We start from the raw sequence: 133,417 nt of genomic DNA, 5'->3' as shown, positions 1-133,417 counted from the left end.
CTGTTGATGGTTTTTAGAGCGTTGTATGGTATTGCCCCAAAATATATGGCTGACCTTTTGATATCTTATCAAAATAGAAGAAATATGAGATCTCGATTCTTCATGTTCCTAAAACTAGATTAAAATCAGGGTTGTTAGGGTGATAGGGTCTTGTCTGTGGCTGCTCTACACTTATGAAACCCTCTTCCAATGCACATTAAATCTTTCCCATCTGTGGATGCTTCTAAGTCTAGTCTAAGGTCATATCTTTTTAGTATGGCTTTTGTAACTGATTAGAGTGTAACTTTGCAGTTGTTTTAAATGTGCCATAGAAATAAAATTTGTATTGTATGATTAAAGGCTTCTGAATATTCTCATTTAACAGGTGTATGTACTGTATGTATAAATATGGTGTATTTCATTAGTCATTAGAATGATTAAACTGCTCTAATGGTGAGGTCTATGAGTGTAAACAGATGTGACCTTCACCACTGTCCTTCAAACACTGACACATCTGCTGGATCTGATACACCCCCTACTCACACTTTCAAATGAGACACCTTCCCAGCTGTTCATCCATTTCTTCCTTGGAGACCCCCAGGCTTCCTCTTCAAGATTATCATGGATATGCATGAGTGGTGTCCACTTTTGGTTAATTTGACCCACAGCAAATACTGCAATGCACTTTATGACTTCAACGTGGATACAAAATGATCTTGATGAAATGTGACCTGTGCTTCCCCCTTTGCAGGACAGGAAATTATGGCATTGATAAATAAATTCGTTAGGGAATGTTTTTACACTCCTCTCACACTCATTATAAGAAATTTATGTAGATTACCTGTGACAGATGAAATCCAGAGAGGAAAGAGTGGGAATATTGCATTATTACAACTTTCAACACACAAATGTATCTTAATATGATAAAACAGTGCTGTGTTATACCACATACTCATGACCGGATCTGATATGATCTGCAGCATAATAAAGTTCTGCTGCTCTTGAGCCGTGTGTCACGCTTGTCTCTCATTAGCAATCGCTCCAGTGGCCTTTTTCAGCCCCACCCTGCTTCATACTACAGTAATGTTAATAAAACTTTTAATACACTAGCTCATCCATGAATATGATTTCTGCCCAAGTCTCATCAGATTTTTTCCCACCAGCTGAAGACGTGAAGACAACCATGAAGACAACCCGAATTTTAAGTTTTCAAGTAAATTCTGTTTCTTTTGAACTTTTTATTCATCAGAGAATCCTGAATAAATGTATCAGAGTTTCGGCAAAAAAAACATTGACAATAATAAGAAATGATTCTTGAGCAGCAAATCAGCATACCAGATCCTGTTTACACCTGGTATTAAGATGTGATAACAGGATCACAGATCATAAGCGGACGACGGTAAAAACTGTAAACGGAGGCTAAAATGTTTTGAGTTTGTCCACTTCCAGAGGTAGTTGAAAACGCATTTGACCGGATTGCTACTCTATGCCTACTGACATAATGTGTAAACATTATGGGAAACACACTAGCCAGATGGGATTTAAAGGATTAGTTCACTTCAGAATTCAAATTTCCTGATAATTACTCACCCCCTTGTCCAAATGAGATTTTTTCGTCCTACCACAGTACTTCGGCCTACATCATGCATGACCTTTCCAATGTGATTACGTAATGTTTGGTGCATCGCAGAGCAGTGCAAAGACGAGCATTTGTGGTTAAAAAGTATATACATTCTTTTTTTCTTTTTTTTTTAAGAAAATGGCCGATTGTTTCACTAGATAGATTGTTTCCATTATTCCTCATCTGGGATTGTGTAGAGCGCTTTGAAGCTGCTTTGAAACTATAGTTTGGGCCTTCAACCCATTGGCAGCCGATGAAGTCCACTATATGGAGAAAAATCCTGGAATGTTTTCTCTAAAACCATAATTTCTTTTTGACTGAAGAAAGACATAAACATCTTGGCGGTGAGTAAATTGTCAAATTGTCAATTTTAATTCTGACGTAATCTTTTAAACTTTACTTGCTGAAGACCCAAGTTTGGTTTGAAGATGAAAAACAAGCACAATGTTCTCTTACCATTCCTGATTTTTGATCGATGTGGTCTCCCCTCGAAGAAGTGGTTGAAAGTGGACAAAAGAGACAGATTAAAACACCAGGTCTAAATGTGTTTCCCTCGTCCACTTCTAAAAAACACATCTTAATACCAGGTGTAAACAGGGCCATAGATTGATTTCTGAAGGATCAGGTGACACTGAAGACTGGAGTAATGAATAAATTTAATTTTAAAATATATTCAAATAGAAAAGTTATTTTAAACTGTAATTTTGATCTAACAAAAGGAGCCTTGGTGAGCATAAGAGACTTTTTCAAAAAATATAAAAAAATCTTACTGATCCCAAATTTTTATACACTCTTGACTTGTAACTGGGAGTGGTTTCCTTGTCATGCCATGAAAAGAGTTTGTTCTTTGACTCATTCAAAATTATTTTTGTGTGTTTTGAGAATAATTTGATAAACACCATGATTTCCCTTATTTTCTTTCCTCTCAGCAATCAGTTTTCCTTCCTGCCTGTTAAAACACAAAGATTTACCACACTGTACTCAACAGGCCTACTTTTCCTTCTTTCCATATTTTCCTCTCTCTCTTTCCTGCCTCGCTGGTTGTTTGTTTAGGAAGGCGCCTACAGCTCTGTCCGCACTGGTGTTAAAGCATGTTAAGAGGGTGAGCATTTAATCGGAGCATAAAGAAACTTAAAAACAAACACACACAGCTTCAAGACATCACTTCCCACACATTTGTACAAGACACATACACACTTACCTAAAATAAGCCTGAGAGACATTGAGTCACCACAGTCACCTGACTCACCAGTGATAACATTTAAGGACAGGAAACATTGAGAACCACCCAACGACCATCCAGAGCCCTCAGGCTTTGTCTCGGACCGTGTACTGCTCTTATCTTCTTCATGATCACTCAAGTGAAGCATTCCCTGGCATCCAGATCACTACAAATACAATAAAATGTCAGTGTTTATATTCTCTTTTATTAGTTTATCTTCACTTAATTGTTGCTTTGCTGTAGATGTCTTTAGATGGTAATTGTTGCAGTTCACTGTGTTCCCTGGTTTCCGGTTCTTGTGTGTTATGCTTCAGTTTAAGTTTGTAAGTCCCTTTCACACAGCAATCCCCTTAAATTACTGTAAAATTACCAGAACGACTTTTCCGTTAAATACACAATTGCTGTTCACATGATGAAACTGCACTAATGATGAGGTCTATGAGTCTAAACCAACACGATCACATGAGAATGCGTATCAATTACGAGTTTGTAATCTCGTAGAATATATACGCCAAAATGAGTTTTGGCGTGCTTATGGTACGCAGTTTTTCGCGTGTATATGATACGCACTTTATGGCGTGTATATGATACGCTCTTGGTTAGGATTGGGGTGGGAGGGTGGGGGGTTCGTACGTATAATACGCCATAAAGTGCGTATCATATGCACGCGAAAAACTGCGTACCATAAGCACGTATATATTCTACGAGATTACAAACTCGTACTATTGATACGCATTTTCGTGTGATCGGGCTCGTCTAAACAGGTGTGACCTTCAAACACTGTCATGTCTAATGGATCTGCCTCCTCACACTTCCAAGTGAGACGTCTTCCCACCTGTTCAACCATCCGTTCATTGATTGGTTGGAGACCCCAGGCTTCCTTCTCAAGATTATCATGGATATGCGTGAGTGGTGTTGTCACATTCACGCCTTCCCGGACTCCAGTTCCCAGCATCCTCCTGTTCTCCACACCTGTCTGTCATGTATGTAAAGCTGTCTCTCTGTTCCTGGATTATTAATAAAGCCCGTATATTGTGGATTTCTGTATTTCGCCTCATCTCTACAGCACATACGTAACAGGTGTCCACTTGTGATTAATTTGAACCACAGCAAATACTGCAAATATACTTCATGACCAATACTGATAAACACAGCTGCAACATGGATACAAAATGATCTTGATGAAATGTGACCTGTGCTTCCTCCTTTTTGCAGGACAGGAATGTTCCTGGTTAGGGAATGGTTCTCATTATAGTAAATTTATGTAGATTACAAGTGAAAATGATGTGTGGAAGGAAATCACTTGGAACAACTTGAGGGCGAGTAAATGATGACAGGATTTTCATTTTTGGGTGAATTATATCTTTAACTCATTCCCTGCTATTGACTGTCCTCCATATGACACAACCTTAGCCGAAAAAGCATAATGCCTGCTCGTTCGAAGGTCAGAACGAGTGTTGTTAAATGGGACAGTCTAGCCTAAGGAGGATTGTTCTTGTCGCCTAGCAACTGTGACAGCTGCCGTTGATAAGTGGCAGTAATGTTTGTACTGGACTTTACTTTTTTTGAAAGTTATATTAAACTGTCTGAAAACAAAACAGGGTTCACAAACTGTCTAAATATGTTCACTATTTCTGCATATAATAAAGAGAATATACTATCGCATCTTAGTAAGATGTCAACATTTGAATCGAATTAAAGGTTTTTTATTTTACATTTGCTTCATTATATATTTATGTTGAAACCCAATACTTACATTTAAAAGTGTCATTTGGCAATTTCTCTAAAAAAAAAAAAAAACTGTCATCACTGGTGTGCAATGAATTCTGGGGTATAGACAAATCCGGCTAAACATGGAAGTAAAGCAGCGCCGCCATTACTGCGTGCCTTGCTGCTAAGGAAGTAGCAGAAGTAGCGTATTGGTCCCGTAGGCTGTAGCAGATGTTAGCTATATATTTTTTTTAGTACGTATGCTGTCCAGTGCACAAAACTACAGGCCTGGAATAAAACCGTTTGTGTAATCCACGAAGCTTTGTTGCACATTGACTGCCCATGTTTACTGCCATACGGATTGCACAGAGTTCCTGGTCGAGCGGAGGACCAAGATGTGCGTCAAAAGTGGATGGAACACATAACCGAGATGGCTCATCGCATGCCAGATGATTAATAAAATAATCTTCAATACCTGTAAGAACATGTATTTTATTGCTACAACTGGTCGTGGCTAAGGCCATCCTTAAAAATATTTTGGTTTGGCGTAACAGCCAAAAAAATAAAAAATGGTCGGTAGGTCGTAAAAAATGTAAAAAAAAAAAAAAAAAAAAAAAAAATTATTGCATCACATTAAGTGTATTGTGATTGTCAAAACATTTTAGTAACTAAGCTGAATTTCATTAGGTTTAGTGACATGTTACAATGTTTACATGGTAGGCTACAATTTCTGGTAAGCTACACTTTTTTATTATTTTTATTCAATTATTATCATTTAATTATTATTGTGATTTGATTTAATATTGACTCATTTAGATAAATATTAGCTAGGTAGGCATTAATTTTTCTCAAGAAAAAAACAACTCACCTAACTTAATGCTGTAAACATACAGAGAGCCCTATCAGCTGGCAGTATTATTTAAAAATAACAATTTAAATATAATGCATTTTTTATTATAATAACAACTTTATTTAATGCTATAAGTAAAAATATAATAAAGATGTAATACAGTACACATAACAGCCAAAACAGGTTCTGTGTGAGGGGCTGCTAGCTGACAGCGTTCGGTCATTTCTGAGAGATTTACCTCAGACGAAGGTAAGTGTGAATACATAAATCCATTTTGAAAAACATGTTTACAAGTACATAACATTATACGTCGTTTGATGTTGTAATATTTTTTAATCTGTATTTCTAGCATGTCACATTTACAAGCACCAAAACGGTATTTATTGTTTGAATTTCGTAATAATATTGACAGAATCTGAGAGCTGAGATTTTTTTTCTATCATAAGTAACCTGCTCTGTCTAGTCTGTCGGTCTTTGTGTCCTCTTTACTTCGCGATTTTTCTGTGCGTGAGAAAATGGATGTGTGGCGTGAGAGCGTGTGAAAAGCGTCAATTGCGTGTGTCTCACATTTATTGCATTTGTATTAGCTGTTTGAAGAGTAAAAAAAATCCGTGGGTCTTAACGCAATTACAATCGGCAAGTCGGTCGGACTAAAAGGGGAAAAAATAATTAATTTGGTCGGTCCTAAATTGACAGGGTCGGTCGGGTTATGGCAAACAAGAATATTTTTAAGGATGGCCTAATAATTATTTGAAACTTAAGCTTGTGAACATATTAGCAACACAGCTAGTAATGACAGCGTTCGGTTTTATTGTTGTCATCAATTAATACACTTCTTAATTACATTACATTTTTACATTATTACATTATGTTGTCAATAAATTACCTTTATCTGTAAGTTTTGGCCACTGCCTGACATCATCTACCCATGTTCCCTTTCACCAGACATTTTCTTTAATGAGCAGGATGCGCTTCACACCGTCACACTTCGCAGGCACGCAGTAATGGCGGCAGGCAAGATGGCGGCGCCCATAGAGTTCGCGGCGGATTTGTGTATAGGCAAGGCCGGGAAGGATCCATCTGTTGTATCCTTCATTTCACGGGAAACAAGGATGCATTTGGATGCAGCCTATGAATTGGGATACAGCCTTAGACATACACTTGAAAACTTTCCTAAGCACTTCCCCTCGAGGGAATACCCACTGCCATTTTGAAGTGCGTTCAAAGGGAAGTTAGTAAAGGAAGGGCATAAAAAATTTGACTTAAACGCAGCCCAGAGATGTCTTATGGTATCCGCAAACAGTGACTGACTGTCACACAACTCTGAATGAAATTCAGTGATGTCAAGGCTGTAATGTGATTGATAATCAAGGCACGCATAATCCAAGTTACGATTTTTCCAGTTGTAGAGCCACGGAGCCTTGTATCTCCCAATAATAAGACCATCTCTGACAATGCTTCCCTGCCACTAGCTGTGTTTCCATCACCTTGTTTTAATGCACATCTTTAAATATCGCATCAGAAACGAGTGATGGAAATACGAAGCCCCTAAAGGGACCTTTGCAAAAAAAAAAAAAATTGACAGAGTTTGGCACAGGCGTTGTATTGCACACGCGTTATTAATTTCCGGTTTGTGTATACTATAACCTATTTCATTTGTGCGTCACTGTCTATGAAGAAAGCCAGAGTATGGATGCACATGAACTAATAAAGATCATGAAAATTAAAGAGAAAATGAGAGTGGATGCACATGAACTAATACAGCTGTAGATGCAGATCGTCTAGGATGAATCCAGCTAATTATTCGTTTTAATTAAACATGTGCCTTCCTTTATATCTAAAGTCCTTATGTCAATGGCTCTGCTCGCAATAAGCGCTGTTAGAAGTGAATGAAGAAAATAAGCATTTCTCTGCCACCTGTAATGATGCGTTAAATCCGACAAAGTGGTTTAATAAAGGGCCGTTTGATCTTGTGAAATATGAAATTTTAGTACGCCTACATTTTACAGTTCCAGTATTTTTAAATGGGAAAATATAAATATGGCCTACTGCCCAAACGAAATACAAAGTTTCATCATTTTTACTGTACCAATGTTTTTTCATGAACCATTAAACGTGGCATGATGACAATGTACACTGAGCCCATTTCCCAGCGCGATTCTTGGATGCCACAGAGTTAAATACGTTAAAATGGACATAAGTCCTTGAAAAATGACGCACTTCCCTAAGGAAAGCCACATTTTGAGCACTTTTTACTTTTTACGAGATACTTTCGCGTGCTCACGAGAAACTTTCTCGTGCGCACGCAATACATTTCTTGTGTGAAACTCTGTCATTTTTTTTATTTTTGCAACGGTCCCTTTAAGGGCTCCGTATGGAAATGCCAAATTTCGAGAGAAAAAAAAATCCCTTAATTCGCCAAAAAGTTTTTACGCTCACTTGAGGTGGTTTTGTGAAAAAGTGTTAATGGGAGATGGAAACACATTTGCTGAATGAATTCTGACGTAGTAAACATTAAACCCACGTGGGTAATCGTCTTTTTCCGCTGATGGTGTTTTATTTACTGTTGGTTACTACTAGGTTACCAATACCATAGGCGCGAATTTATGTTTTTGCGGTTTTTGCCAGTGGGTGCCGACACTCCATCGTGTTTTACTCTCCGTGCAATTGTGCCCCTGATGATTTGATTACGCAAAAGTTATTTGCGTCCTGCGAAGAGAAAAACACGGACTGCAAATTCATTGAGACTATCGTGGAATTTTCTCACTTAAAACACTGCCTGCTGCTGATTCTGCTTGCTTTTAGAGGGAAAAGCTGCCCATAACTGCTGGTATAGGATCAGTTTTCTCCGTAATAATAGCATATAGGTTTGGCAAACGATCCAGTGCGAAAAGGTGTTTTACAGCGTAGAGCAATGTAGCCAATCACAAATATATCTGTTTATTTCTTGAACTCAATGGCCAATCAGTGGTGTTTAAGTTAGCGCTCAACAAAAACTCTTGAGCAGCGAGTGGATTTTGAGTTCTCTATGCTCGCAAAATCCTCTAAATAGAGTGTAGACATTATGTTAATTGTGCAGTCAGCTTTGTTTATTATAACAGAACTTTGTGAGATCTTGATGAAATAAGACGAGGGACAGCTTTTTAATGATTATAAAGGGAGCGCTCTGCACACTTTCTATGCCAAATCACACATACAGTATGCTTGTGTTTTTGTTTTTTGATAAAATGAATGGAGAATATCTTGTGTTTTTACGTGGGTGCTTGGCTCGGCTATGACCAATACCACCATCATCAGCTCGAACAACTTGATGGAAACGCACCTACTTCGCATTTGTTTTTTTCCTTTTTTGTGAACTTTGAAGAGATTTGCTTCACGTTTAGATGGAAACCCAGCTACTGATGAAATTTTCTGGCAATCCATGTTTTCACTGTTATATGGTAGGGGTCCACAATTACACATCTTCTGAAAGAATACAGAATCTCTGGATCCAAACACAGGAAAAGAAGAAGCAGAAACAAGCAATAGAGTTGCTTATGCACATAAAATAATGTGATCATTGAACATTTAAAATCTTATAAATGAAAACTGCCTACACTCTAAAAAATGCTGGGTTAAATATGGACAAACCCAGGGACTTGTTTTCACCCAGCCATTTTTTTTCAACCAATTTTGGATTTATTTTTTAGCCAGCAAATAGTAATATAGTAAAAGGCATGTTTTTGCTCACCCCCATATAGCTGAAACCTGACCAGACCAGAGACTTATATTACATCCTGTGAAAGAGGGCATAATAGGTGCCCTTTAACCCAACCTGCTGGGTTTGTCCATATTTAACCCAACTTGGGTTGTTTTTAACCCAGCATTTTTTAGAGTGTAACGTTGCCAATATGGGATTTAACCCCAGTAACATATAGTCTATGTGGAAGAACATAAATGTATGCTGCTGGTTTAAATGACTTGTGACACCACTGCCTCTAGCCATGGGATTTCTACTTACTTTTTTTTAAATAAATAAAATGCCAGAAAAAAAAAAAAAAAGGAAAGGGAAAGGGCCTGAGGCCAGTGGTAGCAGTCACACAAAGCACACATACACACACTTGTTCTAACTGTTGCTGACACAAAAGCAGGAAAGCACAAAAAAAATTATGTCATAAGGTTTAAGAGGTTAAAGAGCAAGGTATTGATTCTGTCAGTGCACATTTAGTTGCCCTGAAATCAAGACTGGTTGGCTTGTTTCTTTAAATGGTTTAAGCAAGGGCAAATCTCTTTAGCTTGGACTAATAAGACCCTCATTTGATACTTCCTCTTACTGACAAAGTAACACAACAATAGTAAAAAAACATAATTTTCTTTAATTCTCCTCATCTGATAGTAGCCTAGCATTTGATGTTTTTATTGATTAGGTAGACAATATCATTTGAAACAATTCTTATTATACAACACACAATATAGCCAACATGTTTCTGTATTTATTTTTAACATGTTTGCTTCCTGTAGGAAAGTGCTTGGCAATTTAAATTGTAAATTTTAAAACCTTTAGGAGTTTTTGGTTACTTTCATAATGTGTGCGTGTGGTAAATAATTTTAATGTATCTTTAATGTATCAGGCCCTATTTTGTTCACTGTTAATGCAAAATGCAGCCTTGGAAAGTGCAGCTTTCTGTATTAGTCCTTTGGCCTATTCCCTTTTCAGTTCATTCACTGATCTACATTTTAGCAACAAGTAGGATGCCGCTTGAAGGGGGCCAAAGAATGTGTCTAAAGTAAGAAATAATGGACATGAGTCAGCATAGAAAGGGGTCACAGGAAGCAAAAATGTACTTGCATCCTGTTCTTCTTTGCGACTGCAGTAGGCCATTAGTATTGACCTTTATTCAAAAGCATCTCATAGTGGGGGACAACTTAAAAGGACCTGCCACACAACCTTTCAAGCTGTCATAGAGCAGAAGCACAGGCAAGCTGAAGAGGACGCTAGTTCAGAAGACTTTACTCTGTGGTGAATTTGCCCTTGACCTTTCAGACCAAACAGTTCTAGTCAGTTTGATAGAGAACTAAAGAGAGATGGAGAAAGAGGGTAAGACAAAACAGTTTTTTTGCTTGATGGGATTCACAGTGACCTTTTCATATCCTAATTTGTAATGAATATGACTATGAACTCCCAGTACCATTATTTATCATAGCTCAATTTAATAGAGAATAGATTACAACAAGTAAAACTCATGTATTTATCAAAATAAAATTTAGCATTTCTTTTTATAATAACATTTAACAATGACTTTTTTCAGCAGATAGTCCCTTCCAAAACTCATGCCATTGGTTAAATCAATCATTCATACAAACAGAACAATATTGGCAAAAGTGAGCCACAATGAGGAAATTTATAATCTACATATTATGAATAAGTAAGTATTTTAACCTTAAAAAAATGAATAACCTGACCCAGCATAGCCTCAGGAATCTGGCAAAGTTATGCATGCTGGTTTTCAGGTTAGTGATTTTCAGTGAAGGTATACGTGTTTGACTGCCTTTTTACCTGGTGAACTAAAGAGTAAAGAAAATATGACCCCAAAAATACAGTATTTATGCTAAAATCATATCAAAATCTATTCCTGAGAACACTTTATAGAGATAAAACATCAAAAATGGAAATGTCATACTTTTCCCAGATAAGAAACTCTGACATTACACTTTCAGATGATGTGAAATGTCACTTTGTCTCCAATTATTTTTATCGTCTGTTACTTTTGCTTAGAGATGTCTTGTTTCAAATGAAAACAGGAGCCTCTATTTCACATATTTCACTGGACCTTAGTAGAGCTGTCGAAATATGCCTCTTTTCATAAATTCTAAATTGGTCTTTTTTAGCATTAAAGATTCATACTTTGTCAAATTTCAGAACTTCATCTGAGCACTGCTCACATGGCTGTAGTATATTGCACTGGCTGCAACAAATCAATTGAGAAACACTGCACCCTTGTGGCCAAAACATATAAATGCACTGGTCTGGTCATTTCCAACCAAAATTCATTAAATTTAGAATTTCACTACATGTACATGTTCTGTACTGTATAACAGGGGTGTTTCCTCTGAGGAGGCAAGGGAGGCAGTGCCTCCTCAAAAAAAAAAATAGAATGAGAAAATAATCCATATTACATATAAAACAACACAAATATTACAAATTATGACATTAAAAAGAGCGCAAGTCACTCGTATTTCTTAAGGAACACTGCCCAACAGTGACACCCGCAGGTAAAGTTACAGCAGGAGTCATGCCTCCCTTTGCTCTCATAGAAAACCATTAGACCCCCGGTGTGCGGTGGGTTTTGTGGGGAGTAATTGAGAATTAATGGGGAAAAGTCACGTGAGAGGAGGCAATGTCTGCATCGCGCTATGATTGTATGTAATTGGTTATGATTGGATATGATTGGTTTGTGCGATAAATCCTGCCTCTTGTTTATGTGCACGTTCCGTGCGTCAGTTTGAATGAACAAATGATGGTGTCAATGGCAAGACTAACTGAAAAGTAAGTAAACTGATCACCCAGTAAGATATCACCGCTTTATGTCACGTCAAAATCAAACTTGAAATGGACTGAAAGCATGATGACTGCGGAGGTTTTTTTTTTTAGTGCAATTAGCTTGGTGAAATTAAAAATACAATTCGTGTCTGTGACAGACGGTGTTTACGGAGCATGACTGATGATCCGAAATAGCCTTAGTTGGCAATTAAAAAGAAAAACATCAATACACGAATAAAATATATTGTTTAAATTAGTATTGCCTTTAGTTATTATTTTGGAATGAATGTAGAAATGCTTAAAACACTAACTTGATGAGACTGACTTGGTTTTGATAAATAGAACATTTATTACAATACATTGTTAATGTAAAATTACAAAATAGAATTGTATTTGGTTTATTTTTTCTTTTTTGATGTAAAGTAATGTTCATTAAGTAACTTTAAGAGTAATGCACATGTGTAATGCAAAGAGTAATACGATGTTATAAAGTCAGAATTGTGACTACATCTCACAATTCTGACTTTATAACATGCAATTGAGAAAAAAAGTCATAATTGAGAGATTAAAAGTCTGCATTACCTTTTTTTATTTTTTTATTCAGTGATGGAAATAAGCTTCCATGCATAACAGTGTTTGTACGAACAATGAAATATTACTGAAATCTTCTAAGAGGGCAACATCAAAATCTAATCGCTGAGCAAAACAATACAAAACACCTGATAATTCACTGTTTTAGTCAAATAAATTACAATTATGTTTAATTACCAAAGTATATGTACAATCCACTTTTATTTTATATTCTATGCATATAATCCCTTTTAAAGAAACAACTGGCTCTGTCACTCATCCAGAAGTGTCTCAGGTTTGTCGTATCCAAATAATCTGAAGTCTGCTTCATAAAGATTGTAGAGTTTTCTCCTGTCAGCTACTGAAATGTTTGCAAACCAGTCTCTCTCCCAGTTTACAGCCGTCCTATTGCTGTACCCAGGGGGAAAGTGAATCTGATTATCCAGCCCAAGAATCTTCAACAAATGCTCTGTATCCTCATCAAGAGTTTCCAGCTTCCCAACAAAATCATAGTCAATTTGGCACGGATGGCAGAGTCTGTACATCTGCTGCCAGTGTTCATTGAATGGCTTCTCCTTCTCAGTCTGTGGATCTAACAGGTACTGAATAAAGTGAGTAAAGGACAGTCTGATACCTGCAGCGAAGGCCTCTTGAGCGGAGTCAGGGGGGGTTGAAATATTAGCATAACGCTGAAGTATTGTGGACCCGAACTGTCTGTAGAAATCCTCATTTGGCTTGGCAAATTTGTTCCGGAAAGCAGAAATAAGTCGTACAAAAGGATCCCGTACAAAAAGGAACTTCGTGTAATTTTTTAGTCTGTGATGCATTAAAGGTCGTGAGAAACGACCAAAGAGCCTCCAAAACTTGTTAAACGTCAGATGCAGAGTAGCGTTGTGGGATAACGCTGATGGTATGTCAAGAGGATCCAGATATGGAGCTCCATTTGGTGCTTTCAGGTTCTGGCTGAGCACAATCATGACTCGTTTCCAGTTGGTACATGCTACCTTCGGTACAAAACAGTAAATAACACCATGATGATCATCCACAATGAGATGATCCAAGGCTTTGCTTGGAATCTGGTCAAATGTCTTAAATTTTCCTGGAAAGTTCAAGCTGCTATTGGCTGAGCAAAGCTCTCTTATAACATGTCTACGATGTGCTTGACGCGCGCTGAGTTGTGTGGGAGAGGACTGCGTAAACCTGTGCAATAGGTAGTTTGGACTGTGGTCATGTTTTGGGTGAGGTGTGATGATTGTCAGGTTTGGTTTGACTGACCTGCTTGACTCTTTCCACATAAATGAATCCTCACTTGTCCTACGTTCAGAGGACGTCATGCTCGTGGGGATATCGGGTGATGATGATGCCACGTGCAGATAAAAAGTCCCATCTCTCACGTCATCCCAGTGAACTACCACGAAGAGTATGATAAATATTGTTCCCAACAGAAGGAAACACTGGAGCTTCTTCAGCATTTTCATCGAAAACAAGTCTGTAACAGATCCGGACTTGAATGCGTAACACTATCATCTCTGGAATGAGTCAAGTTGGGAATTCTGGAGAAAAACATACAAATTTAGGACATTCTGAAGTTTCAATTCAAAATTACTACCACAAAAGATGATCCATCACTCACCCACATTTTGTCCTCTGGTGCTCTACATTTCATAATGTTCCACGTGAAAACTTTGAAGAGGGCAGGAATGCTTGAATGTACATGTATAAACTCACACTAGGGTGTGAACACAGGAGAGAAACGCTCCGCCTTTCGGCCAGAACTAAATCACATGCTGTTATTCCAGAGGGTTCAGCGAAAACTACCACAACTATTCACAGGAAACCACAGCTGAAAATAAACCAACACGCTTGCAGTGTCGGCTCCAGAATGACAAAAAAATATTATCAAAACAGCATTGTCACAAAATAACTCTTCTGATTTATTTTATTTCAAAATAAAATTCAAAGGTTCACTCATGTTCTAGGTTACAAAAATAGCCGAACCCCTGAGACAGAGTGGCCTCTCGTGGGATTTCAGAGGGATTGTTTTTATGAGGAGGAGAAAGGACATAGACACAATCTACACACAGAGTTATTAAGACTGATTTATTACTTTATATTTTTAAATCTAAATTCATTCCTATTTCATTTACTTTTTTCCTTTCTTTTGCACTCATTTATTTTCACAATTTCATTATGTTATTTATATTCTGAGTGATTTTTTTTTTACTTTAAATTTCCTTTTACTTCTTTTACCTTGTCCCCTTTATTTCCCTTTCATTTATTTGTTAATGTCATCTAATTTAATTATTTGTCTATAAGTGCTTTTAACAATTTTAAATGGGTGGTTGATTATGATTGCACTCTTTTAACTTTAGTTAGTGTGTAATGTTGCTGTTTGAGCATAAACAACATCTGCAAAGTTACGACGCTCAAAGTTCAATGCAAGGGAGATATTGTCTTTTAAAGAATTCTCTGTTTAAGGACTACAACAAACGGCTGGTAGGGACTACAACGAGCTTCTTCCTGTGTGACATCACTAACCCTAAAATTTACTAAAAACCCTGCCCCCGAGAACACAAAACAAAGCGTGTGAGGCCATGTTTTGCAATACAGTATGTAACACAAATTAAATAGCATGTTATAAAAGCAAGATGACAACATGACAAATTATAACCCTAATTAAACTAAACTATACCCGTTCTGTCTTCATACAGCACATATTCTCTGGCTCTGTAGGCATCTTACAACAGTTCCTACATGAGCAATTTATAGATTATCATGACAAAATATGCTAATCAATGACTTTAGGATATCCCACATCAGCTACATAAATTAAGCAATTATCCATTCAGAAACGTCCTGTTGCATTCTACATCTTGTCACGTCCTCTTGAGTCTCTCCATTATTGTCCGACTCCGGTTTGAACATAAAGGCTGAACAGTTTCTGACATTTTCAGTGAGTCTGTGTAAGGTAATCAGCGCTGCTAACACTATGTGCTAACACGAGCTCTTGAAACCCTGCCCTTTGCTTGGGAGCAGCAGCTCATTTGCATTTAAAGGGACACAAAAAAATGCGTTTTTGCTCACCCTCAAAAAGTGACAAATTTAACATGCTATCAAAAATGATCTGTGGGGTATTTTGAGCTAAAACTTCATATAAACACCCTGAGGACATCAGAGACTTTTTTTACATCTTGTAAAAGTGGCATTATATGACCCCTTTAAAAATGTTAACATTCAGTTTTTGAATTTTGAGCTACAGCATGCCATATGTTCTAGAGACAAGGTAGAACAACATCAACATGTCAATATCCACCACCGGTGATGAGCATTTATTACTTTGAGTGATTTATTACTTTAAAGGTGCCCTAGAACTTCTTTTTAAAAGATGTAATATAAGTCTAAGGTGTCCCCTGAATGTGTCTGTGAAGTTTCAGCTCAAAATACCCATAGATTTTTTTAAATTCATTTTTTAACTGCCTATTTTGGGGCATCATTAACTATGCACCGATATATAGATTGCGGCCCCTTTAATTCTCGTGCTCCCCCTCCCCCGGAGCTCGCGCTTGCCTTGAACAGCATAAACACAGTTTACACAGCTAATATAACCCTCAAAATGGATCTTTACAAGATGTTCGTCATGCATGCTGCCTGCATACATCGGATCATGTGAGTATAGTATTTATTTGGATGTTTACATTTGATTCTGAATGAGTTTGAGGCTATGCTGCGTGGCTAAAGCTAACATTGCACACTGTTGGAGAGATTTATAAAGAATGAAGTTGTGTTTATGCATTATACAGACTGCAAGTGTTTAAAAATGAAAATAGCGACGGCTCTCGTCTCCGTGAATACAGTAATAAACGATAGTAACTTTAACCACATTTAACAGTACATTAGCAACATGCTAACAAAACATTTAGAAAGACAATTCACATTATGATATCATGGATCATGTCAGTTATTATTGCTCCATCTGCCATTTTTCGCTATTGTTCTTGCTTGCTTACCTAGTCTGATGATTCAGCTGTGCACATCCAGACATTCTGCCCTTGTGTAATGCCTTAACATGGGCTGGCATATGCAAATATTGTGGGCGTACACCCCGACTGTTACGTAACAGTCGGTGTTGAGATTCGCCTGTTCTTCTGAGGTCTTTTAAACAAATGAGATTTATATAAGAAGGAGGAAACAATGGAGTTTGAAACTCACTGTATGTCTTTTCCATGTACTGAACTCTTGTTATTCAACTGTGCCAATATAAATTCAATATATTATTCTAGGGCACCTTTAAACTTTGTGTCTAAATTCATTCTATTTGTATTCTATCTGCCCCCCCCCCCCATCCCATATTCATCAACATATCATAATATCAAAATCAACAATAATGCCAAAAAAAGAGAGAGTGAAATGCAATGATGCATGAATCAGATCTTGTTCCTTGTTTAGCCCTATCAGATATGGCTATATTATTATGGTTCCATTAATAAAAGTACTTAAATAATGGCGAAACTGCTGTATTTGATTTAACTCCTATTTTCATATATGAGAATGCATCATTCAGGAGACTGGTTCACATGAGGTAGTACAGAATAACATGGCATACTACAAGGTTCAGATAACAGCTATCATCTATTCCAATGAAACATGAGACTATTTTACCTATTTGTACTGACACATTGTCAAACAGTGATGCAAGCTGATGTTGTTCACACTCATTTTCACTGAGCTTGACAAGCCTTCAGTTTGTGCCAATGTCATTTAGCTGATATCTCCAAAGTAACTAATGTCAGTTATTACAGTGATGATCCCCACAGAAGAAACCAATATGGGCTTTCAAGCTAATTTTTATATCATTTTTTAATTTTTTTATTATAAAACAATTAAATAATTAAATAATCTTATTTCTATGATTTTCTCCAAATAAATTTACTTCAATTTGTGTTTCAAAACATTAGTATGTATTCTGTAAACAGCATAAAATCTCTGTTTTGGGTTTTTTGAATTATGAGATTTTCCATACATATCTGAAAAATGCTAAATATTATATTATTAAATATTATTATATTATTAAATATTATATATTTTATCTGATAAAATTAAAATAATGTAAAATTTGCAACAAAGTCTCAGCTGTACATTTAAGTGCAAAAATAGAGAAAAAAAGATTCTCTTGCATAAGAGCCAAAAACTTAAACATATGACTTTTTTAAAGTTTGTTTGTTTTTTTGCCGTGCTTCATTCTTTTTGTTGACATCGGCCATTCCTTTTTGTCTAGGATTTTCATTGGTGGACTTCTTGTAATTTCCTGGTTGCTGTAGGAGATTGCTGGGGTACGAAACATCTCCTGGGCCTAAAAACATTTTTATTAACTTAGATTGGACTACAAAACAATCCACAGCCTGCCAACGTCATTTCACAATTAAAAACAACATGATGTTGAATAGCAAGAAAAAAATCTCACCTCGCTGTCGTTTGAAGATTGCCTGTCCTCGTTTGACATCGGAGTGTTTTTGATGGACGGTGCTGGGTGGTGTTCCCCTGATCTCTAACATCTGAAGCGGCACTTCTCCTAAATTTACATTGACAAAATTGACAAAAATATCAAAATTTGCTCATTTTTAGGCACATCTCACGTCTGCGGCACGAACACGCTGATTTTGGCGCCTGTGTTAAAAAGCCGGAAAAACTCAGTGAAATCACTTTATGGTCTGCATTTTCTAACAGAGATCCAAACGCTAGCCTGAACAACAATTTAGCTTGAGTTTTGGAAAACAAATCTGTGAAACTGAAACAGATGTAGTTCTGTACCTGTAAAGTGAGAGACGGGGTTCTTCATTTTAGTTACTGGGGGTGTCGCAGGGTTTCCAGCACCACCGTTGAGTGATTGGATCATGTTTAATGTTGGTTGCACAAGGCGGTTGTCTGAGATGCTCTCCAAAGCTGGATATCTGGAAGGGTTTTGTCTTGGTTTTTGTACCTGCGCCTCCTTTAAGAGTGTAACCTGAAATTTACAGTTTTTGCATCTATTTACATACAAACCTATTTTCTCAATGTAATTATTAGGTTATCATTTGTCATGGTCCCAATAAAAAAAAAAAAGCAAAAGCATATTGTAAAAGTGATAGATTGTTTGAAGTGATGAAAAACTGTATGTGATATTGACAAAGAACAAAAAAAGAAATATGTGGCAAGCAGGGCAGGGCCGAGAGCTGTGGGAACGGAGTGAGGCCGGTGGAGAGAGTGATGATAAGTGCCACCTGCGTGTGACACCTGACGCTGCTCCTATGGATCTCCGGAATAATAAAAGGGAGTGATGACAGCAAGGGACGAGAGAGGACCAGGCCTGGATTTTATGTTGTGTTTTATTATGTTTATATGTGGCAGTTATCAATGAGGTGTGGTGTGCAGGTAACGCTCATTATCACTCACTCCCTCAGTTCCCACAGCTCTCGGCCCTGCCCCGCTTGCCACAAAATACATAACAAATGAAATAATTGATCTCACAATGATTTAAAGACAGCCAATGAAAATACAGTGCAGTGATAAAATTTCAAATTGGCTTTTTTTCCCACATACCCCTTATAATACACTAATGTACAAAAGTTTGGGGTCAGTAAAATGTTGTTGAAAGAAGTCTCTTATACTCACAGAAGATGCACAAAAATACAGTAAAAATGTTAAAAATTATTATAATTTTAAATAACTGTTTTCTGTTTTAATACATTGAAAAATTAATTTATTCCTGCGCTGGATTTTCAGCATCATTCCCTCAGTCTTCAGGGTCACATGATTCTTCAGAAATCATTCTAATATGCTGATATGGTGCTTAAGAAACATTTCGTATTATTATTATTACAGCTGAAAACAGTTTCTGGTATTGTTAATTTGGGGGTCACACTTGTGTTGTTTGTGTTGTGTTGTATTTTCAGTAAAATCAATATATTTTTGTTCAATAATATTTTGTATTTTGAGAGAATTTCATGGTACTTTATACATTTTTTCCCCATTGAAAATAATAATAAAAAAATATATATATTTTTAATTACTTTTCAATTAAAGCATTATTGCATGTTAAAACAGAGGCAATGCCTTTAAAATCCAATTTTTGAAGGCAGATTAGTGCCATCTGGTGGGAGAAAAACATCTGTAATGCCCTACTAGATTCTTATATAGCTCTATATAAAAAGGCTTATAAATGCTCTAGTTGTGTTTAGGCATAAATACTTATTTTTATTAAGTTGTGGATTTGGATATATATTTAGACATTCTCACAGACAACTTTTTGAAAAGGTTTAATTTTTTTTTTTTGTTTGAAATGTTGGTTTGAAGTGTCAGTTTTTGCATTGTCAGTTTTTGCATTAGATTTTGTTACAAAACAACAAAATTCAACAGAAATGTAACAAAAATGAACAGGAATGTTTTATGAGAGGTTAATCAACCTGATTTCAACCTCTTATTTGAGTCTCGAGTCTGGGTGGAATGTGTCTATTTTGCAGTCTTGCTATTTTAGAGTGTCACCCCTTCATTGCTGTGCACTTTTTTTCCTGCATTGTGGATGATTTGTAGATTGTACACACAAAAAATTATCTGTATTTTTTTTGCATATTTACGATTAATTTCCTATGACGGTCATTTTTGACCTCAAACAAAACAAGCGTGACTATTTTTTATGACCGTTTTCCAAATCAAGTCCATGATTTTTTTTGTGGTCACAGTGACTGCCACAAAAAAGTCATTGAGTTTCGTGCTAATTTTTAAAATTTCAGTCTAAAAAAAAAAACCCCAAAAAAACATACTGACCACAAACCTTTGAACAGTAGTGTATATATTTAGCATAACCAAAGCTCACTGAAAAAACAGATGTGATTATACCCTTTTGGTTGGTTCAATAGATCTGGACCGCTTTTTGCGCTGTTGTTTCTCAGGCAGCTCCATTCTGCCGTCGTTTCTCTTTGGGTCCTGCTTCAAATGGGAGCTGCCTCTATATCTTGGGGGGTTTCTTTTGACCTCCACGGACTCATCTGCCAAAGTAGAAACTAGACTGTCCATGCTCATTGAGGACTTGTGTCCTGCGACCAAAGCCACACTGGCCACCCTGGAATTAGACTGCTTTGCTTGCAGGTGTGAGCGGCGTTTTGCAGCAATGACTGAGATGCTCTTGGTGTCACTGACAATTTCCCTCAGAGTGTCTGGACTCACAGCTTCAGTAGGACATACGGGAGTCGAATTCTTAATAGCACAAGCCTGCTCAAAGACATTCAGACACATTACAATCTTCACAAAACTTTATCTATGAAGCACAAATGCAAAACGTCAAAGTATCACTATAAATCAACATGCTATGTAGACTGGGAATTATATAGTTACATCAAGTTGAGTTCATGTTGAACTGTTCAATTTAATTTATTGATTATTTTCATTTTGATAGCCAAAAGTGTTTCTGATGTAAAGTGGTTTATATACATATTAAAGGATGAGACTGAAAGTCAGGGTGGCTCAGAGTCTACAAGCACTTCTGTGTGTTTACCTTCATCACAAGAGTTGGGCTAGAAGGTAAGTGGTGCCGTCTATGTGGTTGAATTTTAGACAATGATTTGAAAACTCTGTTACTGTCACTGTCACGAAAAGTAAGAGAGAAAATACAAACAAAATGAAAGCATACTATGTCTGTTGTACCAGATGAACATACAGTAGCAGTTTACTTTTCTAATTACATACTTTACCTGTCATACTCCAGCCCAGAGGAAGCAGAATCTCGGGCATGTTTATCTAAAGGACTGAACTTCTTGCTGTTTTGCTGTGTTTTCTCTAGCTCTTCTAAATCGGAGATGGCATCAAGTCTCAGTTGCCTTGCCATAATCATAATAGAGTTATCCTGTATAAACAGAAATAAATTGATATACTACTGTTCAAAAGTTTGGGGACAGTAAGGTTTTTTTAATACTTTTATTCTTTAAAGGGTTGATTCACCCAAAAATGAAAATTCTGTCATTAATTACTCACCCTCGTGTCATTCCACATCCTTAAGACCTTTGTTCATCTTCAGAACACAAATTAAGATATTTTTAATTAAATTCCAAGAGGTTTCTGTCCCTCCATAGAGATCCAATGCAACTACCATGTTCAAGGTCCAAAAAAAGTTGGAAAGGCATCATTAAAGTAATCCATGTGACTCTAGTGGTTTAACCTCAATTTTATAAAGTGACGTGAGTGCTTTGTTTGCGCAAAAAAACACAATTTACCACTTTATGAAAATATTGATCTGCAATGCACGTTCACGAGAGCATCACAACACATGCATGTTGTGTTCAGACTTGCGTGTCAACTCAACGCACATGCATAAGTGTTCAAGAGATCACCACGATGCATGCGTTTTGTGTTCGTGAGAGAGCTAACATTGCTGCGTGAACATGCTTTGGATAATATTATTTTGTAAATAAAGTGTTGAATTATTTATAAAGCACTTACGTCGCTTTACAAAATTGAGGTTAAACCAATGATGTCTTTCCTACCTTTCTGGACCTTGAAAGTGGTAGTTGCGTTGGATCTCTATGGAGGGACAGAAAGCTCTCAGATTTTATCAAAAATATCTTCATTTGTGTTCCAAAGATGAACAAAGGTCTTACGGGTTTGGAACGACATGAGGGTGAGTAATTAATGACAGAATTTTCATTTTTGGGTGAACTAACCGTGTAAGAATGCATTAAATCGCTCAAAAGATTTCTATTTTAAATAAATGATGTTCTTTTGAACTTTCTTATGAACAAAGAATTATAGTTTCCCAAAAAATATTAAGCAGCACAACTGTATTCAACATTGAATAATAAAAATATTTCTTGAGCAGCAAATCAACATATTAGAATGATTTCTGAAGGATCATGTGACACTGAAGACTAGAGTAAAGCCCAAAGTATACGCAATGGTCTGTGCACTGTCCGTGTGATGTAATTTTCATCAGTTTTCATCATCAAGTGCAGTCCAATTTTTGTGTCTGCGCAGACGTTACACGTACAACAGCGCATGTGTGAGTGACTTGAGCACTTGGAAAACAAAGTTCACTAGATAGTACACATGTGCCGAACGCGTCTTTCTATGCTTATGTTCAAAGGAGTATACTTTGAAAGGCTTGCGCTCTCAACTCTGCGTGAAACAGAGCGGAACGCAAAAAATGAAGTATACTCGGGCCTTAATGGCTGCTGAAATGTCAGCTTTGCTATCACAGAAATACATTACAATTTAAAATATATTAAAGAAAACAATTATTTTAAATTGTAAAATTATTCACATTGTTACTGTTTTTATTGTATTATTAATTAAATATATGCAGCCCTGGTGAGCAATAGAGACTTCTTTAAAAACATTTAAAAAATCTTACTGACCCCAAACTTTTGAACGGTAGTGTATACATAAAAATCAAAAGAGACTGTTGAAACTGAATGAAAAGGGACAAGAGAAGGAGAAAAGAAAGGCAGAGATCAAATAGAATAAAAAACGAGTGTTGCTTACCGCTCTGGGGTTTGTGGCGAAAGCGTGAAGGTTGAGAATTTGGTCGACGCTTGCATCACTTAATTCACCAAAGTATAGTGAATAAAGCTCTTGTAATTCCTCAGGTACACAAAGTCCTTGATCTAATAAATACATTAGATAAAATATAAAAAATGTCAGATGCTATAATCTGTCTTTTTAAAGAAATCTGCCCATTTGAGTGACCCACACCTTCAATTAGAGCCTTTTGCTGGTGTATGATGTCATCACAGAGTGTCCGCTGCTGCTCATGGCGCTGAATGATGAAGTCTTTTGTTCGGAGAACGTTTTCTTTACAGAGAACAGCTGACTGGATTTCAGTTTTTTCAAGCTCCAGCTCATGGACTTTACAAAGCAGTGTTAGAATGTCTCTCTGCTCACTGTTACTTATGCGTTTAGGGAGCAACTCCTCAATCTTAGATGACTTCAGTTTCATGTTCAATAATTTTTCCTCCAGTTCACACTGAAAAAAGAGTGGAAACCAATAGACCAACAGATTTTGGCAAACAAAATTACAAATATGTTATAATGCCTCCTAATCAAGCTGAGGTCATAAAACACGGCAGGACACTGCTGTCACTGCTTTACATGTCAGATGTCTATTTGCTTTCATGAGTCATTCAAAATGAGTCATAGTTGTCAGAGCGCATTCAGACCTCACTAACCGGATGTGGAGGGCAGTTGGACATAGTGGCGTTTTAGAGGTAAAAAATGATATAAATACTGTTCGGTTTCTCGCACAAACTCATCGTTTCGTGTCTTAGGACATCAATGTGTCGTCACGAGCCGCAGAGTTTAATTTGGATTTGTCTGTGCGTGTTTTTTTGACTCTTATAGATGGAGTTCCTATTGACACGCATTATACGGCTGACAGACGGCAACGGTTGGAGTTAAAAAATCATCATTCTTGTTCTACTGAAGAAACAATGTCACCTACATCTTGGATGCCCTGGGGGTAAGCAGACAAACATCAAATTTTCATTTTTGGGTGAACTATCCCTTTAATTAAACTTGTTTACTTTCAACTCCATTGTTTTTCTCTGTTCAGCCAGTAGGGGGCCGATCTCCTCTCGAGCTGCTGTAACATACTGTGGCTCCTCTGGCCCACTCTCTTGCTCTTCATCCTTATCTCTGTCTCTTTTCTCTCCGTTTACTTCATCTCTCCCTCTCCGGGCACGTACTTGATCACGCTCCCAACTGCCAGATGAGGAAAAGAGAAAGAGGGTAGATGTGAGATGAAAATGAGAATAAGATGAAATACTATGTAATCAAAGATTTATGACTACTTAAAATAAAAAAGACAAATTTAAAACATTTATCATTTATTGTCCTGTGATGGTAAAGATTTTTAATATTGTGTGAGATGGCAATGATGTAAGGTGGTAATAACATATTTAGAGGACAAGCCCAAAATAGACACACTGTCAAAATTACCATTTCAACACTCTTAGAAATATGCGGAAAGTAATTAAAGAGACACAATAACATTTGAAGGTTATTAAACTTTAAATTATATTTAAACTTTATAATTAAATTTTACATTAATATTAGACACTAATCATTGTTGTTTTAGTACCTTTGAGCTACTTAGTTTTTATTAATATTTTTAATTATCATGTATATTTATATTTTTAATTTTCACTTTAAAGTTGTAATATTGTGTTTGTCGTTTTTATTATATTTTTTAATGCCTATATAGTTATTAATTTATATTTCAGTTTGTTATTTTAGTACATTGCTAAACTAAAGGAAAATGAGAAATGTTGAAGTTTTTTATATTTTATTTAAGTTAAAGTCGACATGAAACTAAGTTGCAATCTTCCTTGTTTCCTATTGTGACTTATATGTGAAATGGCTTCTTGAACAAGAACAAATGTAGGGCATAACTTGATGTTCTCCATCAGGAATTGATTGGATTGTTGTGGTTTGCTATTACTGTGATGTCATGTGAGTGACAGGTTGTAAACACGTCATCATAGAAGAGAAGAGATGTTGCTGCAAGAGGGAGGGGAAGTTATTTTGATTAAAGACTGAGGGCACATGAATTAAAACAAATAATGATGTACATGGATAAATCATTAATAATAATAAAAACGTCAATATTCATCAAAAAATACGAATTGTTCATTTCAATTTCAAGGTGACTTTAACGTTTAATGTTTTTTTTTAATGATAACAACCCTGCCCCTAATTGAAAACTTGCTGATCACTGGAACTCTGTTTATATATACTGTTTATGAGTTCGTTTGTGTTTACTCTGAGATGGTGAGCAGATGTCTGGATGTGTCTATGTGCAGTTCCATATTGCAGTTCTCCAGCTCCATCAAGCTGCGTCTGATCTCCATCTGCTCCCTGAAGGCAGACAAGAGCTGCTCCTGCAGTAAAGCCATCTCACCATGACTGTACTGTTGCACCTCAGCTAAGAACAGCCCATATAGAGAAATCAGTTGGCAATTACAAAAAAATCTTTTATTGCAATTTCAAGAAAAAAAACTCCTCATTGATGATAATAACACAGTAAGATCTCATATTATTGCTCATACTTGCTTACTTTAGGAATTTGAACAACTAAAGTATTAAACTTTGGTCAGTAACTTGTCCAGTGTGTACATTTTTAAGTCTAAGGCCCCGTTTACACTAGTGCATTTTAGTTTTAAAACGCATACGTTTTGTTACGGTTACGCCTGTCGTTTACACAACTCTGGCGTTTTTGACCCTTGAAAACAGAGACTTTTGAAAATGATGGCGTGGCTGCCCACATTCGCTCTGCATATCCTTGACGACCATGTAAACAATAACATGGACACTGAACTGCATTCTTTGCTGGCTTTGTTGTCATTTTTAGCAGCCATTGTGCTGTTAAACTCTGCATTTTTTAATACTGTAGCTACTTACATGCACAAGAGGCAACTGTTTACACTTGTTCTCACATGCCCAGTTTGCATGAACGGTCATGTGACATGTGTTTTCAGTCCTGTAGTGTAGACAGAGATCGTTTCTGAAATGCTGTGGTAATGCCAGTGTAGACGAGGATCGTTTTCATTTTAAAAAGCCGCTTTAAAACGAAAGTAGTGTAAAATCCTGATGTTAAAGTTTCACTATGTAACTTTTTTTTTTAACTCTAGTGGTTAAAAATCAAAATTGCATGCATTTTTCGGAAGAACGTTGTTTTGGTTGTGCTTTGATTCTGCATGACTGTGTGGATGAATATGGTTCTTTCTCATAACTAATTAAAAAAAAAGAAAGATCTCATAAAACATTCTGCACAAGGCTTAAGAGATATAACCAGTTTAGATGGAAAGGATCTCGAAGCTGACTAGCTAAAGACGTTACTGTAGCTTTACCCATTAATAGACACGGTACTTCCTTGAAAATAAATTCCAGTTCAGCACTTCGAGCATTTAGCTACTTCATGTCAATATTTCTCACTCGCTGTGACAACTAACCTATGTCACTCCCACGCCATACATGTACGCAACTTCACACGAAAACCATCCCGTCAGGTCTAAAATATAAACACTTATAACAGGCTTACCATAGTGAATCAAGGTAAGACAAAAAAACCTTTTTTAGAAGAACTGATTATGTATTCAATTTAGTTAATTTTGAACAAAAAAAGTTGTTTATTTCAATATTGTCAGCTACTGTTCTCAAATACAAACACAAAATTGAACACACCTTGATTGTCACAAATGTCTGATTTCTCTCCTTTCTGTTGCTCTTGACTCTGTTGGTCAATCTTTGCACGAAGTCGGTCGATTTCACTCCGCAGCTCAGCAATAATGCTGGTGTATTGGGCCAGGTGATATGAAACATTCATCAAATTACGCTTCACCTAGAAGAGTTTAAAACAGGATAGCTAGAGAGGACCTGGACTGCATCTCAACACAGTGAAATCGCCAATGCAAACACAATTGGGCAATCAGATACTGAATATTAACAGAAGATCTCATTAACATCCATAATATTTATACAGTACAGATTGTAAACATAATTATGAAAAATCATTTCAATATAATGCTGAATTAATCATGTTAAACCATAACAGAAAATAATTTATCAGTGAAATAAACACTACCGTTCAATAGTTTGTGGTCAATAAGATTTTTTAAATTCTATTCAGAGGGGATGGATTAAATTGATTAAAAGTGACAGTAAAAGCTTTTATAACAATTTTTTTTTTTTACATAAAAAAAATATATATATATATATATATATATATATATATATATATATATATATATATATATATATATATATATATATATAAATAAACTTTTTTCAACTGTAATAATGTTTTACAATATAATAATAAATGCAGTCTTGAAAAACATTAAAAAATCTTTTTCTGAAACGAAACTTTTGAGTGGTAGTGTACTGTAAATTTCTTTTTATTACTTAATTCTGTTTGTGCATTATTTATTCAATGGTTATTTTTAAAATATGAACATCAATAGTTTTCCAGTATTAAGTTGTGGTTGTTACAGATTGTCTAGACAAATACTATTAAGTACGTGTGTTTACCTTGTTTCGAATATTTTTGGCTTTGTCTGCATAAACCAGCGTGTTTCTTGACTCCTCAAAGTTGGAGCTGGCAGGACTAATATGGGTAATCATGACTGTGCGACTGTTTCCTCCTAAAGCATCCTGAAATCCACATCAAAACTTGCAAATATGTGACAACTGTGCAAACCGAGTCATTCAATAGACGTTTGTAAACATTGTGGGATACAGTATTTCAAACAGTGTGCTCTGGTTGTACACTTTACATTTTGCTAAATGTAGTAGCTCATCTGGGTATTCCATACAAAAATACAGAAATAATATCAGCAATATGTTAGTAAGCTATTGTATATCATATATATCTCATCACAGAAATAAATTATATTTTAAAGTACTTTAAAATAGAAAACCATTATTTTAAATTGTAATAACATTTCACAATATTACATTTTTTCTGTATTTTTGATCAAATAAATGCAGGCTTGCTGAGCATTACAAAATCTATTTGAATGAGGAGATTTGTTAAACATGTTGTAGCCTGGCTGGTTTTGCCCACCTTAAGAAGTCGAGTGAGTTTGCTGTCTCTGTAGTTGACAAACTGAGCACCTTTCCCACCCTTTTCACTCAAGGCATTGATGCAGTTGGCCAGTGCTAATAGGGAACGGTTTATATGTGCTCCTTCTTTCATTCTCTTTCCTCTGTTTTGAGTCTGAGAGAAGAGAATATGTGCTTCAGAAAAGGACAAATGACTGTCTGTTGGTGTTAATAGACAAAGCGACTGTGTGTAAGAATGTTTGAATTTAACGAAGGATGCTAGTGATGTTTTGGCTGCCATACGAGATGTGACATGCTCAAATTCCTTAATCAGTCTCAGATTATTTGCATATGAATAATGAAGGATAGAAGAACTTAAATATTCATTTCAATGAAAGATGAGAGAGGGCACTAGACTATAAAATCTGGCACCTTTGAGGAATCTGAAAGCTTGTGTTTCCACTTCAGCACATCTACACACACAGCACGTACCTGTGATGCTCGCTCAGTTCCTGCCAAGTCTACCATGAATAGCTTCCCCACCCTGACCTCCTCGTTGATATCCTTTACGCGACTCTTTTGCTTGACTGTCACCTGTGGAGCAGACAAAGCAAGAGGTGCACACTCAGACTACAGTGCCAATTTGAGGTCATGCACATGGTTATTGTGTGTGTGTCTCTGTTTTAGGCTTGCCTGAAGTATAGCATGTGAGCGAGATGATGTCTTGTTAGCAGCTGTCGACTCCTGGGTCCTCTGTTTATTCCCTTTGGTCAAAAGAGCCATTATCTAAAATCACAAGCAAACACCAGGCTCAGAAGGACATCTTTCTTTAATGGAGACACTATAAGGAGTAGACAGAGGCCAATCATGGGAAATGAATTGGTGGCAAAGATGGCCACCAAGTGGAATGACTTGCTTCAAAAAAAGAGTCTGCCTTGTAAACAATCAAATTCCACATTCAGACCCAAAAGGATGACACTTTCACTGACATGCTCACATTATTTTAACTAATGTAACTTCTAATAAATAGACTGTTTAAAAGTTTGGAGGTTAAAGAAGTATCTTTCGCTCATTAAAGCTGCATTAATTTGATAAAAAAAAGAAAAAATAAATAAAAAAAAAACAGAAAAAAATAAAAATATTATTTTAAAATATTATTACAATTTAAAATAAAATCCTGTGATGGCAAATCTGATTTTTCAGCATCATTACTTCAGTCTTCAGTGTCACATGATCCTTCAGAAATCATTCTAATAGGCTGATTTGGTTCTCAAGAAACATTTCTTCTTATTATTATTATCATGCTTAATATTTTTGTGGAAACCGTAATATATATTTTTTCAGAATTATTTAATGAATAAAAAGTAAAAAACAAAACAAAAAAAACAGCATTTATTTGAAAGAGAAATCTTTTGTAACAGTATAAATACCTCTACTGTCACATTTGAACAATTTAAAGGGATAGTTCACCCAAAAATGAAAATTTGCTGTTCATTTACTCAGTTCACCAAGGACCACGCTTTCAGCCAACTTTACTGTTATACTGAAGAAAAAAAAGACACCTACATCTTGGATGGTCTGAGGATGAGTAAATTTACAGCAAATGTTCATTTTTGGGTGAACTTTCCCTTTAATGCAGACTTGCTGAATAAAAGTATGCATTTCTTAAAGAAAATTATGATAAAATCCTCAAATCATAAAATCAAAGTACCTCTTTAGCATTACATGTAGAGAATTCAGTGATGCCTGCAATTCGTATTTCCCCTTTAGCATCCTCACGCAGCTCAAGGTATCCAGAAGATGGATTCAACAGATCTCTGATCATCTCATTATAAATCTGCAAAAAAGTTCATTAGTGTTTAGTACATTCAGGACACACTCTGTTTGAATAAAGTCCCCGAAGGACAGTACCAAAAATGATGTCATATCTTTTAATCTCTTCAAAACAATAACCTGACCTCTATATATGACATATAAACACTGCAATTCAAGTCCTCAGTGCTGTCTTCAATGGCCCTGAAGAGATCATTGAGTGTTCGGATGTAAATGCCAGGCTCAGAATCTAAGCCTAACATAGTATATGTCTTTCCAGCTCCTAATAAAAGAAGAGATTGTTAGAAATTGTGAATGCAGATATCCTGGCTAGTTTCTTGTTCTCCGCTTAGTAATATCAAAGTCCCTTTAAGACAAGTCATTTCACTTGGCGGCCATCTTTGAAACGCCTCTCGGGCATCCTGGGCATCATGCAGCTCCTATCTCTTTGAATGGGGAAACATCAGATTCTCCAAAACTGTTCGCCAACCTTACGATTAAATTTCATATTTGAAATCATCAATGAAATCTAACAACAACCGACTCATAAATTTAGTTTCTAAACGGTCGAATCATGACAAAAATAACTGTATTTTTTCAGGCTGGATCAAGCTAATGCGCATGCGCAGACCTAAATGCGCGTCTCTTCGGAGGCGCGCGTCTGACTGTTTCTATAGAAACCGGTGATTCTAACGGCTGCTGAGGTGACGCAATGACTTTACCAGTCGGCGATTGGCTCTTGGCTTTAGAAGGCGGGACTTATTCCGCCATATTGCGCGTTACACTTTCTCCCATTCAAAACAATACGAGTGACACGTCTTGTGTTATTCTATAGTCTTTGGTAATATGCTTAAATCTAGAGGGTTGTCTCATCTGATCTGAGGTAGTATGTGGTAAGCACACCTGATCAATGCTATTATGTGGACCTCAAAAAGTCATGGCTCGAAACCCATGCGTCGGTGATCAATTTAAAATGAGCATTTTTGTTTACCTAAGGATTTTCATTTAGGGTAATCACAATTTTGTAGTGAATTGGGATATACAGTAGTAGTGTTTTTTATCCAAACACCGAAAAGAAAAATTGGTAGCACTTTATTTTACAGTCCTGTTCCCCATGTACATACTGTGTACTTATTATAGTAATTGCAGTAACTGGGTACTAACCTACTAACTGGGTACTAACCTACACCCTATAACCTGAACCTACCCCTAAACCTAACCCTAACCCATGTAGTTACCTTATATTACCCAGTATTTTCTTAGGTAAGTACACTGTAAGTACATGTAAGTGCACGTACTGTAAAATAAAGTGCAACCGAAAAATTCACATCTACATTACCTGTAGGTCCATATGCAAAGACGGTGGCATTATAACCAGCAATCACACCATCAATAAGATTTTTTGTTGTTGCCACATAAACATCCTCCTGAAGTAAAGAAAAAAGTAAATAACATTGAGGCCTGGAACTATGATCATGCTGAATCCTGCAAAACCTTACGGGTGCAGTAAGCGATTTCTGAGAAACGCTGTTAATATTTGAAATCACCAAAACAAACACGGCCCCCTAATGAGTGTATACGCCCCGACTGCTGATTGGCTTCAAGTGTGTTTTGGTGCTCGGTCCGATCCACTTTCAACAGCGTTTCTCAGAAATCGCTTACTGCACCTTTAAATGACCTAAACACAAAAAACGGATGACTTTCTTTCAAGAACGGCACCTAAAAAATCTTAATAAACATGTAGAATGAGGATCAAGTATCCCATGACCTATAAAAATTGTAAATTTTTTGTGTGCAAGAGCATCACTCTTACACACCTGGGTTGCAGTATAATCAAATGCCACATCAAACATGTATGTTTTTTCACGTGAGCGGTTGGCCCTCAGGACATTGTCAGCATCCTCACAGGGGTCCATCAACACCACCATCTGAAGAAAGTAATTAGACATTTGCAGATCAATTCTGCAATGTTTAAACATTAACTGCAAATGAATGACCTGAAATATGTTAAGACTGATGTCCACACTCTCTGTGAACGTTTGGTGTCAGTAAGATTTTTTAATGTTTCTGAAAGTAGCCTCTTAAGGCCCGTTCCCACCAAGAATGATAACTATAAAGATAATGATAAAGATATCGTTCTAAATATAAAAGAATAGCAGTGTCCACACCACAGCTATAACAATAACGATATAGAGAAACGATATCATTGGGATCACTTTCAGATTATTTTTTCCAGCTGTTGAATGATAAAACACTGACAGAAGAAAATCCATTTTAATTTAAGGGCCTGCGCATTTAAAATGGCAGACGACACTGCTGAGAAGTTAATCGCCGAGGTCCAGAAAAAGCCACCACTGTTTGACAAAAGGATACTTTAAAGAAAATGGATATATGTAAAACAATCGGTCATATCCTCATAATAAATGGTGAGAAGTATTAACGGAGATGAGGTTGTGCCAGGCTAGCAAACAGTGTAGCGTAACAAAAAATTACCTCAGGTATCCAGTGCTATGTTGACAACATTGTCTTTGCAGCTAAATTCACTTTTTGATTAGATTGATTACATTAGCTATTCACTCGAAACATCGCATGCTGAGGACATCTGCTGGTTAAAGCCATGTAAATGCAACAAGAACAGCAAAAACACGTTGTACACACTTTGAATCCGCAGCGTGTGAGCTTAGAATAACCAGACCGTTAATGTTTGTTGGTGTGGATGCAAATATAGTTATCGTTATCTTTATAGTTATCGTTCTTGGTGTGAACGGGCTTTTATGCTCAACAAGGCTGCATTTATTTGATCAAAATACATACAGTAATATTGTGAAATATTATTACAATTTTGCATACTATTTTAACATGTAATTTATTTATTTTTTTGCAGGTAAAGCTAATTTTCAGCAGTAGTATTTATTATCAATGTTAAAAACAGTTGTGCTGCTTAATGTGTAAAGAGGATGCTTTGATTATTAGTCAGCTCAAAAGAACAGCATGTAATTAAAATATTTATTATTTATTAACTTTTTACACGTAGAAAGTAGTGTACATGACAAGAAAAATGTTCATGTTGTGGTGTTGGAACTGGGTTCTAATTAAATGGGGCTCGTGTTTCAGTCATCCTTCCCTTAACAAAGTCTCTTTTCGATCGTCCGGCCAAAACATTCTTGTTGCTTAGCCGTTCCATTCCATGCCGATCCAGAGCAGCCGGTATGGATTTGGTTTCATTTTTCCACTGAGAATTACGGACTGGAACGGTTTGTAATCGTGCCGAACCAAGCTCAAGTGGAAATAACTGGAACCGTTCCTTGCCGTTGTTTGAACAGTTTGATCATGTGGTTTGCAATTGGAAAAATGTGCTTGGAAAATTATATAAGACAAGAATATTGATTTGCATAATAATTATGCACACAAAGACATGTCTGCTGCATGTTTTTTTTGTTTGTTTGTTTGTTTGTTTTTTTGCCTTTGAGGATCCTGAGAGATCAAGCATAAGCAAAGAAGACAGTAAACCTTATTTACTGAGTGCAAACAGGATTTACTGCAGATGAAAGGGAGGATTAGGTCTTTAGACCATCATTCATCATGACAGGTTGTGCAACAGACTCCTGATTAGGAGTTGAATATTATGCAAATGTTTCCAAAATGTATACAAAAATACATAGGGGACACTGGGGCTAGTTGTAACAAGACTATATATTAGTATTTAGGTTTAAAGTCACTAGATTAAACATTTGATATTCATTTCAGGCAGGAATTATAGGTAATGATGATATATCATTGCAACTCATAAACTTGATAATGTGTGTCTCAGTTATTGGTCCTCCATGTTGTTTTTTGCCTACCTGACTGTCAATCTTGTGCGCCACTGTTGTTGCACCCTCCTCAATCTCTGCATCGTTCAGAGGCCGGATGCGCAGAGCAACCTTTAAACAGTATCAGTGCACATCATTTATTTAAAAACATAACTTTAAATGAATCTGCCTTCATCCTATTAGATGCAAAACATGTTAACAACGTGTGTCCATATCATTAAAATCACATGAATTCATTTGATATTCATATTTGAATCTACATTACACATCTAGTTGTCACATAAGGAAGTGTTCACTCTAGTGTTGTATCTCAGTTACTGTACAGTTTTGACACACTACACTAACATGAATTGAGACAAGGGTTAACTATATAATAAATATACAATAAATATCAGTTTTAAATGAAAGGTCAAACTGTGTTCTGCACAGTTGTCAGCACTGTACGGCATGTCAGCACTGTAAACCCGAATGAGTTGGGCTAACTCAAAAAATATGAGGTAATCAATTCCCAATTTTAAGGAAGCAGAACTATCAAATTTTGAGTTTGTAGTACTCATGCATGTTAATTTCTCCTAACTTGAAGTACTGAGTTAGCTAACTCATACACTTTCATAGCAATTAACAAAATATTTAATGCACTTTTTTATTTTGAGTTCTTCCAAATCAAATGAGTTGTTTACTTCACTGTAAACCCTAACAAGAAAATGTCAACTTGCTAATTTGCTAACATGTTAACAATAACATGGTATAGCACTTATTGAATACAACAACTTAAAACATGTAACTTACCTGCTCTCAAACCAAGCCGCATGCGCCACTTGTCACCATGATGGTAACTCTCCAAAAACCCACATTAACACAAACTCTTCTAAATTAGCTTAACAAAACATTAATCACTACTAAATCTCCCTTACCATTAATCCTGCACAAAAACATTATATAACACTTAATTTTAGCATTTACTCTCCCTTTCGAGTGCCATGGGCAAAGTATGGTGGGAAATAGGAATCCCAGCCCAGTTTCAGTTAAACTTAAGTTAGTCTAAATGAAATGTGTTCATACAACTTAAAACAATAAAACATAACAGTTAAGTTAACTGAACTAATTTGTTCAATTTAAGTTTGTCCTACTCAAAACAAGTAAGTATTTTGAGCATTACAGTTTACAGTGTGGTCAGGGCAAGTTGTAACCTGTGGTTTGTATATTTTTAAATGTGTAATTCATTACAACCTCTGATTTTATACATACACACACACACACACATATATATATATATATATTGTAAGTAATAATCATTGCTAAGGACTTCATTTGGACAACTTTAAAGGAGATTTTCTCAATATTTAGATTTTTTTGCACCCTCAGATTCCAGATTTTCAAATAGTTGTATCTCGGCCAAATATTGTCCTATCCTAGCAAACCATACAACTATGGAAAGCTTATTTAGCTTTCAGGTGAATAAATAATCAAAAATTGACCCTTATGACTGGTTTTGTGGTCCAAGGCTGCCTTTATTTGATTAAAAAAAGTCAAATCAGTAATATTGTAAACTGTGAAGATATTATCACAATTTAAGATAACTTTAAAACTTTTATTTTAATATGTTTTAAAAATATGTATTATAAAATGTAATTTATTCCTGTGATGGCAAAGCTGAATTTTCAACATCATAACTTCAGTCTTCAGTGTCACATGATCCTTCAGAAATCATTCTAATATGCTGATTTGGTGCGCAAGAGCCATTTCTTCTTATTATTAATGTTAAAAATAGTTGTGCAGCTTAATATTTTTGTAGAAAGCATGATATATTTTTTCAGGATTGTATGAATAGAATGTTCAAAATAACAGGATTTATTTGAAACAGAAATCTTTTGTAACATTATAAATGTCTTTACTGTCACATTTGATCAATTTAATGTGTCCTTGCTGAATAAAAGTATACATTTCTTTCTTTCTTTCTTTCAAAAAAAAAAAAAACACTTTTGAATGGTAATGTATGTTGTGTCTGCTACATTTATTAATTATTTTGCATCTTATGATTGTTTGTTTTGTTGATGAACCAATAAAAACCATATATATTACATTTTAAACACTGTTATGTTGTGAAAGATGGCCTTTAGTTTTTTTTTTTTTTTTTTTAATCTGCCAATAACCACTAGGCTCCCTTTTGACATCTTTTTATAATATCTTTTAATATGTCAATGCACATACTATAAAAACATTAAACTACACTGAGAATATTCACTAGAAAAGTGACAATTTCTGCAGCTCTAGTCTCCAAATGTAGTGACGTACTAACAAAAGTTATTATAAAGTGTTACCATTTGTTATCACAACAAGAGAAACGTTCTGTTCCTAATGTGATTCTCCCCAGGCTGTCCCACAGGAGCCACATTATCATGCATCTCTGTGAGAAGCCTGTACTTTTCTCCTGCGGGACATTCGCCCAAGTAGCCTATCTTTGCGCGTGCAAGTGACAGGTGTTCAACCTTACTGCTGAATGAACTGTGGTGCTTTAATAAAAGATCGACAGCCTACCGTGAGCTGATGGTCCTTCCACTCTCCTGGCAAATCCTTCATCGTTTATTCCCAAGTTACTCCAATCTTGTGCTCTATCAAAGCCTGTTTTTTACAGACAAGATCAAAATACGCCTCAGCTAGTGCCACGCTAGAATATACTGGTGATTTACCGCGGGTAAGTTAATCTTCTTGATGGCTGGGTAATCTCATTCTGAGGCAGGACCTGTGTTGGCCCCTGCGGAGGTCCTGGATTCACCAGCGGACTGTTGTTAACGGTGATAAAACCCCTAGTGGTGTGAAACAACCCGACGCGTCCCTACATGCTGTGACTATGTCAACCCATCCTCTCCAGTGCAGCTAAAAGATCATTTTTTATCAGTCCAAACCGTAGTCATCCTCATATTTACGCTGATATTTAAGAGTAATAAACGTGTTTGAAGGATTTAAAAAGGAAAGGATAAAGGTGTTTGCGCGCCTCGTGAAACCAGTCAAGACACTGGCGCGAGAAAACTGTTACTGTTGCCATGGAGACAAGTACACAATCGTTTGGTTACTTTGGCAAGTTTTTGTCAAAATAAGTCAGCCCAACTAATATTTCTCATTTTTTGTCGTTTTCTAATGCTAATTTGCTCACATTTGCAAATCAATTTAACTTGCAAAAACACACATAATGTACTTGCAAAAAAATGTAAATGAAAAAATGATAAGCTAATTAGGGTTAGTAAAGATATATATATATATATATATATATAATAAAACAAGCATGGCATAAAATTTGAATTTTTTTAAAAAAGTTGTAATTACTTACAGACTATTTCAGTAGTGATGCAAATATTATACAATTAGAAAATGTTAAAAAATAAAGTTTTATTTATCATAATGCTGTCATATTTATTATGCTTTATTTTTGTATTGTGTTTTTTGTTATAATGTTTTGTTTTCATAGTGTGATATTTGGATTAAAGGTGCAATATGTAAGATTTCTGTCATAGCTTGATGACGGCAAGTTTGAGCGTAGAATCATGGGACATGTGGTCTTCACCTCACAGCTGGTGGAAACAATCGGGATAGGACTCAGGAAGAAATCATGTTCATGGATGTGATTTTTAACATTACTGTAATATGAAGTAGAGCAGGACCGAGTGTTTTGGGAGCTGAATGAGGCCGCTAAAGCGATTGTGCAACACACGCCGCGAGCAGCTGAACTTTTATTATGCCACAGTCGCCGGCGCCGCTTCTCCGGTCAAGAGTATGAGGTAACACAGCTCTGTTTATCATATTAGATACATTGAGTGTGTTGAAAATGATGTTATAATGTTACTCTGTGCGTTCGCTCGGTGGCTGCTGTGAGACACTTGTTTGAGACACGGTGCAGTAAGATAGATCGAATTTAGAATATCATATTAAATGCTGGATGGCTTGTGTTGATAAATGGCATGCAATTAATTTTAAAACTACTAATTAATACTAAAAATAAAGCTGCATCTGATTATGCTATGTTAGCTACTTGACAAAATATTGTTTTTCTCTGAGGCATGGTAAAGCATGGTACTCGAAAAAAAATCAAGAAAATTAGATTTAAACAATAAGACTAAACGTGTTGAGCTATATAAAAACAATTAGTTTTCTGTCTATAAACATAACCAAACAGTTGTTCCCTTGTCTATTAAAACATGTAATATATCAAAGCGTCTTTGGTGTTTCCATGGTTTCTACCAAATAAAACCGGAAACCGAGGGTAACGCGGGTATGACGCAATTGACAGGCGACTCCTCACACGTCCCAGAGACTTTGTTAAAATTGCAATTTTATCACGATTTACAAATAGTTGGAAACATTTGGGATACTGTAAGTACTCAAGTGAACAAAATATATAACACTGGCCTAGTGGTTTTTGGATATTTTACTACAAAAATCTTACATATTGCACCTTTAATGTATTAAAACCAGTTAGGGTCAGTTTGACCAACAAACACCATCATTATTATTATTTATAATAATAATAAAAATAGCTATTATTTAAAAAACAAACATAAAAAATGTATTGTATTAAAATGAGATAACAGATAATGAATGACACGTGAGATTTCAATGATATTTTGACCAATGATATTTTGGCTGTCATGACCTCACTGTGTGTGTGCAATATTAAACCACAGAAGAAACATTTAGTTGTTTACATTTATTACAGGGGAGTAAACATACACAATCTTGTATGTTTGTATGGAAGCTTTAAAACAATTTCATTTTATGGGAAATTCAAGTAAAATACAAAGAAATTTCTCATATTAAAAAAAATTGATGATGCTGGCTCATGTCATAAATTACACTTGCCTAGCAAATGTTTCAACACGTTTGTTTTAAAATTCTCTTACAATTATTTTTAATTAAGTGCAGCTTGGAGTTGACATTATGACTTGGTATTACCTCTGGAATGATGGTGGAAAAAAATAAGAAGAAGTTTCCTTAGTAAACAAAATGCTCTTATACAAAAGACTAGACCACAGTACAAAAGAAATTCCTCTCCTGTATCAGAAATATTTTCTTTTGAGAAGCAATAACCCACAAAAAAGAACCATTTTCTTGCTCTGTCAGAAGAATAGCAAATGATAAATCACTGCCCTTTACTGCTTTCAGTGAATGCTACAAGAACATTGTATGAAAGGAGATTTAAAGGGATAGTTCACCCAAAAATGAAATTTCTGTCATTAATTACTCACCCTGATGTCGTTCCAAACCTGTAAGACCTTCGTTCATCTTCAGAACACAAATTAAGATATTTTTGATGAAATCTGAGTTTTTTTAATCCTCCATTGAAAGCAATCAAATTACCACATTCAAGGTCCAGAAAAGTAGTAAAAACATTGTTAAAATAGTCATTCTGACGTAGAGCCTGGAAGCACTGCAACGTAAATCGCATGAATGACAGGGAAGAGACAAATTTGTTGAATAAAGTCGTTATTTTTGCTTTGTTTTTGCGCACAAAAAGTATTCTCGTCCCTTCATAACATTAAGGATGAACCACTGTAGTCACACTGACTATTTTAACGATGTCTTTACTACTTTTCTTTGACCTTGAATGTGGTCATTTCGTTGCTTTCATTGGAGGATAAAAAACCTCTCAGATTTCATCAAAATATCTTAATTTGTGTTCCGAAGATGAACGAAGGTCTTATGGGTGTGGAACGACATAAGGGTGAGAAATTAATGACAGAAATTTCATGTTTTGGTGAACTAACCCTTTAAGAGTATGAGCTCCTAAAATTCAACTTAAAATTAAACAACATCCCTTCTCAGCAGGAATATGTGAATCAGTAAGTGTGTTTACAAGCACTTTAAAAGTTTGAATTTAGCTGGATTTAAACAACAATTCATCAATTTTAAATATCATGTAAATGCTTTAGTCTGACTGAAATCGTACCAGTCTGGTTTTTGCGAAGTCAACAGATCTAGCTCAGCTTCGTCCAGTATGTTTAAACATTAATCAGACTACAGTTGGCCTCAACTTTGAACAGTTGCTCCAAAACACAGAGTTTTTTTCATTCTTTAAAGTCACCATGAAATCAAAATGGATAATTCTTGATTTATGGAATATTGCATGCAGCATTTATTATAAATGATTTATCTGTTTTTTTTTTTAATTCATGTGCCTTCATAATCTTTAATCAAAATATCTTCTCCTCCCTCTTGCAGTGACATCTCTTCTCTTCTGTGATGACGGCTTTACTGGCGTGAGGGCGGGACAACCTGTCACTCACATGACATCACAGCAATAGCTAACCACAACCATCCAATCAATTCCTAATGGACAAAATGAAGTCCCACCCTAGATTTGTTCTTGTTCGAGAAGCTGTTTTACTTGGATATACATCACAAAAGGGAAGAAAAGACAATCGCAACTCTTGTTTCATGGCGACTTTAAATTTTCATTTGCATACTTGTGTGAACTTTTTGCTCAACTACGCAAAAACCCGCTCTATTATAACTGCATGTCAACATACTTAGTGTCTCTCGTACAAAGCACTTGTAAAGGACCTGTGGCGGTGACCTCTGGGGGTGAGTATTTTGTCTTAGAGCTGGAAACATGGGTGCTTTCCATGTAGGTCTACTTCAGATCTCCGAGAGAAATGATCTCTTCACTGATGAAGAACTCGATGGTTTCCTCTTCCCAGTCCTCCACATTACTGTCCAGCTCATCTGTGTCCACACCTGAGAGATGATATATCAGTGCAACTCATGAACTTCTCATTAAAATATTTTTACTTTTTTATTTTAAGGCACTCTTATAAACAATGTGTGTACTGTTCATCAAGCTGCATTACGGGTAATCCGTTGAGATGGGCTGCAGTGTTCATCTGCAGTCATTTAATCAGGGTGGGGCCGAGAGCCATGGGAACAGAGTGAGGCCGGTGGCGCGAGTGCTAATGAGCGAGGAGGGATGACAGTGGAAGACGAGAGAGGACCAGGCCTGGACTTTATGTTGTTAATTTATGTTTATATGCGGCAGTCGTCCATGAGGGACTTTACCGCTTTAGTTTCATTTTGTTGTTTGTTTATATTTGGATTAAAGTTATGTTTAACGTTCGCCGGTTCCCGGCTCCTTCTTCCCTGAACACAAACCTTGATACAATTACTATTTAAAATGGCAAAATAAATTAATTTAATAAACTAAACTTTATGTTGTGTTCCGGTCATTCCTCATTGACCCAGAGAGGATATTCTTTTTACCAAAAATGCTAGTTAATGTTTTCAAATTGGACTAAAACTTACTGACTCTGCTCAGACAGGGTATAACAACTTCCTAAAAACTTCTGATAATATTTGTGCTTTTTTCTCCCACCTTGTTACATTTGTGGTGTTCCTGATCAAAAATGACCAGCCAACAAAAAATTGCTTATAAATCTCATTATGCTACGTTACTTCCAAACATTGGATATTTGAACCTCAGATGAGCCTAGTTTTTTAAAAAGAAATCCAAAACCTGTGCTAACTATGGAAGCTTGTTTCCTCCACTAAATAAAAAAATAAAAAGGTATAATTGCGACTTTTTAATCTCACAAATCTGACTCTTTTTTTCACAATTGTGATATATTAACTCACAAGAAAGAAATTAATTCAGGGTTGGAACAACATGAGGGTAAGTAAATGACAACATTTTTGGGTGAACACCAAATAAGGTAAAGGATTTTCAACACAGCACAAGGGTTTATTATGGGCAAAAACAGTTGCTATAGCGTAAGAAAGGGATGTTCAGACATGATGGAAATGTCAAGAGAGAATGAAAACAATAGAGAGAAAGAATAAAGGAAAGACAGAGGTGTTTCTCACCTCCTCTGAGCTGAAGGCGTAGCTCTCTCTGCTGGTTGTAAAGCTGAATGGCACTTTCTTTGTACTGCCTGTATTCTTCCATCATCAGATGACGTTTGTCCACTAACTCCTGCATCAAGAGCATTGCAGAAACATTGTATCAACACATTGAAGGGTTAGTTCACCTAAAAATGAAAATTCTGTCATTAATTACTCACCCTCATGTCGTTCCACACCCGTAAGACCTTCGTTCATCTTCAGAACACAAATTAAGATATTTTAGATGAAATCTGAGAGGTATATGACTCGTCCATAGACAGCAATTTAACAGACATTTTCAAGGTCCAGAAAGGTACCAAAGACATTGTTAAAGAAACTGGTTCAACCTTAATTTTATGAAGTGATGAGAATACTTTTTGTGCACAAAAACAAAACAATAATAACGACTTTATGCAACAATCTCTTCTCTTACCTGTCATTATCCTTAGGTAATTGACGCAGTAAGCACAGCGAAGGCTTCCATGTTTATGTCCGAACGCCGGTTCAGTACTGGCCAAAGCTGATCACGTGAGCAGCACGACGCATGCGTGTGATGCTGACGCAGGAGCCGGCCAATAATGAGTCGGCGTTCTGACGTAGAACCTGGAAGCGCTGGACGTAAACAACGTATGAGAATGACACAAAAGAGACTGTTGAATAAAGTCGTTATTTTTGTTTTGTGATTCGCCGCTCCATAAAATTAAGGTTGCAGTCACGTTGACTATTTCAACGATGTCTTTAGTACCTTTCTGGACCTTGAACATGTTGGTTAAATTGCTGTCTTATGGAAGAGTCAAAAATATTTTAATTTGTGTTCCGAAGATGAACAAAGGTCTTATGGGTTTGGAAAAACATGAGGGTGAGTAATTAATGACATAATTTTCATTTTTGGGTGAACTAACCCTTTAATTACATTTTTTAAAATTGCATAATTATGTCAATAAACACAGCAAATGAATCAAGTAATAATCACAACCAGTTAAACATTTATAGAAAAGAAAGAAAGAAAGAAAGAAAGAAAGAAAGAAAGAAAGAAAGAAAGAAAGAAAAACTGACCTTGGAAGCTTTGGATTGGCTCAGTCTGTCCTTTTGCTCAAAGATTTTTGAATACTTCTTAAGGTCCTTCTTAATTGCCTGTTAAAATAAAGAAAACCTCAGTCTCCTTATAACCTTCACAGTTAAAACTCTGAGTAGACGTTACAAAGGTAAACAACATCACCTTTATTTGCTCTTGACTGAGTAAAGTAGGAGGGCGTGGTCTCCATAACAACTGGCAGAATCTGTCTTTGTTGTTCTTTTGCAGAAGGCGTCCCTGGAACGTCCAAAGCCAGTATGCATTGTCCACCTATATGCAAAGTAAATAAAAGTATGAAGGGTAAATAAAAAAAGCTTAAAGGATTAGTCCACTTTTAAATACACTTTTCCTGATAAATTTACTCACCCCCATGTCATCCAAGATGTTCATGTCTTTCTTTCGTCAGTCGAAAAGAAATGAAGGTTTTTGAGGAAAACATTCCAGGATTTTTCTCCTTACAGTGGATTTCAATGGCTACCAATAGATTGAAGGTCAAAATTACAGTTTCAGTGCAGCTTCAAGGGCTTTAAACAATACCAGATGAGTAATAAGGGTCTTATCTAGCGAATCGATCGGTCATTTTCGAAAAAAATACAACCGTTTATGCTTTATAAACAAAATATCGCCTTGAACGTACTTTCCGCTTCCGCATTCTTCATAACGCTTACGCTGAATGTTCTACGCCTTCCCTATTCTACTTACGGAACGAACGTGGCGCCAGTTTCTTTTTTTCCCGTAACTTGAATAGGGAAGGCGTAGAACATTCAGCGTAAGCGTTATGAAGAATGCGGAAGCGGAAAGTACGTTCAAGGCGATATTTTGTTTATAAAGCATAAACGGTTGTATTTTTTTCGAAAATGACCGATCGATTCGCTAGATAAGACCCTTATTACTCATCTGGTATCGTTTAAAGCCCTTGAAGCTGCACTGAAACTAATTTTGACCTTCAATCTGTTGGTAGCCATTGAAATCCACTGTAAGGAGAAAAATCCTGGAATGTTTTCCTCAAAAACCTTCATTTCTTTTCGACTGACGAAAGAAAGACATGAACATCTTGGATGACATGGGGGTGAGTAAATTTATCAGGAAAGTGTATTTAAAAGTGGACTAATCCTTTAATGAGGATAAACATATTAAGGAAGTGAACATGTCTTTGAATTTTACTTTGTGGCTCCACCAGGAAACAGAAGTCACCACATATCTGCCTGTAGGGTCCCATTCCACATCAGAGGCCATGTAATGCTCCGCAATATACATAATGGTACAATCCGACGTGTCCACAAATGCAAGCGCACCGTTCATACTGCACAGAAAAAGAAGAGAAATATCACCTGTAAGAGCTAAGCAATTAAGACTGAAGAAAAACATTTGGCCATGAACACAGATCACTATCATTCAAAAGTTTGGGGTCAGTAAGATTTTATTTTTGTTTTTAAAGAAACTGATCATTGGATGCATTAAATTGATCAAAAGTGTCAGCAAAGATATTTATAATGCAAATAAACATAAATGCTGTTATTTTAAAGGGCACCTATTATGCAAAGTTCACTTTGAACATAAATATGTATTGGCAGTGTGTGTACACAACCACCCTATAATGATAAAAATCCATCCTCTCCTTTTTTTAAATTCCCATAAAACCTCAACAGTCTCATAGAACAAGCCGCTTTCATTTTCTGTACATTGTGACGTCACATTGTACAAGCCCCGCCCACAACTGCTAACAGACTCTGCCGTATTAGCATCGTTTCCGCCCTGAGGGAGTTGTACACTGTCCGCCATTGTCTCGACTCCGGAGCAGCTGTAGCGACAAGAATAAATCGTAAGCGATTGAGGTGTTTGTAGTTGGATGTAAGAGTGAACATAACAGTCATTTTACACTCGACATCTGAGCAGCTGAAGACGCAGAGGATTAGTTTTATAGTATATATAATATACACATGTGATTTCTGTCCCTGCTGTTTACATTCACAGATATAACCAACTGTTTGTGAACTTTTGTTTTTGACATATCCTTGTGTATTTGACAGTTTAAACACAATAAAACATGAAAGAGAAGTTAGTTTAATACTCACAAGACATGCCGTCTGACAGCCAGCTTTCTGTGCATGTGTTTTAGATGTGTGCACTCAAAAAACTAAAAAAGCTAGATAAGACACTTATCCCTCGGCTGGGATCGTGTAGAGCCCTTTGAAGCTGCACTGAAACTGCAATTTGGACCTTCAACTCGTTGGGAACTGTTGAAGTCCACTATATGGAGAAAAATCCTGGAATGTTTTCCATGGGGGTGAGTAAATTATCAGGAAATTTTAACTCAGAAGTGAACTAATCCTTTAAACTGATATAGTTTTAAAACGCATGCAGATAATAAACTTTCATGATGGAAGAAGAACTGCAATGTCCATGAGCGTGATCATGATATAGATGATAATCAAAACCAAGCAGATGTTATGTTAGTATTTGGCAGAGTATCCGATGCAAGCAGGAGCTGTTGAAGGAAACGCTATTCTGGAAAGGGGGCGGGGAGCAGCAGCTCATTTGCAATTAAAGACAAATGCATGAAAACAGTGTGTCTTTGCATGCACTCAAAAATGAGTATTCACAACATGTTATAATGATCTGTGAGGTATTTTGAGCTGAAACTTCACAGACACATTCTGGGGACACCTGAGACTTATATTGCATTTTGAAAAAAGGGGCATAATAGGTCCCCTTTAAACGTTTTATTCATCATAGAATCCTAAAAAAAGTCAATCACAGAAATTGATTACAATTTAAAATATACTAAAATAGTTAGGAATTATTTTAATATGTAATAATATTTCACAATATTACTGTTTTTTAATGCATTTTTGATCAATTAAATGTAGCCTTGGTGAGCATAAGAGACTTTAAAAAAACAAAAACATAAAACAGGGGTCATCAACTATATTTGTCCAAGGGCCAGAATTTTTCTCTGCAGACACTGTAAGGGCCAGATACTCGTAATATAAAATAAAATTCGAATTGTATCCTAATATGTTATTATTTGATATACTAATTCTAATTCCAAATGTATTTTATTTTTTACATATTACCTGTACTGCAGCAAGCCACCAGGGGGCGATAGCGATATTTTAGGCTTCATATTTGTGAGGCTGTCAAGCTGTCCATCACTGTCACGCAATTGTGCGCTAATCCCAGGCAAGGAAAATTTTGACATTTGTGAAAAAATGAGCACGTGAAACAATAAAAGATGTTCAATGAGAGAACGCGTTTATCGTCATTCTTGACTGAAGGCAGGCTATGGCACAAGCTACTTTTCAGAAGGGTTTTTTTTTTTTCGTTAGATTTAAAAATAAACAAATATGGAACGGACCCGAATATTCAAATATTCGTTCGGTGGGTTGGTATTCGATTTGAAAATTTGACATTCAAATATTTTTTTATTTTTATTTTTTGCACACCTGGGATCCCCCGCGAAACGATTCTCATTCCCCCTTGAATAAGGCCGGCGACACACTGGCTGCGTGAGCGTCTCAGCTGCGTGGCGTGTCCGTTTTTATTTCGGCTCCCATATTTAACAGGTTGGAGTTTGCACACTGAGACACGCGTCTCAGGCGCGCTCGAGCCACGCGGAAAACGCGTGCATGCTAGAAATAGAACCGACGCGTGTTCCAGCAACGGGAGTGTTCAGAACAGCGGAGTTTGTATGGACCGAAGTGCATGTCTGAGCTTGTGTTTTGTTGCTTTGACACTGTGGAAAATACAATAATAGAAACAAAATGTATTAGCATTTTTACCCGTTATTATCAATCTAAATTAATCTCGTTTTTAATTTAACTTAATTTCGTTTTTCTTTATTTAAATTTCATTTTTCTTTATTTAAATTTCGTTTTTTCTTTATTTAAATTTCGTTTTTGTTTATATAAATTTTGTTTTTTCTTTATTTAAATTTCGTTTTTTCTTTATTTAAATTTCGTTTTTCTTTATTTAAATCTACCCTTACTGTGCCAATTTGTTAGTCAGAAAAATATTAGACTACCTTAAAAGTATTGCTTAATTTAACAGACCTGTGTGTGTGCGTTTTATATCACTAGTGCAGTGTCCGTTCTCGGAGCATAAGCCCTGCCCGCATGAGGTGCGCCGCTTCCCGCTCGCGCTGTTCTGACTGTAGTTTACTAAAAGTTTATTAATTCTGAATGTGTCGCGTCTCGCGTGTCCATCTATATTGCACCAAATGCGACACTGCACTGCCTTGTGAAGTCGATTGGATGAACGGTTCTCGAAATAATAAAAATGCAAACGGACATACAGACACAGATTCCTGCCTTTATTAGAGAGAAAAATATGTTCAGCCCCTCTCTCCGAAGAGTCGATGTTCATTACTACCGAAGCTTCGAAGCTCAAAAAAATGGTATTCGGACCAGCCCTAAACTTTTTTCCTCTTACAAGGCTATTCCTGAATTCAGTATTATTCTGGGGGCCGGATGGAAATCTCTGGCGGGCCGGATTTGGCCCGCGGGCCGCCAGTTGACGTTGCATGACATAAAAAATCTTACCAACCCCAAAATTTTGAACTGTATATCTAATTTAATACTTATAATATATATATAAATTAACCTCCGCAGTCCTGCCAGTACCATGAACTGACCCTGAGGACTCCAAAAGATACTGTTGGCCTGCTGCTTATCAAACATCTCTGGAAAACCACAGAATAGTCACAAAAAATCCCTGCGAGTACCAAATCAATCAGGATAATATTACTAGCATATATTTACATAGTATTAGATATACTAACATAGATTTACATCTATATTTCATGAGTGACGTTAAGATTGCCACTTACTTATGAGCTCAATTTTGCCGTTGCTTTTGACGTGGTAAAATGAGGCATTTATTCTGGGAGATTCTCCATGTAGTACCGCAAACTTACTGCCGTTGGGCTCCCAGGCAAATGCAATGATGCTCTCTAATAAAGATCAGATGTTAAGATAAAGATCAAAACCAAATATTTTGTGATTGTGCCTAGATCACTATATTTTATTAAATGCTATAGAAGGCTTTTAAGAGCATTTAAGGCCTTGGTTACCTTTCATCTCCACCACATCAACAGGAACCTGTTTCTCTCTCATGCGGAAAATCTCAAAGTTTGTGACGACACCCTATTGAAGAGCAGAAAACAAATCAGGGAGGTATAAAGATAGGTAATAAACACAAACAAACAAACCGACCTGTGTTCCTCTGGGCGTTCGGTCCACCTTCACACACAAGTAGTCACCCTGCCGTTGCCAGTGAAGCTTGCAGTCCACCACGTTGAAAAGATTCCGCACCCGAATCTCTAAACGGGATGGGAACTGCATTAGCGTTACCCTGGCTGGAATGTCCTTGTCTTCTGGGACCCAAAAGGCAATGATGTTGTCTCCCGGTGACCAAGAGAAATCTCTATCGGACAGGGAAAAACTTTAGGGTTGCATTTCACCTGACTTCTTGGTAACAATCAAAGATAAATCATTTTCAATAATTCAATTATAGATATTTTAAAGGAATAATTTTCAACCTTATTCTTATTGTTATTCTTTGTGAAATGATGACAGAATTTTCTTTTTTGAATGAGATTCTGATTAGAGTTAACTAAAACTAATAGCCATAAAAATATTTCCATTACTTGAAATGAAATAAATGTTAACTGAAATAAAATAAATGTTTTTTTTAAGTATTTATATATTTTTATATATTATTTTATATTTATTATATTTATAATATATAACTAACATTTTCATTTACTAATATTGAAAAAAATAAAAAATATATATAAAATCTATGTAGACATATTAAAAAAACACATAAATAAATTACTAAAACTTTAACTAAAATTAAAATAGGGCATATAAAAATAAAAACTATACATATATATAAAATTAGGTTTATATGTATGCTTTATATTTTTTCCTTTAACTATTTTCTACAATCCTGGATAGGTTTATTTACTTTATTCCAAGTAAAATAACTTACTAAATCTCTGACTTAAATTTAAATTAAAACAGAAAATATAGAAATAAATACTATATATATATATATATATATATATATATATATATATATATATATATATATATATATATATACATATATATATATATATATATATATATATATATATATATATGTGTGTGTGTGTGTATGTTAGGGCTGAATTATGCCTTTAATTACTTTCTACAATCCTGGATTACTTACTTTATTCCACTTATTTTTAAGCTCTTCTTATCTAGCAGACCCATTGACTGGAAGAAATTAACAAGGTATTATTAAAAAAAGAGTAATTACAGCAACTACATATTAATTGAAGATAAAAGCTTATCTTACAGGGGTTTCATAGATGCTGAGAGTATCTTGTGTCATTCTGGCAAAGAATTTCCCATCCTGACTCCACCTGTGAGAAATGCAATTTAGAAGTGCTTATTATAGAAGTGCTTATTATCTGAATGAAAAGTACATGAATGTGGACAAACAAAGGGTATTTAATTCACTCACTTAAAAATAGGCCAGTGTGCCGAACTCTCACAATGGAAGCCTCGTTTCTTCTGTCCGGTCAGGATGTCCCAGATGATGATGGCTTGAGGGTCTTCTTTAGTGTCCATCAGTGGGCTGAATGTCACCACATACCTGACACAAATTTTTAATGCGTTATTCACATCTTTGACTCTGTAACAGCTGCTTTTGCATCCTCTCAGGTGTTTACCTCTCACACGGGGAGAAGTCAATGAGAGACACACCCTGGTGGCTGAATCTTTGTATCTGCTTGAACTTCTCTCCACCCCACAATGCAATTCCTCGTTGGTGAAAAGTGGCCAGGTACGTCCCTTTGGGTGACCAGCGGACGTAAGTCTCTGTCCAGCGCTGTAAAAATATCCAACTCCTCGAGTTAGTACTGTAAGGCTTATATCGCAATTGCTTTGTAGAGTGAGATGACAAGAAATGTAGATGCCATTACTTCATAAATTAAACTACTGAACAGTAAAAAATACTGTTGATGAATCACTGTGCATGTTAACTAACTTGAACAGAACTATTCTTCTAGCTGATGTCTAGATGAAAACCTCTAGTTAAGGCCCTTTCACACCAAAAACAATAACTATAATGATAACTATAATAGCGCCCACACCAGTGCACATTATCGTTCTGTTATTCTAAGCGCGCACTGCAGTTCTGTCGTCTGCTGCTTTAAATGCTCGAACTCTTCAAAGCAGGATGGATTCTGATTGGCTGTCAATGTTTTTATCGTTCATCAGCTGAAAAAAATCATTCCAAAAGTGATTCCAACGATATAATTCCTCTGTGCCGTTAATGTAATAGTGGTGTGAAATCTGCGATTCTTTTATATTTGGAACGATTTTTAGAACAATATCCTTATCATTATACCAAATTTTAAGAAAATCTGTGTTGTTATTGTTAGCTAAAATTATTAATATATATATATATATATATATATATATATATATATATATATATATATATATATATATATATTTTTTTTTTTTTTTTTTTAATCATTAACTGAAATAAAGATGAAATATAAATATTAGACAAAAAACATACAGTAAACTTAAAAACTTAAATTAAAATTAGAAATGTTGCTTTGGAAACTATATGAAATACACAAGTTGAGTTTAATAACTAAAATGACTCAAATTAAAACTAAAAATAAAATACATTAAAGCTAACTATGAACAAAATTACTAAAACTTAAAATAAAACGAAAACTGAAAATATAAAAATAAAAGCCAATTTAAAATATTAATAAAATACTATAAAAAAAACCTAAAATAACACTAAAATAAGCAAATCTGTTCATATAGTATTCATTATTTAATAGTATATATTTAATACTAAAATAAAGCAAATCTGTTTGAAAAGAAACATGCTCACAGCTCTCTCTTCAACCAGTATCGCCTCCTTCGGGTCATTGGAAAATATGGCAGTTCGTTCTCCTGATTCATAAATTACACTGTATTGATCACGACAGTCTGCATCCTCAAGCCAGTGCCTCATGTTGCCCTGGTAAACAGTGACAGAACATGATGTAATGCCAAGATGTCATTGGCTACTCACTAAAAAAAAAAACAGATAGCAAGCCATACACTAACATGCTCATATTCCAGTAATCTTGTAATGTCTCAATTATAGTGTTTTTCAAAACCAAATTTTTAAGTATTAATACAAGGCAGTCACAAATAAATAATTAACACCAAGCTTGACTTTTTTTTTCTTTAAAATAGCAGATTAAAAAATACATACAAAATCTTTAAAAGGCTGTTTTTCAGGGGTTTCCCATTGGTCACTGATGTTCATGTACCTAAAAACACACAGATCAATGGCCCATAAGCATTGAACCTTAATATTTGTATAGTAACTGAAACTTTTTTTTGCAGTTCACAATAAAATAGTCATAAACCAATCATAACCAGTTGTGTTCTGCTTCCAAACACATGAACTCTTTCAAAACTTACTTATCAAAATCTGTGAACAGATTTACTCTGAATGTGTGCTGTTTGTCCAGCTTGTAACCGTCTGCATTCTTAACTGCTTCCAGAGCCTGGTTAGGGGACAAATACTCCAGAAAGATATACCTGAGAACAAGTAACACAGCAAATATTTCACATTTGTCACTAAATCGTGTTCTGTAAAGAATCAGCATCATTGCAATTAGGGCTGGGGATTGACACAAATTTCATTATTCATTTCGATTTCGATTCACAATCTTGTGATTCGATTCAGATGTGATTTCAATTCAGTTTAATTCAGTATTGATTAATTGGGTATGGTACATGACAAATTTCCTCAAGGAAAAAAATATCTCTCAACTAATGCTGTAAAATATACAGGAACCTCAGCTGGTAAATTACTATAATATTAAAGGTTAAAATGAACTGATTTGTTGGCTACTTACATTTAAATTACAGATTTTTAATGACATATATATATATATATATATATATATATATATATATATATATATATATATATATATATAGAAGTCAACATCTGAAGTGGATCAAAAAAGTTAATCAAAGTTCTCCTAAGAACGAAGCTGTCCTAAGAAGAAAGTTTTAGGACAACTTTGATGAAAGGTTTTGATCCACTTCAAATGTTGACTACTGTATATATATATATATATATATATATATATATATATATATATATATATATATATATATATGGTGGCTGTCATAAAACCATGATATATTTACTCAAACATACACAACATACATTATTTCAAATAAATATTGAAGAACAGGTTAAGTAAAAATGCAATAAATATGCAATAGTGCATATATTTAGAAAAATGCTCCTCTCTAGAGCTTATTTTTCTAGCTGACTAACGAGATTTTGGACATTGGCTTTTCTGAGGTAAATGTAACATTACACAACATGTTGTTTACAAACTGTTTTACTGAGGTCTTTCAGCAGTTGAAAGGATTACATGAGATGTGATATGGATTTTGGTAAGTTGTACTGTATCTTTCAACATACTGTACCTTCTGATGTTCATTCATGTTTATTTCGTGCTGTAACTAGTAGTAAAGAGAAGGAGATGATCAGTTCATGTGCGATTCGCTTGAACTGAGGCACTACAGCGATCTGTCGCACCATAATAAAGTGCAAAAAAACAATATTTATTGTTTGAATTTGTAACAAAATTGACAGAATTTAAAAGCTGAGACTTTGTTTCATATCAAAAGTAACAAAGCACAAAGTTTATTATGATTTATTGGATGGGAAGCATGATGCAAACTTTGTTCATTCATCAACTGAAAACAACATAGACTAAAAGATCGATTCATGGGATTTAAGAATTGATAACGGTTCTTCAAAATGAAAATCGATTAAAATCGAGAAATCAATAGTTTTATCTACTAAAATGTATAATCTTGAAGTCAGTAACTCACCCTTTGGTGGTCCCAGCCGCTTCAGGGTAAAATTCGTTAGTGATTTTTCCGAACTTGGAGAAGATTTTATGGATCACATTTTTCAGTTTCTCCAGACGTTCAGGGCCCACTTGGGGAACGTTGTCCACCACGACCACCGAATCAATCCCATCAGCCTCCAGAGGTCTCTCCCTTAAAACATCCTCCAACAGTTCTGCATAAAACCGCACAGATAACTTGCCACTAGAAATTTCTAGCAGTACAAATTGGCCTACTGTAAAACTTGGAAACTGTTACTGTAGATGTGCATTATGATATTTATTGCCTGAATTAAATGTTTTAAATAGATCCTGCAATTGTGCAGTATACAGAATGTAGAGTTCAGTTTTACTAAAGTAGAGGAAATAATCTGCCTGCTGTTTTGCACAGAAAGCATAAAAGGGTTTCACGCTCTCCCTTACCAGTGTCCATCAAAATATTATAGTTACTGTTATAAAATCATAATAAAATTTAATATTATTATTCTTATTTAAAAGTGTACAATTTAAAAAATGAAACCATAAGAAGCTTTTTTTTTTTTACCTAATCTGACGATTTAGTGTAAACTAAAGTGGATTCATTCATTTTACATTATATTTTCGACTTAAATATAACCAGTTAATTTAGATGTTTAGAACATTTTAAGGGAACGGATGAAACAAGTTTGGAAACATTTCAGGTTTTATGTTTTTGAAAGAACTGTCTTATTATGCTCACCAAGGCTGCATATATTTAATCAAAAATACAGTAAAAACAGTAATATTGCAAAATGTTATTACATTTTAAAATAACTGTTTTCTATTTGAATATATTTTAAAATGTAATTTATTCCTGTGATAACAAGGTTGAATTTTCAGCATCATTGCTCCAGTCTTCAGTGTCACATGATCCTTCAGAAATCATTCTATATATATTTGCTGCTCAAGAAACATTCTTCTTATTATTATCAATGTTGAAAACAGTTGTGCTGCTTAACATTTTTGTGGAAATGGATTCTTTGATTAATAGAAAGTTTTTTACAACATTTATTACTTTTATTTATTAAATCTATTTCAGCATTTATTAAATAGAAATCTTTTGTAACATTATAAATGTCTTCACTGTCACTTTTGATCAAATTAATGCAATTAAAAATATTAATTTCTTTCTTTTTTTAATCTTACCACAAATGTTTAATTGGTAACATTGTTTGAATTGTATCACTGTTTACAACATTGATAATAAGATAAGAAATGTTTCTTGAGCAGCATATTAAAATAATTTAAAAAGGATCATGTGACACTGAAGACTAAAGTAACGATGCTTGCCATCACAAGAATAAATTACATTTTAAACAGAAAACAGTTATTTTAATTTGTAATAATATTACTGTTTTTACTGTATTTTTGATTAAATAAATGCAGCCTTGGTGAATACACTTCTTTCAAAATCAGTCAAAAATTTTAATTACCAAACTTTTGACAGGTACTGTACAAATTAATAAATAAATTTGAAACTATTTCAAAGGTAGGCTAATATTTTGATGAAAATTGTGTACCAAGTTATTAATATGCAGTTTTAATAGAGTAACAATAACTGTACCTCGATTGTATTCTGGCGGAAACTATGTTACCATGGTAAATATTTTTCCAAGGACCGAATGTAGCCAAAAATAATTGAATGGATATAAAATATGATCTCATAAGAAATAATTTTCAAGACTATCAGACAGAATGCATGTCACGTTTGTCTGCTTGCTGTCAGATCAGCAGATCGTCCTTTTATTCCACAGAAATAAACTGTAATAAAAAACATTATTAAAAATATTTTAAAATCCCAAATTAAGCAGGTCATTTAAGCAGTTTTAGTTCATCTATTGTGCATGGTGACTGTCTCATGTTGAGGCCGCGCGCATAGCGGAATGCGGATTTCATTGCAGCCTCTTCACCTTCATCATCGATGTCTTCCACAAAATCCTCCGGATCGCTGAACAAAGGCTCCTCTTCTTCATCAAATTCTGATTCAGCCGCCATATTTACCGTATCCTGCATTTGACGGGCTTGAATTTGAATGCAGTATGTTTGCTTTTAGTTAGACAACTAGTAGAAATGCGTCAGATAATATAGATGCTGATTGCCTCCTATCTGCGCAGTTAGGAGCTCTTAAAGCGTCCGCTGTAACCATGTGTGTGAGTGAGAGGCGGTTAGGGTATTGAAGAACATTAACGTGCGCAGAATTTGCGCATACGTAGCTGGAAGCTTCGACGCTCTGTATGTAGTTTTTTTATGTCCTTTCCTGCACGCCGTACGGAGCAAAAGTAAGTGCAGGCAACTTTTGACACCAGGCTGCTTTAAATGCGACTGAAAAGGTGTTTTATTCAGTGTTGTTACGTTTAGAATGTAGAGTTTTTTTCCCACTTGCTTTTGAATGTCTTGTTGCATTCATTTGAATCATTTCTCCATACTTGCGTACGCTGTTGTGATGTTATCAAGGTAACTAACTTTTTGTTGCCATTTGCAGTTCGATTTGATCCTATGTGCTGGTGACTCAGGGACTTGGATACCATGGACAGTGACTGCTTAACTTTGCTACCAGCGGTCTGTCTGGTACTGGCCGACCCGAAGCAGTCTCCACCTGACGACACCTCGTTAGAGAAGCTCCTTGATTGGTTCAAAGAGCTGCACAGCCAAAGTGAGTTACCTGAAAACAAATTGATACAGATTTTTGACAAGTTGAGACCAAGATTTGGTGGAGTAATATATTGTATGTCTGTGCTTGTAGTGTTTGAGGGAAATTCAATTATTTTACTTCAGAGTTTACACATTACACATCTATCTATCTATCTATCTATCTAGTTGTTTTCATGCCTTTTGCACAACACTGCACCACTGTAAATGTTTCTCTTTGTGAGGTTTGGTTAATGGCAATACCAGCAATACCTGTTTGCTGCTGAACACTGGCTTTTTTTATAGCTGCCCTTTTAATACAATTAATTTTTTTGACAGGAACTTGCTTTATTAAGCCTTTATCTGACTGAGTTCTGCTGTGCTCTAAATCACTCACAAATCTTATGATAATTTGATCATCTCCATTCAGTTTTCACACAATATTTGTTGTTTTCATGCCTTTTGCACAACATTGCACCATTTCATGCTTTTCATCTTCAGAAAGATCTTTCTTTCTCCCCATATTGCATGAGAACTGTGACTTGCTTAAAAATGTGGAACAACCTCTAAGTAGGGTTTCCATAGACCTGGCAAATTATTTTGTCTGAGATTGATAGCAGTTATCTAAAGCTGTGCACACACTTAATGATTGTAAGGCCGATTATGAATGTAAATTGATACTTATGACTGATCGCGCTCAAACGCGTTCAGTCTGTGATTACAATCGGTGTTCAAATTCCATTTGTAAGTATATAAATCTGCTTCAGTCGCAGGAAACAATCCCTTGTATGTTTAGCTCAGTCTTAGAATGTTTTAGCTAGTCGTTAAATGTGCGCCCGGCTTTAGACATGGAAAATAAACAAACAAACATTTTCTTAGAAAAACAAAAATCTGAATGTGTATTGTACTGAAATCATACTGATATGTCACTTGCATAATAATTTGGAACGCAGCGTACAGACATACATATACATGTTAGTGCTGTTAATCAAGTAAAAAAAAGCTAATTTATCACACATTTTTCATTTTTTTTTCAAGTTTTTGCAACTTACATTACAAATATCTTTTTTTATATTTGATACATATTTTCACATTGACTCTCCAAATTAATATTAAAACAACAAAGATGGTATATTCTAAATATTTGTTTAAAGGTGCAATATGTAAGATGTTTGCAGTAAAATATCCCAAAACCACTAGGCCAGTGTTATATATTTTGTTGAGTACTTGAGTATGTTTCCAACTATTTGTAAATCGTGAGAAAATTGCAATTTTAACCAAGGCTCCGGGACGTGTGAGGAGTCGCCTGTCAATTGCATCATACCCGCGTTACCCTCGGTTTCCGGTTTTATTTTGTAAAAACCATGGAAACACCAAAGACGCTTTAATATATTACATGTTTTAATAGACAAGGGAACAACTGTTTTGATATATTTATGGACAGAAAACTAATTATTGTTAAACAGCTCAACACATTTAGTCTTATTGTTTAAATCTAATTTTCTTGATTTTTTTTTTTTTTTTTTTTTTTTTTTGCGAGTACCATGCTTTACCATGCCTCAGAGAAAAACACTATTTTGTCAAGTAGTAACATAGCATAATCAGATGCAGCTTTATTTTTAGTAACAGTAATGCAGCGTTTTCTCCATCATACAGTACGTTTTAAATTTAATTGCTATTTATCAACACAACAAGCCATCCCGCATTTAATATGATTTTCTAAAATCGATCTATCTTACTGCAGAGTAACGCACAGAGTAACGTTATGACATTTTCACACACTCAAAAGTATCTAATATGATACATACTGACCAGTGACCAGAAAAGCGGAAGCGGCGCCGGCGACTGTGGCATAATAAAAGTTCTGCTGCTCACAGCATGTGTTGCACAATCGCTCCAGAGGCCTCGTTCAGCTCCCACAACACTCGCTCCTGTTCTGCTTCATACTAGTAACTTTAATAAACACATCCATGAACATGATTTCTTCCCGAGTCCTATCACAATTCTTTTCCACTGGCCGTTGAGGTGAAGAGCACATGTCCCAAGATTCCGTCATCAAGCTACGCCTTTGTTTTGAATAGGCCTCTAGTGACCTCTAGCGGACAGAAATCTTACATATTGCACCTTTAATGGCATCTTTTTACTACCTACTATGAATGAAGGTCAGTATCATTGATATAAATACTGTTACTGATGTTTGTTTTAACATTTAATAGGCTTAAAAAAGACTATTAACTTTATTAAAGTTTATTGAACTTGAAACCGTCTTCACAAATCCTGGTAGAATCTCTGTTTTAGTAAAAGCTATCAGTTAATTTTTCCACACTAAGTTTATTTTGTGCATTAATTTTACAATAAGAAAATTACTAGGTAAAACATTTGGTATCCATATTTTTATGTGAGGAACGATCCTCTCAATACTTCAGTAGTGCTAGTATTTACTCATATTTTTGCACTTACACCTGCGCGTCTTAATTATTGAGACAAGCACATTACTGACAGGATCATCAAAAACAAGCTGCCAGATGGAGCTTGAAACATGTAAGCGTCCTTTGGGTCTCGCATATCATGCACATTCCCATCGGCCTCCCTAAGGGAAGTGTGATAAGGTGAGCTTTTGATGCCATATGCGAACCATCCTCAGTCAGCCGCTCTCTCTCGCTTAAAGGAACTGGTGTGTGGAACCCGGATAATGTGTTTATATACTGTAAGGCTAGTCAAAGGATGTCAGGAAGGGGAAAAAAAAACTGATGCTGTGTTAAATTGAAAATATTAATCGCAGAAATTAACGGTATATTTTTAACAGCTTTTATACATATACACCTGACGCTCACACACAAGCGCATGTATATATCTACTACACATACTGTCTGATAGTGATTACTACGTGTTTCCTCAGGTGATGAACAGGTGCTTTTGCAGCATCAGCCGTGCCTCAAGGAGTTCATTTCCAGTGTTTGTCCGTCTAAAACTACAGATCCTGCTATCCTGTCTTTCACCCTCAAACTCACTGGACTTTTGGCTGGCACCAAGCAGGGTTTCCACTTGCTTGAGGTGAGGCAGTTTCCACTGTACTGTCACAATATCTGCGACAGATTACTTGCTCGCTTACAGTGATGTCTAGGACAGTGGTTTCGTTCTCAACATTTCTGACTCCAATATTTTAGACAATGTTTGAAGGCCACCCTAAATATTTCTGGATGATGCTTGTTTTTAGTGTTCTCAAAAGATGCTTTATTTACAGAAATTAAACAGAAATTTACAGAATACAGGATTGGCAATATATAAAAATATTTCAATAAAATAATAATTCAAATAAATAAATTTTTCAGAGTTTACACTTTTACACCAATTAATTTAAATGACTATATAAAATACTGTTTTTTACTCACAAATAGCAATTTCTACACAATAAAATATTGTAAAGCTCCACATAACTAGAAAAATGTTTATTCACTATAATAAATGGCCATGCCATTTTAGGATTTTATTAATTTACATGACTTTTCCTGGGGCCGTATTCACAAAACATTTTATCTTACCACTAAGAGTTCTCCTAAATAGCAGTAAAAGTTCTTAGCTAAGAGTTTTCTCTTAAAACCTATTCACAAAGCTGCTGAGACAAACTTTTACTAAGGAATAGAGAAAAGTCTTAAGCTAAGAGTAAGGGTGGGGTTGACCTCATTGCTATGGATGATGTCAACACACTTACTAACTATGCCCACAGTGATCCCCTTGGACAGCACGGCAAATACGCATATATATATATATACATATACTCTATACTCTATTCGATCATTTGTAAGTGTGAACCCGTGAAAACAACTGCCACAGGTAATAGTACATTATTTATATATTTACTTATTTATTGAAGATTTATTTTTGGCATTTTATTGTATTCCATAAATCAAAATATGTATTGCATTTATGAAGAAAAGGTGCAGCACCCAGCTTTATCACTATTGTCTCAATGGTGTACAGTGTCTTTAGGTGGATTAGGATTGTTTGTGATTTGGTCTTAGTGACTTAGGAGTCCTCTTGACTACTCCTAACGTTTCACAGATTTAGGAGCTAGTTTTAGCGTTAAAATACTTTGTGAAATACTCTTAGAGAAAAAATTTAGGAGTCCTAAATTTAGGACTGACACGCCCATTATTTTTAAGAGTTTCTCCTAAATCTGTAAGTTAGGAGCTACTTTTAGCCTTAAGATGTTTTGTGTATGCGGCCCCTGGTCTAGATATCACACTTTTAAAATTCCCATATATATATACAGGTTTTCCAAGACTCTGGTTCTTCATTCATTCCCTCAACAAATGCATTTTTATTTAAGAAATGTGATCTCAGTTTACATGATTTTTATGTTTTAGTTTATTTTAATGGTTTTTTTTTTTTGTTCTATTTAAATAATTTTAAGTCATCTTTCACCCCCCTTGGAAGTTTGTAGATGACCCACTGGTGTAGCACTAACACCAAAAAGTACTATGGTATTATTGCAGTGTTTTCCAGTTACATCCTGTTTTTATGTTCTCTGTTTTTGGGAATAAGGAGGGAGGTCTTTTGGTGTGTGTGTTTGATCGGGAAGCCTGGTGTGTGTGTGATCTTTGGGAGGATGCCTCAGTTCGCAGTGGCTGGATGCAAGGACTGATGAATATGCTGAAACACCGGCAAGCTCTGGATTTCATCTGTCAAAAAGGTGAGAATTGTCATCACCTATCATCCAAAATTATTCAGAATTATGTTGATTCTAGATTGTTGCCTGTTAGTTGATGTTTAGGTTTAGATGAAACAATGAAAAAAAAAAAAAAAAAAGATTTTCAAGTCTTAAGTCTGATATTCCATACTATCCACAGGACTCATCAAAGTGATTCTCCAGCTGCAGAATGACAGGAGTCTGTTTGTTGCCTGTTTGGCTAATCAGCTTTTAGTGCACATCCTAAACTTCCTCACATCATCAAACATGACCAACCGCGGTAATGCTGTGGGATCAAGTGAATCATCTTTGAGCCCTGATTGGGTCTCGGTCTCCACAGAGATTATGAATGGCGAGGTTGAGGCGTTGAGCTCAGATGATCATCCTCGGGTCCTCCAGGGGTTACGGCTTCTGTCATCGGTTACCTCTCAGTGTGGAGAGCCTATCAGAAGCATGCTATGGAAAGATGTGCTAGTACCTCTGGAAGTCTTGATCAACAGGGGGTCTGAATCATTGACTCAGCCTCTAATGTCTGTTCTTCAAGCTGCTGTGAGGTGAATTGAATAGGACATTTCTTACATTTTATTCATCTATTAATTTGAGTTTAAATATTTTCATTACCAAAAACGTATTATAATAACATATAAATGTTAATGCTAATAAAATTCTGTAATTCTGCTGTACATCTAGGTTTATTCCATAATAATGGCATAACATTATCCCTTACATATTTCATTGGGGTTACATTTAATTAATCCTGATTCTTGATTATTTATGGTTAAAGGATAAGTTCACTTTCAAATTAAAATTACCTCAAGCTTTACTCACTCTCAAGCCATCCTAGGTGCATATGACTCTCTTCTTTCTGATGAACACAATCAGAGATATATTAATAAATATCCTGATGCATCCAAGCTTTATAATGGCAGTGAACAGGACCAACGAGTATAAAAGCTCAAGAAAGTGCCTCCACCCATCATAAACATACTCCAGGGGGTTAATAAAGGCCTTCTGAAGCGAAGCAATGCGTTTGTGTAAGAAAATATCCATATTTAACAAGTTATAATGTAAAATATCTAGCTTCCGCCAGACTGCCTTTTGTATTCAACTTACGAAGAAACTGTAATGCCTCTGTAAAGGCTTGTAAAAGGCTTGTAAAAACTGTAAAGCTTGGGGTAATTTTCATTTTAAAGTGAACTAATCCTTTAAAGTGATATAATTTAAAAGCTTTTTTTTTAATGCAAAAATAAAAAAATTATCATATTATATTACAGTGGGTACGGAAAGTATTCAGACCCCCTTAAATTTTTCACTCTTTGTTATATTGCAGCCATTTGCTAAAATCATTTAAGTTCATTTTTTTTCCTCATTAATGTACACACAGCACACCATATTGACAGAAAAACACAGAATTGTTAACATTTTTGCAGATTTATTAAAAAAGAAAAACTGAAATATCACATGGTCCTAAGTATTCAGACCCTTTGCTCAGTATTTAGTAGAAGCACCCTTTTGATCTAATACAGCCATGAGTCTTTTTGGGAAAGATGCAACAAGTTTTTCACACCTGGATTTGGGGATCCTCTGTCATTCCTCCTTGCAGTTCCTCTCCAGTTCTGTCAGGTTGGATGTTAAACGTTGGTGGACAGCCATTTTTAGGTCTTTCCAGAGATGCTCAATTGGGTTTAAGTCAGGGCTCTGGCTGGGCCATTCAAGAACAGTCACGGAGTTGTTGTGAAGCCACTCCTTCGTTATTTTAGCTGTGTGCTTAGGGTCATTGTCTTGTTGGAAGGTAAACCTTCGGCCCAGTCTGAGGTCCTGAGCAATCTGGAGAAGGTTTTCATCCAGGATATCCCTGTACTTGGCCGCATTCATCTTTCCCTCGATTGCAACCAGTCGTCCTGTCCCTGCAGCTGAAAAACACCCCCACAGCATGATGCTGCCACCACCATGCTTCACTGTTGGGACTGTATTGGACAGGTGATGAGCAGTGCCTGGTTTTCTCCACACATACCGCTTAGAATTAAGGCCAAAAAGTTCTACCTTGGTTTCATCAGACCAGAGAATCTTATTTCTCACCATCTTGGCAAACTCCATGCAGGCTTTCATGTGTCTTGCACTGAGGAGAGGCTTCCGTCGGGCCACTCTGCCATAAAGCCCCGACTGGCGGAGGGCTGCAGTGATGGTTGACTTTCTACAACTTTCTCCCATCTCCCGACTACATCTCTGGAGCTCGGCCACAGTGATCTTTGGGTTCTTCTTTACCTCTCTCACCAAGGCTCTTCTCCCCCGATAGCTCAGTTTGGCCGGACGGCCAGCTCTAGGAAGGGTTCTGGTCATCCCAAACGTCTTCCATTTAAGGATTATGGAGGCCACTGTGCTCTTAGGAACCTTAAGTGCAGCAGAATTTTTTTGTAACTTTAGCCAGATCTGTGCCTTGCCACAATTCTGTCTCTGAGCTCTTCAGGCAGTTCCTTTGACCTCATGATTCTCATTTGCTCTGACATGCACTGTGAGCTGTAAGGTCTTATATAGACAGGTGTGTGGCTTTCCAATGAAATGGACAGCACCTGAGTTAAATATATGAGTGTCACAGCAAAGGGTCTGAATACTTAGGACCATGTGATATTTTTCTTTTTTAATAAATCTGCAAAAATGTCAACAATTCTGTGTTTTTCTATCAATATGGGGTGCTGTGTGTACATTAATGAGGAAAAAAATGAACTTAAATGATTTTAGCAAATGGCTGCAATATAACAAAGAGTGAAAAATTGAAGGGGGTCTGAATACTTTTCGTACCCACTGTATACAGTATTACTATAGTTTATTTCAGTTACTCATTATGGAAAGTAAATATTGTTTTATTGTCTTCCCTTAAAAATGTATTCAGTGTAATGCAAGGATGCAGAGAAATATTTATTGTCTGTTACAGGACGCCTCTGCTCGGAAAATCAGAGTATAAAGTGGAGAAATTATTGGAAGCCATGTTGGGTTCTGGAAATAAAAAGAGTTTTCAGTGTGCTGCACTAATCATAAAGCTGGAGAAATGGTGACTACCGAAGACATTTCACATATACATAGTGCAGCATTAGGGGTGGGCGATATACTGGTCTACATGGTAAACCAGTAAAAATTTGAGATAATCATCTCTATCGCGGTTACGTTCACGTGACATTGCAGTTCTGCGCCATCTTTATTATTGGCATGCTCTTTCAAGCCTTGGGTTTTCTGGCAGTTTTCTGAGCAATCACAGAAAGCTGTCTTTCATACAGCATGTGGATACTGAACTGGGTTCTCCTTCAAGACTTATTGTGTGATTAAACTGTCAGATACACACAAGGTTATGTCAAAGAATGTCCATCTTGCTGTGAAGACTAAGTAGAGTTGTATTTTTACATTTTATGACTTTAGTATTTCTTTAGTATTGTTACCTGAATAATACTTAGATTTAATTAGTTAACGTGATATAAAATTATATATAAAAAGATTTTGGTCATATCGTCCACCCCTATGCAACATACACACATTTCAAATAGCAGTCAGTTATATGTTGTGTAATTTCTCTTTATTTCTCTGTCTGTGTATTCTTTAGTCCTGAGGTTTTAAAGAGGAAGGCCATTGATATCATCTTGCTCCCCCTGCAGTGTGTGTCAGCCCAGTCTCAAGACACTGGTATCACACATTCACAGAATTATGCCTTTTATGTTATAAAAATCATGCAGTTGTACTTACGGAAGTCTTCATATCTCCAGCAGAAAAGATGAATTTAGTCCTTAAGGAGCAGCTATCCCAGAAAGCCTCATGTATTTCCCTCCTCATGCAGAGTTTATCAAGTCTAGCAGAGCTGGCATACACTGTAAGTAGACTTTTGCTTCACTCTTAAGACTTTCTTAGAGCCGGTTCACACAGAAGCTGTCTTTTTTCCCACTGTGCTGCTTTTTAATTGTTTTTTATGTAAACACGCACTAGATGGATGTCTTTGACCATTGTGTCAAGAGAGATTGTGTCAAGTTCAAACTTTAGGTTCAGGATGTACTGTATCTCTAAACGCAGCTCTCTTTCTCTCTGCAGTTAAAATCTATTGTGCGGTCTCTTGCTTTTTTGAAAGCAAAAACATGTTCTGTGTTCCTGGTCTTCCTGGATTTTTTTTTAATGTATTTATATTACACAATGAAATTTGTCCCTTTCTTTTGTTAGAAATACCAGTTTGATGGCATTTCCATTCACTCGGTCACCTGCTCTGTGGTGTTGCTTCTGAGGATTTGCTTTGGGAATTGTCCCTCCACTTTGTTACATATTAATACCTCCACTCATCTGATTGGCTGCTGCAAGGTTCAGAGGTGTGGCCTGGATACATTAGGTGCTCTCAGCATGTATGAAGGTAAAGAATCCTTCAGATAGAATTTGAGTTTCACCTTATGTTGATATTGATGTGACAAGGATGAGTAAAACATATAGTAATTAACTACAAAATATAACCTTATCAATACACACAATATTTATGCATATTTACACTACCGTTAAAAAGATTTAAAGGTGAGATTTTTTTTAAATGGCTTTTTTTTAAGTCTCTTATGCTCACCAAGGCTGCATTTATATGATCACAAATATAGTAATATTGTGAAATATTACTACAGTTTAAAAATAACTGTTCTCTATTTGAATATATTTATTCCTCTGATGGCAAAACTGAATTTTCAGCAGCTTTATTCCAGTCTTGATCCTTCAGAAATCATTCTAATATGCTGATTTGATGACAGTTGTGCTGCTTAATATTTTTGTGGACACCTTAATACATTTCAGGATTTTTTGATGATTAGAATGTTCAAAATAATAGCATTTATTTGAAATGTTTAACAATGTAAAAGTGTTTACAGTCACACTCAATTTAATAAATCCTTGCTGAATAAAATTTATTTATAAAAAATGATAAAAGTGTATATATATAAAAACAGCAGTGTACATGAAATATACGAGTAGATACATGAAACAAGCTGATCACACAATACAGCTTGGTGGAGAGCAAAGTATTTATAGTTTTATAATTAAGATGTTATTTGCTAGCAGAACTATTCTTTTAATTTGACCTGGACTATTAATTATGAATGTTTATTAGTTAGTAGTAAAAAAAAAAGAAAAAAAAGAAAAAAAAAAAGAAAAAAGTCCAAAGCCTACTGGCTGCCCTTATTTTGGCATCATTGACCTTGAAAGTGATTGGTATTGAATTGGTATTGGATTGGCTGTAATATCTGATTAATCTTTCTACATATAGAAAATGTGGATTTAAGGAAGGACATATTTAGTGTCCTCTTGGACTATCTACAGAGTCCAGATTCCCATGCTACAGTAAGTATGCACACTTCCTTATATCTTACTAATATTAGAGTTTTGCCTTCAAAGCAGATCTGTTGTTGAAACTCCTTATTTACTTGAAGCTACTGTGATTTCCAAGGTCTTGAAGAAAACATATCAGCCCACTGTGAGGTGGATTGCTGTGTGTTCACCTTTCCCTGATCTCCTGCACTATATCAGCCATGGTGAGGAGGATGTCAACCTCATTTTTAATTTTTATCATTCAGAGGGATAGTCCAACCACATGAAAATTATGTCATCATTTACTCTCCCTCATGTCGTTCCAAACTTGTAGGACTTTCTGTCTTCTGCTGAACACAGAGGGAGATTTTTTTGAAGAATGTTGAAGAATGAAGAATTCTTTTTGAAGAATGTATAATAGTTTTGGGTGCCATTGACTTCCATTGTATGGTGTATATGTGTGTGTGTGTGTGTGTGTGTGTGTGTATATATATATATATATATATATATATATATATATATATATATATATATATATATATATATATATATATAAAATGGAAGTCAATGGGAACGTAAACTATTTGACAACCAACATTCTTCAAATTCAAAATATCTTCTTTTGTGTTCCACAGTAGAAAGAAAGTATTAATAGATACAAAAATGATCCGATTGTTTTGGAAGATTCGACAACAGCACATTTCAAAAATAGATCGACAAAAATGCCACCATAGTGAGCAATTTTGAATATGTTCACATTATATGGTCACGAAGTAAGCATATGTATTCTGCAGACCTCTTTCCTGTATTGGAGAAACGGACGTGTGATTTGCGATGGGAAGTGAGAGACTCCACACTAGAGTTCATCACCCAGCTGACTGTTGCCCTCAACGGTACCACAAGCATATTTATCATTACGCTTTTTGCTATTTCATCTATTGCTCTGCAGAGTATTTTAGAGATAGTTTTCAATGTAATTGTACTTTTTGTGTCTTTCTCCCAGGTAACATTGGTTTCATTGAAGCTCTCCACACCAGCGGGATGGTCTCTGTTCTTCTCTCTTCACTGGCAGATGCAGAAGGCTATGTAAGAGCTAGTGCCGTGGCTGCCGTCGGGGAGGCAGTTACCTCTTCTTTCCAACAGATGGTGCTTGTGAGCAACAGCAACCTGCTGGTGAGACAATTACTCATATCTTACAATTAGAGTTTTTCAGATATGATCTTTAGGATGGTCCTGCATTTTTCCTTAGCAAGTGATGAAATTGCTTGTTTCTGATCAGTGTAGAACCTGTTCCCTCAATCCCACATTTTCAAAGCTGTTTGTTCTTGTCATAAAAGAAAGCAAGAAAACAAAATGACCAGTGACATATAGGTCTCTTTATTGTAGGTTTGTATGCAAAGCACAGATGACTGCTTTTCATTTAAAAGTACTGCTGCAAGGGCAAAAAAAAAATTTGTATGGACTTCCAATACAAATGCCATAGTTACCATAGATATAATACTGTTTACAGCTGCCCATGAAGCCCTAGAGCTGAAACATGATTATGGTAAATGGTGTTACATTTCCAACACATGCTTTAACCGGCTGACCAATCAGTATAGACTGAGGCGGGCTTTAAAGAGACAGGAACTAAAACAGATCATTCCAGGCAGAGCGTGAAAAAATACAGTATTTATGTACAATATAAGAAAAATGTGTTTTTTGTACTTCATGTAAATGTTTTCTGTCAGACCCCAAAATTCAAGTAATAAACTTGTAAATGAGCATGATATGGGCACTTTAATGGAAAATTCATCTTTGTTGCTCAAAGGTAAGTGCAATCTCACCAACAAAATGTATGATTGTTTAAACTTTTTTTTTTTTTTTTTTTTTAAATACTTTTATGGAAAATATATGGAAAATAACACTGCAAAATATTAACAATACAACTGTTTTTGAAGAGTAAAAATGTCAAAAGAATATGAGTGTTTCATATAATCCTGTCATAATCAGTATATAGTTTATGTACTATATAGATAAGTAATATATATGTAAAGTATATTTTCATCAAAAGACTAAAAAAATTGTGCTGTACAATGAAACATAATAAACAACTGTAAAAAAAAAAAAAAAAAAAAACAGTGAGTTGTGAGCTGAGAAGCAGTAGTTTGGACCACAAAAACCAAACATGTTTCACTCAAATGTATCTAAAAATGAGTTTTGGACCACGAGTGTGAAGAAGGCCATTCTGACCTCAGTGGACTTGTCAAGTGGTGCAATTATAGCTCGTTGTTCATTTTAAAGGCACAATATGTAATTTTAACCACTAGAGGTTGCTTATTCAAAACAAAGGCATAGCTTGTTGACACCTTGATTAGTCAGTGGAAAAGAATCCGATGGGACTCAGGCTGAAATCATATTCATGAGCATTAACATTACTGTAGTATTAAGCAGGATGGAGCTGAAAACCATCGGAGTGATCGTTTTCAGCTCCACACAGCGCTGTTTTATCATATTAAAGGATTAGTTCACTTTCAAATTAAAATTTCCTGATAATTTACCCACCCCCATGTCATCCAGGATGTTCATGTCTTTCTTCAGTCAAAAAGAAATTAAGGTTTTTGATGAAAACATTCCAGGATTTTTCTCCATATAGTGGACTTCAATGGAGCCCAAACGGTTGAAGGTCAAAATTACAGTTTCATTGCAGCTTCAAAGCGTTCTACATGATCCCAGACGATGAATATAGGTCTCATCTAGAGAAACCATCGCTCATTTTCTTAAAAAATAAATAAATAAATACATCATATAAGTTTTAGCAATAAATGCTCATCTTGAACTAGCTCTCTTCTTCTCTATTTGAATTCCAGCAGTGTAGACGCTGCTAAGTGTATTACTGCCCTCCACAGGTCAAAGTTTGAACTAATTGTTATATACTTGCACTAGAATATTGTATATGACAATTTAGTTCAAACTTTGACCTGTGGAGGGCAGTAATACACTTAGCAGTGTCTACACTGTTGGAATTCAAATAGAGAAGAAGAAGAGAGCTAGATCAAGATGAGCATTTATGGTTAAAACGTATAAAAGTTTAAAAAAAATGTTAGAAAACGAGCGATGGTTTCTTTAGATAAGACCCTTATTTCTCGTCTGGGATCGCTGTAAACTGTAATTTTGACCTCCATTGAAGTCCACTATATGGAGAAAAATCCTGGAATATTTTCATCAAAAACCTTAATTTCTTTTCGACTGAAGAAAGAAAGACATGAACATCGTGGATGACATGGGAGTGAGCAAATTATCAGGAAATTTTAATTAGAAAGTGAACTAATCCTTTAAGATACATTTGTGTGTTGAAAGTTGTTATAATGCTACTCTGTGCACTTGTTTGGCGGCTACTATTGGCAGTTTTGCACTGCGTGGTACGACTCGGCTCGGCTTGGCACTACTCGGCTCTCTTTACTTTCGGTTTGCTTTTCCACTGCAGTTTAGTACCGCTTCAAAGTGGGTGGGATTATAGACTGATCATTATAGTTGCGCCGCCTTTACTGCCGTGGATCCGCTCCTCGGCTACCAATGAGTCTGCACCTTGTCTACTGACAACAATACAGCCATTTCCAAGTTGCGTGCGACGGTCGTTTAAAGCAAGTCGTTTAAAAAAGTTGCGGTAACAAATGATACTGCGGTGGCTGTTACTGACTGTTTAAATCTAGTGGGTGTGGTGTCTCATGTTTCAAATCCAATGATGCTGGTAGTGAGGATTCACAGTAACAATGATTCGTTTCTGTCAAACAGTCTAATAAAACATATATTATAGCTTCTTTGGTGTTTCCATGGTTTCTACAAAATAAAACTGAAAATCGAGGGTAACGCGGCTAAGATAGGCGACGCACGATCACGGTTCGTGTTCTGGTTAAAACTGCTTATTTCTCTGGATTTAAACATTGTTGGAAACATTTGGGATAATGTAAGTACACAAATCAACAAAATATATAACTAGTATTCTAGTGGTTTTTGGATAGTCCAAATATCTTACATATTTTACCTTTAACACTCTGAGGTCTAAAAACGCGCCGGCGCGTTTTGCAGGTTTTTTTTCACATTGCAGCAAAACAGACTTAAAATACTCTGTCATTTTTTGTCATAGAGACATAAGTAATACATCAATTGGAACTATAGAATATCTCCTTTTATTTGTGTACACTCAGAGTAAAAACAAAATGTTGTGCTTTTTGTAAAATAAAGAAAACTAACATGATGCGTGATCTCTCATCTCCCTCTGAACGAAGTCCAATCTGATAGTTCTCAGAAAATGAAGTGTAACTTAGTGAATACTAATCACAAAAAATTCATACTTATGTCTAACAAAACGTTAAGATGTCAGGTTTTAAATCGTGCAAGTCAAATCGAAAACAAACATTCTGTGTTTATGTAATTTGTATGAAAAGAGAGCCATGTCAGAAGTCCGTGATTCAGCTCATTACCCACTAATGCGGCCACGCCCACGGAGCCAGCGCTATTCACAGGCAAATTCAGAGACAACACATGCATTCATCATCTCAATCGTGTATTTATTGCCTTGAAAATTGTTTATCCGAATGAAAAAGCCATGGTTAGCGATCTCTGGAAGACATTCAGTAAATTCCTGTTTGTTTTCTTCTATTGATAAGTTTTAAGTGAGTTTTTGTTTCTTTAGCGCCCTCCGGCTGTAGTATGAATTGGTAAACACCATTCATGGAATATCGTCTTCTTCTTAGGTGAATTTGTGGACTAAAATGCACAGAGCGCCCTCCGGCTGCAGTATGAATTGCAAACACCAGCGCTCATAGTGATAACAATGAATATTAAATAAAAAATAACTCCTCTGTATAGAAAATTGACATAAACATATGAGAATCCTGTATTTCTCCAAATGTGCATGCTTTTAAACTAAAAGCCTATATTCAGACTTTTTGCATCACAGAAATACATTATATTTTAAAGTATAATATAAAACCATTATTTTATATTGTAATAAAATTTTTCTGTATGTTTCATATACCATGATGAGCTTGAGACATCACAGAAGTTTTTTTTCACAGCCTACCTGACTGAAATGCCTCATTAATATGCAAGTCTTTTCAGGTCATTACTATTCAATTCTTTTGTCTTCACAGGTGAGAATGAGCCATTATTCATGGAGATTCACGCCTCCTCGCATACCGTGTTTCTTGGCAAAAAGTGTCTTACAAAAACTAAATCAGTATATTGTTATAAATGAAAGAGTAGTCAGCATAATTTTTACATAATCTTGAAGCAAAAACTCTAGTCTACAACCTTCAATACCCAAAAGTCTTGTGAACACAGATTTAATATACTTTTATTGGCCTTATATCAGTGACTTAAGTTTTTTGTTTTTTCAGTAACCACGCATAAACGTTATTCCTTCAAAAACACAAACATGTACACACATGTTCCTCACATATTATTGTAGCCTAGTTTGTGCTGAATACAGTGTAATGACACTTGTGTCATTAATATGTTTATGAACAACTGAAAAAAGCACAAATGTCAGGGCATGTCAAAACTTCTCCAGGCCCCAAATCAGCCTCAGACTCCAGAGGGTTAATGATTGGACTCTTGACATCATGTTGATATTCTTGTTTCATTTTCTTTCTCAGACTAATCTCATGTTCTTCATGTATTGTTGAACTTTAGGAGGAGGCTTTGAAGCAGATGATGACCATTCTCTCTCAGGACACAGAGGGCTTCCCACGTAGAGCAGTGGTCAAAGCCTTCACATCATGGCTGAAAGGATCACACCTCGTAACAGCCGTGCACCCGTCCCTGAGCTCCGTCCTGTCGCTGGGAGGAAACGATTTCGACTGGGAAGTGAAAATGCACACACTGGAGCTAGCAGAAGTGTTGATGGAGAAGACACTGACCTGCTGTCCGTACGCAGTCCAGAACTTTGGTTCCTCTGAAAAGACGCACTTGACGCAGGCCTTGAGCAAACTGAAAGAATTTGGGCTGTTTGACTTGCTGTTTAACTGCTTGTTTGACTGCGACAGACCAGTGTGTGAGAAAGCCTGCGCGCTCTTGCTCAAACTCAGAACACTTATATCTGAGTGCACAGACTTTGATTACGCTCTTGTCTTAAATGTAAATGGGAACAGATGGGGGGACGAGGTGCAGAGTAGATACCTCAACAAACAACAGGCCAAAGGATCTGTGTGTGTGACTAATGGAGTTACAGCATCTGATGAGAGAACAGACAGTGATCTACACTGCATCAAAGACATTAGCCTACCCATGATACTGCACATACTCGATCTAGACGACATGCAGAGGACGCTGAAGTTGAGTAGTGATCATGTTGTGAATTCGGCCCGATCATTAATGGAGGACATTCTTTCAGCAGCCCAGCAGAGTGAGGAGAATACAGTAGATTGCTATTGAGAATATATTGTGTTACAGTTTGAGACTTTTTTTTAGGGTCATTTAATAAAGGATGATGTACAGTCTGTTCAATATGTTGTTGTATAGTCTCAAGGTCCATTTAATATTTACAACCTGTATTTGAGTTTTTGTAATGTTTTATTTTTTTACTTTATTTGAAAAAAAAAAATTAGGGCTGCACAACTTGGCCAAATGTTTATATTGCGATTATTTTTGTCCTATATTGTGATACATTAGCTTTTCAGCAACTCATAAACCTCCTTTTGGGAAACCCTGTCTTACAGGATTGGAAATCCTTTGAGGTTCCTGCACATTACTATGTCTTCAACAGTCTTGAACACATCACGAAAATTTTCTGTGTCCACTGCAGTGATCATGTGATAGAAAACCAGCCTGCTGTAATTCCCTGTCCTCTTTTTAAAACTTTGAATCAAGAATTCCTGTACATCCTCCAGCCTGTGAGGATCACCTTGGAACTCAGGAAAATGCTTCCGGATATCTGCAGTCTGTACTTTTTCTGCCAGCAGGTCCATTTTGTTAAAGAAGAGGATGATGTTGTTGTTGAGGAACATCTTTTTATTGTAGAGGGACTCAAACATATCCAATGACTGAACCAGGCAGTTGTACTCGTCAGAAATTTGGTCATAATCACTGGATCCAATAATATAGAAGATTGGACACATGATAGGAAATGTCCAAGACAAAGGCCCTCTCAAACGGCATATTGCAAGGTATACAAGGAAAGGGCTATCACGGAGAACAAAATAATGCTCTTCTTTGCTCCGGTATTTGTGTGTATAAAGAATGTCCTGATTGTTCGGCAAGTAGTACAGAGAGTGTGTCAGTCAAAAAAGAAAAGAATAAACTTGCTCCCATATGCATCATGTGATGTTTTATTGGTCAGGTGCAGAAAAAAACACTTTTCATAGAATGTGAATCAGAAATGTAGCCAAATTTTATTTTTTATTTTTATTTATTTAATAAACGTATATAACTATACTTCATTTTACCTCAGCCTTTAATTAAAAACAAAAAAAAAAACCTGCTGCGAGGGGTTTCCTAATACAGTGATTAAAGGGTTAGTTCACCCAAAAATGAAAATTGTTTCATTAATTGCTCACCCTCATGTCGTTTTACACCCGCAAGACCTTCGTTCATCTACAAAACACAAATTAAGATATTTTTGATAAAATCCAATGGCTCAGTGAGGCCTGCATCGCCAGCAATAACACGTCCTTTTTCAATGCCCAGAAGGGTACTAAAAACATATTTAAAACAGTTCATGTGACTACAGTGGTTCAAGCTTAATTTTATAAAGTGACAAGAATACAAAAATAACAAAATAGCGACTTTGTTCCACAATATCTAGTGATGGGCGATTTCAAAACACTGCTTCATGAAGCTTCAAAGCTTAACAAATCTTTTGTTTCAAATCAGTGGTTCAGAGCACCAAAATCCCATGATTTCAGTAAACGAGGCTTCGTTACGTCTTAAGTGTTTTGAAACTTCAATAGTTCACGTGACTTTGGCAGTTTGATATTCGCTCTGAACCACTGATTCGAAACAAATGATTCGTTAAGCTTTGAAGCTTCATGAAGCAGTGTTTTGAAATCGCCCATCACTAGATATTGCTGAATAAAGTTGCTATTTTGTTATTTTTGGCGCACAAAAAGTATTCTAGTCGCTTTATAATATTAAGATTTAAACCACTGTAGTCACATGAACTGTTATAGATGATTTTTGTAGCTTTCTGGGCATTGAAAAAGGGAGTGTTATTGCTGTCGATGCAGGCCTTACTGAGCAGATTTTATCAAAAATATCTTAATTTGTGTTCCAAAGGTGAACGAAGGTCTCATGGGTGTACAACGACATGAGGGTGAGTAATTAATGACATCATTTTCATTTTTGGGTGAACTAACCCTTTAAATTTGACATTTATTTCTCTTCTGAGTGCCATAATCCACCTCTTTTCATATCCTCTTTTGGAAGTCATGTAAACACAATAGTGGATTTATTCTTTTGCTCTTGGTACAAACAGGAAAATAATATTTGCTATGGTCTCCCATTTACCTCTAATGAAGTTTACCTTGCTGGTGTTAACAGTCCAAACCTTAAACTGTGAAAAGGGTCTATGTGACCGTAAATAATAATAATAATATTAATAGATGTCCGATTACTTAACCCAAATATGTGCTAGCATTTTACATCACCTCAGCAAATACTTGTGATTTACTCAACTACTCACCAGTTGGCCAATACGATGAATGTTGTCAAAGTAGTACTTTACTGATTCATACTGCATAAAAACAGAAAAGATGAGTGTGTAATTTTTATGGCATCCCCATGGGCATTCATTGGAACAGTATGGTTAATTCTAATCTTTCATTGAGCACATGATGACATTAGGCAGAATATCTACTTTGTTGTCTTTCATAAAAAGAAAGCATATAGTGACCATTTACTGTCAAGCTTCAAAAGCACTTCACAAGACTTGAGGGCTATATTCAAAGTGGGAGCAAAAAGGAAGTCATTATTCAAAGCAAATTTGTTCATCTGCTGTAGCTTTGGTTTTATGAAAAAGAGCTGCCACTTACCAACTCAAAGTTGGTCCTGCTGCGATCAGCTTCTTGAATCCCAGAATCCTTCCAGAGAGAATCAATAGCGCTAACATAAGGTTGAAATGCACAGGGCTCAAAGTTCATTCTCCTCTCAAAAGATTCAATTAACATCTCATGCATCTCATTGGCTGAGTTTTGCCAAGGAATGCCCAGTTTCTTTCTTTCTTGAACCAACACTCTCATACCCTATAAAACAAACAGAGAGACATGTCAGAAAAAGGATTTTCAGTTTATCATAATGCAATCTCTGCAGCCGTAGCCGTACCATGACTCGGATGGTAATACCAAGGTTTGATAATATGCCAACTGAGGGTTGCCAACTGTCCCGTATTAGCTGGGAAGTCGCTTATATTGGGCCCAGTATTGCCACTCCCTATACGCAGAGTATGCAGTTTGCGTAGGGCAGTAACTCCCTGGGGGAGGCATTTGATATAATACATAATGTACATAAATTGATTGTTTACATTATGTATTTTGACAGTGTTGTAAAAAAAAAAAAAACATAAAATAACTTGCTTTTGTTACTTTCATTGAAACATTTATTACTGCCTCATTGTTATTATATAGCCTATGTATTTTAAGTCATTTTAAAGATTCAATTAGGTCTATTTTTATAAAAAAACTAAACAAACAAACAAAAAAACTAATTTGGTAATGCGTTTGTGGAGGGGGTTGAGGGTCACAACAATACAGTTCTGCTTAGGGCACCAATTTGTCCAGTTTGTGAATATTTTTAATAAAAAGGAAAAATGGAATAAAAGCAATACATCTGTCACACAACTTATGTGTGAAAAGGTTAAAGGTGCCATCGAACGTTTTTTTACAAGATGTAATATAAGTCTAAGGTGTCCCCCTGAATGTGTCTGTGAAGTTGCAGCTCAAAATACCCCATAGATTTTTTTTTTAATTCATTTTTTTATTTGCCTATTTTGAGCCATAATTAGAAATGCGCTGATTCAGGCTGCGGCCCCTTTAATTGCTCGCGCTCTCCGCCCCCTCCCGAGCTCTCGACTCTATCATTGCATAAACAAAGTTCACACAGCTAATATAACCCTCAAAATGGATCTTTACAAAGTGTTCGTCATGCAGCATGTCTAATCGCATAAGTATGGTATTTATTTGGATGTTTACATTTGATTCTGAATGAGTTTGAGGCTATGCTCTGTGGCTAATGGCTAATGCTACACTGTTGGAGAGATTTATAAAGAATGAAGATGTGTTTATGAATTATACAGACTGCAAGTGTTTAATAATGAAAATAGTGACGGCTCTCGTTTCCGTGAATACAGTAAGAAACGATGGTAACATTAACCACATTTAACAGTACATTAGCAACATGCTAACGAAACATTTAGAAAGACAATTTACAAATATCACTAAAAATATCATGATATCATGGATGATGTCAGTTATTATCACTCCATTTGCCATTTTTCGCTGTTGTTCTTGCTTGCTTACCTAGTCTGATGATTCAGCTGTGCACAGATCCAGACGTTAATACTGGCTGTATGGCGGCATTTTAATGCCATTAATGATCGAGCGCACAACTGATGCTTGCGCGCGCAGTAAATCACTTCCACGAGAGGATAACAGATCTGCACGCGAGGAAACGGGAGCCCGCGAGCTCATTTTAAACCCGCGCGCGCGCATGACATCTCTTCTGCGCGCAGATGAAGCCCTCGCGTGCTCGGACAAGACTCGCAGCACGCGCGTCATCATTCCCTACACTCGCGCTCAATCTTCTATTTTGCTCGCGCGAACACTTTTGATTTTTGTCAGTCGTGGGGCGGGACTTTACTTATTTCAGTGTAACCTCAAATGTCATTGGTCAATTCAGTTTTTCGGAAGTCTGTTGTGATTGGACGCCTGTTGTAAAACGATTAGACATGGCTTGGACCAGATGAAAAAATACTATAGTAATTTATAGTAAATACTATAGTGTTTTTGAACCATACTAAAGTAAAGTACTTTAATTTGCTGTGGTAATTCTGTAGTTGTTGAGGGTAATATAAACAAATTTAATTTACCCAAATACTGTAGTTTTCTACAACTATAGGGTATATTACCACAATATACACTAGGGTTTACTGTAGTAAAAACTAAAGTAGGATACAGTATTTATTACAGTTTATCAGTTCATCATAGTTAATACACTGTATACTGAAGCATTCATTAACAAAGTGTTGTAAATTATATAATGTATACAGTATACTACACTTTACTATAGTATGGTCCAAAACACTATAGTATTTACTATTATTATGCAAGTGAGTTAAACTTTATTTATTGACTGATTGATTGCGTTATTATTATATGTCCTTATTAGATACTATATTAACTTGATTTATTATTTTATGGAGCTGTAGCTGCTGGGGTAAAATGAGAACACATAGTAGTTCACCGCTACATTATCATTATACTTCCACTAAACAGTATCTGTTTACCCATAATAGTATAAAAAAAACAACAACAAAAAAACTAAATATGTCTTAGATATAAAGATTTCTAAATTGGGTTTCGGGGTATGATCATTCATACTGTGTACTGTATCTTAACTTTAGCTGCAACCTTTCAACAGAGTGAAATGCTGAAACCATTTTATACTGTATTTAATGGAAAATATATTAACCTGATAATATATTAAACTGACAAAGAATGATAACAAAAAGCTTACACAACAACTCTTGCTGATATGAACAAGTGATTTCTCTTTCATCCAAAGCCACATGAAGCAATTCTGGATTTTAGAATCATAGTTACAACTATTTAATGGACACTTTTGACATTTCTGTAGTTCTCAGAACTGATATAATTTTGGCTGGGTAAACAGATACTGTTTAGTGGAAGTATAGTGGTAATGTAGCAGTGAACTACAGCAAATATAATGTGTTCTCTTATTTCCCCAGCAGCTACACCTCCATAAAAATAATAATAAATCAAGTTAATGTATCTAGTAAGGCCATATTATAATAATAATGCAATCAATCAGTTATTAAATAAAGTTTAACTCACTTGCATCTGGTCCATTGATGAAGCCATGAATCGTTTTACAACAGGCGTCCAATCAAAACAGACTTCTGGAAAAACTGAATTGACCAATGACATTTGAGGTTACACTGAAATAAGTAAAGTCCCGCCCCACGACTGACAAAAATCAAAAGTGTTCGCGCGAGCAAAATAGAAGATTGAGCGCGAGTGTGGGGAATGATGACGCGCGTGCTGCGAGTCTTGTCCGAGCACGCGAGGGCTTGATCTGCGCGCAGAAGAGATGTCATGCGCGCGCGCGGGTTTAAAATGAGCTCGCGGGCTCCCGTTTCCTCGCGTGCAGATCTGTTATCCTCTCGCGGAAGTGATTTACTGCGCGCGCAAGCATCAATTGTGCGCTCGGTCATTAATGGCATTAAAATGCCGCCATACTGGCTGCCCTTGTGTAAGACCTCGATCATGGGCTGGCATATGCAAATATTGGGGGCGTACATATTAATGATCCTGACTGTTACGAGTGTTATGTTGAGATTCGCCTGTTCTTCAGAGGTCTTTTAAACAAATGAGATTTATATAAGAAGGAGGAAACAATTGAGGTTGAGACTCACTGTATGTCATTTCCATGTACTGAACTCTTGTTATTCAACTATACTGAGATAAATTCAATTTTCAATTCGATGGCACCTTTCATATTTTGTCTTTCTTCGTTTATGTTTGTCTTTCTTTAGAAAAAAAAAATGAACAAAATCAAAAATTCTGAAATTTGGTTGATTTAAAATGATCCAAAATGTGATTATGTGCAAGAACCTTTACATCTTTTGAAAGCGCTGTGACTTGTGTCTTGAGTATTGAGACTCGAACCCACAACCTTCGGGATACAAGTCTGACTCACTAACCATTAGGCCACAACTGCTTTACACAATCTTAATCTGAAACAGATACTGAAATTACAAATATTGTATATGGTATAGAAATGTACAAATAATATGGTAGAATACAAATATTTTGAGTGTGTGCCTTATTCTGTCCCTTACTTTCCTTTCCTGAAGTTGGCAACCCTAGCCATAGTACTGAATGATTACCATATTCATGTACTGTGGTAGGCCTACAGTATTCCATTCCAAAAATACTATTGGTACTATTACATTTACATTTCATTATTTAGCAACCCAAAGTGACTCACAGTACAGAGCCTGTATTAAAGAAACATATGCCTATAACCTTTTTGGTCATGAATGACTCAGTAATAATCTGGCTGGGGTCAGAATAGACCCTTTTCACATTTCCGGGTTCCACAGAAGCGGAAGTCGTCATAGTTGGGTAAAATATTATAAGGTGAATGAGAGACTTTGTTAAATATATATATATATATATATATATATATATATATATATATATATATATATATATATATATATATATATATATTTGTGTTTCCATTTTCACAAATAGCAAAATAAAAACTCCAAAATAGTGTTTTCATTTCAAAAAGAGGGAATATATAACTTATATATATATGTAACTTATATAACTTTGCAGGATTTACGATATTGATGACCATTACAACGCGTCATCACAGTCTGTGAAAAGGGTCTATTCGACACAACCATGCAACACCTGTATGTATGGAATCGAACAATCAATTGTTTTTGAATCTGCAGAATTGTTTACAGCTGTCCTCTGATCTATCTGTATAACCAAAGTCCCTTTAAAGGATTAGTTCACTTTCAAACTTTCACATTAAAATTTCCTGATAATTTACTCACCCCCATGTCATCCAGGATGTTCATGGATTTTGATGAAATTTAAAAATCTTTTGATGAAATTTAAAAAAGATTTTGATGAAAGCATTCCAGGATTTTTCTCCATGTAGCGGACTTCAATGGAGCCCAAACAGTTGAAGGTCAAAATTACAGATTACAGCGATCCCAGACGAGAAATAAGGGTCTTATCTAGAGAAACCATTGCTCATTTAGCGAATGTTAGAACTAAATTGTCATATACAATAGGGCTGCACGATATATCGCATGAGATTGTCACGCGCATTTCGTCAGTAAAGCCGGTTCCCTGATTACCGCTAAATCGCCATCACCTGCTTTCAAATGTTGCGGCATTTAATAGACAGAGCCGTAGTTCACGGACAAGCCACGCAATATCGCGTTCATATCGCAGATGAATCGCCTTCGATAATGAACGCGATATTGCGTGGCTTTTCAGTGAACTACGGCTCTGTCTATTAAATGGCGCTCCATTTGAAAGCAGGTGATGGCGATTTAGCGGTAATCAGGGAACCGGCTTTACTGACGAAATGCGCGTGACAATCTCATGCGATATATCGTGCAGCCCTAATATACAATATTCTAGTGCAAGTACATAACAATTAGTTCAAACTTTGACCTGTGGAGGGCAGTAATACACTTAGCAGTGTCTACACTGCCAGAATTCTAACAGAGAAGAAGAGAGCTAGTTCAAGATGAATTTTTTTTTTTTTTTTTTTTGAAAATGAGCAATGGTTTCTCTAGCTAAGACCCTTATTCTGGGGTCATATAGAACGTTTTGAAGCTGCACTGAAACTGTAATTTTGACCTTCAACTGTCTGGGCTCCACTGAAGTCCACTATAAGGAGAAAAATCCTGGAATGTTTTAATCAAAAACCTTAATTTCTTTTCGACTGAAGAAAGAAAGACAATATAGGTCAATATAGTCAATAGTCAATAGGCTATATTCTATATTGGCATAACCCACCCGTATAATGTTGTTGTAAATTGCTTCTCTGAATTTAAGCCGCTCCTCATGGTTGAACTCGGCTCCCTTAACAAGACGCATTTGTTTAAGGAAAGTTGTTTTTCCGCTCTTATCCGAGCCGAACAGTAAGATCAATTCGGCAAAACGCCGGTCTCGTTTCAGCATGGCATCAATCTCACGGCTCCTCTTCCGCGCACCGGATTTGTCCGGCAGAAAGCGCTCACACAGATTTCGTAGCGCTCTGGACATGTTTCTGAAAATCCTGTGTGTGTAAAAAATAGAGATCCTCCCTTGGGGTCGAAACACTCAAAAACCAGTCAACTGCCTTTTCGGACTCACAAAACAGAAAAATCGGCACTTACCCACAATATCTATTTATTAAGCGAAAAATAACAGTGCAAGCGTTCTGTACTTTCACTTTCATTACTCTCAGGAGGGAATAGGATGTGCCAGAGCCATATAGGGCTCTGGGATGTGCGTAATTGAATAGGCCTATCAGAGAGCAGGTAGGCGTGGCGCTTGGTCCGCTTGTATCAGGTGTTATGAAATATAGAGGGTATGCGTGTGACGTCACCGTCGACCGTTATGCCTGCGGTTACGCCCACTGAGTGGCAAAAGACTGAGCAGCAGCATTGGTTTTCAGTGTGAATGCCGCGAAAAACACACAAAACACATCCAAAACGGGAAAGAGCTTTGCCACTGACTGTACAAATAGCTTTGACACAAAATCTGAGGAATATTTTTACAGATTGCTGAAAGCTACAGAAAAAAGAAGCAAATGGATTGCTGCAATTCACAGAAACAGCTGGACTCCAGGCAAAGAAACATGTTGCAGTTATCATTTTGTGTCAAAATGTTGGATTTTGGGGTAAAATCAAACCCTATATATTGTATTGTTATATATTGTGTTGACAAGTCATCAATTAAATATTTACCATCTTATATTCTGCATAACTGGGTGTTTTTAAATGAACACTGACAAAAACTATACAAGTTTTAGGGTTAGACGATATGACGAAATATATAACATTGATATAAGTGATTACTTGCGATTTAAATCGACCTATATTGTAGTTATAAAGCGTTCACAGGCAGATTTGCTTTATGTGTTTCCCCGGCGTTGAAATAAGGCACATATAAATTTCAGGAAACACGATTCCTGGCTGCATGCCAATATCCATGGATTAGGTTTCTTTGACATGTCATAAGGAACACTTTCGAGCCCAACCTTTAGTGTAATCGTTTGTTTTACTCGCGTTTTCGCATTTTCCCCTATTAAATCCAGTCATGCAGCAGGTTCTTTTGCCACTCAGTCCAGCTGAGGAGCGCGTTCCGGCAGGAAAGTGACGTATATGCATTCCCTCTATTCGGTGTCTGAGATTTTCGGTGACACTGGGCGGAGCTTACATGAATATTCACGAGTTTCCTGTTTAGTGTTAAAGCGCCACTGAAAATGTTATTGCACGCTCTTCAGCTTACATTAAAGGTAATCAGCCAATGTTTCAGCGTTAAACGAAGTCAAGCTTATATTCTAACTGTTATTGATGCACAAGATTTTATATATATATATAAGTATTATGTCGTGCCATGTGTTAGCTATGTTTGATATGAACACAGCCAATGATTCGCCAGAGGTGTCGTTAGGATTAGCTAAATGAGCCAATAGCGTTTTAAGTAGCCTATTTTTGTTGTTTCTGTATTACCTTGAGTCTTTAAAGCGTATAGTTTTAAAAGTTTGCTAAAAATGTATGGTAGCATAATAATATTAATTGTAAACTCCTGTGGTGAAGGCAGTAGTTAACTTTATAGTTTGCAGAAGCACTTCTAATCTTGAATTTATATATGTAATATGTTTCAAAAATTGCACACATGCAAGAAAACATGTTAATGTACTTTAAGTATAGTTTATTTATTATCCAAATAGGCCACGGTGAATTACGCATGTGGTGATAACTAATATAATATCTATAGCCAATATTCTTTAATTCCCAAATATGACTTTTGCCAATAAATATCCCTGTACACCGCAGACAAAGCAGACACTTTTATTTTTCACTTTGTTTTGCACATGACAATGTATTAAAAATTTTAATAATGTAATTTTATTATATATTTCAGATTAAATGTGTCAGTAGCAAATCCCAGTATTACTAGGATCACAAGAGCAGACCAAACTTTTATTTGTCTGGGATCCCAAAACCCTGTGTAAAGTGTGTCAATGTTTGTTTAAATACAAGTGTTTGTGCTAATTAAAGGCTGAGGATGTGCACGGATTGCAGGCTTATGCTTTGTTTTTGCATACATGTTGCAACACAATGGAGGAACTCTCATATATGCAAGAATTTGACATGCCTAGCAACATGAAAACTGTTGTAACCAAGTTACCTTACAAGCTGAGAGAGCAATGGAGAGCTAAGGCTTGTGAGATTATGGAGTCTATTCAGAGCAGAGCAAAATTCTCACACGTAGCTGAATTTGTTGAAAAACTGGTTAAGATAGCATCTGATCCTGTGTTTGGAGATATCCAGGACAAGGTTAAAATTCCAAGCATTAGGGCTAATGTTGATTTGCTGATTAGAGCCAATGCATCCCAAGTGTAAGTACTGGCTGGTTATAAAACACTCCATGATTCGAAAGTACTGATGTCCATGCGTTTTTATTTATGGAACACCGTGAAAACACAAACAGAAAAAACAAGCACAGTTTTACAAACAACAACACTAAACCACAAATCAACTAAAGGACATAAAAAATATTAAAATGTTTACTGTGTTTGCCTGGTAACCAGCAGTAGAATGGTGAGCACTAACGTGTGTCTGAATTCACGTATCGCCATACAGTTGGCGCTAATACATCCAGGTTAAGTAATCAGGAAGAGTCACATGACATTCAGCTGGTAGACAACTGAGAGTTCAACAATAATAAAGTACAATACCAACGAAATTATGAAACTGACTCGCATACATAGAAATACATATATAAATTATAAGATCATGAAAAATAAACATTAACCTCTTGAAAATCAATAATGTCATATGACCTATCAACGTCAGCTACACTCCCACCAAATTACCTTTGATTTACTACATAATAAATACAATCACATAATCAATGGCAATTTCATCAACACAATACATGAAATCAATCCAACATGATTCAAAACCCCACAATTCATAATTGCATATTCTTCAGCTACAAATGAACAAATTTGTCCACCATATAATCACATAATTGAATATTAACCAATGTTAAACACAACACAAAATCAACACATGATCAAGATACAAATTAATACCAATGGGATTAAGATTCTAATAAAGTGATAGGGTAATTTTATCTTTCAACTTATGACTAGAAGAACTAGCAACTTGCACATTCCCTTTCAGTGTGTACCATCTTTGCCCAAGGGAAATGTTAGCGAGATAATCTATCCTCCATCTAATCCAAAACCGTTCGCACAAATAGCGCACCTGCTTCCACCATTTCTTTGCATAAAGATCTTATTATTTGAAAGGTGGGAATGTTTTAAAAGGAAGGGGCGTCTCAAGAGGGCCACATTCATTCTGATGGACACCTTCCTTTGCAGCTTGCAGGAGACGAACATCATCCTGTGATATACTCTTTTCTCCTAACTGCGTATCTACAAAATCCAGCTCAAGTGCTATAATAACAGCAGTAGATGTCACAGGGGGAGGCTCTTTAACTGACATACGGTGACATAGGCCTAAACCGGTCATATTCTTAAAGTTAACACTCTGTGGAGTTCCTCCTACAATGCTCCAGCGCAGGTCAGTCTTTATGGCATAAGGCTCTTCATCGACACCAGTGATGACCTGTCGAGGTGCCAGTGCTCTGGAGCAATCATAGCCGATCAAAAGACCCACTCCACAATCCATCCATGCAGGCATTTCATCAGCAATCACTTCTAGATGTTTCCACTTTTTAGCTGTTTTACAGGTTGGGATGTGTGGGTGCTCAAAAGGAATAAAGTCCCTTGTATAAACGGGCAGCAGGCAGATAGAGCTGTCTGAAGAGAACCCTCTAACTCTAAGACCACCAACTCTTTGACTCTCCACGATGGAGTCTTTTCCCATCACATTGGAAAGCTTTAGTTTTACTGGTTTCATTGATGCCTGCAATCTTTCACACACTTCTTGTTTAACAAATGTGTTACTACTCTGAGTGTCTAATAAGGCATATACTCAGACTTCAGACTCTGAGTTAGACGAAGACAGCCATACTGACACAATCATGGATGTTATACCACCCTCTCCACCATTCACACAGCATGATAGAGAGGATACATTCTCTTCAGCCTGCAAAGCTGTCTGTGAAGGTGACTTGTCTCCTGGCTGATGAACTTCTTGCAATGGAGTTGGGTGACGCTTCTTGCATACATCACACACAGCTCTATTTCCACAGTCTTTGGAGCCATGTCCCCATCTCAAACATGCAAAGCACAATTTATTCTCCAGGACAAACTTTCTCTTTTCCTCCCAAGCTCTTTGCATTCAATTTTGACATTCATGGATAGAATGACCCTCATCACAGAACATGCATTTGAATGAATCTGTGCCAAACACCATCATAATCTTCGACTCTTTAATCTTGCTATTGATAAGATTACTGGATTTGGCCTTGTCGCATACTTCATCTAAATCCTTCACAGTGGTTGCCGACATGTTTACTCTTGGACGCTTTATTTCCTTAGATGGCTTCTCTTCAAAAGTCTTTAACGTATATAACGAAGACACATGATTGCATGCTATGCATGCCTCCTTTGAGACAAATGAAGCAAACTCACTAAAGCTTGGATACTCTTTGTCTTGGTCTAGCTGTTTTGTGACATAACGGTTCCACCTGTTCGTCACCCAGTTAGAAAGCTTGGCCAGTATCCTCTAATTATCCTCTAATTCTGCAAACCAAAAAATAAATGCAGAACATGTTCAAATAGGACACTATATTAACATAAACTATGACTATCTGCATGAAACCATTCAGAAATTTTTTGGCACAAATAGGTTAGGAGTAATTGTGTGCATATTTTAAAATGAAAAATATTGTTTGTAGATAGTTCAAATGCATTAGGCTACTTTTACAATAAATTCAAGATCTTTTACATGATTCCCTTAAATCTCTTTATTTAATTCCTTTTCCTTTTATCAAATAATGGATGAACATTTCATTGTTTTAGTTTAGCCCAATTTTACCATCACTTCACTGGTTGCTGGTTCATTTTAGAGTTGATTTTAAACTCCTCCACTAAATGTTTATATTATATATATATATATATATATATATATATATATATATATATATATATATATATATATATATATATATATATATATAGGGCCGGATTAACATAAGGGCTAGGTGGGGCTGAAGCCCCAGGGCCCGCGGGTAGAGGGGGCCCGTGATTGGCTGGAGGAAATGAGATTGACAAGTCATAGGTGGTTGATTTGTGTCTAATAAAATAACAAAATGATAAACAAAAGTGATAGTGGTGCTCAAAAAAGGAAAAATAAGCTTGAAAGGGAGAAAAGGGATGCTAATCTTACAGCAAAAATTCCAAAACTAACTAACTACTTCGGTTCACATAAAATATCCGCGCCAGTGGAAGACCCGCGTGCAGCGGCAGCTCAAAATTATCTTCACCCACCGACACCGTCGCCGATCTGCGTGCTTTACATGTTGAAGAAGGTGAGATAGCAGCTGCAGCAAGTTATTATTCTTATCGAGTCGAGTCGATTGATTTTATTGCCGTTTGAATTCAGAATGTCAATGTTTTTCTCTCATCATCATCACCCGCGTAAAAATCCCGAATTAACTTTCCTACTGTTTTTTGACGAACACCAATGTCGTGTGATTTGTCTCCACTATCTGCCTTTGAAGCACATTCTATCAGTTGCAGTTCTGGTGCCTCCATCCGTACAACTCGACTTCGACACATTCACATATCACATGTTAAAGCAGAACTAAGTAACTTTTTTACCTTCATAAATAGTTTTCTAAGTCCTTACGATGGTTAATTGACTTGTAGTGGTGTGTTTGAGGCGTGCACTAACCCCCTCTGGCACGTCTACACCAGAATACAGCACTTGCAACTTGAGCTGCACCGACCCGAAACAATCTCGCCTCGTGTTCACGTTCACGCGAGAGTGACAAAATGCTTTACAGTAATTCAAAAACAATGTATATTATGACTTTATAAGACAATTTCGAAAATTACCCACCTCCATCGAGTGTACTGTATTTGCAAATTACCCACCTCCTCTTTCTTGTACTGTATTTGCAAAACTACTGCGCTGGTGAGCGTTGTAGTCGTTGTAGTCCAGAGCTGCGCTTGGAGTATTTACGACCGTGTGATTCACTGAAGGAAACTGTAGGGGGAGCTTCGCAAATCTTACTGAGTTCTGCTTTAACACAGCGGTAGAGTTACTCATGGGACACTGCACTTATTCGCAATCACAAAAGTTCTTTATTTGCATGTGCTTTAAAACCCTGCCAGTTAAACATGTCATTCGTGTGCTGTTCTGAGATGCGCTTTTTCTGACCCCATACACCCGAAGCGTGCACACACAGCACCTGACTACTGGACTTCATCTTTCGCGTCTGATTGCGCTATAATACTGTCAAATACACAAAAGGTTTACATAAACACAGTTTGTTATGTCTGAAGTGAGTTGAGAAAATCGGACGCGTGCAGGTCTTAAAGTGACAGCATCCTAATAGTTAGCATGCGGACCCTTGTCCTTAAAGGGATAGTTCACCCAAAAATTAAAATCCTGTCATCACATACTCACTTTCAAGTTGTTTTAAACCTGAATGAGTTTCTTTCTTCTGTTGAACACAAAAGAAAATATTTTGAAGAATGTAGGTAACCTAACAGTTGCTGGTCCCCATTAATTTTCATAGTAGGAAAAAATATAATGTGGAAATCACTGGGGACCATCAACTGTTTGGTTACCCACATTCTTCAAAATAGTTTATTTTGTGTTAATCAGAGGAAAGAATTACTGTCTTGTGTCAGCAATTTTAAAATATGTTAAATATTTTATATGTTAAATATATTTTAAAATATGTTAAATAGCATGGAATATTTAGTGTGCTTGTGCTTATATAAAATGATTTGATAAAATTAAATTTGTAAAAATATAAAAATAATAACAATAAAAAATAAAATAAAAATCTTGTGGTACAAGACACTGTGGCATGGCAGTCATATGAAAGGGGGCCCTTGGTGTTGCTATAGCCCCAGGGCCCAACGTGTTCTTAATCCGGGCCTGTATGTTCCCCACCCAACGAACACCTGTTTCACCAGACTCGCGTTTGTTAGTCGTCCATGTCTTCAGCTTTTTAGATCTTGTTAAATTGTAGTGTTATGCCAAAACGTAGTAATGCTAAGTAATAGATGCCCTGAAAGTGACACGACTAAATTACCGCATAAACAACATAAGCTACCATAGCCTACTTCTGGGTTCATCCCAAAATGATAAATCAATCTTTACTCACCTTCAATGAGCCAAGTATCTTCTCATCATATAGTTGTCCGAATGGCGTTCTTTCTCCACAAAACGAGGAGTCGTGTTTGAATCGAGTTTTCATTTGGTTTCTCAGGGAGGTGCCCCTGTGTATTTTACGGGTGAGCCAGAGTAAACCGCTATCTCTCCTGAACGCGCTTTTAATAGGTTAGTAGGCTATATAGCCGTATTTGCAAATATTTTAATATTTATATAAACAAAGTATATTAATTATATACAGTATAGTATTTTCAGGAAATTAATTCAGAATTGCAAAAGATCAAACATTTGAATGCATTTGTTGAATCCTGTTAAACTAAAAGTTGAAGAATATTCTTTTACAAGTATTTGTCATGTGTCAGAATCATCAAATAAACTCTAGTCCATATACATCTAAGCAAACAAATTATTTGAATCCGTGTACAGAAAAACAGAAGAAAATATGAAACCGGTTTTTTTTCATTACAACGACACCTGAACCAAAAGGTAGTCTATCCCGGATTTGGGGACCCAGGCAAAATATTACAATGTGTGGCCCTATACAATTGCACATACCTGGATCATCCTTGAGGTTCCTTTCATCGCGGTCCCAGAGTTGTGTCCAATTTTTCTACATCTTTCATGCAACCTACATGTTATATACCCGAAATAGCAACAGTAGGCTAGCTAGATATGGTAAAAATTGGAAATCACACATGGAACTGTCTGAGCTGTGTGGTGGCTACATTTATTTTTATTTAGGCTATTTTAACTACAAATTTTAAATAAAAAAAAAAAAAAATTTAAAATTGAGTGCCTGTGTGGAAAGTGAATGCGCATGCGTTCTCTACTTGGGTCATTCACAGAAAAGAGTGAGCGCAAAACAATTAAAAAAAATATACATGTTGCTCAATATTTAGTTAGGCTATAGATTCAGATGAATGATATTTTCATTTGCTGCAAAAGGATACACAAGCACGTTCAACGCTGACACGCAGACAGGTTGTTGTGGTAACGAACACCACAGCAACCACTTGCATCAGTGCACATCAGTGCTGAACATGCATCTATATATAAAAAGCATTTTATAGGGGGCTTTTGCAAAGACTATAGAATAACACAAGACGCGTCACTCGTATTATTATGAATGGGAGAAAGTGCAACCAAAGAGCTTAGTGTATATTCTTTGGTGCAACGCGCAATATGGCAGGAATAATGCTGTAAACAAACCAGCATGGCAGACTGTACAGGAGCTTATGCTCATTTACAATCATTTTATCGCCAAAGGTGCTTACTCCTTGCTTATTTTAGGGAAACGGAGAAGGAAAAATGGGCGCATAAGGCAAGAGAAAGGTGTTATAACTTTTATTTTACGTTATTTAACCATGTACCTGCATAAACACCACATCTGTAGGGGCTGCCATTGTTGTTTCGTGGGCTATGTGACGTCAGTGCACGGAACTTGGAGTACATCGATCTAGTACGAATTCACGGGTGGGAAGTCATGGGTTTGACTACCGTTCCAGTGCATTTTCACGGGTAGAAGGTTGGAAAAACACGGCATCAGTCCCGCCTTCTAAATAAGAGCCAATCACCGATTGGTAAAGTCATTGCGTCACTGCAGCGGCCGTGAGAAGCTCCGGTTTCTATAGAAACAGTCAGATGCATGCCTCCGAGACGCGCATTTAGGACTGTGCATGCGCATTAGGCTTGATCCAGCCAGAAAAATACAAGTTTTTTGACATGGATTTGAGCATTTAGAAACAATTTATGAGACAGTTGCTTGTCAGATTTCATTGGTGATTTCAAATATGAAATGTAATTGAAAGCTTTGCAAACAGCTTTAGAGAATTTGATGTTTCCTCATTCAAAGAGAATGGAGCCTTTAGCAGATTGGATGCCCGAGAGGTGTTTGGAGAGGCGTTTCAAAGATGGCCCGCCGAGTGAATGTAACGGTAAGGAGAGTCCACTGGAGGCGAGTGTAGCGAGAACCCAAGTGCAGTTTATTGATGTGAATAATCCATAACAAAAACATTGGCTTGGCAGGCTTGGCTTGGCTTGGCTTGGCTTGGCTTGGCTTGGCTTGGCTTGGCTTGGCTTGGCTTGGCTTGGCTTGGCTTGGCTTGGCTTGGCTTGGCTTGGCTTGGCTTGGCTTGGCTTGGCTTGGCTTGGCTTGGCTTGGCTTGGCTTGGCTTGGCTTGGCTTGGCTTGGCTTGGCTTGGCTTGGCTTGGCTTGGCTTGGCTTGGCTTGGCTTGGCTTGGCTTGGCTTGGCTTGGCTTGGCTTGGCTTGGCTTGGCTTGGCTTGGCTTGGCTTGGCTTGGCTTGGCTTGGCTTGGCTTGGCTTGGCTTGGCTTGGCTTGGCTTGGCTTGGCTTGGCTTGGCTTGGCTTGGCTTGGCTTGGCTTGGCTTGGCTTGGCTTGGCTTGGCTTGGCTTGGCTTGGCTTGGCTTGGCTTGGCTTGGCTTGGCTTGGCTTGGCTTGGCTTGGCTTGGCTTGGCTTGGCTTGGCTTGGCTTGGCTTGGCTTGGCTTGGCTTGGCTTGGCTTGGCTTGGCTTGGCTTGGCTTGGCTTGGCTTGGCTTGGCTTGGCTTGGCTTGGCTTGGCTTGGCTTGGCTTGGCTTGGCTTGGCTTGGCTTGGCTTGGCTTGGCTTGGCTTGGCTTGGCTTGGCTTGGCTTGGCTTGGCTTGGCTTGGCTTGGCTTGGCTTGGCTTGGCTTGGCTTGGCTTGGCTTGGCTTGGCTTGGCTTGGCTTGGCTTGGCTTGGCTTGGCTTGGCTTGGCTTGGCTTGGCTTGGCTTGGCTTGGCTTGGCTTGGCTTGGCTTGGCTTGGCTTGGCTTGGCTTGGCTTGGCTTGGCTTGGCTTGGCTTGGCTTGGCTTGGCTTGGCTTGGCTTGGCTTGGCTTGGCTTGGCTTGGCTTGGCTTGGCTTGGCTTGGCTTGGCTTGGCTTGGCTTGGCTTGGCTTGGCTTGGCTTGGCTTGGCTTGGCTTGGCTTGGCTTGGCTTGGCTTGGCTTGGCTTGGCTTGGCTTGGCTTGGCTTGGCTTGGCTTGGCTTGGCTTGGCTTGGCTTGGCTTGGCTTGGCTTGGCTTGGCTTGGCTTGGCTTGGCTTGGCTTGGCTTGGCTTGGCTTGGCTTGGCTTGGCTTGGCTTGGCTTGGCTTGGCTTGGCTTGGCTTGGCTTGGCTTGGCTTGGCTTGGCTTGGCTTGGCTTGGCTTGGCTTGGCTTGGCTTGGCTTGGCTTGGCTTGGCTTGGCTTGGCTTGGCTTGGCTTGGCTTGGCTTGGCTTGGCTTGGCTTGGCTTGGCTTGGCTTGGCTTGGCTTGGCTTGGCTTGGCTTGGCTTGGCTTGGCTTGGCTTGGCTTGGCTTGGCTTGGCTTGGCTTGGCTTGGCTTGGCTAACACTCACCAATAGCAGGTTACATAAAACAACGCTAGACAAGAGTACAATGGCACATGAGGGCTATTTATACAGGGAGACTAATGACAAAACAAGGAACACCTGTGAACAATGAAGACAGAGGACCAATGGGAAGACAGAACTGAAATCACATGACAATGACAACCAATCAGAACATGACACATGAGACAGGGGAAGCACATGACATGAACACATGAGGGCAATGGAATCGCATGATACAACACATGGCAAAACAAACAAAGCATAACTATGAAAACAAACCATAAACTGTGAACATGAAACAAAACCAAAACAAGACATGACATGACATTACAGTGAAATGACTTGTCTTAAAGGGACTTTGGCTTTTGGGCACCCAAGGCGGTTAATGGTAAGTCAGAGAAGAGCCTGAGAAGAAAAAAAAACTTTCTAGTGCTTGAACATCAGAAAAGGAAAGGTAAAGGATAGAAAGGAAAAAGGCTGGAAAAGAAGAAAAGAAGATACATCTAGCATAGGAGAGTCAGAGAATGAAGGAAGAGAACAGAGAAAAGTAGGAGAGGAGTCACTGAATATAGTAGTTAGATTTGAGAGTGAAGGAGGTGTTAAGAAGATTGATCTGATTAAGCTGACAAATATAAGAGGACAGGTTGGGGAAGTAAAATATGCAAGACTATTAGGATATGGGAATCTACAAATAGGATGTAATACTGAAGTGCAAATAGACAAAGCAAAGAAAATGGCAAACATTGGGAAAGTCAAAATCGTTAAGGTAGTGAGAGTTGGTGGGAAAAGAAGCAATGGTAGTAAAGGAGTGATTTATGGGGTTCCTCTAAATGTTAGGCTAAAGGATCTAGAAGAGCACGTGATGTCATTCAGGTTTAAAATGGGGAGCTAATTTTACAGCCTTGAAATATATTTATACTCATTTATGCTGAGCACCTGTGTATGTATATATATATATATATATATATATATATATATATATATATATATATATATATATACACACAGTGTATATATAATATATATATATTAGGCCTATTTGTTTATTTTTGTTTCTTGTTGGCACTATGGTTACCATTATCTTCTATTATAAAAACAAACTGAAACAAATACAAAATTGTTTATTGCATATTAGATACATTTTAATACATACACTTGCATGCACTTGGAAAAAAGCTAGTGATGGGCTAAATAACAGTGAATACATAGAAAAAATAGTATAATACATAAGCAACATGAATAAACCATTCAGATACAAGAAAATACATAGCATTTATAGAAACAAAAATATGTTCCATGTAATAAATCAATGTAAAAAAAAAGAAAAAAAGGGCATCATATCTTGATTACACTCATTTTTAAAAAAATGTCTGACGTTACTGTTTCCAGGTCCAAAAGCTCTATCAGATGCCAGAAGCAAACAACAATGGTGCTATAAACACTCAGTGTGTTATTGTATGCCTTAGTTACAACAATGCCCCGTTTCGTGGCGTTAATTGCATACCTTAGCACTTAGCCAAGTGTTGCATGATTTAACATGTTTCTAGCGTGTTTGGTACGTACGTATATGGCATATTTAAATGTGTTTCTGGGAGTGAATTACACTGTAAAGCATGCCATTTCCTGTTGTCAGCAGGTTGCACTATGACTAACTGAAAAGTGAAATGTAGACATCTTAAGGCCAGGACTCTTATCAAACATGTGACATTTGGGGCAGTTCGGACATTGTATGCCAGAGTTACAACAACTTCCTTTTTTACGGCGAAACATCAAACTTTGTCAGGCCGCCACGGACACGCCCAATAGCGAAAACTCTAGATCAGTGATCTCAAACTCAATTTCTGGTGCGCCACAGCTCTGCACAGTTTAGCTCCAATCAGCTCCAACTCACACGTGCTTGGAAGTTTCTATTAATCCTGAAGACCTTGATTAGCTGGATCAGGTGTGTTTGATTAGGGTTGGAGCAAAACTGTGCAGAGCTGTGGCCCTCCAGGAATTGAGTTTGAGACCACTGCTCTAGATCTTTGCAATTTAACGTCGCAAAGGCCTTTAGATTAGACTGAGCAAATACGATGGTTATCTGATAAAATCTCTGGGAGGAGATTGTTAAGTACAACATCTGGAGATGGCAAAAATTTTGCAGAGAAAATTTAAAATATCTCACTTCCTGTTGGGTTTTTAGATTTTGCTCCCAGGGACTTTTTTGTAGGTATTGGAATGTTACACGTGTCGACCGAATTTCATACTTCTAAATGTAGAGTGAAGGGCACTTAATTGAAATTTTGTAGGTGGTGCTATTGAGTCATTTTGCCACAACCAATTCTGAAACTCATATCAGATGTAAATTTTCACCGCTTCTGACACGTGTTCAAAGTTTCATGAGTTTTCAAGCATGTTTAGGCCCTCAAAAATGTGATTCATTTCAGAGAAGAAGAATAACAGACTGAGCAATTCCAATAGGGTCCTCAAACCAAAATTCTTCCGGAAAGAATTCGTACAAAATGGAATCCCTACAAAATGTGCTCGGGCCCTAAAATTCTAGATTAGGATCATAAAACAGGAGTCTTAAATCTATTTAACACACACATAAAAAAATTAAGTAAAAATAGATTCCATCATGCCTCAAAGATGTTTTTTTTTTTTTTTTTTTTTTAGCAAAACATTGACAATGCATCCTCAACCTGCTTGTTTGCCAGCTTCATTTTGATATCGGACCAACTTTCTGGAGTACAAAAAAAAAAAGCAAAAAACCCTAACTTACACTTGCACTGAATTTAAATATGACTGAGATATGTTCTTGACAGGTTTCATGGGATTCAATATAATTTCTCTGCAATGCAAAAGCAATTAGCCATACTCATCACTCTTCCAGAAGTGTCTCAGGTTTCTCGTATTCAAATAATTTAAAGTCTGTTTTATAAAGATTGTACAATTTTCTCCTGTCAGCTATGGATATGTTTGCAAACCAGTCTCTCTCCCAGTCTACTGATGTCCTATCCTTAAGCCCTGGGGGAAAGTGAATATATTTTTCCAGCCCAAGAATCTTCAACAAATGCTCTGTATCCTCATCAAGAGTTTCCAGCTTCCCAACAAAATCATAGTCAATTTGGCACGGATGGCAGAGTCTGTACATCTGCTGCCAGTGTTCATTGAATGGATTCTCCTTCTCAGTCTGTGGATCTAACAGGTACTGAATAAAATGAGTAAAGGACAGTCTGATACCTGCAGCGAAGGCCTCTTGAGCGGAGTCGGGGGGGGGTTGAAATATTAGCATAACGCTGAAGCATTGTGGAGCCATACGTTCTGTAGAAATACTCATCTGGCTTAGCAAATTTGTTCCGGAAAGCAGAAATAAGTCGTACAAAAGGGTCCCGTACAAAAAGGAACTTTGTGTAATTCTTTACTTTCTGATGCATTAAAGGATGTGAGAAATTACCAAAGAGCCTCCAAAACTCGTGCGATAACGCTGGTGGTACATCAAGAGGATCCAGATATGGAGCTCCATTTGGTGCCTTCAGGTTCTGGCTGAAGCACAATCATGACTCGTTTCCAGTTGGTACATGCTACCTTCGGTACAAAACAGTAAATAACACCATTACGATCATCCACAATGAGATGGTCCAGTGCTTTGTTTGGAATCTGGTCAAATGTGATTAATTTCTCTTTAAAATTCAGGCTGCTATTGGCCGAGCAAAGCTCTCTTATAACTAGGGCTGCACGATTAATCGCATGCTATTCTCACGCGCATTTCGTCAGTAAAGCCGGTTCCCTGATTACCGCTAAATCACCATCACCTGCTTTCAAATGAAGCGGCATTTAATAGACGGAGCCGTAGGTCACTGAAAAGCCACGCAATATCGCGTTCATATCGCAGATGAATCGCCTGCGATAATGAACGCGATATTGCGTGGCTTGTCCGTGAACTACGGCTCCGTCTATTAAAAGGCGCTCCGTTTAAAAACAGGTGATGGCGATTTAGCGGTAATCAGGGAACCGGCTTTACTGACGAAATGCGCGTGAGAATAGCATGCGATTAATCGTGCAGCCCTACTTATAACACGTCTAAGATGTGCTTGATGCAGTTTGAGGTGTGTGAGATCTTGTGATGAAGCTGTGTGTAGGGAAAAAGTCCCATCTCTCATCTCATCCCAGCAAATGATTATGAAGAATATGACAAATACTGATCCCACAAGAAAGAAACACTGGAGCTGCCTCTGCATTCCCATTTTCACTGGACACCAGATTCTCAAAAGAGACTGAATGCTAAATATTATTGTCTCTGGAATGAATCAAATTGGGAATTCTGGAGAAAAACACAAAAAGGACAGTTGAATTCTGAATTTACAATCTACCACAAAATATTCTCATCACTATATATAAACTCACACACAATGTGAAAGGAGCATAAAAGTTGATATTTCCGTCAGACAACATTCTTTTTAAAAAAGATTTTATCCATGAGACGGTCAGTCTAGTTTAAAACATTCTTCATGTTCATCAAACTGTTTAGCAACAAGCAAACTTTTTAAGATTTGAGCCAGACTGTGAATGCAACATAGGCTTTATAATATAATACACAGAATTCATGCAGCACTTTAAATTGTTCATAATTAAGGACTAGCCTTTATAATTAAGCATGTAGGAGTGATTTGTAAAAACAAATATATAAATAAATAAAATAAAAAACAGGAAATGTTTTAGTAGGGGAGCTAACATTTGACAAAAAAAAAAAAAAAAAAAAAAAAAAAGACATGCATGTTAAAAATCCGGCATGTTAATTTTCTGTATATTTGCGTCTGGCATTCGCCTAAACGTAAAATAGTTATGAAATGCCATGAGATAATGCGCTACTAGCCTATCTATTCAAAGTGAAGATTCGGCGTAACTATTTACTTTGGCTATCAGTAACACATTACCATGTTCCCAGGGCCAGATTAACATAAGGGCTAGGTGGGGCTGAAGCCCCAGGGCCCGCGGGTAGAGGGGGCCCGTGATTGGCTGGAGGAAATGAGATTGACAAGTCATAGGTGGTTGATTTGTGTCTAATAAAATAACTAGAAAAAATGATTGGAAAATGTGCCTGACTGATAAATCACCATCCAATCAAAATTGCTTTACAATTCGCGCCATGACATCGGGAAACGCCTCTTTGCGTTATGCTATCGCATGTAACGTTAGACCATGATGTAGACTAGAAAATGGGAAATTGGCCTTTATTGCTTGTTCAGCCTCGCTGGTGTTCAAAATGATAAAAAAAGTGATAGTGGTGCTCAAAAAAGGAAAAATAAGCTTGAAAGGGAGAAAAGTGATGCTAATCTTACAGCAAAAATTCCAAAACTAACTAACTACTTCGGTTCACATAAAATATCCGCGCCAGTGGAAGACCCGCGTTGCAGCGGCAGCTCAAAATTATCTTCACCCACCGACACCGTCGCCGATCTGCGTGCTTTACATGTTGAAGAAGGTGAGATAGCAGCTGCAACAAGTTATTATTCTTATCGAGTCGAGTCGATTGATTTTATTGCCGTTTGAATTCAGAATGTCAATGTTTTTCTCTCATCATCATCACCCGCGTAAAAATCCCGAATTAACTTTCCTACTGTTTTATGACGAACACCAATGTCGTGTGATTTGTCTCCACTATCTGCCTTTGAAGCACATTCTGTCAGTTGCAGTTCTGGTGCCTCCATCCGTACAACTCGACCTCGACACATTCACATATCACATGTTAAAGCAGAACTAAGTAACTTTTTTTACCTTCATAAATAGTTTTCTAAGTCCTTACGATGGTTAATTGACTTGTAGTGGTGTGTTTGAGGCGTGCACTAACCCCCTCTGGCACGTCTACACCAGAATACAGCACTTGCAACTTGAGCTGCACCGACCCGAAACAATCTCGCCTCATGTTCACGTTCACGCGAGAGTGACAAAATGCTTTACGGTAATTCAAAAACAATGTATATTATGACTTTATAAGACAATTTCGAAAATTACCCACCTCCATCGAGTGTACTGTATTTGCAAATTACTCACCTCCTCTTTCTTGTACTGTATTTGCAAAACTACTGCGCTGGTGAGCGTTGTAGTCGTTGTAGTCCAGAGCTGCGCTTGGAGTATTTACGACCGTGTGATTCACCTGAAGGAAACTGTAGGGGGAGCTTCGCAAATCTTACTGAGTTCTGCTTTAACACAGCGGTAGAGTTACTCATGGGACACTGCACTTATTCGCAATCACAAAAGTTCTTTATTTGCATGTGCTTTAAAGCCCTGCCAGTTAAACATGTCATTCGTGTGCTGTTCTGAGATGCGCTTTTTCTGACCCCATACACCCGAAGCGTGCACACACAGCACCTGACTACTGGACTTCATCTTTCGCGTCTGATTGCGCTATAATACTGTCAAATACACAAAAGGTTTACATAAACACAGTTTGTTATGTCTGAAGTGAGTTGAGAAAATCGGACGCGTGCAGGTCTTAAAGTGACAGCATCCTAATAGTTAGCATGCGGACCCTTGTCCTTAAAGGGATAGTTCACCCAAAAATTAAAATCCTGTCATCACATACTCACTTTCAAGTTGTTTTAAACCTGAATGAGTTTCTTTCTTCTGTTGAACACAAAAGAAAATATTTTGAAGAATGTAGGTAACCTAACAGTTGCTGGTCCCCATTAATTTTCATAGTAGGAAAAAAATATAATGTGGAAATCACTGGGGACCATCAACTGTTTGGTTACCCACATTCTTCAAAATAGTTTATTTTGTGTTAATCAGAGGAAAGAATTACTTGTATCAGCAATGTATGCAATACAATTATTAAAATATGTTAAATATTTTATATGTTAAATATATTTTAAAATATGTTAAATAGCATGGAATATTTAGTGTGCTTGTGCTTATATAAAATGATTTGATAAAATTAAATTTGTAAAAATATAAAAATAATAACAATAAAAAATTTAAAAAAATCTTGTGGTACAAGACACTGTGGCATGGCAATCATATGAAAGGGGGCCCTTGGTGTTGCTATAGCCCCAGGGCCCAACGTGTTCTTAATCCGGGCCTGTATGTTCCCCACCCAACGAACACCTGTTTCACCAGACTCGCGTTTGTTAGTCGTCCATGTCTTCAGCTTTTTAGATCTTGTTAAATTGTAGTGTTATGCCAAAACGTAGTAATGCTAAGTAATAGATGCCCTGAAAGTGACACGACTAAATTACCGCATAAACAACATAAGATACCATAGCCTACTTCTGGGTTCATCCCAAAATGATAAATCAATCTTTACTCACCTTCAATGAGCCAAGTATCTTCTCATCATATAGTTGTCCGAATGGCGTTCTTTCTCCACAAAACGAGGAGTCGTGTTTGAATCGAGTTTTCATTTGGTTTCTCAGGGAGGTGCCCCTGTGTATTTTACGGGTGAGCCAGAGTAAACCGCTATCTCTCCTGAACGCGCTTTTAATAGGTTAGTAGGCTATATAGCCGTATTTGCAAATATTTTAATATTTATATAAACAAAGTGTATTATTTATATACAGTATAGTATTTTCAGGAAATTAATTCAGAATTGCAAAAGATCAAACATTTGAATGCATTTGTTGAATCCTGTTAAACTAAAAGTTGAAGAATATTCTTTTACAAGTATTCAAGTCACGTGTCAGAATCATCAAATAAACTCTAGTCCATATACATCTAAGCAAACAAATTATCTGAATCCGTGTACAGAAAAACAGAAGAAAATATGAAACCGGTTTTTTTCATTACAACGACACCTGAACCAAAAGGTAGTCTATCTCGGATTTGGGGACCCAGGCAAAATATTACAATGTGGGGCCCTATACAATTGCACATACCTGGATCATCCTTGAGGTTCCTTTCATCGCGGTCCCAGAGTTGTGTCCAATTTTTCTACATCTTTCATGCAGCCTACATGTTATATACCCGAAATAGCAACAGTAGGCTAGCTAGATATGGTAAAAATTGGAAATCACACATGGAACTGTCTGAGCTGTGTGGTGGCTACATTTATTTTTATTTAGGCTATTTTAACTACAAATTAAAAAAAAAAAAAAAAAAAAAAAAAAAATAATAAATTGAGTGCCTGTGTGGAAAGTGAATGCGCATGCGTTCTCTACTTGGGTCATTCACAGAAAAGAGTGAGCGCAAAACAATAAAAAAAATATACATGTTGCTCAATATTTAGTTAGGCTATAGATTCAGATGAATGATATTTTCATTTGCTTCAAAAGGATACACAAGCACGGCTGCTGCAAAAGGACACACAAGCACGTTCAACGCTGACACGCAGACGGTTGTCGTGGTAACGAACACCACAGCAACCGCTTGCATCAGTGCACATCAGTGCTGAGCATGCATCTATATATAAAAAGCATTTTATAGGGGGCTTTTGCAAAGACTATAGAATAACACAAGACGCGTCACTCGTATTATTATGAATGGGAGAAAGTGCAACCAAAGAGCTTAGTGTATATTCTTTGGTGCAACACGCAATATGGCGGAATAATGCTGTAAACAAACCAGCATGGCAGACTGTACAGAGCTTATGCTCATTTACAATCATTTTATCGCCAAAGGTGCTTACTCCTTGCTTATTTTAGGGAAACGGAGAAGGAAAAATGGGTGCATAAGGCAAGAGAAAGTGTTATAACTTTTATTTTACGTTATTTAACCATGTACCTGCATAAACACCACATCTGTAGGGGCTGCCATTGTTGTTTCGTGGGCTATGTGACGTCAGTGCACGGAACTTGGAGTACATCGATCTAGTACGAATTCACGGGTGGGAAGTCATGGGTTTGACTACCGTTCCAGTGCATTTTCACGGGTAGAAGGTTGGAAAAACACGGCATCAGTCCCGCCTTCTAAATAAGAGCCAATCACCGATTGGTAAAGTCATTGCGTCACTGCAGCGGCCGTGAGAAGCTCCGGTTTCTATAGAAACAGTCAGATGCATGCCTCCGAGATGCGCATTTAGGACTGTGCATGAGCATTAGGCTGATCCAGCCAGAAAAATACATTTTTTTTGTCATGATTCGAGCGTTTAGAAACAATTTATGAGACAGTTGCTGTCAGATTTCATTGGTGATTTCAAATATGAAATGTAATCGAAAGCTTTGCAAACAGCTTTAGACAATTTGATGTTTCCTCATTCAAAGAGAATGGAGCTGCACTTGGATGCCCGAGAGGTGTTTGGAGAGGCGTTTCAAAGATGGCCAGCAAGTGAATGTAAGGTAAGGAGAGTCCACTGGAGGCGAGTGTAGCGAGAACCCAAGTGCAGTTTATTGATGTGAATAATCCATAACAAAAGGCTAGGCTAGGCTAGGCTAGGCTAGGCTTGGTTAACACTCACCAATAACAGGTTACATAAAACAACGCTAGACAAGAGTACAATGGCACATGAGGGCTATTTATACAGGGAGACTAATGACAAAACAAGGAACACCTGTGAACAATGAAGACAGAGGACCAATGGGAAGACAGAACTGAAATCACATGACAATGACAACCAATCAGAACATGACACATGAGACAGGGGAAGCACATGACATGAACACATGAGGGCAATGGAATCACATGATACAACACATGGCAAAACAAACAAAGCATAACTATGAAAACAAACCATAAACTGTGAACATGAAACAAAACCAAAACAAGACATGACATGACATTACAGTGAAATGACTTGTCTTAAAGGGACTTTGGCTTTTGGGCACCCAAGGCGGTTAATGGAAAGTCTGAGGAGAGCCTGAGAAGAAAAAAAAACTTTCTAGTGCTTGAACATCAGAAAAGGAAAGGTAAAGGATAGAAAGGAAAAAGGCTGGAAAAGAAGAAAAGAAGATACATCTAGCATAGGAGAGTCAGAGAATGAAGGAAGAGAACAGAGAAAAGTAGGAGAGGAGTCACTGAATATAGTAGTTAGATTTGAGAGTGAAGGAGGTGTTAAGAAGATTGATCTGATTAAGCTGACAAATATAAGAGGACAGGTTGGGGAAGTAAAATATGCAAGACTATTAGGATATGGGAATCTACAAATAGGATGTAATACTGAAGTGCAAATAGACAAAGCAAAGAAAATGGCAAACATTGGGAAAGTCAAAATCGTTAAGGTAGTGAGAGTTGGTGGGAAAAGAAGCAATGGTAGTAAAGGAGTGATTTATGGGGTTCCTCTAAATGTTAGGCTAAAGGATCTAGAAGAGCACGTGATGTCATTCAGGTTTAAAATGGGGAGCTAATTTTACAGCCTTGAAATATATTTATACTCATTTATGCTGAGCACTGTATATATATATATATATATATATATATATATATATATATATATATATATATATATATATATATATATTAGGCCTATTTGTTTATTTTTGTTTCTTGTTGGCACTATGGTTACCATTATCTTCTATTATAAAAACAAACTGAAACAAATACAAAATTGTTTATTGCATATTAGATACATTTTAATACATACACTTGCATGCACTTGGAAAAAAGCTAGTGATGGGCTAAATAACAGTGAATACATAGAAAAAAATAGTATAATATATAAGCAACATGAATAAACCATTCAGATACAAGAAAATACATAGCATGTATAGAAACAAAAATATGTTCCATGTAATAAATCAATGTAAAAAAAAAGAAAAAAAAGGGCATCATATCTTGATTACACTCATTTTAAAAAAAATGTCTGACATTACTGTTTCCAGGTCCAAAAGCTCTATCAGATGCCAGAAGCAAACAACAAATGGTGCTATAAACACTCAGTGTGTTATTGTATGCCTTAGTTACAACAATGCCCTGTTTCGTGGCGTTAATTGCATACCTTAGCACTTAGCCAAGTGTTGCATGATTTAACATGTTTCTAGCGTGTTTGGTACGTACGTATATGGCATATTTAAATGTGTTTCTGGGAGTCAATTACAGTGTAAAGCATGCCATTTCCTGTTGTCAGCAGGTTGCACTATGACTAACTGAAAAGTGAAATGTAGACATCTTAAGGCCAGGACTCTTATCAAACATGTGACATTTGGGGCAGTTCGGACATTGTATGCCAGAGTTACAACAACTTCCTTTTTTACGGCGAAACATGGAACTTTGTCAGGCCGCCACGGACACGCCCAACAGCGAAAACTCTAGATCAGTGATCTCAAACTCAATTCCTGGTGCGCCACAGCTCTGCACAGTTTAGCTCCAATCAGCTCCAACTCACACGTGCTTGGAAGTTTCTATTAATCCTGAAGACCTTGATTAGCTGGATCAGGTGTGTTTGATTAGGGTTGGAGCAAAACTGTGCAGAGCTGTGGTGTTACAATATATTCGGTTCCTGAAATATTCTGTTCCACTGGGTGGCGCTTACGCGAATATTCATGATATCCTCCTATTGTGGGCGTGTCCTCGAGACAACGCGCAAGCGAATGGAACTGAAAATATTAGTACACGCTCCTCAAATCGCATCGGTTTAATTGATTATTTCTAAATGTTAATACAATATTCCTTTGAAATATAAACCTTTGGAGCTTTGTTTTGATGACAATCTTCATGCCAGCAACTACTTAAATAATGTTATTTTTGTTTAAAATATTATAATTATGATAGGAAATTATAGTTTAGTTTCGTTATATTTAAAGTTTGACAAGGCAGGATATTGCAGCACAAAACCCTAAATTGTGTGAAACGTAACACATACTCAAACAACCTTATGTAGCCTACCTGATTTAAAACAATTTAAAAAGCAGTCAAATAAAATAATTCTGATAATAATATAATTTATTTCTGTGAGGTAATACAGCACAAATGCACAGAAAAAATAGACTGCTATTTTACAAGATGACGTTATTATACTTGTTATTATCACCAATGTCATAATATGGTTTTGTTTTGCTTTTGTGATTTTCCACATTATTCTCATCATCTTGTAAAGTCACTGTCTGTTTCAGACTGGATGTGAGAGCTTAAGTCTTGGATAGCTCTGGCAGTGTGTGATCTGGACATACATGAAGGCTGTTCCTGAGTGCCAAGGCCCTGTTTAAATATTTACTTCAGAAGCTCACATTTTGCATTGCTTCATTTCACACATTGTTTTGAATTTTTTCACTTTGAGTTACATTCAAAGTAATTACTTCTGTATTTGTTATAACATTTAATGTAATTAATATTTATATAGGCTAACTGGATTTGTTGTTTTTAAAAAAAAATTGATAAAAAAAAATTGATAAAAGTAAGAAAAAATGAAAAAAATTGCAAAAAAAAAAAAAAAAAAAAAAAGTAGTAAATTTTCAGGATAATGTATTAAAGATAATCTTGTACAATCCAAATAAACTTTACAGATCTTTAGAAAGGGTTTTAACAATGTCATGTTTTTCAATTGCACATGCATCTATAGGTCAATCAAGGTCAGTTACAATAACTTAGGACACTAAAGAGACCTTTCTACTGCCTCTGAAAAACACCAGAATAAAGATGCCCAGGGTCTCTGATCACCTGTGTGGACGTGCCTTAGTCCTGCTGCAGGAGACAAGAGGACTGCAGATGAGAACAGAGCAATAAACTGCAATGTCCGTAATGTAAGATGCCTGAGACAGTGCCAAATGGAGACAGAAGGACAGCTGATTGTCCTTCCAGTGCCAAACCACATGTAACCATAAGTCCCCCCAGACATGTTTGAGAACGTGAATTGCCTTGATGGAAAAATCTCACAGCAAGAGCTGCAAATCTGGTGCTGAGGATGAGATGCTCTGTAAAGTAGCTGGTGCCACACCAGGCTTTCAGATACTCTGTTGATCAAACATCTGTGAAATTTGTTCAGTTTATGTCTCAGGTGTTGAATATTTTTGTTTGTACAAATATTTACATGTTAAGAAATTAGCTGGAAAAACAGTTGAAAGTGAAAAACTCAATGTGCACCAATACTGATTGAATAATAATCAAGAAATTAAGGTTGACATCGAATATTCACACCAGTCTATAGCTTATTTTATTAGGACACAGATACATTTGTAGAGGTTTATTTCAAGTTGTCAACACTATGCAGTACTGTAGTCACAGAATGACAACGAAGGAAGCAGACTAATCAAACTATTCAAAAACTTTTTAAAGCCTCAAATAAAAAAAAAAGCTAAACAGAAAACACATCAGTGTAAAACAAGGTTATTGGTTCGTGTTTGCTCTGCTGTATCCTCACCTTAACTGTTTATCTGAATGCCTGTCCTGTACTCAATCAGGCAAAATAGCTCAGACGATTTATCATATTACACAAACTATGCATTGTTTTGAACATGTGAACTGTTGACTAACATTGAATATTTTATTACCTTTTCGCAAATTAAGATATTTTTGTTGAAATCCGATAGCTCCGTGAGGCCTCCATAGGGAGCATGACATTTCCTCTCTCAAGATCCATAAAGGTACTAAAAACATATTTAAATCGGTTCATGTGAGTACAGTGGTCATAAAATTTATTGTTATTGGCAAATTGTTAATGGATGATATTAAACTAATTTATTTAACTAAAGTTGATGTACCGTTAATCGGTGACTTCACTTACAAGAGCACGAAAATTAACTGAAACTATTTCAAACATGTTTTGATCTCTAATGGTAAACAAATATTGACAAATAATGTTCTGCAATTTCAGGGGTGACAGAAAACCCCCTACAACAAAGGGGAATCTGACAGAGGAGGAGGAAACACATCAGGTGAACTGAGAAAGCTCATTAAATACTTTAAAATGCATTTATTTCACAATATATCTAACCTATATCACCATGCATCTACAATTTTCTTTTGCAAAATTATTATATTTTTAATTTATTAGTTAAGAAGTCTTTGACATCCAAACGTACAATACTGAATTCTAAATCTAAAAATATACATTTTGTCATCTTAAGTAATATATATACAGTACAGTCCAAAAGTTTGGAACCACTAAGATTTTTTATGTTTTTAAAAGAAGTTTCGTCTGCTCACCAAGGCTACATTTATTTAATTAAAAATACAGTAAAAATGTTTTCTATTTGAATATATTTCACAAAGTAATTTATTCCTGTGATCATTACTCCAGTCTTCAGTGTCACATGATCCTTCAGAAATCATTCTAATATGCTGATCTGCTGCTCAAGAAACATTTAATGTGTACAATTGTACAAAATATTTGTGTACAAGATTTTTTTTCAGGATTATTTGATGAATAGAAAGTTCAAAAGAACAGTGTTTATCTGAAATCTAATCTTTTGTAACATTATAAATGTCTTTACTGCCACTTTTGATTGATTTAATGCATCCTTGTGTCACAGACACGTCAGGTTCCACCTCACTGCAGTACCCACGCACTCAATCACCAGCCTTCTAATCACCGCCACCTGCACGTCATTAACTCTGCAATCACCAGCACCATAAAGCCACCACACTCACACACACTCACTGTCCGGTCTTGTTTGCACTACAACATATGTATGCTTACCTTAAGGACTCCCAAACGACTTCCCTACCTGCTCCAGCGATCTCCTTCGTCTCCTTCGTCTCCTTCGTCTCCTTCGTCTCCTTCGTCTCCTTCGTCTCCTTCGTCTCCTTCGTCTCCTTCGTCTCCTTCGTCTCCTTCGTCTCCTTCGTCTCCTTCGTCTCCTTCGTCTCCTTCGTCTCCTTCGTCTCCTTCGTCTCCTGGTCTCCCTGTGTGCAAACCTACCTGTGTGTGTGAGTGTCTCCATCGTCTCCCTCCATTGCATCTCTCATCCAGCATCTGCAAGTTTAAAAGGACAGTATTATATTCCATTCATCTCTCATTACGCTACATCTGCTTGTTATCACTCTGTGCTCAGCTACTTGTGAATAAATACTTAACTGGATTGCTTCTGCTTCAGTCTCCGTGTCTCTGTTGTAACACCTTGCTGAATAAAAGTATTAATTTCTTTAATTTCTTTTCAAAAAAATAAAAATAAAAATTCTTACTGACCCCAAACTTTTGAACGGTAGTGTATAATGCTACAGAAGCTTTGTATTTCAGATAAATGCTGTTCTTTTGAACTTTCTATTCATCAAGGAATCCTGAAAAAAAAAGTACACAACTGTTTTCAACATTGAAAATAATCATAAATGTTTATTGAGCAGCAAATCAGCATATTAGAATGATTTCTGAAGGATCATGTGACACTGAAGACTGGAGTAATGATGCTGAAAATTCAGCTTTGCATCACAGGAATAAATTACTTTGTCAAATATATTTAAATAGTACACAGTTATTTTAAATTGTAATAATATTTCACAATATTACTGTTTTTTACTGTATTTTTCTTTCATTTATTAAATAAATGTAGCCTTGGTGAGCAGACGAAACTTCTTTTAAAAACATTAAAAATCTTAGTGGTTCCAAACTTTTGGACTGTACTGTATATTTTTTAATATGTATATTATTCTTTCCACCTCTGCTTTAGCTTGGTTCCTTGTAATATACCTTGCATTTTATACTAAATATTGTTGACTCTGAGACAAATTGCATGTTATGTTCGTAGATCCTTCCATGTGGATGGCCTCCTACACCCCAGCAGAGCTGAGCAACCTCCTGTCAAAGGCCATGAACCAGATGACTATAGTAAGCAAAACCTCAATCATTCAGTACACTATACTGTTGAAAAGTTGTGGGTCTGTAAGATTTTACATGTTTTTGAAAGAAGTCTCACATTTTAAAATCATTAACCCCAGGTTGTTTCAGTGAGATTGTCCTTGAAAGGCCTGTAGGCTAAATAATCAGCTAAATGAGGTAACATAGGTGACAAGTATAATGTTATAATGCTTGTAGTTATAATCGTTTGTTTAACTATTATGATAACAGGATATCATGGTCATTAATCTTTTTTATTGTATTTCTCTAGGTCTGTTTTGAGTTATGTTTGCTAGTGAACAGACGCCAGATTTTAATTTAAGCTTTTGTTTACATATTTAAACATTGATCAACTACCATTACAATAATTGCACTTAAATATTTGCTCACTCTGTGTATTTGTGTCTTTACAATAGGGTAACTTTGTTGCAATAGCTCACATGCAGCACAAGAAAGCCTGATTTCAAACTGAATTGAATTTACAAAAAAGACAAGTAGAGAGACAGTAATAAAATAAGAACAAATAAAACAAATTAACTCAATTCCGTTGAGGTATATGAAATATAACAACACTGAATTTTTTTATCCCCTGTATCTTAAAGGGTTAGTTCACCCAAAAATGAAAATTCTGTCATTAATTCCTCACTCTCATGTCATTCCAGACACGTAAGAACTTTGTTAATTTTCAGAACACAAATGAAGATATTTTTGATGAAATCTGAGTGCTTTCTGACCCTCCATAGACAGCTACGTTATTACCTTTTTATGGCCCAGAGAGGTAGTAAAGACATCGTTAAAATAGTCTACGTGACTACAGGGTTTCAACCTTAATGTTATGAAGCGATGAGAATACTTTTTGTGTGCAGAAAAAAAAAACGGCTTTATTCAACAATTTCTTTTCTACTGTCAGTCTCTGACACTGTTGACGATATTTGAGAAAATAGGAACACAAAAAATATATTAATTTATTCACCCTCATTCACCGCCATAGATTTTTACCCAACTATGACGACTTCCGCTTCTGAGAAACCCGGAAATTGTCACAGACACGTCAGGTTCCAACATCACCCAATCACAACGCACGCTGTCTCCAGAGTACTGATCACCGCCACCTGCACCTCATCACTCCACTCATCAGCAGCACTATAAAGCACACACTCACACAGCACTCCATGTCCGGTCTCGTTCGCATATACTCCCTGTTATGCTTACCTCAAGGACTCCTCTTCGTATACTCACCTGTCTCCAGCGTGTCTCCTTCCCTCTGTGTGCCTCGTCTGCTGTGTGGGTGTGTTTCAGCCAGCTCCCAAGTTCTCCAGCGATCTCCAAGCTCCAACGTATATCTACCTGCAACAGAAAGGACAGTAACTATACCTCATACTACCCGTTCAACCCTATCTTCAACCAGTTCACTCACCTGTGTGTTATCCTCTGCTCTACTGTGGTCAATAAAACAACCATTACCTGTTACATCTGTGTCTGTCTCCTGTGTACCGTAACAGAAGACCGGACCTACACCGCAGACCCAGTATGAGCCAGCCGGATCCATTTCAGGAACTGGGAGATGCGCTTCGGCGCACATTGACCATCAACCCACCACCGCCATCTCCAGTCACTGTCCCTTCACCTGCACCAGCGAACACCACCACCAATGTCAACAGTTCTCCTTCGTTGCCGCCGTATGCCAGTCCCATGGCCAAACCGGCGCCCTTCTCAGGATCGGCGGAGGATTGCAGCGGATTCCTGCTGCAATGCACACTGGTCCTGGAGATGCAGCCGCACCTGTACCCGAGTGACACATCCAAGATTGCGTTCATCATTTCTCAGCTCAGCGGCAAAGCATTAAAATGGGCCGATTCAATCTGGTCCTAGCAGGGCGCTGTAACCCAATCCTACTCGGCGTTTATTTCCCACTTCCGGGAAGTGTTCGGGAAACCGATCACGGATTCTTCAGCTGGTGAGAAACTTTATAATTTAAAACAAGGATCAATGTCCATCTACGATTATGCTTTGCAATTCAGAACGCTTGCAGCACTCAGCAGATGGAATGAACAAGCCCTGATAACAACTTATCGTCAAGGATTAGAACTTCGGGTGCGGCTGCATCTCACTGCATGCGAGGACTCCATCGGCCTTGAAAAGTTCATCCAGCTCTCCCTTCGCTGCGCCACTCGCATACAAGCGTGCATCCAAGAGCACCAGGACCAGTCCCTCTCCAACGTGCTCCTCTGCCGATCCGAACCCGTCAGCACTCCAGAACCAGCCCAAGAACCCATGGAAGTGGAAAACTCTCGTTTATCTTCTGAAGAACGCTGCCGCCGGCTGACCCTTCATCTCTATCTCTATTGTGGAGACCCTGGGCATGTGATTGCAGCATGCCCCACACGACCGCCGCGACCCCTGGTGAGTGCTATTATTCCTGCTACTCATAAAATGAAACCACTCACTACTGTCGTCAATCTTACTGCCGCTACTGTCTCCCTTTCAGTGGTCGCGCTCATCGACTCGGGGTCAGCCGGCAACTTCGTCTCTGGCGCCATCTGTCGCCAACTACGTCTCAAGACCACTCCGTCTCCGACCATCTACAGGATCAGCTCAATAACCGGCAGACCCCTGAGCCGTAAGCGCGTCCGCACCGTGGCTGGACCAATAACACTTCAAGTTGGTTTATTACACCAAGAAGAGGCACATCTGCTAGTTCTGGAGGACTCCACCGCTGACGTGGTTCTGGGGCGCCCCTGGTTGGAGCAGCACAACCCCACCATCTCCTGGAAAACGGGCGAAATCCTGAAGTGGGGCGACACATGCTTCTCTCGCTGTCTGGCTGAACTTCCTGTTCCACCATCTCCTTCACCTGACCTCTCTCTCTGCGCCACGTCCATCGAAAGTCCAGTCGAACAACGCTCCGTCGACATCCCCAAGTGTTATGCCCCCTTCAGCGATGTCTTCTGCCCGCAACAGGCTTCCAAGCTGCCTCCACACCGGCCATGGGACTGTGCCATCGACCTGCTTCCGGGTGAACCAATGCCAAAGGGTAAGAGATACCCTCTTTCCATCCCGGAGGAGAAGGCCATGGAGGATTACATCAAGGAAGCCCTCGCCCAAGGTTACATCAGGCCGTCTACTTCCCCTGCTGCTTCCAGTTTCTTCTTCGTGGCTAAAAAGGACGGAGGCTTGCGGCCATGCATTGATTATCACTCACTCAACAAAATCACAGTCAAGTTCAGGTATCCCCTTCCTCTCGTCCCAGCGGCCCTGGAACATCTCCGTGGTGCCACTGTGTTTACGAAGCTGGACCTCTGCAGCGAGTACAACCTCATCCGGATACGTGAGGGGGACGAGTGGAAGACCGCCTTCATCACCCCTACTGGCCACTACGAATATCTGGTTATGCCATATGGACTGGTCAACGCCCCCTCCGTATTCCAGGATTTCATACATGAGGTGCTCCGGGAGTTTCTCCACCGCTTTGTCCTAGTCTACATCGACGACATACTCATATACTCCCGGAGCCAGGCCGAACATCGCCAACACGTTGCGGAGGTCCTCACCCGTCTTCGTCAGTACAACCTGTTCCTCAAGGCAGAGAAGTGCTCCTTCCACCAACCTTCCGTCTCTTTCCTGGGTTACAACATAGACCACAGTGGCATCTGGATGGACGAGAGGAAGGTGGAGTCCATCACCAACTGGCCAGAACCCACCACCATTAAAGAACTCCAGCGCTTCCTCGGATTCTCCAACTTTTACAGACGGTTCATCAAAGGTTACAGTTCCATCACCCATCCACTTACCAGCCTGCTCCGTAATAAGCCCAAGTCTCTGTCCTGGAACCCAGCAGCCACCAACGCCTTTAACCACCTAAAGGAAGCCTTCACCACCGCTCCCTTACTCGTCCATCCAGACCCAGAGAAACAGTTCGTCGTCGAAGTGGACGCCTCGACAACTGGAGTGGGAGCGGTGTTGTCGCAGCAGCAGGGGACGCCAAGTAGACTCCATCCATGCGCCGCCTTCTCCCACAAGCTCAGCCCGGCGGAAGTCAACTACTCCATCGGTGACAGGTAAACTTCTTGCTGTTAAGCTTGCCTTGGAAGAGTGGAGGCATTGGCTGGAGGGAGCCAAGCACGTGTTCCTGGTATTGACAGACCATAAGAACCTTGAATATCTTCGGTCAGCAAAGAGACTGAACCCTAGACAAGCTCGCTGGGCCATGTTCTTCTCCCGCTTTAATTACACCATCTCCTACCGCCCAGGTACCAAAAACGTGAAGGCAGATGCTCTCTCCCGTCTCCATGCTCCTGAGGAAAAGACCGAAGAACCTGAACCCATCATCCCGAGCTCTCTCATCGTGAGTCCAATTACCTGGTCAGAAGAGACCATCCCCTCCTCCAATGCCTCCACGAACCCTCCGCCGGGCTGTCCACCTGGCTTGCTGTACATTCCACGGACACGACGCACTCCCACCATTCATTCGGCTCACACGTCACTTGGCACTGGTCACCCGGGGGTCAATGAAACCCTCTCGTTGCTAAAAGAACGCTTCTGGTGGCCAGGGATGGCTTCGGATGTCAGAAGGTACGTGCAGGGCTGTCGGGAGTGTGCCATCTCCAAGTCTCCTCGTCATCTGCCAGCTGGGAAACTCCTTCCGCTGCCCATTCCAGATCGCCCATGGTCACACCTAGGAGTGGATTTCATTACTGATCTCAGAAGGAAATACCACCATCCTAGTTGTTGTGGATCGCTTCTCTAAATCATGCCGTCTGATTCCACTTCCAGGATTACCCACTGCCATGGAGACCGCCGAAATACTCTTCAACCAAGTCTTCAGATACTTCGGAATACCAGAAGATATAGTCTCCGACCGAGGACCCCAGTTCATATCCAGAGTATGGAAGTCGTTCTACTCCCTCCTAGGTGTGGCCGTCAGCCTGACTTCCGGATACCACCTGCAGTTGAATGGGCAGATGGAAAGGAAGGTGCAGGAGATTGGCCGCTTCCTTCGTACCTTCTGTCATGACCACCAGGACTCTTGGAACCAGTTCCTGAGTTGGGCCGAGTACGCCCAAAACTCTCTCCGGCAGTCGACTACAGGACTCACACCGTTCCAGTGCGTACTCGGCTACCAACCCCCACTGTTCCCCTGGTCCGGGGAACCCTCCAACGTTCCGGCAGTGGATTACTGGTTCCGAGAGAGCGAGAGGGTCTGGGACTCAGCACACCATCAACTGCAACGAGCCCTGCGCAGACGCAGGATGGTAGCTGACCTCCGACGCTCCAACACCCCAGTCTTCCAGCCTGGTCAGATGGTTTGGCTATCCACCCGGGACATCAGACTGCATCTGCCCTGCAGAAAGCTGAGTCCCAGGTTCATTGGCCCATTCCCCATCGTCAAGCAGGTCAATCCAGTCACCTATCAACTCCGTCTTCCACAAGGGTATCGTATACACCCCACTTTCCACGTGTCACTACTGAAAGCTCACCACCCTTCTGTTCTTCCCACAGGACCTGACGTGGCTCCCGCCGAACCCCCCCTTCCACTCATCCTGGAGGACGGAGCTGCGTATGAGGTTCGTGAGATCTTGGACTCCCGCCGTCGTGGTGGTCAGCTGGAATATCTAGTGGATTGGGAAGGATACGGCCCCGAGGAGCGCTTCTGGGTCCCAAGGAACGATATCTTAGACCCCAGCTTACTCCAAACATTCCACGACAGTCACCCTGAGAAACCGGCACCGCGGGGAAGAGGACGACCACCACGGCGTCGGGGTCCTCGGCCCTCTGGAGCGGACCGTGGAGGGGGGGTACTGTCACAGACACGTCAGGTTCCAACATCACCCAATCACAACGCACGCTGTCTCCAGAGTACTGATCACCGCCACCTGCACCTCATCACTCCACTCATCAGCAGCACTATAAAGCACACACTCACACAGCACTCCATGTCCGGTCTCGTTCGCATATACTCCCTGTTATGCTTACCTCAAGGACTCCTCTTCGTATACTCACCTGTCTCCAGCGTGTCTCCTTCCCTCTGTGTGCCTCGTCTGCTGTGTGGGTGTGTTTCAGCCAGCTCCCAAGTTCTCCAGCGATCTCCAAGCTCCAACGTATATCTACCTGCAACAGAAAGGACAGTAACTATACCTCATACTACCCGTTCAACCCTATCTTCAACCAGTTCACTCACCTGTGTGTTATCCTCTGCTCTGCTGTGGTCAATAAAACAACCATTACCTGTTACATCTGTGTCTGTCTCCTGTGTACCGTAACAGAAATATGAATAGGTCTATAGTAAAAATTAAATTCCTAATTTTAAGGACTTTTCAGTGAACCATTTCTTTCCTTTTTGTAGATTCACCGGTCCCACTTTATATTAAGTGGCCTTAACTACTATGTACTTACATCAAAAAATAAGTACAATGTACTTATTGGGTTCATATTGAATTGCAAAACACTTTTGCTGATATTGAGGTTGATACGGGTAAGGTTAGGGAAAGCTTTGGTGGTATGGGTAGGTTTAAGGGTAGGGGTAAGGGTTAAGGGATGGGACAACAGTGTAATTATGAATGTAATTACAGAAATTAATTACAGATGTAATTACATGCAGGTGTTTTTAAAATATAAGTACAATGTAAAAACATGTATGTACACAATAAGTGCATTGTATCAAATGATTAATTAAAATGTAAGTACATAGTAGTTAAGGCCACTTAATATAAAGTGGGTCCGATTCACCAAACATCTGGCTGATTACTGGCAATTTGGTAAGAGATTGTTGTCTATATCACTGTCACTTCTTTTTCTAGTTGATTTATTAACATTTTGTGATTTTCTATTACTTAATTGAATATAAATGTACTTAGGTTGATTTTAATTGATTTACTTAATACAAAGTATAGATAGGATTCTGTTGTGTAATGTTTCTCCATATAATTAGTAATATATGGAGCCCCCAGGGGAAACAATATAAACCTGCATTGGTAGATGCAACTGAATGAACTGTAACATGTAAGTATTAAATGATAATATATTTTGATGTTTGTTTGTTTTTAATATACACAGCATTAAAGACAGTGGACAAGTGAAGAGAGAGGAGGGGACGGTATCAGAAAGGACCTTGAGCTGCGACTGTCTTGGATCACCCAAAGCACAACTACACTACATGTCCAAGCACTGAACAAGGCTTTTCTCCTTTACATATTAAATGTATTTAATTTAAGGCAGGGTTAATTTTGTCAAATTTGATGCTGTCTCCTGCTATTAACAAAACTCAGACAGGCAGTCCCATGCTCCGATTCCACCAACACGGTTCTGTTACCGGCTCCTGGCCTGTGTCCATTCTCAAACTGTTCCACGAACCTCCACTGCACAAAAGGAAGTTGCAGGTCAGAAATATCGGTACCCCCCCTCTTCGACATCCTTCGCCAGTCATCACCTTCACAACCACCACAGTCAACACAAGTTAAGGTCCCTGGTCCACAGCATCAACCATCTTTGTAGGAAGATCAATACTGCAATTCTTGATTTATCTTTAAAATTGACAGTTTTCTTATGGAGTGCAATCCCTCTCTAGACAAACTGTCGGTCTTACAAAATACTGTCAGACACTGCATATGATGTTCTCAAAAAAAAAAAAAAAAAAAAAAATTTAAATGCTTAAGAATTTGTGCTTGTAAAAAGTGTTGTTTTTTGTAATCTAGTTGAAGGTATAGTATAGTGTGGGTACATAATACAGATTTTCTGCATCTTTTTGAGCTAGAAAAAAAGCCTTGATTTAGGGTTTGTGCTGTAATGGTAGAAAAAAACTTTGCATTTTCATATTGTATTCTTCAGGTTTTTAATATTACCTCTAAACATTGCAAAGTTGAGATGTTTATTTGTTTTATAAAGTATTTTTAGTATTTTTTTTTAGTGCATGTACAGTAATTATTTAGTATTGTCATGTTCGTACAAACGCAAACTAAATTGTAATTTAATGTAAAATATTGTATTCATCCTTGTTGGAGGTAAGAGGGTGAAACAACGTCGCATTTTCAACGTTGATCCAATTTGCAAAATCGAAAGGTAATCCAACATTAATTCAACCATAAGACGGTGAAACCACGACGCGATATCAACGGTGAAACAACGTCACAATATTAACGTTGATCCAATTTGCAAAACCGAAAGGTAATCCAACGTTGATCCAACCATGGTACCTGACGTTGTTTCAATGTTGAATAAACATTGAAATGCCGGCTGGGACTTCTTCACCCGCATAACTCTCACGTAAAGATTGCTCATTGTTTGTGTGATATCAACTGGCTCGCCTTCATGGTGTAAAATGGAAATATTTTCAATATTGCGACGTGGCATTTTACTTTATCACCAGTTGCTGATGATGGACACTGATTCACATATCGTCCACGTCATTTCCCGTGATAATAAATTTAAGTGAATTATTAAATAAATGAGTAAATAAACAAGCAAACTTAAAACTTGTTTGCTTACAATTTCTGCGAATAGTTTGCTGATGCAGGTAAAAAAACCAACAAAAAAACATGTTTTGTACCTGCAAAAAATATTATATAAATATTCAAATAGGCCTATATGTATGTAAAAGCGTGTTCAGGAGAGTGAGAGCAGCGGTTTACTCCGGCTCGCACCTTTCTGAGAAACCAAATGAAAACTCGATTGAAACACGACTCCTCCTTATGTGGAGAAAGAAGGACATTCGAACAACTGGAGAAAGAACGCCATTCGATCCACTACAGGATGAGGAGATACTAGGCTCACTGAAGGTGAGTAATGATTGATTATCATTTTGGGGAATAACACTACAATTTAACAAGATCTAAAAAACTGAAGACATGGACGACTAACATAGCCTACTCGAGTCTGGTCAAACAGTTGTTCGTTGGGTGGGGAACATAAATGTTGGTAATGTGTTACTGATAAATAATTACGCCGAAACTTCACTTATCTCATGGCAATTCATAACTATTTTACGTTTTGGCGAATGCCAGACGCAAATATTCAGAAAATTAACATGCTGGATTTAAACGATGCTCTTTTTTTCGTTTCTTTTGTCTTTTTTGTCAAATGTTAGCTACTAAAGCATTTCCTGATTTATTTTTTTAAATGAATTATTATTATTTATTATTATTATGATTATTATTATTTTTTTTTAAAAATCACCCTTACAGGCCTATTTATAAAGGCTAGTTCTGAATTATGAAAATTTTAAAGTGCTGCATGAATTCTGTGTATTATAGCCTATTATAAAGACTATGTTGCATGCAGTCCATGCTGACCTAAATCTTAATAAGTTTATCTGTTGCTAAACAGCTAGCTGAACATGAAGAACGCTGTTTTAAACCAGACGAACCAGCTCATGGATAAAATCTTTTTTAAAACGAATGTAATCTGATGGAAAATCAGCGTTTATGCTACTTTCACATTGTGTGTGAGTTTAGGCTATAGTGAATTTTGGTAACACTTTAGAATACTGTTCCTTCATTAATGAATGGCTACACAGGAACAAATGAGTAATGCATTATTAACACTCTATTAACTACTATTAACTAACAAGAAACTCTGATTAATGAATTAGTAAGTAATAGTGATTTGAAGGTGGTAGTTCACTATTAGCTAATCAGTAACTACTGTTTTTTCATACCTCCCAGAGAACTACTAAGAACTACTATATACAGGTTCATAATTAACATGAATGATGCATAATGTATAATTACTTCTAAAGTGAAGGTCATGGTAACACACTAGTAATGACTGAAGTATTACCAAATCCTTCAGAAGGAATTACTAATTATTTGGATCAGCATTCTAAAGTGAATAACATGATAATTCTCTAGTAACTACTGAAGTCATTGTAAACTTTTGAGGTTTTTGTAAAGTATTGGATAGTAATAACTCAAGATTTACTACATCCTTCTAAAAGAACTAATTATTTGGATCAGTATTCTAAAGTGAAGATCATGGTAACCCACTAGTAATAACTCAAGAGTTACTACATCCTTCTAAAAGAACTAATTATTTGGATCTGTTTTCTAAAGTGAAGATCATGGTAACCCACTAGTAATAACTCAAGAGTTACTACATCCTTCTAAAAGAACTAATTATTTGGATCAGTATTCTAAAGTGAAGATCATGGTAACCCACTAGTAATAACTCAAGAGTTACTACATCCTTCTAAAAGAACCAATTATTTGGATCAGTATTCTAAAGTGAAGATCATGGTAACCCACAAGTAATTACTCAAGTGTTACCAAATATATCATAAGGAATTACTGTACAAAACATACAAAAGCATCAAAAGTTTACAATGACTTCAGTAGTTATCATGCTTTTCACTTAAGAATACTGATCCAAATAATTAGTAATTCCTTCTGAAGGATTTAGTAATACTTCAGCATTACTAGTGTGTTTACTTTAGAATTAATTATACATTCATGTTAATTATGAACCTGTATATAGTAGTTCTTAGTTCTCTGGGAGGTATGAAAAAACAATGGTTACTGATTAGCTAATATTGAACTACTATCTTCAACTGAGCACTAATACTAACTAATACATTAATCAGAGTTTCTTGTTAGTTAATAGTCATTACTAGAGTTTTAATAATGCATTATTCATTTGTTCCTGTGTAGTTATTCATTAATGAAGGATCAGTATTCTAAAGTGTTACCAGAATATTTTGTGTTAGTAGATTGTAAATTCAGAATTCAACTGTCCTTTTTGTGTTTTTCTCCAGAATTCCCAACTTGATTCATTCCAGAGACTATAATATTTAGCATTCAGTCTCTTTTGAGAATCTGGTGTCCAGCGAATATGCAGAGGCAGCTCCAGTGTGCCTTTCTTGTGGGATCAGTTTTTGTCACATTCTTCATTATAATTTTCTGGGATGAGATGAGAGATGGGACTTTTTCCCTACACACGGCTTCATCACAAAATCTCACACACCTGAAACTGCGTCAAGCACATCGTAGACGTGTTATAAGAGAGCTTTGCTCGGCCAATAGCAGCCTGAATTTTAAAGAGAAATTAATCACATTTGACCAGATTCCGAACAAAGCACTGGACCATCTCATTGTGGATGATCGTAATGGTGTTATTTACTGTTTTGTACCGAAGGTAGCATGTACCAACTGGAAACGAGTCATGATTGTGCTCAGCCAGAACCTGAAGGCACCAAATGGAGCTCCATATCTGGATCCTCTTGATGTACCACCAGCGTTATCCCACGAGTTTTGGAGGCTCTTTGGTAATTTCTCAAGTCCTTTAATGCATCAGAAAGTAAAGAATTACACAAAGTTCCTTTTTGTACGGGACCCTTTTGTACGACTTATTTCTGCTTTCCGGAACAAATTTGCTAAGCCAGATGAGTATTTCTACAGAACGTATGGCTCCACAATGCTTCAGCGTTATGCTAATATTTCAACCCCCCCTGACTCCGCTCAAGAGGCCTTCGCTGCAGGTATCAGACTGTCCTTTACTCATTTTATTCAGTACCTGTTAGATCCACAGACTGAGAAGGAGAAGCCATTCAATGAACACTGGCAACAGATGTACAGACTCTGCCATCCGTGCCAAATTGACTATGATTTTGTTGGGAAGCTGGAAACTCTTGATGAGGATACAGAGCATTTGTTGAAGATTCTTGGGCTGGAAAAATATATTCACTTTCCCCCAGGGCTTAAGGATAGGACATCAGTAGACTGGGAGAGAGACTGGTTTGCAAACATATCCATAGCTGACAGGAGAAAATTGTACAATCTTTATAAAACAGACTTTAAATTATTTGAATACGAGAAACCTGAGACACTTCTGGATGAGTGATGAGTATGGCTAATTGCTTTTGCATTGCAGAGAAATTATATTGAATCCCATGAAACCTGTCAAGAATCTCAGTCATATTTAAATTCAGTGCAAGTGTAAGTTAGGGTTTTTTTGCTTTTTTTTTTGTACTCCAGAAAGTTGGTCCGATATCAAAATGAAGCTGGCAAACAAGCAGGTTGAGGATGCATTGTCAATGTTTTGCTAAAAAAAAAAAAAAAAAACATCTTTGAGGAATGAATCACATTTTTGAGGGCCTAAACATGCTTGAAAACTCATGAAACTTTGAACACGTGTCAGAAGCGGTGAAAATTTACATCTGATATGAGTTTCAGAATTGGTTGTGGCAAAATGGCTCAATAGCACCACCTACAAAATTTGAAAGTGCCGTTCACTCTCCATTTAGAAGTATGAAATTCGGTCGACATGTGTAACATCCCAGTACCTACAAAAAAGTCCCTGGGAGCAAAATCTAAAAACCCAACAGGAAGTGAGATATTTTAAATTTTCTCTGCAAAATTTTTGCAGTTTTTGCCATCTCCAGATGTTGTACTTTAATAATCTCCTCCCAGAGATTTTATCAGATAACCATCGTATTTGCTCAGTCTAATCTAAAGGCCTTTGCGACGTTAAATTGCAAAGATCTAGAGCAGTGGTCTCAAACTCAATTCCTGGAGGGCCACAGCTCTGCACAGTTTTGCTCCAACCCTAATCAAACACACCTGATCCAGCTAATCAAGGTCTTCAGGATTAATAGAAACTTCCAAGCACGTGTGAGTTGGAGCTGATTGGAGCTAAACTGTGCAGAGCTGTGGCGCACCAGGAACTGAGTTTGAGATCACTGATCTAGAGTTTTCGCTGTTGGGCGTGTCCGTGGCGGCCTGACAAAGTTCGATGTTTCGCCGTAAAAAAGAAAGTTGTTGTAACTCTGGCATACAATGTCCGAACTGCCCCAAATGTCACATGTTTGATAAGAGTCCTGGCCATTTCGCTTTTCTGTTAGTCATAGTGCAACCTGCTGACAACAGGAAATGGCATGCTTTACAGTGTAATTCACTCCCAGAAACACATTTAAATATGCCATATACGTACGTACCAAACACGCTAGAAACATGTTAAATCATGCAACACTTGGCTAAGTGCTAAGGTATGCAATTAACACCACGAAACAGGGCATTGTTGTAACTAAGGCATACAATAACACACTGAGTGTTTATAGCATCATTTGTTGTTTGCTTCTGGCATCTGATAGAGCTTTTGGACCTGGAAACAGTAACGTCAGACATTTTTTTTTTTTAAATGAGTGTAATCAAGATATGATGCCTTTTTTTTTTACATTGATTTATTACATGGAACATATTTTTGTTTCTATAAATGCTATGTATTTTCTTGTATCTGAATGGTTTATTCATGTTGCTTATGTATTATACTATTTTTTTCTATGTATTCACTGTTATTTAGCCCATCACTAGCTTTTTTTCCAAGTGCATGCAAGTGTATGTATTAAAATGTATCTAATATGCAATAAACAATTTTGTATTTGTTTCAGTTTGTTTTTATAATAGAAGATAATGGTAACCATAGTGCCAACAAGAAACAAAAATAAACAAATAGGCCTAATATATATATATATATATATATATATATATATATATATATATATATATATACAGTGCTCAGCATAAATGAGTAGGCTACACCCCATTTTTGAAAACTAACATTTTAAACAATATCTCAATGAACACAAAAACAATTTCCAAAATGTTGACAAGACATATTAATATAATATGTTCAATGACATGAAATTAAGGTTAATACTATAACTTAGATATATAACTGCTCGGGCATCCAAGTGCAGCTCCATTCTCTTTGAATGAGGAAACATCAAATTCTCTAAAGCTGTTTGCAAAGCTTTCGATTAAATTTCATATTTGAAATCACCAATGAAATCTGACAACAACTGTCTCATAAATTGTTTCTAAACGCTCGAATCATGACAAAAAAAATTTATTTTTCTGGCTGGATCAGCCTAATGCGCATGCACAGTCCTAAATGCGCGTCTCGGAGGCATGCATCTGACTGTTTCTATAGAAACCGGAGCTTCTCACGGCCACTGCAGTGACGCAATGACTTTACCAATCGGTGATTGGCTCTTATTTAGAAGGCGGGACTGATGCCGTGTTTTTCCAACCTTCTACCCGTGAAAATGCACTGGAACGTCAAACCCATGACTTCCCACCCATGAATTTGTACTAGATCGATGTACTCCAAGTTCCGTGCACTGACGTCACATAGCCCACGAAACAACAATGGCAGCCCCTACAGATGTGGTGTTTATGCAAGTGCATGCTTAAATAACGTAAAATAAAAGTTATAACACCTTCTCTTGCCTTATGCGCCCATTTTTCCTTCTCCGTTTCCCTAAAATAAGCAAGGAGTAAGCACCTTTGGCAATAAAATGATTGTAAATGAGCATAAGCTCTGTACAGTCTGCCATGCTGGTTTGTTTACAGCATTATTCCGCCATATTGCGCGTTGCACCAAAGAATATACACTAAGCTCTTTGGTTGCACTTTCTCCCATTCATAATAATACGAGTGACGCGTCTTGTGTTATTCTATAGTCTTTGCAAAAGCCCCCTATAAAATGCTTTTTATATATAGATGCATGTTCAGCACTGATGTGCACTGATGCAAGTGGTTGCTGTGGTGTTCGTTACCACGACAACCGTCTGCGTGTCAGCGTTGAACGTGCTTGTGTATCCTTTTGCAGCAAATTAAAATATCATTCATCTGAATCTATAGCCTAACTAAATATTGAGCAACACGTATATTTTTTTTAAATTGTTTTGCGCTCACTCTTTTCTGTGAATGACCCAAGTAGAGAACGCACGCGCATTCACTTTCCACACAGGCACTCAATTTTTAATTAATTTTTTATTTTATTTAAAATTTGTAGTTAAAATAGCCTAAATAAAAATAAATGTAGCCACCACACCGCTCAGACAGTTCCATGTGTGATTTCCAATTTTTACCATATCTAGCTAGCCTACTGTTGCTATTTCGAGTATATAACATGTAGGCTGCATGAAAGATGTAGAAAAATTGGACACAACTCTGGGACCGCGATGAAAGGAACCTCAAGGATGATCCAGGTATGTGCAATTGTATAGGGCCACACATTGTAATATTTTGCCTGGGTCCCCAAATCCAGAATACACTGCGTTCCAAATTATTATGCAAGAGACAAATCAGTAAGATTTCTGTACAATAAACATTCAGATTTTAGTTTTTCTAAGAAAATGTTTGTTCGTTTATTTATCCATGTCTTTTTAGATAACTGGTATCAATCTCAGACAAAATAATTTGCCAGATCTATGGAAACCCTACTTAGAGGTTGTTCCACATTATTAAGCAAGTCACAGTTCTCATGCAATATGGTGAGGAAGAAAGATCTTTCTGAAGATGAAAAGCATGAAATGGTGCAATGTTGTGCAAAAGGCATGAAAACAACTAATATTGTGTGAAACTGAATGGAGATAATCAAATTATCATAAGATTTGTGAGTGATTTAGAGCACAGCAGAACTCGGTCAGATAAAGGCTTATTGAGGAAAGTTCCTGTCAAAAAATGTAATTGTATTAAAAGGGCAGCTATAAAAAAAGCCAGTGTTGAGCAGCAAACAGGTATTTGAAGCTGCTGGTGCCTCTGGAGTCTCAAGAAGCTCTCCATGCAGGCTGGCAGTTGTGCGTAAAGATGCATTTCAGCCACTCCAAACCAAACCTCACAAAGAGAAACATTTACAATGGGTTTAGAAATACATGAAGACTAATTTTTAAATAGTTTTATTCACTGACTAATGCAGTACTGCAATGGATGGTCTAAATGGATGGATTTCTGGATGGTTGGTGAATGGCTCCACGTTCCAACAAGACTGCGACGTAAGCAAGGAGCTGGTGGGTGATGATTTGGGCTGGAATACAGGGAAGTGAGATGGAGGGTATTAAAATGACTTTTGCAAGATATGTGGAGCTCATAACTGGCCATTTTCAGCTATGGTATAAAAAGGAGGATAGTGCATAGTACAATGCACTATTTGTACAATGCACTATGCACTATCCCATGCTGCAAAAAAACACCACAGCAATAAAACTGTTTGAAAATGTATTTCTACACCCACTGTAAATGTTTCTCTTTGTGAGGTTTGGTTAGTGGTGTCTAAAATGCATCTTTACGCACAACTGCCAGCCTGCATGGTGAGGTTCTCAAGACTCCAGAGACACCAGCAGCTTCAAATACCTGTTTGCTGCTCAACACTGGCTTTTTTTTTTATAGCTGCCCTTTTAATACAATTAATTTTTTGATAGGAACTTTCATTAATAAGCCTTTATCTGACCGAGTTCTGCTATGCTCTAAATCACTCACAAATCTTATGATAATTTGATAATCTCCATTCAGTTTCACACAATATTAGTTGTTTTCATGCCTTTTGCACAACATTGCACCATTTCATGCTTTTCATCTTCAGAAAGATCTTTCTTCCTCCCCATATTGCATGAGAACTATGACTTGCTTAATAATGTGGAACAACCTCTAAGTAGGGTTTCCATAGTCCTGGCAAATTATTTTGTCTGAGATTGATACCAGTTATCTAAAAAGACATGGATAAATAAACAAACAAACAAACAAACATTTTCTTAGAAAAACTAAAATCTGAATGTTTATTGTACTGAAATCTTACTGATATGTCAATTGCATAATAATTTGGAACGCAGTGTAGACTACCTTTTGGTTTAGGTGTCGTTGTAATGAAAAAAAACGGTTTCATATTTTCTTCTGTTTTTCTGTACACGGATTCAGATAATTTGTTTGCTTAGATGTATATGGACTAGAGTTTATTTGATGATTCTGACACGTGACTTGAATACTTGTAAAACAATATTCTTCAACTTTTAGTTTAACAGGATTCAACAAATGCATTCAAATGTTTGATATTTTGCAATTCTGAATTAATTTCCTGAAAATACTATACTGTATATAAATAATATACTTTGTTTATATAAATATTCAAATATTTGCAAATACGGCTATATAGCCTACTAACCTATTAAAAGTGCGTTCAGGAGAGATAGCGGTTTACTCTGGCTCACCCGTAAAATACACAGGGGCACCTCCCTGAGAAACCAAATGAAAACTCGATTCAAACACGACTCCTCGTTTTGTGGAGAAAGAACGCCATTCGGACAACTATATGATGAGAAGATACTTGCCTCATTGAAGGTGAGTAAAGATTGATTTATCATTTTGGGATGAACCCAGAAGTAGGCTATGGTAGCTTATGTTGTTTATGCAGTAATTTAGTCGTGTCACTTTCAGGGCATCTATTACTTAGCATTACTACGTTTTGGCATTACACTACAATTTAACAAGATCTAAAAAGCTGAAGACATGGACGACTAACAAACGCGAGTCTGGTGAAACAGGTGTTCGTTGGGTGGGGAACATGCAGGCCCGGATTAAGAACACGTTGGGCCCTGGGGCTATAGCAACACCAAGGGCCCCCTTTCATATGATTACCATGCCACAGTGTCTTGTACCACAAGAATTTTTTTTTTTTATTGTTATTATTTTTATATTTTTACAAATTTAATTTTATCAAATCATTTTATATAAGCACAAGCACACTAAATATTCCATGCTACTTAACATATTTTAAAATATATTTAACATATAAAATATTTAACATATTTTAAAATTGTATTGCATATATTGCTGACACAATAATTCTTTCCTCTGATTAACACAAAATAAACTATTTTGAAGAATGTGGGTAACCAAACAGTTAATGGTCCCCAGTGATTTCCACATTAATTTTCATAGTAGGAAAAAAATATAATGGGGACCAGCAACTGTTAGGTTACCTACATTCTTCAAAATATTTTCTTTTGTGTTCAACAGAAGAAAGAAACTCATTCAGGTTTAAAACAACTTGAAAGTGCGTATGTGATGACAGGATTTTAATTTTTGGGTGAACTATCCCTTTAAGGACAAGGGTCCGCATGCTAACTATTAGGATGCTGTCACTTTAAGACCTGCACGCGTCCGATTTTCTCAACTCACTTCAGACATAACAAACTGTGTTTATGTAAACCTTTTGTGTATTTGACAGTATTATAGCGCAATCAGACGCGAAAGATGAAGTCCAGTAGTCAGGTGCTGTGTGTGCACGCTTCGGGTGTATGGGGTCAGAAAAAGCGCATCTCAGAACAGCACACGAATGACATGTTTAACTGGCAGGGCTTTAAAGCACATGCAAATAAAGAACTTTTGTGATTGCGAATAAGTGCAGTGTCCCGTGAGTAACTCTACCGCTGTGTTAACATGTGATATGTGAATGTGTCGAGGTCGAGTTGTACGGATGGAGACACCAGAACTGCAACTGACAGAATGTGCTTCAAAGGCAGATAGTGGAGACAAATCACACGACATTGGTGTTCGTCAAAAAACAGTAGGAAAGTTAATTCGAGATTTTTACGCGGGTGATGATGATGAGAGAAAAACACTGACATTCTGAATTCAAACGGCAATAAAATCAATCGACTCGACTCGATAAGAATAATAACTTGCTGCAGCTGCTATCTCACCTTCTTCAACATGTAAAGCACGCAGATCGGCGACGGTGTCGGTGGGTGAAGATAATTTTGAGCTGCCGCTGCACGCGGGTCTTCCACTGGCTCGGATGTTTTATGTGAACCGAAGTAGTTAGTTAGTTTTGGAATTTTTGCTGTAAGATTAGCATCCCTTTTCTCCCTTTCAAGCTTATTTTTCCTTTTTTGAGCACCACTATCACTTTTGTTTATCATTTTGAACACCAGCGAGGCTGAACAAGCAATAAAGGCCAATTTCCCATTTTCTAGTCTACATCATGGTCTAACGTTACATGCAATAGCATAACGCAAAGAGGCGTTTCCCGATGCCATGGCGCGAATTGTAAAGTGATTTTGATTGGATGGTGATTTGTCAGTCAGGCACATTTTCCAATCATTTTTTCTTGTTATTTTATTAGACACAAATCAACCACCTATGACTTGTCAATCTCATTTCCTCCAGCCAATCACGGGCCCCCTCTACCCGCGGGCCCTGGGGCTTCAGCCCCACCTAGCCCTTATGTTAATCTGGCCCTGGGAACATGGTAATGTGTTACTGATAGCCAAAGTAAATAGTTACGCCGAATCTTCACTTTGAATAGATAGGCTAGTAGCGCATTATCTCATGGCATTTCATAACTATTTTACGTTTAGGCGAATGCCAGACGCAAATATACAGAAAATTAACATGCCGGATTTTTAACATGCATGTCTTTTTTTTTTTTCTTTTTTTGGTCAAATGTTAGCTCCCCTACTAAAACATTTCCTGTTTTTTATTTTATTTATTTATATATTTGTTTTTACAAATCACTCCTACATGCTTAATTATAAAGGCTAGTCCTTAATTATGAACAATTTAAAGTGCTGCATGAATTCTGTGTATTATATTATAAAGCCTATGTTGCATTCACAGTCTGGCTCAAATCTTAGAAAGTTTGCTTGTTGCTAAACAGTTTGATGAACATGAAGAATGTTTTAAACTAGACTGACCGTCTCATGGATAAAATCTTTTTAAAAAGAATGTTGTCTGACGGAAATATCAACTTTTATGCTCCTTTCACATTGTGTGTGAGTTTATATATAGTGTTGAGAATATTTTGTGGTAGATTGTAAATTCAGAATTCAACTGTCCTTTTTGTGTTTTTCTCCAGAATTCCCAATTTGATTCATTCCAGAGACAATAATATTTAGCATTCAGTCTCTTTTGAGAATCTGGTGTCCAGTGAAAATGGGAATGCAGAGGCAGCTCCAGTGTTTCTTTCTTGTGGGATCAGTATTTGTCATATTCTTCATAATCATTTGCTGGGATGAGATGAGAGATGGGACTTTTTCCCTACACACAGCTTCATCACAAGATCTCACACACCTCAAACTGCGTCAAGCACATCTTAGACGTGTTATAAGAGAGCTTTGCTCGGCCAATAGCAGCCTGAATTTTAAAGAGAAATTAATCACATTTGAGCAGATTCCAAACAAAGCACTGGACCATCTCATTGTGGATGATCGTAATGGTGTTATTTACTGTTTTGTACCGAAGGTAGCATGTACCAACTGGAAACGAGTCATGATTGTGCTCAGCCAGAACCTGAAGGCACCAAATGGAGCTCCATATCTGGATCCTCTTGATGTACCACCAGCGTTATCCCACGAGTTTTGGAGGCTCTTTGGTAATTTCTCACATCCTTTAATGCATCAGAAAGTAAAGAATTAGACAAAGTTCCTTTTTGTACGGGACCCTTTTGTACGACTTATTTCTGCTTTCCGGAACAAATTTGCTAAGCCAGATGAGTATTTCTACAGAACGTATGGCTCCACAATGCTTCAGCGTTATGCTAATATTTCAACCCCCCCTGACTCCGCTCAAGAGGCCTTCGCTGCAGGTATCAGACTGTCCTTTACTCACTTTATTCAGTACCTGTTAGATCCACAGACTGAGAAGGAGAATCCATTCAATGAACACTGGCAGCAGATGTACAGACTCTGCCATCCGTGCCAAATTGACTATGATTTTGTTGGGAAGCTGGAAACTCTTGATGAGGATACAGAGCATTTGTTGAAGATTCTTGGGCTGGAAAAATATATTCACTTTCCCCCAGGGCTTAAGGATAGGACATCAGTAAACTGGGAGAGAGACTGGTTTGCAAACATATCCATAGCTGACAGGAGAAAATTGTACAATCTTTATAAAACAGACTTTAAATTATTTGAATATGAGAAACCTGAGACACTTCTGGAAGAGTGATGAGTATGGCTAATTGCTTTTGCATTGCAGACAAATTATACTGAATCCCATTAAACCTGTCAAGAATCTCAGTCATATTTAAATTCAGTGCAAGTGTAAGTTACGGTTTTTTGCTTTTTTTTTTGTACTCCAGAAAGTTGATCCGATATCAAAATGAAGCTGGCAAACAAGCAGGTTGAGGATGCATTGTCAATGTTTTGCTAAAAAAAAAAAAAAAAAATGAATAAAAACATCTTTGAGGCATGATGGAATCTATTTTTACTTAATTTTTTTATGTGTGTGTTAAATAGATTTAAGACTCCTGTTTTATGATCCTAATCTATAATTTTAGGGCCCGAGCACTTTTTGTAGGGAATCCTTTTGTACGACTGATTTCTGCTTTCCGGAAGAATTTTGGTTTGAGGACCCTATTGGAATTGCTCAGTCTGTTATTCTTCTTCTCCGAAATGAATCACATTTTTGAGGGCCTAAACATGCTTGAAAACTCATGAAACTTTGAACACGTGTCAGAAGCGGTGAAAATTTACATCTGATATGAGTTTCAGAATTGGTTGTGGCAAAATGACTCAATAGCACCACCTACAAAATTTCAATTAAGTGCCCTTCACTCTACATTTAGAAGTATGAAATTCGGTCGACACGTGTAACATCCCAATACCTACAAAAAAGTCCCTGGGAGCAAAATCTAAAAACCCAACAGGAAGTGAGATATTTTAAATTTTCTCTGCAAAATTTTTGCCATCTCCAGATGTTGTACTTTAATAATCTCCTCCCAGAGATTTTATCAGATAACCATCGTATTTGCTCAGTCTAATCTAAAGGCCTTTGCGACGTTAAATTGCAAAGATCTAGAGCAGTGGTCTCAAACTCAATTCCTGGAGGGCCACAGCTCTGCACAGTTTTGCTCCAACCCTAATCAAACACACCTGATCCAGCTAATCAAGGTCTTCAGGATAAATAGAAACTTCCAAGCACGTGTGAGTTGGAGCTGATTGGAGCTAAACTGTGCAGAGCTGTGGCGCACCAGGAATTGAGTTTGAGATCACTGATCTAGAGTTTTCGCTGTTGGGCGTATCCGTGGCGGCCTGACAAAGTTTGATGTTTCGCCGTAAAAAAGGAAGTTGTTGTAACTCTGGCATACAATGTCCGAACTGCCCCAAATGTCACATGTTTGATAAGAGTCCTGGCCTTAAGATGTCTACATTTCACTTTTCAGTTAGTCATAGTGCAACCTGCTGACAACAGGAAATGGCATGCTTTACACTGTAATTCACTCCCAGAAACACATTTAAATATGCCATATACGTACGTACCAAACACGCTAGAAACATGTTAAATCATGCAACACTTGGCTAAGTGCTAAGGTATGCAATTAACGCCACGAAACAGGGCATTGTTGTAACTAAGGCATACAATAACACACTGAGTGTTTATAGCACCATTTGTTGTTTGCTTCTGGCATCTGATAGAGCTTTTGGACCTGGAAACAGTAACGTCAGACATTTTTTTAAAAATGAGTGTAATCAAGATATGATGCCCTTTTTTTTTTTTTTTACATTGATTTATTACATGGAACATATTTTTGTTTCTATAAATGCTATGTATTTTCTTGTATCTGAATGGTTTATTCATGTTGCTTATGTATTATACTATTTTTTTCTATGTATTCACTGTTATTTAGCCCATCACTAGCTTTTTTCCAAGTGCATGCAAGTGTATGTATTAAAATGTATCTAATATGCAATAAACAATTTTGTATTTGTTTCAGTTTGTTTTTATAATAGAAGATAATGGTAACCATAGTGCCAACAAGAAACAAAAATAAACAAATAGGCCTAATATATATATATATATATATATATATATATATATATATATATATATATATATATATATATATATATATATATATACAGTGCTCAGCATAAGTGAGTACACCCCCTTTTTGAAAACTAACATTTTAAACAATATCTCAATGAACACAAAAACAATTTCCAAAATGTTGGCAAGACTAAGTTTAATATAATATGTTCAATGACATGAAATTAAGGTTAATACTATAACTTAGATATATAACTGCATACCCCATTTAAACTTTGCAGGATTTACGATATTGATGGCCGTTAAAACGCATCATCACAGTCTGTGAAAAGGGTTTATTCAACACAACCATGCATGCATACAACACCTGTATGGAATAGAACAATCGATTGTTTACGAATATGCAGAACTGTTTACAGCTGTCCAGCTGTCCTCTTAACAAGACTCATGTTTAAGAAAAGTTGTTTTTTCCGCTCTTAGCGTTGTGTACTTTCAATTTCAGATTCTTCTTCTTCTTTGGGTTTTTACGGCAGCTGGCATCCAATTTGTTGCTTTACTGCCACCTACTATATTCTCTTCTCCAATCCCGTTTCTTTTAAAAAACCTGATAAGGATTTCCTGCATTTTTGTTTCTCTGCACACTGTAAAATACTTTTAACACTTCCCTCTACCTGCCCTAAACTCTGTAACTGGGTCATCATTTCTTGTCTTTCTTGAATAAACCTCCCACAATATATTAAAACATGCTCAACCGTCGCATACTCCTGACATTGTGTGCACATTCCTGTTGGGTGTTTTCCCATAAGTGCCATTAAGATTGCTATGCCCCATTCTTATATTTTGCTTAAAGATGCCCTAGAATCAAAAATTGAATTTATCTTGGCATAGTTGAATAACAAGAGTTCAGTACATGGAAATGACATACAGTGAGTCTCAAACACCATTGTTTCCTCCTTCTTGTGTAAATCTCATTTGTTTAAAAGACCTCAGAACAACAGGCGAATCTCAACTTAAAGGTGGTACAGAGGATGTTTTGTTTTATACATTTTTGCAATATTACTTGAAACTGTCTTTACTAACTGATAAAAGACTATTTATTAGGTGCACTGAAAGTAATATTATTAATATACATCATCTGTGCACGAGGTAGGGCCTTAAAAACATCAGCCAATCGTTTACGCGATCATCGCGTAAACGATTGGCCCTCTGGCTTGTCAATCACTGCCATTGTGAGAGGCGTGCGCGGATTGGCCCTCTGGCTTGTCAATCACTGCCATGACGTTCCTTGTGAGAGACGCGCGGTTGTGCAACTTTCCACACTCCGCATGCAATGTTTTTGTCAGGAGACAGGAGTAACAACTGCAGATTATGAGTTACCTGCGGTGAGTCCGACATAATGAATCCACTAAATGTGTGCGCGGCTTAACGATTGTAAGGCCGATTATGAATGTAAATTGATACTTATGACTGATCGCGCTCAAACGCGTCCAGTCAGAGCCAGTTGTGTTCAGTCTGCGATTACAGTCGGTGTTAAAATTCCATGTGAAAGTATATAAATCTGCTTCAGGAGCAGGAAACAATCGCTGTATGTTGAGCACAGTCAGAATGTTTTAGCTAGTCGTTAAATGTGTGTCCGGCTTAATAACACAGCGAATGCCTGTGGTAAACAAACACTCGTGCACAAGTTTTGGGAGGCGTTCACTTAAAATGAGCTGTGAAGGAGGGGGGTTGTTCTTCCGCATGCGCTCATTTCAAAAACTCAGTCGACTAAAACATCCTCTTTACCACCTTTAACACCGACTGTTACATAACAGTCGCGATCATTAATATGTGTGACCCCAATATTTGCATATGCCAGCTCATGTTCAAGGCATTAGACAAGGGCAGCCAGTATTAACGTCTGGATGTGCACAGCTGAATCAACAGACAAGGTAAGCAAACAAGAACAATAGTGAAATATGGCTGATGGAGCGATAATAACTGACATGATCCATGATATCATGATATTTTTAGTGATATTTGTGAATTGTCTTTATAAATGTTTCGTTAGCATGTTGCTAATGTACTGTTAAATGTGGTTAAAGTTACCATTGTTTCTTACTGTATTCACGGAGACAAGAGAGCCGTCGCTATTTTCATTTTTAAACACTTGCAGTCTGTATAATGCATAAACACAACTTCATTCTTTATAAATCTCTCCAACAGTGTGTAATGTTAGCTTTAGCCACAAAGCACTATCAAACTCATTCGGATCGCGATTTAAAGGAGCCACAGCCTAAATCGGTGCATAGTTAATAAATAGGCAGTTAAAAAAATAAATTAAAAAAATGTGTATTTTGAGCTGAAACTTCACAGACACATTCAGGGGACACCTTAGACTTAGTCTGCGTGTCAGCGTTGAACGTGCTTGTGTATCCTTTTGCAGCAAATGAAAATATCATTCATCTGAATCTATAGCCTAACTAAATATTGAGCAACATGTATATTTTTTTTATTGTTTTGCGCTCACTCTTTTCTGTGAATGACCCAAGTAGAGAACGCATGCGCATTCACTTTCCACACAGGCACTCAATTTTTTAATTTTTTTTTTTTTATTTAAAATTTGTAGTTAAAATAGCCTAAATAAAAATAAATGTAGCCACCACACAGCTCAGACAGTTCCATGTGTGATTTCCAATTTTTACCATATCTAGCTAGCCTACTGTTGCTATTTCGGGTATATAACATGTAGGCTGCATGAAAGATGTAGAAAATTTGGACACAACTCTGGGACCGCGATGAAAGGAACCTCAAGGATGATCCAGGTATGTGCAATTGTATAGGGCCACACATTGTAATATTTTGCCTGGGTCCCCAAATCCGGGATAGACTACCTTTTGGTTCAGGTGTCGTTGTAATGAAAAAAAACCTGTTTCATATTTTCTTCTGTTTTTCTGTACACGGATTCAGATAATTTGTTTGCTTAGATGTATATGGACTAGAGTTTAATTGATGATTCTGACACGTGACTTGAATACTTGTAAAAGAATATTCTTCAACTTTTAGTTTAACAGGATTCAACAAATGCATTCAAATGTTTGATCTTTTGCAATTCTGAATTAATTTCCTGAAAATACTATACTGTATATAAATAATATACTTTGTTTATATAAATATTAAAATATTTGCAAATACGGCTATATAGCCTACTAACCTATTAAAAGCGCGTTCAGGAGAGATAGCGGTTTACTCTGGCTCACCCGTAAAATACACAGGGGCACCTCCCTGAGAAACCAAATGAAAACTCGATTCAAACACGACTCCTCGTTTTGTGGAGAAAGAACGCCATTCGGACAACTATATGATGAGAAGATACTTGGCTCATTGAAGGTGAGTAAAGATTGATTTATCATTTTGGGATGAACCCAGAAGTAGGCTATGGTAGCTTATGTTGTTTATGCGGTAATTTAGTCGTGTCACTTTCAGGGCATCTATTACTTAGCATTACTATACGTTTTGGCATAACACTACAATTTAACAAGATCTAAAAAGCTGAAGACATGGACGACTAACAAACGCGAGTCTGGTGAAACAGGTGTTCGTTGGGTGGGGAACATGCAGGCCCGGATTAAGAACACGTTGGGCCCTGGGGCTATAGCAACACCAAGGGCCCCATTTCATATGACTGCCATGCCACAGTGTCTTGTACCACAAGATTTTTTTTAATTTTTTTTTGTTATTATTTTTATATTTTTACAAATTTAATTTTATCAAATCATTTTATATAAGCACAAGCACACTAAATACTCCATGCTATTTAACATATTTTAAAATATATTTAACATATAAAATATTTAACATATTTTAAAATTGCTGACACAATACAGTAATTCTTTCCTCTGATTAACACAAAATAAACTATTTTGAAGAATGTGGGTAACCAAACAGTTGATGGTCCCCAGTGATTTCCACATTATATTTTTTTCCTACTATGAAAATTAATGGGGACCAGCAACTGTTAGGTTACCTACATTCTTCAAAATATTTTCTTTTGTGTTCAACAGAAGAAAGAAACTCATTCAGGTTTAAAACAACTTGAAAGTGAGTATGTGATGACAGGATTTTAATTTTTGGGTGAACTATCCCTTTAAGGACAAGGGTCCACATGCTAACTATTAGGATGCTGTCACTTTAAGACCTGCACGCGTCCGATTTTCTCAACTCACTTCAGACATAACAAACTGTGTTTATGTAAACCTTTTGTGTATTTGACAGTATTATAGCGCAATCAGACGCGAAAGATGAAGTCCAGTAGTCAGGTGCTGTGTGTGCACGCTTCGGGTTTATGGGGTCAGAAAAAGCGCATCTCAGAACAGCACACGAATGACATGTTTAACTGGCAGGGCTTTAAAGCACATGCAAATAAAGAACTTTTGTG

At 37.2% G+C, this 133,417-nt stretch overlaps 6 protein-coding genes, 2 long non-coding RNA genes and 2 pseudogenes across 13 annotated transcripts; 5 read left to right on the top strand and 5 right to left on the bottom strand.

The window, feature by feature from the left end:
- Positions 1-12,296: 12,296 nt before the first annotated feature.
- Positions 12,297-14,866, bottom strand: LOC125272450 (carbohydrate sulfotransferase 12). The gene is made up of 2 exons (XM_048197271.1): positions 14,106-14,866; positions 12,297-14,025 (listed from the first exon to the last, which is right to left on the bottom strand). The coding sequence occupies exon 2, from the start codon at positions 13,948-13,950 to the stop codon at positions 12,745-12,747; it is 1,206 nt and encodes a 401-aa protein (XP_048053228.1). The 5' UTR covers positions 13,951-14,025; positions 14,106-14,866; the 3' UTR covers positions 12,297-12,744.
- Positions 14,867-16,882: 2,016 nt separating this feature from the next.
- On the bottom strand, positions 16,883-36,701 carry si:dkey-26i13.8 (kinesin-like protein KIF19). Of its 2 annotated transcripts, XM_048197270.1 has the most exons (22): positions 36,348-36,701; positions 36,196-36,279; positions 33,688-33,768; positions 31,663-31,773; positions 31,185-31,272; positions 29,992-30,128; positions 29,745-29,870; positions 28,727-28,819; positions 28,526-28,627; positions 28,056-28,208; positions 27,521-27,643; positions 26,675-26,831; positions 25,253-25,415; positions 24,016-24,193; positions 23,189-23,459; positions 22,979-23,100; positions 21,196-21,347; positions 21,000-21,087; positions 20,345-20,716; positions 18,281-18,473; positions 17,934-18,041; positions 16,883-17,822 (listed from the first exon to the last, which is right to left on the bottom strand). In XM_048197270.1, exons 2-22 carry the CDS (start codon positions 36,235-36,237, stop codon positions 17,662-17,664), a joined length of 3,021 nt encoding a protein of 1,006 aa, XP_048053227.1. In that variant the 5' UTR covers positions 36,238-36,279; positions 36,348-36,701; the 3' UTR covers positions 16,883-17,661. The 2 variants fall into 2 exon arrangements, with proteins under 2 accessions (XP_048053227.1, XP_048053226.1); XM_048197269.1 differs by having other exon boundaries at positions 36,196-36,701.
- Positions 36,702-40,253: 3,552 nt separating this feature from the next.
- On the bottom strand, positions 40,254-54,842 carry LOC125272446 (eukaryotic translation initiation factor 3 subunit B-like). Of its 2 annotated transcripts, none has more exons than XM_048197265.1 (18): positions 54,473-54,842; positions 52,528-52,720; positions 51,088-51,207; positions 50,876-50,933; positions 50,507-50,635; positions 49,320-49,477; positions 49,112-49,243; positions 48,944-49,010; positions 48,815-48,861; positions 47,812-48,022; positions 47,670-47,742; positions 47,427-47,549; positions 47,201-47,279; positions 43,763-43,901; positions 42,743-42,868; positions 42,580-42,657; positions 41,506-41,614; positions 40,254-40,386 (listed from the first exon to the last, which is right to left on the bottom strand). In XM_048197265.1, the coding sequence occupies exons 1-18, from the start codon at positions 54,573-54,575 to the stop codon at positions 40,283-40,285; spliced, it is 2,049 nt and encodes a 682-aa protein (XP_048053222.1). In that variant the 5' UTR covers positions 54,576-54,842; the 3' UTR covers positions 40,254-40,282. The 2 variants fall into 2 exon arrangements, with proteins under 2 accessions (XP_048053222.1, XP_048053223.1); XM_048197266.1 differs by lacking the exon at positions 54,473-54,842 and adding an exon at positions 52,117-52,152 and having other exon boundaries at positions 52,528-52,668.
- brat1 (BRCA1-associated ATM activator 1) lies at positions 54,711-72,489 on the top strand. 3 transcript variants are annotated; one of them, XM_048197263.1, is made up of 14 exons: positions 54,711-54,841; positions 55,045-55,215; positions 58,090-58,244; positions 59,736-59,883; positions 60,041-60,434; positions 62,813-62,929; positions 63,473-63,552; positions 63,633-63,736; positions 64,078-64,261; positions 65,153-65,226; positions 65,333-65,417; positions 65,988-66,086; positions 66,197-66,366; positions 70,870-72,489. In XM_048197263.1, exons 2-14 carry the CDS (start codon positions 55,089-55,091, stop codon positions 71,608-71,610), a joined length of 2,478 nt encoding a protein of 825 aa, XP_048053220.1. In that variant the 5' UTR covers positions 54,711-54,841; positions 55,045-55,088; the 3' UTR covers positions 71,611-72,489. The 3 variants fall into 3 exon arrangements, with proteins under 3 accessions (XP_048053220.1, XP_048053221.1, XP_048053219.1); XM_048197264.1 differs by having other exon boundaries at positions 54,802-54,892; positions 63,636-63,736; XM_048197262.1 differs by having other exon boundaries at positions 54,802-54,892.
- LOC125272447 (guanine nucleotide-binding protein subunit alpha-12) lies at positions 71,778-80,452 on the bottom strand. 2 transcript variants are annotated; one of them, XM_048197267.1, is made up of 5 exons: positions 80,321-80,452; positions 79,959-80,220; positions 74,205-74,414; positions 73,856-73,906; positions 71,778-72,440 (listed from the first exon to the last, which is right to left on the bottom strand). In XM_048197267.1, exons 1-5 carry the CDS (start codon positions 80,380-80,382, stop codon positions 71,889-71,891), a joined length of 1,137 nt encoding a protein of 378 aa, XP_048053224.1. In that variant the 5' UTR covers positions 80,383-80,452; the 3' UTR covers positions 71,778-71,888. The 2 variants fall into 2 exon arrangements, with proteins under 2 accessions (XP_048053224.1, XP_048053225.1); XM_048197268.1 differs by having other exon boundaries at positions 79,959-80,426.
- An 11,882-nt stretch (positions 80,453-92,334) lies between these two features.
- Positions 92,335-95,558, bottom strand: LOC125271452 (annotated as a pseudogene).
- A 10,681-nt stretch (positions 95,559-106,239) lies between these two features.
- On the top strand, positions 106,240-106,783 carry LOC125271451. Its single transcript, XR_007185624.1, has 3 exons — positions 106,240-106,459; positions 106,570-106,627; positions 106,740-106,783. It is a non-coding gene; the product is annotated as an uncharacterized LOC125271451 (long non-coding RNA).
- A 6,355-nt stretch (positions 106,784-113,138) lies between these two features.
- LOC125271450 lies at positions 113,139-113,678 on the top strand. Its single transcript, XR_007185623.1, has 2 exons — positions 113,139-113,223; positions 113,522-113,678. It is a non-coding gene; the product is annotated as an uncharacterized LOC125271450 (long non-coding RNA).
- A 786-nt stretch (positions 113,679-114,464) lies between these two features.
- On the top strand, positions 114,465-118,528 carry LOC125272444 (carbohydrate sulfotransferase 12-like). The gene is made up of 2 exons (XM_048197261.1): positions 114,465-115,239; positions 117,210-118,528. Exon 2 carries the CDS (start codon positions 117,287-117,289, stop codon positions 118,292-118,294), a length of 1,008 nt encoding a protein of 335 aa, XP_048053218.1. The 5' UTR covers positions 114,465-115,239; positions 117,210-117,286; the 3' UTR covers positions 118,295-118,528.
- Positions 118,529-124,852: 6,324 nt separating this feature from the next.
- On the top strand, positions 124,853-127,179 carry LOC125271449 (annotated as a pseudogene).
- The last annotated feature ends 6,238 nt before the right edge of the window (positions 127,180-133,417 follow it).

This window comes from Megalobrama amblycephala, linkage group LG7 (genome assembly GCF_018812025.1).
Source record: "Megalobrama amblycephala isolate DHTTF-2021 linkage group LG7, ASM1881202v1, whole genome shotgun sequence".
In the NCBI taxonomy this organism is placed as follows: Eukaryota; Metazoa; Chordata; class Actinopteri; order Cypriniformes; family Xenocyprididae; genus Megalobrama; species Megalobrama amblycephala.
Note: the sequence above shows the minus strand (reverse complement) of the source record. Positions and strands in the feature narration are given on the sequence as shown.

Coding starts and splice junctions, on each gene's coding strand:
- LOC125272450 (XM_048197271.1), bottom strand. CDS start 13,950: ATGAAAATGCTGAAGAAGCTCCAGTGTTTCCTTCTGTTGGGAACAATA.
- si:dkey-26i13.8 (XM_048197269.1), bottom strand. CDS start 36,237: ATGAAGGATTTGCCAGGAGAGTGGAAGGACCATCAGCTCACG. Junction 33,769..36,195: donor GGAAGGACCATCAGCTCACG/GTAGGCTGTCGA, acceptor TACTGTTTAAAG/GTTGCTCTGCGCATCCGGCC. Junction 18,042..18,280: donor CCCCGTCTCTCACTTTACAG/GTACAGAACTAC, acceptor ATGTAAATTTAG/GAGAAGTGCCGCTTCAGATG.
- LOC125272446 (XM_048197265.1), bottom strand. CDS start 54,575: ATGCAGGATACGGTAAATATGGCGGCTGAATCAGAATTTGATGAAGAA. Junction 49,244..49,319: donor GACTTCTCCCCGTGTGAGAG/GTAAACACCTGA, acceptor AATTTGTGTCAG/GTATGTGGTGACATTCAGCC. Junction 48,023..48,814: donor TTAAAAATAAGTGGAATAAA/GTAAGTAATCCA, acceptor CCTGTCCGATAG/AGATTTCTCTTGGTCACCGG.
- brat1 (XM_048197263.1), top strand. CDS start 55,089: ATGGACAGTGACTGCTTAACTTTGCTACCAGCGGTCTGTCTGGTACTG. Junction 62,930..63,472: donor ATCATAAAGCTGGAGAAATG/GTGACTACCGAA, acceptor TGTATTCTTTAG/TCCTGAGGTTTTAAAGAGGA. Junction 66,087..66,196: donor GCTGACTGTTGCCCTCAACG/GTACCACAAGCA, acceptor TCTTTCTCCCAG/GTAACATTGGTTTCATTGAA.
- LOC125272447 (XM_048197267.1), bottom strand. CDS start 80,382: ATGAAAGTGAAAGTACAGAACGCTTGCACTGTTATTTTTCGCTTAATA. Junction 80,221..80,320: donor TTAATAAATAGATATTGTGG/GTAAGTGCCGAT, acceptor TTACACACACAG/GATTTTCAGAAACATGTCCA. Junction 74,415..79,958: donor TTTACAACAACATTATACGG/GTGGGTTATGCC, acceptor TTTGTTTTATAG/GGTATGAGAGTGTTGGTTCA.
- LOC125272444 (XM_048197261.1), top strand. CDS start 117,287: ATGCAGAGGCAGCTCCAGTGTGCCTTTCTTGTGGGATCAGTTTTTGTC.